General features: G+C 41.7%; 8 protein-coding genes across 11 annotated transcripts; 4 read left to right on the top strand and 4 right to left on the bottom strand.

The window, feature by feature from the left end:
* The first annotated feature begins 8764 nt into the window (after nt 1–8764).
* Nucleotides 8765–13259, top strand: si:dkey-12l12.1. Its single transcript, XM_041065944.1, has 6 exons — nt 8765–8985; nt 10601–10648; nt 11825–11935; nt 12260–12373; nt 12558–12638; nt 12729–13259. The coding sequence occupies exons 1-6, from the start codon at nt 8863–8865 to the stop codon at nt 12777–12779; spliced, it is 528 nt and encodes a 175-aa protein (XP_040921878.1). The 5' UTR covers nt 8765–8862; the 3' UTR covers nt 12780–13259.
* A 7650-nt stretch (nt 13260–20909) lies between these two features.
* ndufb4 (NADH:ubiquinone oxidoreductase subunit B4) lies at nt 20910–23324 on the top strand. Its single transcript, XM_041066189.1, has 3 exons — nt 20910–21117; nt 22181–22324; nt 23172–23324. Exons 1-3 carry the CDS (start codon nt 20941–20943, stop codon nt 23232–23234), a joined length of 384 nt encoding a protein of 127 aa, XP_040922123.1. The 5' UTR covers nt 20910–20940; the 3' UTR covers nt 23235–23324.
* A 508-nt stretch (nt 23325–23832) lies between these two features.
* hgd (homogentisate 1,2-dioxygenase) lies at nt 23833–32313 on the bottom strand. Its single transcript, XM_041066188.1, has 14 exons — nt 32140–32313; nt 30893–30964; nt 29859–29947; nt 29656–29761; nt 29120–29179; nt 28944–29035; nt 28759–28793; nt 28550–28629; nt 28137–28236; nt 27147–27271; nt 25258–25362; nt 24964–25090; nt 24365–24546; nt 23833–24262 (listed from the first exon to the last, which is right to left on the bottom strand). Exons 1-14 carry the CDS (start codon nt 32152–32154, stop codon nt 24119–24121), a joined length of 1332 nt encoding a protein of 443 aa, XP_040922122.1. The 5' UTR covers nt 32155–32313; the 3' UTR covers nt 23833–24118.
* An 11614-nt stretch (nt 32314–43927) lies between these two features.
* On the top strand, nt 43928–49879 carry arxa (aristaless related homeobox a). The gene is given in 6 exon segments (XM_041065979.1): nt 43928–44226; nt 44574–45138; nt 46614–46659; nt 48466–48768; nt 48770–48798; nt 49612–49879. Coding segments are annotated over 6 exon segments (1401 nt in total). The 5' UTR covers nt 43928–44036.
* Nucleotides 49880–51919: 2040 nt separating this feature from the next.
* On the bottom strand, nt 51920–103538 carry pola1 (polymerase (DNA directed), alpha 1). Of its 2 annotated transcripts, XR_005896564.1 has the most exons (38): nt 103416–103538; nt 102788–102915; nt 102509–102605; nt 102356–102433; nt 102152–102267; nt 101915–101977; nt 101586–101687; nt 101316–101469; nt 101050–101218; nt 100695–100867; nt 100474–100586; nt 100071–100184; nt 99891–99965; nt 99646–99784; nt 99283–99437; nt 99109–99193; nt 98804–98865; nt 98497–98586; nt 98280–98396; nt 98002–98177; nt 97684–97813; nt 96903–97022; nt 96713–96803; nt 96493–96617; nt 96123–96272; nt 95824–95946; nt 84974–85006; nt 84444–84536; nt 84127–84332; nt 83837–83969; nt 83540–83671; nt 83127–83301; nt 82399–82580; nt 78559–78690; nt 71295–71411; nt 64984–65083; nt 55110–56523; nt 51920–51955 (listed from the first exon to the last, which is right to left on the bottom strand). XR_005896564.1 is itself a non-coding variant. In XM_041066288.1 (37 exons), exons 1-37 carry the CDS (start codon nt 103462–103464, stop codon nt 56387–56389), a joined length of 4434 nt encoding a protein of 1477 aa, XP_040922222.1. In that variant the 5' UTR covers nt 103465–103538; the 3' UTR covers nt 54658–56386. The 2 variants fall into 2 exon arrangements, 1 of the variants encoding a protein (XP_040922222.1); XM_041066288.1 differs by lacking the exon at nt 51920–51955 and having other exon boundaries at nt 54658–56523.
* A 1125-nt stretch (nt 103539–104663) lies between these two features.
* Nucleotides 104664–111954, top strand: pcyt1ba (phosphate cytidylyltransferase 1B, choline a). Of its 2 annotated transcripts, none has more exons than XM_041065419.1 (8): nt 104664–104744; nt 108853–108952; nt 110046–110162; nt 110302–110453; nt 110660–110738; nt 110835–110977; nt 111229–111417; nt 111646–111954. In XM_041065419.1, exons 1-8 carry the CDS (start codon nt 104664–104666, stop codon nt 111868–111870), a joined length of 1086 nt encoding a protein of 361 aa, XP_040921353.1. In that variant the 3' UTR covers nt 111871–111954. The 2 variants fall into 2 exon arrangements, with proteins under 2 accessions (XP_040921353.1, XP_040921354.1); XM_041065420.1 differs by lacking the exon at nt 104664–104744 and adding an exon at nt 105884–106020.
* Nucleotides 111955–113553: 1599 nt separating this feature from the next.
* pdk3a (pyruvate dehydrogenase kinase, isozyme 3a) lies at nt 113554–122061 on the bottom strand. 2 transcript variants are annotated; one of them, XM_041065418.1, is made up of 12 exons: nt 121638–122061; nt 119547–119688; nt 119342–119413; nt 118540–118724; nt 118339–118428; nt 117898–117975; nt 117580–117656; nt 117340–117441; nt 117129–117236; nt 116882–116995; nt 116357–116477; nt 113554–114117 (listed from the first exon to the last, which is right to left on the bottom strand). In XM_041065418.1, exons 1-12 carry the CDS (start codon nt 121738–121740, stop codon nt 114107–114109), a joined length of 1203 nt encoding a protein of 400 aa, XP_040921352.1. In that variant the 5' UTR covers nt 121741–122061; the 3' UTR covers nt 113554–114106. The 2 variants fall into 2 exon arrangements, with proteins under 2 accessions (XP_040921352.1, XP_040921351.1); XM_041065417.1 differs by having other exon boundaries at nt 113554–116477.
* A 1226-nt stretch (nt 122062–123287) lies between these two features.
* slc51a (solute carrier family 51 subunit alpha) lies at nt 123288–131292 on the bottom strand. The gene is made up of 8 exons (XM_041065415.1): nt 131035–131292; nt 128448–128599; nt 128277–128350; nt 127810–127968; nt 125451–125562; nt 124553–124699; nt 124239–124344; nt 123288–124107 (listed from the first exon to the last, which is right to left on the bottom strand). The coding sequence occupies exons 1-8, from the start codon at nt 131108–131110 to the stop codon at nt 123959–123961; spliced, it is 975 nt and encodes a 324-aa protein (XP_040921349.1). The 5' UTR covers nt 131111–131292; the 3' UTR covers nt 123288–123958.
* Nucleotides 131293–133764: the final 2472 nt, after the last annotated feature.

The following is a 133764-nucleotide window of genomic DNA, read 5'->3' as shown; positions in this document are numbered from 1 at the left end:
TGAGTATATTTATCTAAGATTCTTCCTACTATTAATTGCACCTATTATTAATATTATTTTTATATGATATAACAATGGCAAATTGTAAATCAGTCCTACTATTAACACTAAGGATTGATCATTCTGAAAGGAAAGAGTGCCTTCATTTTAATTTTAAAACCATTAGGAAACACTGAATCCAACCTATTGATCTCTCCGAGTGTGTATCGATGCTATAAAGACACAGTGACATATCCTCTGTGTTCAGGGAGGCAGCAGGCACGTCACATGCACTTACCTAAGACAACTTGCTTTAGCACCTGCGTCACTCAACATTCAGTCACTCTTCAGTGATCCATGATCTATATTGACCCATATACATAAGCCTGCCTCTGTGACCACAGGGTAACAGTGGTAATATCCTTCTCCTGTCGATTTTTTTTTTCTCGCTTTGCTGTGATTCTCTAGAGGGAAGCTTTTTGATGCCGGACCACTTCCTCTGATAATTAAACAACAGCGCTTGTAGGCGTTTGATGACTTCTGAAACAAAACTTGCCACCAACCAATATCATTGCCTTACCTTTGTCAGCATTCCTGGAATAGATGCGTTGTGAACCGGGTTTGTTTTCCTTCTTCATCCTGACACAACTGCTGCACCTTTCTGTGGAAAGAAAGAAAAGAAAAGAAAGTCAGAACATTTTTCAATTTAATGTTCAACAAAATGGAACTCACATTTAAAATACGCCTGGTGACACAAGAGTCTGACCTTTGAAAAAGCCTTTAGCATTCACCCGTGTGTGATTGCCTAATTGTGTATAAGTATGTGCACTGTTATTTGAAAATATGTTCACATGCATGTGTTAAGACCTGAAGAGCATCATTTCCAACAGTAGAAAAAGCCTCTTAAGTAGAACTGTGTATGATTAACCCTACAATCAAGTGGTTTTAAAGCAGTGAGTCAGATGTGGAACAAACTCATGAAGAATGTTCTGTTATCTCTGTGTCATTGGAAACAATTAAAAAAGAAGTGCATGATTTGTTTGTAATTCATTCATGTATCAAAGTATTAAAGGCCTGAGATAGCACAGACCTCTGGGTCAGAGTATTGATTTTTGGATTTTAAGCTCCTGCTTTTAATCCCTCAATAATGTGTGTGATAAGTCCTCATCTGTCTATCTCCTAATGCTGAGATGAGCAACATATTTCTCTCCCTCCGCTAATGTCAGCTTGTTCAGTCTTCAGTGACTCCGCTTATTCCATTTAAACATACATTGTCTTGTGTTTGTCAGTGACGAGGTGGAGGTGAAGCCTCTGCCTACTCAGCATGACTAATTGCCCATAAGTGGCCATTGCAGTGTTGGAAACAAAGCATCACAAATACCAAACAAACACAGTGAGTCAACTCTATGCATTGTGCTGTTATTCAGAGTGAGGAGTAAGGAGAAGAAAAGGTATTGAATAATATCTTTTTTTTTTTTTTTTTTTTTTTACACTTTACAGTTTGATGGATTTGGCATTTTTACATTTGATAAATTTGTTTTCAGAAATCCCCAGGGTGGATGGAGCTTCAACGATGGAAGGGAGTCATGCAGCCATTTCCCCTGTTACAGCTAATAAACAAGCGCTAATTGTCCTCTGGGTTGAGTAATGAGTTAAAGCAGGAGCTGAGGAAAATCACATTCATAATGGACAACAACTGCTTTATCTCCTAGATACGCTATACACAGCTACAGCAAAGGCTCTGGTCGTATGGTATAGGGGTGCATGTAAGCAAGGAAAGATGGAAGCAGTTTTTTCAGGTGCTGCAAAATATCCTCAGAGCAGATGTTATTTAAGACTGATTTCATTAGAACACCAAACCAAAATGCAACATGGCAGTTTGCGGAAAGTAAAGTCTAACTGTCTGAACATCAGGAAATTCAATACATCCATGGTAAATGATGGGCTGTAGCGTTAAAGCTTCTCAGAGTATGGATGTTGGTCTACATTGTCTGGCCAGTTTCCATTTGAGGATGTTTTTCACATACCGGGTAAAGCTTTCTTTTTTTTTTTTTTAAGTTTAGCTCTCATACATTTAAGATGTTCCTCTGAGCCTCCAGTAGTCCCTAACTAATTCTTTTTCCTTCCAGTGTTTAGAAACCACAACATATTGACAGTCTGGTCAATCTCCTTCCAGACTATATTAGTCACACAGCCCTCTAACTCCCCCTCCTTTCCTGAGAATACTTCACAAACGTGGATGACTGAGAGTAAATTTGCCAGCCACTCCACTTCCCGGTTGCGCTTGCCAGTAGTTTTCTCCAGCCAAGTTTAGCCACAGCTGTTTACATAGGAGGTGTTTTTGTTTCAACCCACTCAGCTCTGTAAGATATTTCTATAAAAGGTCTGCGATTCAGTATCACTCCTTGTTTGCTCTTACTGCCGGCGAACAAGCACTTCAGCCCTTTAGCAGCTTCTGAATGCACCCAGCAATTTGAAGAAATGTAAAATTAATGGCAGGGCTTTAACTCATTTTATCTTCTATCATACACACATACATACACACACACACGTGAATTCCATGAAACATTTGCAATGATTTTTACCACATTAAAAGTCTGCCAATGTCAATGTCAGAATGACAAGACATGACATTTGGTATGGGACAAAAAAGCCAAAAGACCTGTTGTGGGCTCTCTGAGGTCAAATAACTTCAAAATTGATTTTACCGTCAGTTCATTCCACATGCTCACAACTGTGACAAAAAGAGAATTTCAGTTCTTATCTCCCTTTGGACAATTCATGTACGAAGCCATAATTTATGCTGAGTGTATTCTGATTAGGTATGGATCATGTATGGAGAAATCTGTACAGCGTAACTTATGTGAGACTGAGCCTGTCCACACCTTGTCTCTAACCCAGATACAAATATGGCTGGCCCTCTCCTCTCGTCAAAGGCTTCAGCCCTCTGTGGCATTGTTTGAATCCAACTCCTTGCTGCCATGGTAACTAGAGCAGAGAGAGGATGGGATATAAATGAGAGATAGTGAGAGGGCATGACCTGTACTACGTCTGACACTCTTTCATGATATCGTGTTTAGTATTCTGGCTGAATGAACAATGGTCAGTGTGTGGTGATAATAACTGGACAAGTTGGGTTTAATTAGCACTTACTACTTATATCACTGCTTCTGTGAAGATACATTACAATATAACTTACAGTATAACCACATGTGACAGGGATATTGTCACATCTTCTTAAACTTTAGATTTTCTTAATTTCCCAATTATTCAACAAGCCCTGCTGCAGTGATTTGTCCCTTAAGATTTGATTTGTTCATTTTCACTGTTTTACTACGGTTTTATATCATGTATTCACATCAGCAGCAAAGAAATAATCAACTACGGTTAAAAAAAGAATGTCTACAGAAATAAACATATTGTTATTATAAGTTAAACTGACTTGAGAGTTGTTTTAAGCTTCTGTACATCTGAACGAACAAACATATTAAGAGTAATATAATCACAATGCTGAAATTGTTACAGAGGAACCCAAGTGTCATGCTTTGCACATGGTCAAAAAGGTCTGTTGACAACAAGCAATTCAAGTGTGTTTATTACTGAAAGAGATCAGCCACTCCTCCTCTCCACCGCAGTCTCCGCAAGCTGACCCGGAGGAACCATCGGCCGCAGACCGTAGTTTTGGACAGCCATACAGCGCTGAAAGTGATCTTTTTCCGTGCCAGCTCCGCATCAGTGGGGAGAGGCTGCAAGCTCCCACAGCTGGTTGGTGTTGGCCAATCACACTCGATGACTTCTAACAGCTCGGGGACCTTCTCGACGCGCCGATACATTAGCAAGTGTTTCAGCACACCCCAATCGACAGAAGTCAGCGTAGCTATGGTGGACAGAGTTCCCAAGGCTTCATCCTGACCCCGCTGATACAGCCACAGCTCCCCTGTTTCGTACTTGAACGCATAACCCCACCATCCGCACAGTCCGTAGGGCTGTAAAGACCATTCTTCTTTCAGAGCCACGGAGGATGGCATCTGCGGTCGTCGCAGATACACCGTTGTTCTCTTGGGGGCTTTCGGCCTCGAGGGCGACTCTTCGTAGACATTGATGGGCGTCTCGCTAATCATCGATCTGGTTAGATCAGGTGTCTTTTGCTGAGGCAGACTGACGGTCATCAGGCGGTCATCTGTCAGATGACAGAAACTTGAGCTGACCAAAGAAACTAAGTGAAATCTTTTTAGCTTGTGGCTTTTCGTGGCCTCGCCTACAGGAGAAAGCTATCAAAAGACTCTTCTTCAAACAAAAATAACGCTAAAATGACCTACATACAGGCAGAGCTGGTCCATATGAATCAGTAAAATCTGCTGACTTAATTTAATGTTTGAGAGTAGAGTAATATATTTAACTTAATTTTGATGTTTGTGCAAGATACATTAGTGTCATTTGTTTTGTCAGTTCAGTAAATCCTCCCCACAGATGAATCATCGGGTTTTTAGCTGAAAATGAGGTATGTCATAGGTTTACAGCAGTGAAATGTTTTTGGGTGGATCTCACTTTCAACCTACACTGTCTGTCAACAGACATTATAACCGAAAAGCAAATCTTTACACCCTCAAAATGAATTATGGCATCCAACATTAAACAAACACATTGTGTCAGCCACCGTGTCGAAACCTCAAAAACTTCATTTCAAAGCAATAAAATGGCTTCAATCCAACCAATCACAATGCAAACAAGGGCAGCAGAGCGACATTACTTCAGCAGTGTGCCAGTTTCTTGTTATAGACTAATGTTTGGATCAGCACATGGCCTATTTTTTGTGCTTTTGTGGAGTAATATAGAAGAGTTTGCGACAATTTCAAAACCATGTGCGTATGTGTTGTTGCGTTTGAGATGTCACAGAGCCCCCAGCTCCGCTGACTTCTGATTCAATTGATTATCTACAGACTGAATGTTTTTTCTTCCTCTGAGCTTTGATGTCTAAATTGATGAGTTATGGTAATCTGTAGATGGATCAAAGGGACTGCAGTTGTGGAATAAAGCAGTATTTCATCTGTCTAGTGTGGGAAAATGAGGGCTGTGATTGCTGAGTGCCTTTTTATTCAGTGAAATACCATGGGGGAGGCAGAAGGGGTACAGATGTAAGATTAAAGAAAAATTATGTTGGTAACTGATGATATATTTAAGATTCACTTTGAGTCGGATGAATGCTTGTCTGTGTGAGCATGCTAATGCTCAAATAGTCAAGGACACACAGAAAGTGAAACGTAAGAGGCCAGACAATAATCCACTCTTTGTTCAATGACAAACACACAAATTGCAGCACAGCCACGCTGTTTTTCCTCAGCCCTCGTCCTTGGCTTATTCCGTTATTTCCACATGAGAGGACTGAAAGCCTCGTTGCTTTTCTCTCCCTCACACCTTTCACAAAGCTGTTACCAAAGCAGCTGCTTAGAAAAAAAAAGGAGAAGAAGAAGACAGTGTGCTGTAGAAGAATATTGATTTGCAATCAGAAATATAAGCCTGTCCAGTTGTGAAGAGGAGAGGGACGAGGGCGTGTATGAGTTTCAGTCTCTCATTTCTCAGTTAGAGGCTTATCATCTACAGGACCCGGCTGCTCATTCATTGTCTCTCCTACAGGCGCATACAATACTGCAAGCAACAGCACAAAGACATGTTTGACATGTTTGGTACTGACTTTGGTTTTCCCAATGGAACGCCTGAGTGGGACAACTTATGCTTGACGAGGCTGATCTCATCTGGATGCATCTCATATGCCCACCAAGGGAGGAGCAAATCTACACACACCAGTTATTTTTTTGTGTTCACGTGCACACACAAATACATATATAAATCTATAAAAGGTTGGCAGCAAGATGGCTCTATAAAGCACTGAGGTTTATGGACAATATCTTGATGGGGGGGTCAGTGGCACATGGGCTTCTCCAATTAATTTTCTCAGTTTGTTACGTCTTTTTTTTTTCTTACTATGTGATCAGACAGAACATAAAGCAAATTTTAGGCGCAGCGCCACTACATACAAAAGTCAATTAAAAGATGTGCCCAAATTGTCACAGAGACTCAACACGTGATTTTAAAATGTTTCAAACTGAGTAAAACAAGGAAGGGAAAAAGTAACTTTACAGATAACGTAGGGTTGGCACATGGGCTGTCTGGGGTATGGGTGAAATTCATGAGAATGGAAAGAAAATTCCCTTTGCTTTCCATCGAACACATAGTTCAACATTTTTGGAAAATACGCTTCTTTGCTTTCTTATTTGCTTTCTTATTTGCTTTCTTCTTTGCTTGATATCACACTCGTGTGTTTTAGCTTTGTAGAAAGACTGGAAACCAAGGGAATTACACACTGTGGAATTACACATTGTAACAGGGTCATTGTTTCTGGAGAGACACATTCCTATTAGACTGTGTAAATGTATTTTTTCGAAGCTTTCAGCACCACAAACAAAATACCATGCACCTCCATTGTTCCCAATCCTGGGTTAAACAAAACCATATAATCTGCCTGCGTGGACAGATACTACTGGAGTTCAGTGAGAAAATGTTTTTTTCTGTAATTTGGGTGAACCGACCATTTAAAAAAAAAAAAAGTGGAACAGTAAGAGAGTTAATGTTTCAATTACATAATCCAAAACATCCATTACTTTCTGAGTCATGTCTCCTAATCCAGATGTTGTTTCCTAAGTCACATTTCCTGTTTTCTCTCATCTCTCTCCATCTCTCTTTCATTTTCTCTCAGTCATGCCGCTGCCAAACAGCTTTGTTGCTTACCCTCACTCACACACAAACACATATTTCTACAAGTATTTATGTCTCACAGATTACCTGTCTTCTTATTTCTGGTCAGAGCAGACAGTGTAAAGTGGAAAAGTGTTTTTTATTTTTTCCACAAGGTCAACAGCTGCTAGCCGAGGAGCATCATCCTCAAACACACTGACAGGAGCTCAAAGCAGATGAATGACACTTCCCATAGGGAGGCAGGGGAGGGCGAAAGCTGAGGATGGCTCTGCATAGCAATTTTATACAGTTAACTCCCTAAGATGCTTTAAAAAGTTGCTTTAAACTTGAAAGTGTGGAGTGAATAACAGGGATTTGGTGTATGAAATAACTCTCCCTCGCTGTGATTACTGTCTCTTTACACGGCCACATTGTGGTCTCAGTGAGGTTAATGTAAACTCGTAACCTTGGCAACATGATTTCAACGTGTCTTACGAGTCATCAGATGTTTTGTCAAACTAAAGCACAGACTCAGTGAATCTCAGTTAGGAAGCAACACTAAAGTGAATGGCTTGTTCTGTCCAGTGAAATGCCTGAACTGCATGTCTGTCCACTCTGTAGACTTGAGTCCAGTTTGGGATTGGCTGCCAAGCAAAGCAGGCCTCGCTGTTTTGAGGTCATTTTCCCTTCTCTTGTCTCCTGACTAAACATCCCCTCCATCAATTCACATCATTAGCCTGAAGCCGTCTAGCCAGTGGTCTTGCTGAACCTCCAAGGAGACTTTTGCAACAGCATTGAATGTATCTCAGAAAAAGAAGAAAAAAAGGTGGTGGTGGTGGTGGAGGGTGGCTACTGGGAGCTAGGGATGAAGATGAATAATCATCTTTCATTCTCCCCACTCAAAACTGTGACTCAGTGGGAAATTGTCAGAGACATTACACATGCTTTCGCATTCTTTTGTTTCAAGCTTGTTGAGCAAGAAGCCACATCTTTCACTGATATTGCTAGAGGACAAGAGTGTGGTATATAGGGCTTGTCCTGGACCGGAAATTAAACTTACTTATTTCCACAATTTTCACAGCGTTGCATGTTGGGAGATAAATTCCTCTGTGACCAGGAGCCTTGAGGGCTTGAAGACATTAGACTTTATTCTCCTCTCTCTCACACTCCCACTCATTCTTTCCATCCTGTAATACACCTTGAGACAGGGTGCCTATTCATGTACAACTTGCCCCATCAGGAGATGCAGTCTTTATGGTGCGCCACATTTTAAAGGCCATATAAACTCCCCATAGTGGATCATTAACCCCCCTCTCAACATAATGTGAAACATACCATACAATTTAAACAGTATGTGGGTGAAAAACAGTTTCTCTCTGTTGTGCAGTCATCTAGTTCCCCAAAAATCATGAGTAGTTTTTGTAAAGCATATTACTAATGATCATTTTCATTTACATCTGACAGCTGTGATTATATATCTGCAGTCTGCAGTCTGAAAGATGAATTGACAGTATTGATGGCTGCTGTATATCCCACTGAAAAGTCTGCTGAGAGGTAGTTACTGTAATTCTAACAAGCTTCCTGAAGCGTTTGGATTGGTGCAAAACTGTATAAACAATCACTGTAGGTACAACATTGTGAAAGCACAAAGAAAAAGATTCATCACAACTGAGCCAGGAAACAAATTCACTACATAATGCAGCATTTCTTCAGAATGTTACAAGAACCAAACCACCAATTTTTCATTTGTTGTGTCCAGAGGTTTGACAACACAAGTTTCCTCTCTCTCTTCACTCTCCTTATAACACACACAAGCACTCGCACACACCGTTTGGCAAATGCAACAGTGCAGACATAAGTGGAAAATGGCCCTCATACTTCTCTTTGGGTTGAGGTAGTGGGGTAGGGGGGAGACTTTTCTTTTCTTTTTTTTTTTTTTTTTAAAGGGGAGGCCCCTCAAGATGTCTGACATGTTTCTGCAGGACCGCAGGCCACTGGCTGGCGCAAAGCGCAGGCTTGTGGTGGGCTGTTTGTCTGCGTGAAGCTGGCATGGCCTCCCGTTCCCCTGCATCTGTTCCCCATTAGCAGAGCCGAGAGTATAAAGCAGGGAGCTGACAGGGGCTGGGAACAGTCTAGTTCTTGCCTTGGATCATGGGGTTTACTATCTGGCTGTGTGTGCTCTGCCTGCAGGCAAGCCTGCTGTCACACGCCCTCGACTGCTCGGGAGCAACTCAGGGAGAACTGTGTGTCAGCGGACAGACCGCAGACGGACAGGTAAGAGACGCACTGCCAATGGATGTGGTAGTTAGAGAAGGATAAGGGTGTTCATTATGTATCAGTCATCATCTGTTGTGACACTACAGGGGTAAGTGCAGCCTATTTGAGTCTATTTAAATGTTGTTTACTTGAACCAAACTACATAATAACTAACCCTTCTCTGAAATGAAAGTGGCAAGAATCTGAATTATCAACATTTTCTCCAGCAAGAATGCTGAAGAAGTAATTTAAGCTGGTGGTGAAAAGTGTCGACACATCTCTAATGTAGGATCATTTTGATTTTGATTTAAAGGAACTTTTGGAAATTGACATTTTTGTCAGCCTTTTTCACAATCTACATCTCCACTGACTCAAAACGTTAAAATCTGTCAAACTCATCCTCTCATTTTTAACCAAGATTCACTCAGAGTATTTGGCAGAGATACAATAAGGGAAATCCTTCAGTACACACCTTAGTGCCGCATGAAACACATGATTACCTTTAAAAGTTTGTACTTTCAGTTTAAGTTTAAATGGCTGGTCACATACTGATTTAGTTCTTAGACATAGGGTATGGTCAGTGTTTATACAGCAGCTTGGGTCAGAGGAAGCTAGTAACTCTGCTGGAATGCAAATTTATTTTGACTCCTTCGAAAGACGTTTTTGTGACGAGAATAGTGGTCAAGTGTGTTTCAAGTGTGTCTGACCCTGACCTGTGGAGACATATAATTTTTTTTTTTTTTTTTACAGAAACAAAGTCTCATTGTAATGGTTTTTACAGTCATAATGCCTCTGCACCAAAAATATACCACTCTGTGGAACAAAATCCTTCAGCTCCCCTTTTTTGGCTTTTCATGTGGCTACCGGGCTGTTATAATCTAAACTTGTGGTTAGCATTTTTCTGTGGACAGTCCTCATGTTCTGTCCAAAGTAATCATCCTCATCTGGACAACGGATTCGACAGCTGCAGGAGGAGAGAGGAGCATTTTCACCCACACATGAAAGAGCTTGAGCTGGGAATTTTGTGTTCCAGGGGAGTTTGTGCCACATATGTACTTTTCTACAGCAGTTATTTGTAATGTAATTACAGCATGCACAATTATAAGCTTCAAATGTGGTGGGAACTAACTAATACCAGAGGCAGCATCTTTTAAGAGGCTGAATTTGCCCCCATTTGGTTTAGTTTACTTGGGTTTGCCTTTTACACCAGGGTCACTTGTGTTTGCAATAACGTGGAATACATGAAATGAGTAATTTATGGGAGTCGTCATCATGAAATGTGCACTATGGCGGAAAAAACCAAATATCCTAAATACAGCCTCGCACATACAAGACATACAGCTGGATTTTATGAGGTTGTTAAGACCCAGAAGGTCGCGCCTCTAGCCTTCACCCAGACATTTGGTGACTTGGGTGCTGAAGGATTATTTGTTTTTGTTGTGTGTGTGTGTGTGTGTTAGTGTGGCATTTTGTTAAGTATGGCAAAATGACTTGTCTGGGTCAGTGGACTACTTTCACAGCATGAAACTAACAGAAAGAGGAAGTAGGAATATATGAATATATGAATATAGGGATATTCCTGTCTTTATATTCAAGTGTTGACTCTTTGACCCTCTCCTATTTCTCTTCCCAGTATGATCATCAGTTGCAGCAGAGGGCGCTAGCCTTGAGTGATGGACTGGTATGTAACACCACTTACACTTATCCTGTCACAAGATTATTGCTTCAGTCTGAATCCTTTGGTTCCTCTATGGGAAGGCACCAGCTCAGTGGAGGTCTAACTCTGGGGGAGTCTGGTTCATGGTCACAGGAACACCATAGCAGGATTAGGATAAATATAATGGCACCATGATAATATAAAGATGAGCTTGAAACACACAACAAAGGCATATTAAGTGGTGTGGATAGGAGAGGCTGGTTATGACTTCTTGTTGAGATCATTTTTTGTTTATGAGATAACCACATTAATGACACCAGTGGTGATGTAACTGCAACCGAGCTTGAATTTGCTGAGAGAAACAGACAAACACAAGTTAATCTATTACACACACTGGCAATGTATGTAACCCTGCAGCTTGACTTAAAGAAACAAACAATAGCGCATCCATTTTGCAATTATCCTTCAACTCTAAAGTGCACCGCTGTTGTGCTACAGCCAATTGTAAAATATTCCACCTCTCACAACACCGACAACCGAAACAATCATCGAAATGTAGGTCAACAGCAATCATTGTGAGCACTTTAAACAGCATCACAAATGATTCCAAGGCAAATATTTTGTAGCTAATGGAGTCGTCCTTGTTTACAAAGGAATGGAAAAAGAGAAAGGGTATGAAGTTATTAAATAATACTGGAAACAATCTTTATATTTCCACAATTATATAACTTGGGGGAAGAAGAAAATAAAAGTATTGATGGAGCCAAGGCCCTGTACTGATATAAATTGACCACAAAGTCCCAATTGGCAAACTGAAACCTGTTGTTTCTCAAAGTGACAGTCCATTTATTAGGGAAACAAGCAGATCAATAGCAGTGCTCCATTTATATGCGGATCAATGAGAAATGCAGGAAATGGTGGGGCCGCTGACTATAATAATTTTTGCAGTTTCCTCCCCTTAAAGCTGGAGTTTGCCAATAAAACAAAGTGAGACTAAATGCGAAGAGGACGGGACAAAGCAGGATGAGGAAGGGCAGGAGCAAGCAGAGCAGAGAAAACAAAAACAATGTGCTCCACTCAGTATAAACCTCACACTGATGCACTTCATCACACAGAGGGGGGAGAGAGAGACGTGCAGATGAGGAGTTGTTGTTCCCTTCTGTGGTTGTGGATGTGGTTGTGACTGTCTCATCCTTGTAGGTTTTGTTCAGACGTAAGAGACAGTTGGAGCGGAGGGGTCCCACCCACCTGAGTCACTCCAGCCAGCCCGGGGCCGTCTCTGTCAAAGGCTTCCCAAACACTCTCATCCAGGTAAACCACTCTTGTTAGTCACACAGGAGTCAGAGCGAGCAAAAAAGGCAAATGCGGGGGAGGTGAAGGCTGGTTTACAGCGGTGGCTACTGCTGCCCAAGGTCCAGAGAAGTTTTAGTCATGCTGTGTCATCTGTGTGTGCTGAAATCCAAGAAGGATGCACAGAAACCACACTATTTGCTCAGTAGATTTTTGAAAGTAGCATATAACAGTATTTATGTTAGAATAATACCACACTAAGAGGCAGGCTCTCATGTCATGGAAGAGTGGCCTGGGAAGTGTGTATCAGTGTCTATACTAATCCCTGTGTCTATGGTTTCTTAGGCTGATAGGTCCAGGCGACACTTGGCTCAAGCTGGGAACAAGAAAAAGAAGCGTGGATCCCGCGTCGGCTCCTTCTCCCTCCTTAGCAACGACAAGAAATCCACCCCCCTACAGGTAAGTCTCCATGGCAACCCCTGGAGCAGCAGAGGAAAGAGCTGGGGGCAAAGAGGCCGGATGTGCAAGCAGTGTTACTTGGTTTTATTGGTGTCACTTTGATGTACTCGCCAACATGATTTGTTTGTTTAAATGGATTTTTGACATCAGGCAGTGAGGATTATGAATGGGTTTTCTCTTCCAGGTGATCAGAGCAAGGAGACAGGTGAAGCCCGATCCACCCAAGAAGGGGAAGTCGGGTCGTTCTGGGGCTTTCTCAGTCCTGGTGAGTCCATCATATAAAATGTTTATTCTCCTACACGCAAATTTACTATACTTGATGCACACTTTACACAACGTCCTCTGTGCTTTCCAGGGAGATCCGCAGAATGACGAGCAGAACAACAGATCCAAAAGAAGCATATAGAAGACAAATCCTGCAAAATAAAATGTTCCCTCTCATTTTGGCAAATCCCAGCAAAGGGTGTGTCTGACATTTGGAATAGCAGCTTTTATGTTTATTTTAATGTGTGTGTCCATGATTACTGTTTCAGCTGTAAGCTAGCTTACATTTATCAGCCAGTCTGCACGGATACGTTTTATACTATTTTAAGTTTCTAATATATTCCTGCATGTTGTCACTAAATATCCCATATTGTTATTTTAGTCTGGCATTTTGTTGTAACCTATTTAATCACAGATTCCTTATGAAGATTGGGGGTATATTTTTGCAGAAATCTTTCTTGTGGTGTTGTATCAGAGTTCAAAAAAAGTTTAGTAGAGACATATGGTGTAAAAGTCTTTAAATATTATGCACTTTATGCTCCACTGGAGCCTTCTTTTTTAAAAATTGGATAATAGTTTTTACACTCTGAGCTCCATTAAGAAATTAAATTGTATAACAGTTCTTGTAGCGGCTCACTCTTTCCTAGAATAACACATTACATGTCCCACACAAGGGTCTGCAAAACTGCATAAGACTGATTCATAAAATGAAGTATCAGGACACGGAAACGGCACTAAGTCTCTAATTATAGATGGCAAGTGCTACATGTATAGTGCATGGTTGGCAAAGATGGCAGCAGGATAAACCAGCACGAACCTCTTTTCTAAGAGAGGGCCACTAATCCATTTACATTACAGCAGCCGGGGGCAAATAGCCTCTGTGTGTTAGAGAGAGAAAAGAAAATCTAAATGTAGTCCAGACCATCTGTTTCAGGAGTCAGACTTTGTCTGTATAAATATCTTGTGTCATTTTTAATTCATTTGGCCAAGAATGGAAATGCAGTATGGTCTGGACCAGATGATTAGTCTGAGTATTTCTGCAGGACACTTACATCAACATATGCACAAAATCAGATCTTTGTGGGCTCTGGATGTGGGTCTCTACCTATTTACAGCCTATCAGATTAAACAAATCACCTGGTTGCAACTCTGAGATAAACAGTACTTTACCGTGAGGAGCAGCTAAATCGTACTCAGGCCCACCCAAAGTGAAGCCGACAGAAAATCCCAACTATGAGGCAATCTGATGAGGAAAATGAGCCTGTGTAAAAGTGGAAGGCAATCTAAGTGAATAGGATGACTCACCCTCCGCTCATTTAGTGATCAAAGCCCTCTGCTCATGACGTAGGTATGCAGTGCACACAGTGTCGTTTTTTTAAGGTTTTATAGGCACAAACAGAGAGAAAGGGGATAAAAAAAAAACACAACAAAACGTTATTTATAAAACTGGCATTTTCCCCCTGAAGCACATCATTGGTGCTGAATATGCTTCAGCAGCTCGCTCTGGAAGAACATAGAGAAGCGTAAGGTCCTGAGCTGGTCACTCATCATCAGATAGCCTGAATTAGCTGGTTATGAGCCTTGGTGTCTTGGTGACAAACCACCACAGGATGTTATTCTGATTTCTCAGAAAGAGCGGCATGCGTAAAGACCAAGATCCTATTATTCCTATTTAGAAACAACAGCCTCAGCTCACTCCTCTGTCATAATCTCACACATACACACTCACACTGCTCTGACAGCTGCCAGCAGGGTATCAGTGACTGACTGTATCCCTGGGCTAATGCATCTTGGGAAACTCCCAGGTTGATGACCTGATGGAACAAGGCGCGTTTGCATCCGATGCAGACCACGCGCATGCAAACACATCCACCAATGCAACACAACTACACGGACACTTTATAAATAGAAATCAGCCATTTCTTTTCTACCCATTTCTTCTGGTGATGTAAATGTTAAGGTTCAGTCTTCAATCTGAACATGTGTCACCATGTGTGGTCAACACAGAAGGAATCCTTCTAGCTGTATTTCAGTCATTGTGGTTGTGTAATGGTGTGTGGAATTGTTTCCGCTCTGCTTTGGGTTCATTCATCCCACTTGAGAACAAAGCTGACGATAATCACTGCTAACAAAATAATATGGAAGCCTTCAATCTATAGGACTGTGGTAGGAAATGGTGCGAGCAGAGTGATATGTCAGAATTTCCCATAAAAGCTCAAGTCAGGTTCATGTGTAGTTAGTGGCTTACGGTCAACATCCTTTTCAAGCAGTAGAAACCACTGCGTAAGTATTAGTTTCTTGTTGACAGGAGCATCTCACCCAAAACAACATGCAATGTGGGAAAAGGCAGTCACAAACAAGTTCTACGTTAAACTCTGAGACAGAAACTACACTTTAAACTTTTTGTTTGAAAGCTAATTAAAGTTTCTGCAGCTTAGGTCTAACTTTCTGCAGCTTTGGCCATTTTTTGTATTGGTAATAGTAACAATGCACTCACCAAGATAAATGCTTAATCTGGGAGAAGGATGGCATTGCTAAAAAAATAAAAAATAAAAAAGTCAGCAAAAGTATACATGAAGCTGACCACCCAGGTTTTAAACTAACCCTTAGAAAAACTAACTTAAAATATGAAGCTGTTGGTACTTTCATATTTAGCATATAAACATGAGAATTGTATCAGTGTTTTCATTTAACTTTAGGCAAGAAGACGGAGTACATCTTTTAAAAATATCAAACTTTTCCTATAAATTGACACATTTATTTGATTCATGTGAAAAACATTAACTGTTCCCGGCAACAGCTACAGCAGCATCCGTGCTGACATATCCAAATAAAGTGGGTCTGATAATGCAGGTCAAACTGTTATATAACTTGTTTTATAGTAGGACACTAAACAAAGTATTATATCAACTGAACACTGATTTCCTGGTGATTTTCAAGTTAAGGTATTCCCTCAGTGTTCCTGCAATGTGTTCCTCCTCATATGTACTCTGTTTCCACTCACCTCAGACTGTCACCATGCTTTCAGGCTGTCTTTGGCTCCTTCCCTTCATCTCCTGCCACTTCCCATCAGATCAGATGCAGGGCGTTGGCTGTCTTCCCTCACCTCATGTCACTCCTCCCTGGCCTGACATCACCCCCCCCCCCCCCCCCCCCCCCCCCCCACCCCACCCAAACAGTGTCCCTAACTCTGCCTGTCAAAACTTCCTCTAACTGCTGTCACAGCAGCGTGGCCCTGTCACGTCCCTGCGGCCCTAATGAAGAAAAGGCAAGGAGGGAGAGAGAAACAGAGATGTATGTGTGATATGTGTAACTCCTCTGTAACAGTGTTGTAATGTCAGCTCAATATATCAGCCAGCTGACCTTTCAACATGTATGGCAGCGGGAGGGTTATTTATGGGCCAATGCAGATTTCACTGACTTTTCCCGGCCCCTGTCAGCTTCTTATTATAAACAAAGCCTTCGTCTGCACGTCCAGAGGCAGTCTGCCACCTACAATCCCTTCATTTTGTCACTAAAACAAACAAATGTTTCTGACACTGCTGAAATCTAATTTAGATCAAACTTTGTAGACACAGTCTCTAATGACATCCATAACCTACAGTTAATACAAAATGTTGTTGATGCTACAGTCATGCAGTGTACGTAATAGCTAGCAGGCTACTAATTACCAGTATATCATAGACTGCTATGATGCTTCTTATTGTTTCCAATGGATACAAATTAGTCATCACCATAAAATGTCTGAAACAGAGAAATGGTTGTGTTGGTTTAAAGGAATAGTTTACTATGTTAGGAAATACAGGGTAAGATGGGAAAACTTATACCATGCCTGTATGTTAATTAGGAAGCTGGAGCCAAGTTGCAATTAGATTAGCTTAGCTTAGCTGATATGTTGTGAACATGGGGATTTTGGGGCCCCCCAGGTGTTTGGGACCAAAGAGGAAATTAATGATCCTTAATCATAAAATCTCACAAACTGAGAACAGTGTTGGCTGACCACCATGCATTTTTAAGCTCATGTAGGTTTCTCAAAAGAAAATCAGTAGAAGCATCTAAATCACAGTTTTACGCAGATGGGTTTCACAAGGTCTCCACATGCCAACAGCAGCATGTTGGCTGCTTTAGTCTTGACAGTCCCAGGATCAGGGGTACATCCTTCATCATCAGTAATTCACGGGCAATAAATTCTTCTCGGCTTGGAGGGAATTTTGCCACAGATATTTTGAAATTTGACATAAAAGCCAAACGCTGAGATGAGCAGAACTGAAAGAAAAATGCAAGATTTTGTCAATTTCCTCTCCGGGCAATTCATCTGTGTAGCTCTCCCTGAAGATGATGGATGCCTGCTGAGTCACTGCCACGGGCCAATCTCTTCTCTGCTCACTACATTAAAGCAGAAAATATTGCTGAGTTTGACCCGCTGCCCACTGTTTAGGTCCAGAGAAGCTGATTTATTAAGAAGGGAATACTTGAAGACAGGGTGAATCAATTTCACAGATATAGATTAGAATGGGATGGCAGAGAGAACTGATGATGAACTGAGAGAGAAGCATCTCTAAAAAAAAATACATCTCTGGGAATAAGGAGTCAAAGAATCAAGACTGCTGGCAGCTATGCTAAAGCAATCTCTGATCAGGCAGAATTCAAGGCCTGCTGTAATTAATTTACATAACCAGGGCAAGGGCTTAAGAGAAAGGAGCAGAGAGGGAAAAAAATATGAATGGATGCAAGGCAGGTTTTGGGTGAGTCTGAACTAAATGGGTTGGAACGTGAGTTTTCTCCCTCTCATTCCCCTTTGTCTTTGGAATGACACAAAGGTCGTTGCAGGATGTGAAGTGGACAGGGCTGTCAGCGGAGAGAGGAGCCGGAAAGGCAGCGCAGGGAGTCGGGCAGACAAGGGAGGAATTCCAATCAGTCTGAGGCATTCAAGATGGAGCCTCAAAGTTGAAAACTTCTCACAAAGGCCATGACAACCATGTCCCCTCAGACCTGAAGACTCAGTAGGGAGGGATGAGCAAGGCTGGAAAAAGGGGTATTATGGGCTTGGGTGGTGCAAAATGTTGGCTGGAAATAACAGGCCGCCCTCCAGCCACCACCTCATTGACTCTGTAACCGTTTGTGAAAATTACAAAGGCACTAAACTGGCCCAATTATGTTCTGCAGATGAAAACAGGGGTAGAAAGGAACATTACATTCCTCCGTTACATTCCTCAAGGGCAACAGAGTAATGGAACCTCTGTGCCAGGAAATATTATGAATAAGTAAAAAAGAACATCACAACACATTAGATCATTGTCTCTATGTCTACAAACCACCTCTGGGACCTTTGATGAGGAATAAGGAAAAAAAAAGCTTTTAGCTTGTGGTTGGAAAAGAAACCTGTTTCGAATTTCCCAACCAGACTTGCATGTAGACGTCCCTTTTAAAAGACCAAAACAGCACAAAATGACTTCTGATTACTGGGAATGATTAAGTCTAGCAAAGGTAGCAGAGACTGCTGAAAGAAATCCTCTATGCCTTTTCATTTCTTCTTTATCACCCAGCATGTAACTGCCTCCATATCTTTAGCGCACCCTTATCTTCCTGTTATCTGTATGAGGCTTTGCACAGTAAGTGCATCAAAATAAACGCCAGCCAGCGTCACTGATGTACGATAAAGAATAAAATACCAAATGTTCTGAGGGATAGACATGAAGGGGTGTGGAAGCAGGAGTTGACAGTGAAGAACGCAGGCTATAAGAAAAAAAATGGGGAGGGGGAAAAAAACCTTTTTGTGGCTATTGTACCCACAGCTTGTAAACTCCCCCAGAGTTCAACTCCAAGTCCATGAGGTCTAGTGGGTGCCAGTCTGGGCAGAAACATATTAATATTTCATTTGAGGCTTGTTGGCCCCAGAATGTGGTCTCACATTGAATTTTGAAGTCATAAATGGATGTTTCAAAACTGCAGAGCGGGTGGCTCTTTAGAGGTCCTGAGAGGACAATAAATCATTTGGTCACACGTACTGTAGCTACGCCCGGGCCCCTCTCTGGATCAAAGAGCCCTCTCAGCATCTTTGTACTACTCGACCACTCAAGTATGAAGAGCAAGGAGAGAGAGAGAGAAAGACAACTTCTGTGTGGGAAGGAATAGCTATGTACCGCATAATCCAGTTGTGATGCCGCTGAGATATCTGTGAACAGGCTATATGACAGCTCAGCCTTCCTTGAATTCTGCCAATTGACCCTGGTGGAACAAAATGTACAACAACCAGATAAATGAAATATCTGTTCTAGAACGTAGGAAAACATCGTTGTGTTCCTATGTGCTGTGCCAATACCAAAATTTCTCGTTTTAGACCATCTGCAGGGGGAATATCACGGTGCTTAAGTTTATAATATTGCCACCTACATATATATATATATATATATATATCCTCTTTAGTGACTATATCCAAACACAACTCATCCTGGCAGTGGTGACACTGTTGTGGTTGTCAGTGGAAAAATAAATACTCTTGACTGGTTTATCTTTGAGTGCAGCTCAGCAGATTCCTCTTTTCCTGCTGTTTCTAATCCTTTGGGGTTGCAGTTACCTGATATCCACTCAGGGCTAATGAAAACCAAAGCTTGCTAGAGACTGCCCTCTTGTGGTTACATTCTACAATGCAACATGTCTGAACTTCAACAACAAAGCAATGACAGGTTGATTAATTAAGTACACTTTTCTCTTTCATCTTGATTGGACTCGAGATCAGAAGAAGAAAAGACCTGAAACAGATTGACTGCAGTTCAGTGCACAGGACCTTGACTGATTACTGGGTTCATATTCACAAACACCAGACATAAATCAGCCCTTGATATCCTCAGGAGTCAGGTATTGTTCACTCTGAAGGCCCCACAACTACACAATGAATGGAATTACCAAGCTACCACAATTTACTTAATTTAACTAGTTCTAAACCGATCTATGTAAATTTAAGTATGCAAATTTAATACAGAGAACCCGAGAAAAGTTAACAGCAAATTTAATACAAACTTAATATCTTCCTTTGGTAATTTGCCCAAAAAACGTTAACACTTTACTGAGGGAATCCACCTCTGGCTCTGCTTGTAGCTGATGTACTGAATGCCTTGTCTGGAGGAATAAGAATAAAAGTTAGGTCATGTAATACAGTGGGTTTGATCTATTTGTCAGTATCCAAGTGGGTTTGGGGAATGAAATAAAATATACATAGCATTTAATATCATCTGCATAATGTGCAATATCTTTTATTGTCAGTAAAAGTATAAATAACACTTCCCTCCCCCTGAATCAGAAACGAAATGCAATAATTCTACAAGTGATGTGAGGCCTAATATTTATTTCAACAAACATTTGCCTTTACTGGCTGCATCCTAGTTTGACTTCTTGGAGGATCTGAAGTTGTAGGAGACCTGGGATGGGTCCCTGAGTGAGTTGTCTCTTTGACACTTGGCTCTCCTTTCTTGTTCATCTCTTCTTCTGCGTCCCCACAGAAGCTGATGTTGTGCTGGGCTGACTGAAAGTCCGCCTGTCCTAAGGCCTTGTCCCTCTCCAGAGTCACCAACACGGTTTGCTTTAAAACTGCTTGGTATTTTTCACTCATCCGCTTTACCGCAGGCTCGTAGCTGTTACACTGAACCTTGAGTTTTCTCATCTCCTCGATCAGCCTGTTTTTCTCCTGGACAACACGCTTATGCTGCAGCCGGTGGAAGTCTCTGGCTTTCTGAACTCTCACTAGAGTCTCGGCCGCAGCGGAGGCCGCCAGTCTGTACTCCTCCCTCTGCCGCTGAGCGTTTTTCAGCTCGTTCTCCATACGCTGGTTGTCGGTGTAGACGTCCGGTACCGCACCGACCCGCTCTGCATCTACCAGCCCTTTCTGCACCATCTCGGTCCACTCGGTCTGAAAACAGTCAAGTGTTTTTGTCATGCCCCTTTGGAAGAGAAAGTTGCGTAAAAAGTCGTCCACGACTTCACGTTGGTGTGCGTTGCTCTTTGCGTTGGGAGCCTTGACCTCTGCCCGGTTTTGGATGGCTTTCAACGTCGCTTCCAAGTCTTCCTCCCCTTCTGTTAAACTCCAGTCGTCTTGTAGAGACACTTCTTCATATTTGAAGTCATCATCACTATCACTGGGAACAGTCACGTCCTCTTTTTCTTGATTTTTGTTAGTTGCGCTCATTGTTTCATTTAACACACCCAGCGAGAAAGCGTCTACGGTTACTATGGTGACGAATCGACGTTCAACGCGAGAGTTCACTAATTCGCGTTTGCCCCAGCATTCCTCCCGTCATCAAACAATCATGGCGGACTACCGAGAGGCGCCCTTGGCCACTCGGCCAAAAACATTGGATCCAAATGAATATTTCAACCTTTCGCCGGAGCAGAGACGTGCCGAAGAAGACAGAGCGGCAGTACGAGCAAATCTGAAGAGGCAGTATCAGATGCAGCTGAATAACCCGCACAGAAAAGAGCTCGTTGTAAGTGGCAAGCAATGTCACCCTTGAAAAAGGCTCAGACTACTTTCTGAGATGCTAACGCTGGCATGTCAGGGGCACACAGCAATAGAACAAACGAAAATCCCTACAGGTCGAAGTCCATACTTATTTTTCTGCATTTCTGAATCCATGTGCGAGGCTATATATCAGTAATGACATCCACAGCAATCTTACTTTTTTACTAAGGCTTGTGAATCATGCTAATGGCTAACATTGGCACATGCTAACACTGTCAGATTTCATTCAAGCTTAGTATTTTCTCCTAAATATGTGTGTGCTGAGAGTATTGTTATAATATGCTCATCTGCAATACACAGTATATTTAAAATGCCAGTTACCTTTCCGTGACATGTCTGTGTAGGTTCTCATTCATCCAGGTCATCGTATCTTAAGGGCTGATTGAAGGAAACTGGACTTCTTATTTGAAGCTTGTCAATTTCCGTGACAGTCAGTGCTACATTATGTAGAACAGTTTATATCTTGGCATTTTAGCTAAGTGCTGCAATGTTACTTAGCATACTAATCATACTCTGTAAGAGAAAAGGCACCATCAATTTTAATAGCTACAGTTTAGCAGTGTTGATATTTGGTGCATACTCACATCTTCAAACTCTGCAAGTTAATTTACCCTATTTCAGAGTGATAAATCCCTAGCTGCCTCTATTAGTAAACTCTGTTACAGTTTGTCTGAAATAATCAACTTGTTACTCTTAATATTTTGCAATACTATGTTCTTGATATAGTTAATGTTGTCATTTTCTTTCTCCATAGTGTAATTCTGCCTCTGTCTACTCTATATTGTTGCATGTCTGTACATAAACTTTTCTCACAGCAGAAATTTGGATTTGTCACAGTTAATTTATCCGTAGTCAGCACAGTAAGAGATCCTGACAGTTTTGTATTATCATAACATGCTGTCTTTTATTTTGTCTGTGCTTCAGTAATATGGTGTGAGCAATTGTTTCTCTCATCTTTTTTCCACTGCAAAGAATCGATTTACACAGGGAGATCATTCAAATTTAATTGTATGCCTTTGTCTATACAGGAAGACCCTGCTCTGACACGCTGGGTGTATGCACGGGCCAACCCCTACGTACACTTCAAGCCCACATTCAAGACATCTCTGATGGGTGCTATGTTTGGAGTTGTGCCTCTCTTTGTCCTCTACTACGTCTTCAAGACAGACAGGGTATGAGACAAGATTTAATGAACTGTGCTTGATAAATGACATGACTTACCTGCAATTTAATAACTACAATTTTTTGCTGCGTACTACATATACAGTGGCAAATGTTAATGTCTGGATCCAGAACCAAACTTACATAAATGTATGAAGTCAGAAAGTGGTGTCAGACTTTTGGACCCCACTTTATCTGCTGTTATATTGACAATACTCAGTGGCAAACCTGTGGTCAAGTAATCAGTGATTTTTCTAATTATAATGCAGTGAACAGCATAGTATTGGTATGAGAACACGTGAGGTAATTTTATCATGTTGCAGCACTAATACCAGTTTTATTAGCTAATGTAATCGGCTGATAATACCATTTACAAGATTATTTTTGTCTGAAATAATCCTAAAATGTGATACTTGGTCATAAATGGCGTCAAAGACATCTGAAAAGCTTTTTAGGTGTGGATTGGGATTCATTATTTCCTTGTAGGTGCACAGTTGATCTCAGTTTTCTTTTTTGTCACACTTCCATTCACATTAGAAATAAGTGCTTCATTTGAAATTCTGCCTGCTTTCATTTTCCTCCCCATTGTCATGGAGATTCACCCTCTAAATCCCCGCCAATAGAAATTCCAGAGAGAATTTGGTGCAATTGTCACAGTGCTGGGGCGATCATGTTCGTCTCCTTCTCTTTCTGCTGGGAGTAAGGGGAGGGGGGGGGCTGCTTGAAAATCATAAAACGCTCACTCATGAAACATGCGGTTGAGAAAATGTCCCGAAGGTGAAGAGGGTGAGGATGATATGACTCTGTTGCTATGGAAACTGTACTAACCCATCATCTGTTTGTCGTTTGTTTAAACAGGATAGGAAGGAGGAGCAGATTAAGGCTGGAACCCTCGAGCGCAAGTTCAGTTTGTCATCATGAGCTCAGATGTATAAAGACCTCCTGTATGTTCTAGTGATGATGTTTGTGCGTATAATTATTATTAAACAAATAAAATTATATTGTCAAAAACAGTTGTGTGGCTTTGATTGCTGTGTGCACAAATTATGTGTCTACAGACCAGGGCAATGCACACTCAAGTATTAGAGCAGCATATTAGCCAGCAGACAGTGACAAGATTGATGTTGATAGTAGGATCTTAAGCTAACATCCTTTTCAAATCAATGGAAAATGTGCACAGGGAAAGTAAAGAAATCTTTGTGTGCATCATCGGTGATCAGTGAAGTTCCTTTAGATATGTTCTCTATAGTTTCTTAAAATGTTCCTATTAAACATTATTGTACGTGTAAGCAAATGGAATATCAGTGTTTTATTTTATAGGGGCAGAAGACTGCATTACTGAAAAAATTGTCTTAATTTTTTATATCATATTCACATCTACAAGTGCAAGATGAGGTCAAAATTTAAAGCAAGAGTAGGTGTGTTGTTGTGCTCAACAACAAGCATTGTGGCTACAAATGACAACACGTCAACATCAAAAATAATACAACTGCTGTAAAAAAAAAAAAGACAGCTTTGACTAATTTTATTGATATTGCTCAGGGGTGTACTCAGTATAGCTATAGGTTTGTTAACATTAGCCAATACCACTGTATCAGCAAAACTTATGATTGTTTGAACTGAAAAGTGTTGCCATTTATTTTTCACAAGTATGTCGTTTTATTTGTAAGAAGAAGAAAACTGAAAATGCCCCCCAAAAATGGATTGCTGGTAGTTACATATAAGAAAGGCAAAACTAGGATTTTTATTTTCATATAACAACTGTATTTGGTAAAAATTCCTTCTGAGTCACCTTTCTTTCCTTACTACTTTTTGCTGGGCTTCCAGTTGGGGTTAAAGTGGCTGCGGAGAGGTTCCCAGCATTGGTAGTAGCTCTTGTCAAGCCTCTGACATGTCTGTAGACCCCACTTGGTCACTGCCATACTGAAGGATGACTCAAACATAAAAGCCTGAAGGAAGAAAAAGAGACAAGACAGATGTAACCTCCCTCTCTCTTATGAAACTTAATATATTTTTTCATGTATTATTATTCCATTTTTTTTTTTTTTTACCATGGTGCCCTCAGCCACCCTCTCAGGTTTTAGCTCAGCGGTGCTGTTCTTCTCGAAGCAGTCAGCATCCGGACCGTGTGGGGTCATCATGCTGTGGAGGCTGGCCCCTCCCGGCTGGAAACCCTCCTCTTTGGCCTCATAGTGGCCTTTGATCAGACCCATGAATTCGCTCATGCAGTTGCCTAAAGTCACAAGCAGGAGAAGCTGTAACACAGCGCTGCACTGGGTACAATTTGATGTACAAAGAGCAAGCTGTAACCCTGATTTCCACTAGATGGCCTTATAGATCTGTGGTAAAAAACAGACAAAAGGTACTGTGGTGGGGCCTCAGTTGAAAAGAGTCATACAGAGGGAGGATAGTTATCACCGACCATCTTGACACTGGTTGAGTAAATAGACATGTAAGCTCGTGGCTGATTAATTTCATTAAAAATTGGCCTTACTAGCCAGAATTAGAGAATTAGAATTCAAATTCTGTCACATATTAACAACCTAGCTCTAAAAATGTATTGTTTCTGTTTTTATAAGCTTTTATATTCTCCTCCCTTGAAAAATAAATCTTAAGAACTGAGGCAAGGCGTGTGTTTCTGTGGTCTTACGGTGATAGTACGGTGGACGGAAGGTGTGGTCAGCCACACCCCACCGTGGGGGGAAGATGACGAAGTCAGCAATGGCCACACCCGGTCTTGTGGATTTGGCAGTCAGCACAGTAAAGATAGATGGATCCTTTAGGAAGATTATAAAAAGAACAATATGTGATGTTTGAGGGTATGTTTATGGGCTGGAGGCAATTCGCTTCAACAGCACAAAAAGCAAAAAATGAATATAATATGAATTATGCATATTAAAAAAAGCACTTTGAGTGTGTCTGTGTCCTTAAACATCACTCTTACCGCATGGTCGAATGCCACACAGTTGATAACCATGAAGTTCTTCAGGTTGTATTTATAAGGTGTGTAGTTCCCATGCCAGGCAACCACATTGAACGGTGAAAAATCCTACGTGCAGAGCACAGAACAAAACAAATAAGACGAGTCTACCCAAGCAACAAACACAAAAGACTTTAAATTGAGCTTTTCACAGGGAAAAAGGAACAATGAATAATGTCTTTGTAATCTTAAATTCCCAGAGAGAGTACTTCTTGACATAAAGAGAAAAAAAATGGTCATAATGAAAAGGGTTGATTGTGAAAGAGGGTGTGCTTCTTTCATCCTTTCTTCTCTTTCATTCCCCCTGTTCTTTGTGATACGAGGCTCCAGGTATTATGGGGTAATTGGCTTCACAATCAAACTTTCCCAAACTTTGAGCATTTTGACGCTCGCAGCGGCGCATTTATGGGGGGGAGCAGCAGTAACAGTGGGTGCAGAGATATTTCTTTATCTTGATTGTTAAAACCACAGCAATTTTATATAGTTTCTCTGTTCTGATAATGTCACTGCGAAAAAGACATTCAACAGGAGCTCTAAAATCAATATAGTTCATTACAACTCAAGCTGCCTCCTGAGTGACCTCCATGCTCCTTACACACACACACACACACACACACACTCATGTACACACGAACAGCTCATACACACTAACAAAAAAACCCTCACACATATATTCATTCATAGACTTAAGTCTTAAGACATAAGTATAATCACACACATAACTAATAACACTAAAACCAGATTCAACTTTACACACTCAATTTACAGTAGTTGCCATACAAAAAGTCCTTTGGGGAACCTGGTGCGGGTAATTTTTTTGGACATTCATCTGCCGTAACTCCACTAGATTCGATTAAAATGAAGGGGGGAAAAAATGGAGGAGAGCAAGCACTTGCACACACATCCACACAAAACACAAACATATTGGCCCAGTCAAGCAAATAATAAGTTAATTTGAGCAATTTCAGCGCTCTGCAGGAGAACAAAACAGCAGGACCAGACGGGAGCAGCAGCAGCATCTTCCCTGAGATGAAGCTCGGGTCCCCCACCTTATTTTCTTACCCCCGTAGCATCACCCTCCATGCTCGGGGAAGGGTGGACACCAGGAAAAGCATGTCAGGTGCAGCCTGCAGCTTACCACCTCTAACCTCTAGCACATAACAGGGGGGACAGATGCCCAAGTAGAGGGAGCGAGAGAGATGAAAAGTGTTTGTTTTGCTACAAAAAAGACAGTATCTCACCCTTGTGTACTTCCTACGATGAATAATAACAGTGTGGTTTGACATGGTTTCCACGGTTACAACCCCCCCAACCCCCGCCCCTGACAAACCTCTCCTCCTACCTCCTCCCTGTCTTGGTAAAAAAGCTTCTGTCAGACATTATGTGTCGATCCAATTATGCGCCTAACAGGACATTTCTGGAGGGGGAGGAGATCATTCCCCCGAGTGAAATATGGTGAAATTAATGCTTAACTTGTGAAAGGTTTTTCCTGCAAAGCAAAGCTTCACGGGTACGCTGTCTGTAACTCCAGAATGCCTTAACTAATTATGAGTGATTAAGACTCATAAGGGAGTCGAGGCGGAAACCTGCTGAATGGATAACAGCTAACGCTTTGATATTAAATCATCAGGGATGGCAATTCAATCGGCAGGAACGGCTAATGGATCATATGCTTCACTTGGACGGTTTCCTGTTAGGCATTGTTGCGGTTCGATGGCGTTTACTGAGGCGAACACAAACCTAAATAGGGTAATAGGGCAAGTATGCCATATGTGGGGCCCTGTCGTACAGTGTCTGTGTACCTGTGTGAGTGTACTGACACACACAAACTAAAATCAAAAAAAGAAAAACACCTGTTGGCAGGCGAAGAGCTTCCCTTGGTATTTGTTGATCACAGTATAACCTGTGGCCACTTTGCGATCCTCGTACCAGGCAACGGGGCACAAGAAATCTCTTGGGTTGGCCAGACCATTGGCTCCTGCAAAACATGCGCATAATCACACACACGTGAACCCCCCAAAAAACTACATCTTTATTAACAAGACTAAGGGTGTGTCCAAAATCACTGCCTATTCTGCTGCACTGTCCACCATTTCATTTTAAGTCTGAACTCTAACTTGAAATTTAGGCACTATATGGATCGAAAAAGATTCCCTGGCATGTACACTGTCTAACAAGCCCACACTGCAATAAGCCACATTGTATAGATGCGAAAATGGTGCAACAGTGATGACACTAAATGATGATGATTAGTAAGTGTCCAAAAGCTCAATTCACTCCTGTCTATTGAGTAAATTATTGATGGTCTATTGTATAGGGGATGGTGAATGAGGGAGTGATTTCCATTTCAGCCCACAGTCAGGGTATATTTAGGTGTGGGCATGTTAATATGCTTACAGGTATATAAGCATCACCATGTTCACCAGTTTCATTTACACACTAGTTTAGCAAATTAGCATGCCAACATTGGCTAATTAGCAAAGTACAGTTAAGGCTGATGGTCATTAGCTTTGCAACTATTTGATCTTAAACAAAAGCTTTGGACAAATTAAATTTTTGACTTGATGATGGAGCTAAATAAGTTGGTGAAGTGATTATTATTCATTCTGAGAGGAACATGAATGTGTTTCGCAAATTCCAAGGACAATCAATCCAATAGTTGTTGACATATTTTAGCTTTGACTAAAGTAGTGGATCAACAGACCAACAAGAAAGGTGTGACAATTCAGACAGCAATAGGACATTGCAAGAAACAAATATATCAAGTTTGGCATGTAGATTTCAAGGACAGATGAACATAGACTACACACATCTACACTCACAAACATCATTCAAACACACACCTATGGGTCCCAGGTCAGGGAGTTCAAAGTGGGCTCCATACACCTCCAGTACATAGCCTCTGGTTTCTCCAAATACATCCACACTGAAGCGCATCCCTTGCTGGAGAAAACACATGAGAAATGGCGGTGAGAGGAAATTTAGCGCTGTTATGTATCAAATATGGGAGGCACCGATGCTGAGGGGGCTTATGGGTTCATGGACTAATGTGTTTGGAAAAAACATGTGTGCTGCATTCGCAAATCCTGGTGGTCAGGCTTTCTGTAGCTCAAAGCTCTCTCCACTGTTATTTATTTTTAAGGTCACTTTGGAAAAGTGCCAAACTATGTCTTTCTAAATATGGAAAGTGGGATGTGAGGGTAGACACAATGGTAGATTTCTATGAAAACTGGGGAAATGAAAAACATACACTCACCTGGATGACACAGATCTCGTTCGGCTCAACCATCATCTTCCCAAACTCTGTAGTGATCAAGATCTCACCCTGCTGGGGGACTAGACAGAAAAACAGACAAAGAGAGTGGCAGAGAAAAGAAAATCTCAGAGAAACGAAGGACATAGGATTGAGCTATCATTGCTCTTGTGATATACGACAGTGAAAACATCAACAGCCCTTTTCCTCACCAATCAGAAAGTCTCCATCTGAGTTGTTGAAGCACCTGGAACAGGAAAAAAAAAATTGAAGAGTTCAGAAATGATTGTCAAAGCGTAACCAAAGATTTTTTTTTTTTTTTGGCCTGCAGCTGATACGTGGAAATACACCTGTTTGTAACATGATGGGCTATATTTGCACACAAATACATACTCACCTGTCAACCATGGAAGTGTTGCAGGTGTACACGTGGATGCCAATACCATTGCGAGATCTGGCATCTCCAGCACCACAGACAGTGTGCAGACCCTGCAAGATACAGATAGCAACAATCCCAATCAAGCAATCTTTAATTAAACAATAATGTGAGGGGGAAAAAAGAGTTAAACTTACAGCCACAAAGTCCACTTTCTTCTCTGTAGGTTTCGGAATGGTAAACGGCATCCATCGCAGCTGTGGGAGAAGCCTCAGAGTCAAAATCAACGTATTCATTAAATACAGCAGATTTCAAGGAATTCATCTCAAAGGCAACGGTGCAGAAAAGTATTAAAGGTCTTACACTGAGCGATGATCCTACATGAATACAATTTTCTAACAAAGTTAAAACTTTTTGGGGGGTATTTCATATGAGAGATTTTTGTACTTTTTTTCTGCTTCTCTAACTGGTTTGAACTGAGCGGGGCTAAATGAGAAAAAGATGGCACCATGCATATTAGTAGTGAGTAATGTGATGAAAGTTATGTGGCTCATTTACTTTTAAGTTACCAGCACTGATAATCCGGTTATCAAACCACACCACTAATAACAAAATCTATCTACAAAACTCACTAATTAATCTACCTTTTTTAAATCCTTGAAAACTAAGCCAAGCAGTGAATTCAAATGAGGACTAAATGAGCTGGAACTTTTCGTATTCCCCCTCAATATACCTGGTTTGGATCAGGCTCCACTTCATTCCAGTTCTCTGTTAGATTCCCACATGGCACTGCAGTAAAAGGCTTGTGCTTGACCGACGGGAGGATGCGGTACAACCAGCTGGACAAAGAAAAAGGAACCGTCTTAAGTTATTCATCATGTCTAAGATGCATTTGATCTGTATGTGCTGATTTACGTGCCAGAGAGAGATGGATACCTCCTCTTATTGCTTGGTCGTGGGCAGGTGAAAGCAGAGCCGGAGAGCTGCTCGGCATAGAGGCCATAGGGACAGACCTGAGGACTGTTCTGTAGAAACATAAAGGTATGCTCAGACCAAGCAAATTTTTGCCTCACGTGGTGTATTTCTCAATCCAAATACTCACACATATCAGTCAATGGGAGTGCTCATTTCGGAAAGGAGAGGTTTGCATCCATCCATACCACACACCTTAGCAACGTTTGTTTCCGCTATCAACCATGACCAAAATGACCACTACTGCTGCCTCGTACCAGAAAGCCAGCTGTGCTAATGTCTGCGCTAGCTGGGGAAGGCAGCTAACGCTAGTACGTACAACTGAACTTGAACACTTCTCGCCGTCCTTTGTGGGCGTCCAGAGTTGCATGACACTACTTCTATAATTTAAACTGAAAGAACAAAAAGGGAGAGGGATTGTGGAAAATTCAGTGAACCTGTAGGTCCACCAGAAGTCTGAAGACCTTCAACTTGAGCGAAAACTTATTGGCCTATCAGCCTCAAGATTATCCTCAAGGTCTGAACACACCTTAATATGGTGTGTTCAATCAAGATGTTAATGTTATATCCTTAGTATTATGTATAGTGCAAGGACAGCGTTAAAAATACAAATAAATTTCAGAGAGGCTTTGCTTTTCTTTTTTTTCAACTAATCACAATACAGGCACAAGGAAGTCCTAAACAGAGCATCTCTACATTTTGACTTGTGTAATCATCTAGTGTTTTCTTTTGCACTTGCATACATAAAGGTGTTCATTCAGTCAAATGATGATGAATGTGTCAATAAATGGGATAACATGCTTCTTTGGATCAGATTTTTCTATTTTCCTGGAGAAAATGGAGGAGTCACACCAGCTTTTGGTTGGTGTCACCCCTCCTAACTCCCATGGTGTCACATCAAGTATTCATGAAAAATCACTTAAGCACAAAATCAATGAATAAATGATTGAGTTAATGCTAAAATGAGCCCTGGTTGTGTGTTTGTGTGTGTCAGCTACCTGTCCTTCAGGTAATGATCCGGGACAGCGAGGGTCTTCAGAGGAGAACTCATTCCCAAAACCGCTCATGTACTGAAACAGACGGATAGACAAACATTTAACACTCAAGCCAAGTTAAAGTGAAAAATAAAACATACACCATGCAGCTTCATTGTAATGCAGGATAAATGTGTTCATGCTGGTAATAATTAAATTTGAAGGCTTGTCATTAAGGCTTGTCTTTTTGTTAATTGTTGTCATATTGATTCACATTAGATCTATGATAAAACAAACTGCAGTTATGCCAAATTTCCCCCCTTGCAGTCATCCATTATTTTTGTGTTATTGTGTTACAGAAACAGACTAATTACACTAACATCCTCCACAGTACATTTAAATACTTTAATTACGATAAGATTATTATTCCACTATCCTCCTTTGATGGCACTGATCACCAGCGCCCAGTGTCTTCCCTGCTGTTGCAAAACATGAACTTGGCACAAGGTAAAGAATTCGCGCTGAGTCACTGTTAGTCTGCGGAAAGCCCACTCAGAGGCATGGATGGTTTCCATATGTGCGCATTCATGTGTCTAAAGTCCCTCAAACCCCATGCATCCAGAGTGTTTTGCAAAGTAGGAAACTTTGTTCAACTTGCACTTTGATTTTGATTTGTAGTAGCACAAAAAGACACAAAGTTCAGCACAACTTTTACATTACATGGATCTTGCATCATTATCTTGAGAGAAAACTTTTTCCAAAGCATTGAAACAATTCCACTTGATCCCAGTGTTATAGCTTTTAGATCTTAATACAAATAGTAAGTGGTTTGGAGGTGTGAAACCAAGGTGTAATGGTTAGAACACATGAGAATTTGATATTTTTGAAAACTATTTCAAGTTTGTTCTGTTGAAAAGAAAGTTTCCCTTTGAAATATGTTTGTGCTGCTGTTGAGGCATCTCGAACCACATCTGGGCAGCTTCTGAATGCCGCACTCTGATTGGTTGGAGGGAACGCCTCCCTTTCAGTCAGCAGGTCTGTTTCTGTTATAGTCGTAATGGCTCATACAAGGTTTAATTTCGCACTTCTCCTGCAAGATATGCATCAAAAGATGAAGTACAGCTTTTCCTTTATTTTCCACATAATGTGGAACTACAGCATGTTTGCATGTTAACGCCTCTCAGATTATTCTGAAACTTTTTAGGTTTGTCAGAGGGTAAGCATTTCCAATACTAGAAGTAGTTTTGAAAATAAAATAAAGTTCTCTTTACCTTGAGTCCAGCCATTGTGGTGTCTGCGAAAACTTCCCTGACAGCTGTTTAAAGCGTTTTAGCGTTTGCAAATTTATTTGCAGCTCTCGTCAGACTCTTAACGCATTCCCCTCGACCAAAGTCCGCTGCAGCAAGCGTGCATGCCGGTATGAACTGAGTGAAAAGAGGGGTTGGATTTATACTCTTTCTCAATATGGTTTTAATTAAGCATTGACAGGCTCCGTGACGCAGCAGCGGGGTTTCTAGCAAAGGGGTTAAGGACGGATTGGATGGCGCAAAATGTGCGCAAACAAGGACCAGTGCCCCTTCCAAGACAAACAAGCACCAAGCCTGCAATTAAAAAAAAAAGTTTTTGAAACGCAACACACAGGTAACAAATAGGACACGTTCAATATGTAACGCAAAGACAGGAATCTCATAGGCAATGGTTTCTCTGGCTGCAAACAACTGTAATCCTGAAATAAATAAACAAAAACTATACTGGATGCTAGACTATCATCAACTCATTATAGCTAATCACAGAAGTATTATAGGGATATGTGGTTTATAATGAAGTCGGAGAAAAATTAGCATAAATTATGGTAACAGAAACAATATTAGTGTGTTATACAGTCTATAGAGACAGTCATCACAGTCGACTGGTGGTGACCTCATATGGGACAGCTTGTGCAAACAATTGTGTCATGCACATACTCACGTCCTGCAAAAACAAACATCTAGGCAAAAAAAAGTCTATTCAATAGAATATATAATCCCCCAAACTTGCTGTAGCCTACATTTATTTATTAATTTATTTTTCTATTACAGGAGTATTTATATTGCAAAGTCGAATGTCCACACCAGCCTAAATTCTGGGGACATCATCTCTCTGGACTGAATGTCCATCAGGTCGCCCCTAATCCTGCCACGCTTAACACACGCTGTCTCACTGTTTTATTTAAAGTGAGTTACCGTTGATGCACAGCTGCATTGTTAATTGACTTCTCTTAAAACCAGAATAATGCACGGGAGACCCTCTGCATACTGCAGTGAGCAATTCATTCTTGATATGAACAACAGCAAAAAAAAAAAAAAAAAGGCCTCCAGAAGGCCCATACATTACTTTAAGCAAAATTTATTCTGTTCATTTCTTGAAATAGATGGTCAAACGATGGGTACCTAATGTCCCCCATGCAGCATGTATCAAAAAGAATCAATTTCGCCTTTCTCATTCTTGCCTCGCTTCCCCTCTTGTCTATTTCTTTCTTTTTGGGAGGTGTTGGGGAAGGGTAAATGATGGCAATTCTCATAGCGAGGCGCAAATAAACTCGCCGCGGCAGAAGTAACTGTTCTCCGGCGAGGCGTGCAGTCAGGCCCGGGCCCCCCGCTGACAGGCAGTCAGGGTGCTGTGCCGGAGACGAGAAAGCCCAATGGCAGGAAAATATCACGTCCCAGTCTCCGGAAATTGATCTGCTTCTTGTATGGAGAAAGAAAATGAGTGATTTTAATTTCATCCCCGAGTCTGATGATAGAATTCTAGAGTATTTGGGTCCAATCCGGATGTGTGTTTTAAGAGAGGCAGGAATAGCTGGAGACTGGAGACTGTTGTTGCCTACTGACGGTTATATCTATGCATGCGTAAGTGGGCCATAAATGCTTTGTTATTAGATGCCTGCTGAACTCAATGGTTGATGGTAAATGGTACACTCACCTGGCAGTAGTCTATCCCCATATGCATAAACAGGCAATCTCTCTCTCTATCTCTCTCTCTCTCTCTCTCAAACACACACACACAGACAGACTATTCTGTGATGTGATATGTGATGACATTTTTAGCCTTTCATAGGAGATTGTGCCCACAATTTCACACACCTGTAAGACATGTGCTATTCTTTACCTTACCCCTTCGCTCCTTATCCTATATTCTGACCTTTTAAAGGGTCACCAGGTTTGTGCATGCCCACGCAGTCCTAAGAGGAGGTCTCATCAGGCACAATAATTAAAATCACCTGCTTACCATGGGTGTGCAGGACCTTTAACATGACCAACACAATGGTATTATAGCTCAACAAGTAAGTATTGAGGCTTCCAGCATCCACTGTAGCTTTTGCAATGCCATACATACAATGTACTTTACAATATGTAGCATTTCTAAGGTCCAAAATTCATTCAGGGATTCTCAAACAATGGTCAAACCTTAAAGGAAAAAGTTATAGCGGTTAAAAAATACTCTTGCCAGAGCCTAAGCGTCACGTTGTACCTGCCAAATTTGCCACAAACACTACATTCATACTGGTAGTTATATATAGATCAAGTGTACTTCTGATTAAATTAATCAGGCAGTAGCAAGTAGCAACAACTAATTAGTCTGTGCTTACACACTTTCCTGCTCTTGTTTCTCTACAGTAATGAGATTCTTTCGTCTTCTCTGTGTTCGTCTTCGAGCGGAGGGGAAAAACAGCTGTCAGATATTACTCTTTGAGACACAAAGCAAAGCAAAACACCACATTGTACAGTATAGATAGATGCTGCACCTACACAAAACATAAAATGGAGCCTTTTGTTAGTCTGCTGATATCACACAAAATTCCAACACCATTGCAAACCACATCAGCAATTTAAAAAAACTAAATAAAAATGGTTGCAATGCGATTTGTTCTGATTGGCTAATTCTTTGTATTCTGTGAAGCTGCTAAAACTACGGACAATTTGCCCAACACACTATAAAAAAAAAAATATATATAAAACTTAACTTTGTGAAGGACATAAGTGCACATGGCGTTTGAATTGTTAGCAGCTGGCCTCATCTTGTGTATCAGAGCTCAGTAACTGTTGTATTTGGATGTCACATCTAACACGGAATAGCTCGGATTCTTGTATTTTGTAATTGCAGCCTTGTTACCCACTATTGTGTTTAATGTTAAATGACTCCTGACATGAGCCATCCAGTACAACATGCTGACACACACACACACACACACACGCACCTGACAGCTCCATTTAACGCTGATTAGATTTGCAAGGACATGTAGTATACCCTCTCTGTGTCTCTTGTGCCTACTCTCTCTGTGTCTTTCCCTGAGTAGGTTGAGTATCTTCTGAATCCTATCTATCGCAGTAATGTTATGCAAATGGTTTAATATGAAGATAAAAGACTGTTGCAGCGTGTGGCGCTCTCCTGGTTCACAGCCTCGTGTTTCCAGGACGATAGCTCTAACGAGGAGGGCACTATTTGGGAGTCATTAAATGATGGCCTTCCTGACATACACCCGCTCACCACCACCACCACCCGCCCCGCGTTGGCCATTAAAGCGGCTCACACCCACACCAAGACACACACTACAGACGCCTTTTAGCGCCAGCTCCCAGTTTCTTACACATCACAGTGTCACAGAATAGAAAATTACACTCTCCTCCCACAGAGAAAATTGCTTTGGAATTGCTTGGTTATAAAGATGTGCTTTAAAGAGAGGGGGGTGCATGCAATAAAAAAAGGACACACACAAACACAATTACTTAAGCACTCTAAGGACAATTCTTACAAGTTAATCAGAGGATTTACCAATTATTGATGTCAAAAGGATTTTGTTGCGTATCTGTTTGTGGCCGGTGTTTATGTATTGCATGTGTTTGTCTTTGCATCCAAGGTATTTAGTATGCATTTTCCCTCCTGTTGTGTATACGTGCTTAATGGCAGAGTATATACTGTACACATGAATAGCAATCTCCAAATGAGTTGCTGCTTTCTGCACAGCTCCAGATGAGTTACTAAACAAAACAAGACAGGAAAATAGCCGCAAACAGTCGAGCTGATGAAGAGAAAACACAATGTAACACACCACAGCAGAGACACAAGTGGAGGATTGAACACAACAAGGTGAAAGGTGTATCAGCATCAAGAGACAAGAGTGGAAAATAACATAGAATACAGAGAGAAGCAGAGAAACAATACAAGACTGTACAGAAAAGATAAGTCAAAGTGGACAAGGAAGGAAATGAGCGGAGGGATAACGATGATAATGATGAGACATGACTTAGTAGGTTCAAGGGAGCAAAATGATACCTATAGCAAAGGAGAATATGTGAAAAGAAAGGGTGTTTAAGGCTCTGTACTGACCAACAAAGCCAAACACAGCAAATACAATGTTGGTCAAAATTAAGACTGGAACCTGGTGTTTTGACATCTTTTGAGCCATTCGGCAATTATTATGTTCACATTTCTAAGAAATGTCTGTGAAAACAGCTTTTTAAACTTCCAATAGCTACAAAACTGAGCCATAAAAAAAGACACTGCAGTAGCTGCACACTGGTGGAGCTATATAAAGTGTTAGTGAGATGTCCACGGCTGGTGTTAGCAAAAGCTGTAACTAATTTTCTTGTTGATTTTTTTTTACTAGATGTTGTCCATAGATGTTGTCCTTATGAACATCATCAACAATGTTAATAGCTAGTTAATAGGATTTGGTGTGTTTAAGTTTAACTAACTTGTATTAACTGAGTTCAGGGTAAATATTAATAGTGTATTGACAGGCTGCCACCTACCAAAACAAACACAGACTACATCTAATTCCAAGGAACTGTACATAATAAAAAAAAATAAAATACAGTTCAAAATAAAATAAGCTAAAAGGGAATAGAAAACTATAGAATAAATTTTGTTACTAGAAACTACATTTCCCATAAGGACTACATTTCCCACCATAAATATTACCCAAAAGCAAAGCACATATATGTTTTCTATGTATTTTACGTGTTCTAGGGCAATGATTTTTAAACTCAACTTAAAAAAAGGTAAGTAAAAGGCATAAGATGGTGTCATGTAGTTAGTCCGATAATACAAAAAAACTTTTTTCTCTATTTCAGTGCTGAGTTACTGCTCTGTGCCCTTGTAGGACAGTGTGGGTCATTCATTTTCCTTGCTAAGTCCTACCATAACACCTATTTTGAGAGATGTAAGAATAAGATTGTTGTAAAATTGTTTATAAAAGTTGGTAATGCACCTGCATTTATTGTACATAAATGATAGGAAGAGCAGATGGAAACGGTGATCTTAAGCAACTGGAAATACATGGTAGGCTATTCACAGGATGCAAGCATCCAAAAAACAAGCAATTCCAGCTGTCAGTTACTTTGCATTCATCTCTGCAACCTGTTACCCTCTAGAGATGAGCTCTGTAGTGGCACGCTGCAGTTAACATAAAATGCCCTGTGAGCAGGTAATGAGGCTTACTGAGCCACAATTGTCTGCCTATAGGATATACTGTCACACTGGTCTCTGGACTCGACCTAGCACAACACATCAGACACCTCATCACAAATAGAATTAGCTCCCTGGACAGAACCAAAATGACGGTGGCTGGATGTTAGGCTGGAAGCGTAATGGCTTTGGGGTGCTGGTGGTGTTTTCCTCGTAGGGGAACCAAAGGGCAGGAGCGTGTATCAGTTCAGACACTTAGTGTGGTGCCAGTTATATGCCTACTATTCAGCCCTCCCTCTGAAGCATGTGGACAGGTAGTGAGGATGCCTCCTCTAAATCTTTAGTTTATCTTGGTAGTTTTAAGGGGTAGTTGGAGATGTGAAGAGGGAAACTTGAGGTGAATGGTCTTTGGACAAGGGTGGGTTTATATCTGTGTGGTTTTCTCATCCAAGAGTGTGTTTGACTGGTGCAAGAGTGTGACTGGTGTTATATCAATCTGGGAATGATTGTGTGTGAATTTTGGTGTGTATGTCCACATACCTGCAAGTCTGTCCCTGTGTATGCACGTGCACGTACGTGTGTCCGTCCCCTGCACCATCATTAGGTCGTAGGCAGTCCCAGTGTTGGGGGTGTAGCTCGGCTGCTCCTGCTCCTCTCAGGCCAATTTAGGGGGAGAAAAGCACTTCGATCCTGGCCTGCAAGTCTGAGGGTCCCCAGCGGGAGGCAGCGCAGCCCTGCAATCTATATTGGATTTATTCCTTTCCCATCTACAGGCCCCACACACCCCACGGAGAGGAAGTCTCAACTGCACTCTCTCTGTCCCCTAAGACAATATGTTATGGTACACACATGAGTACACATAATCGTGTAAACACACACATGCAGACACACTCTGAGGCACACACACCTAGTCTATCTTCAAGGCACACTCCCCCACAGCAAGGAAGTTATACAGGCACGCTTTCTGTCCCTGTGGGAGTTGCACTGAGGTCAAGATATACTGAGATTTGTCAGAGACTGACAGACAGACAGAAAAGAGACAAGCACAGAATCATCCAAGCTGTTGACAGAGTGAGTTATTTGAGCCTTACCATTGTTTCTCTCGTGGAAAAAAATATTGTTCAGATTTATAAAGGCCAAGGTGTAAAATGCATTTTTATCACATTAAAGCAAGGAAAAAAAAAAAAAGAATTTACATAAAACTCAGACAAGGTCAGGGAGAAACGAGCTTCTTAATTTAGTCTAATCAACTGTCATTTGCATCGCGCCATTTGCGCAAGGTATTGCCACTAACTGAATAAATGGACTTCTTCAGACTCAAGGGGGGGCACTCCGGTTTTGATAAGCTGGCAACATAACTGATTTGCATATATTACTTTGATTATCTCATTACTAGGATGATTCTTGCGGAATTTTTGACACTCGCGCAATCGAATTAAAATTAAGGCACGCAATCAATAAAAGGGCAACGCGGCTGTGAAAACACACGGCGCCCCAGGTTTGTATGGTCAACTCGTGATGCTGGTGATGATGGTTATGGTGATGATGTGGCAGATGATGGTGATGGCCAAGACGACGACGACGGCGACGGTGGTGATGATGATGATGATGATGATGATGATGATCTCTTCAGCTCACGAGCTCCTGGACTCCGCAGTAGGTTTAGGAGAGTCTCGGGCTCTTGATTCCTGTGATCAAAGCAGTAATCAGTGGAGACAATGGGGGCCGTGAAATTGCCGCTTTCGTGTGAGTGACCTATGCACCTGCCATGAATCCAAGAGCGGCCCTGCAGGCGGCTCATGTTCCCCCAATCGATAATAGCGCTCACACCTTTCGTCCGACTCAACCCATCTGTGGAATGATGAAATCATGCGTAAAGACGCGCACGCCTCGGATAATTTTTTGCAATGCAGCAGCCACAATGACCTGATACATTGTCTGGAACGGGTACAGCCGAGAGGGCCATCAATTCAGCTGAGCTCCAAGGTATGATCAAGTATCATCTGTCACCAAAATCTTCAAACCTGAGCCGATGAGTGACCCTAAAATATTAAATGTATCATTTGGTTTTTGGCTATTTTAGTTTATATGTGTCTTTAAAAAACTTCTTTTATTCCCAATCATGCACAATTTTCTTTTTGTTCTGCTCGCAAAATCTTCAATGCGACATTATGACAAGTGGCTCATTTGTTGCCATACACAATTTGCTGGAGGGAAGAAGATTTGGAGACTCCTCCTCTCCTCTCCTAATAGACTCTCACTCGTTTGCACACTAACCGGAGCAAAGGCACACGTCCACTTTTTAAATTCATGATGTAAATAATTATAGGCCTGGAAATTGATTTCCTTACGACCTTCTCCAGCAAACGAGGCCTCCGAGATACCCCCTCCCCCTCCCCCCCAAAAGAAAGCTACTTCTGTTGAAGCATTAAGTCATTAATTATTTTCCTTACATAAGGACAAATTATCGAGTCAGTTGAACGAAATTAGAACCCTTTGTTTCTGATCAGACCGCATTACCGCTGGAAATTACGGATGATGGCTGCGTGCGCGCTCGCCTTTGTTGTTTCGATCATCGCCTGTCGCTCTGAACTCGCGCTAACAAAGTCATTAAATTGACTCCCTCTCGCTCTCATTATGCGGGCTGTTAATAACCGCTAATTAACTTTGCTTACGCGCGCCTTAAAAGCCTCCCTCCCCTTCCAAGCACACACACTCTCCTTCGCTCCCTCCTTTCCTTCTTTTCCTGCTTGGCCACTCAAGCAGAGCAAGTGTCCAATTATGTCAGAACTGGAGGATGGATGGATGGATGGAGGATGGATAGAGGGTGAACCGTCGTCACCAAGGCCACGAGCCAGTTGGTGCATGATGTTAGGTACCAGTGTTTACACATGTTGCATTAGGACAAATTTGTGGTATAATAAGGAGCCCTCACCAAGCACTGAATAGTCCTAATCCTGCACGTGCAAATGCAGCATACCTGTCTCCTACAGGTGGGTGGGGGGGCTTAACTTTGAAGGATCATGCATACAAATGCATCTGTGGTCAAAGAGGTTAGATAGCGGATGAAGCTAGAAGCAGTGAGTGGGGAGTCGACGAGAGAAAAAGCGCAGAGTATGATGCGTTTAGGTGCTTCAATAGAACAATGCAGCTGAGTTTCAAACTATCTCTCCTTCTATACAGTGCAATTTAATTACTGGACCTTACCTGTTGGAGCAGTGTGCTGTTCCATCCAGGAGATGGCGCCAGTTGAATGACCTGCAAGGCAATGCACAACCTGCTGGTCCTAAATGATGGCCTTTATTAGTATCACTTCCCGTGGCTTTCACTGGAGAGGACAGACATGGAGCTGAAAGGGAGAGGAGATAGCTTGCATTACTATTGGGGAAACTGTTTTAAAATATACATATATATATATATATATGCACTCATAACGCGATTTGAATGCACAAATCTACCTGTCAAGTTTGATTTCTTTAGAATAAATGGCCAAGGTGCATGACACCAAAAGGGCACACAGGCCTTTGGACTTAGAGGGTGTGATGTACAGTGGCACAGAAGCAGAGTGTGTGTGTGAGCGTTACAGGAACAGAAAGCATGCAACCCGGTGTTTCCCCTGGATATTATCAAGTTAGGATGTTATGAAAATACAGGGGAGGCGGTGGTGAGAAGGTGCTGAAACGGAAGGCGGCCTCTCTCCGCCATCTCTTCACCTGCACGTCAAATAGACGGAAAATTGAAAATGTGAAAATTGCGCTCAGGCTATTCCGTCCCCCTCTAATGTATGCGCGTAATTAGTGCATTTAAACAAAGCGCGGATGTCCTGCTGGCTGAAATGGCGGCTGACATCTCTTTTTCCACAGGGTTAATAACAGTGTGCGGATAAATGAATCAAATTGTGGCCCCCAAATTACAGAGCGACTCTAAATACTCGTCTGTATTACGCACGTCTGTTTGTGACCGCGCAGGAAAAAGGCATAACATTTTATATTGTTATTACACTCATTACATTGATTTGCGTGCAAGTAAACAAGCTCGGAAGTTTGTGACACTACACACACACACAAAAAAGTTGCGGATGGATTGAATCTGACACCATCCGTGTGCAAGACAGGTTGCAGCTGCTTGTAATACTATTGGATTACAGCATATTTTATACGTGCAGAAGACAAAAATGATATTATTGTCTTTGGATTGTCTGATAAACATATAGGCCTTATTACAGAGGAAATCTGCTACACAAATTCTATCCAAAAAGCATGATTTTTCCTCTTAAATGCTGTTTCTGCAGATACGTTTTAAAGCATATACGATACGTTAACATTTTATGAGGCTTCCAAATGGAAAAAAAAAAGATAAGAACTGAGTTAGTTGGGTTTACCTCCACTAAATCTACTAAGCGGCCTGCACATTAAGTAAACTTCACACAGATGCACTCTCCCAGTTTCAATTTAAAAAAATGCTTAAAAACATAAAAAAGAATAACTTGCAATTTTCTCGACGTATATTTTATTGTTATTTTGCTGCGATGCTCTAGTCCGGGCGGATATGTAACGGAGGGGAAAAGGAGAGGAGAGAGAGAGAGAAAGCGAGTGAGGGGGGAGACAGAAGGAGAGAGTAAATTGCAGCTTGCTGAAGTTTTTGGATTGAATTCTGAAAATGATCCTTGTAACAGCGATGGGCTCTGAGGCGAGGATAGGGGTCATGCCATTCACAGCGGGTTAAATAGACTTTCATTTAAAATTACATTCTCGATCCATCTCTCCATCTCTCCCCCTCTCCACAGCGGAGTCCCCCCGCACGCTATCCCGGCTCCCCGTGCGGCGTCTCATCACCGCCGCGCCACCCTCACTTTTTAAGTCAATCCGCAACTCCAACAGAGAGCAGGCAATTGGTGGGAGAGGGAGGGAGCAAGAAAAAGACACAGACAGACAGACAGACAGATAGACAGATAGACAGATAGATAGATAGATAGATAGATAGATAGATAGAAATATTAACCTTATTAATGCTTAATTGTCTATCAAAACACAGTACTTTTTAAATGCTACAGCTTCAAATAGTTCACGGCAATAAATAAATAAATAAATAAAATAAAATCTTACCACAATTTTGGTATTTCTGTTTCTATGCGCCTCAGTCTCTGACGTGGCTTGCGCAGGTGCTCTCTGAGGTTGAACACAAACTCCGCGCCAGATTTTTATTCCTCTTGGCACAAGGATTCAGCTCACATGGGTTTGTGTGCTTTACCCTGAAAGAAAAAAAATGTTAAGCATATTATTTAACCTATATATGGCACGTGTGACAAAAGTGAAGACTACTCAAATATCATTAAAAAAAAAAACATAGGTCGACTTTGTTTAACTGCATTATTTCACTGACTTGTATTAAATGGTTAATTTATCATTATTTTCATAGTTGTTGTTGTTATTATTATATGAGATAGGCTAATATATAATGAATAGAAACATATAATAAATATATGTGCATTATATTATTTATTATATATTTATTATAAATATATAATATTTTTATACTATTAATAATATTTTTTTTATACTGGCATATATGAGGAACTGATTGGTTGTTTATTGCCAATATTAAGAGTTTTAACTGTTAATACCGGATTGTATTACTGTAATAATAATATAATACTGTAATATCCTCTCCTGTGGGTGTATATATGTATTTTCAGGACAACAAGGCTACAGGTGTACAGACCAGGCCTTTTTCACAGATTACATTTTTGACCTGAGTAGAAAAAGCACAGGCACAGTTACTAATAACATTAAAGATGGTTCTGTTCTATTCAAGAGTCTCAGTTTGCAATAACAGTGTGACAGTGAGCCAATATTGCATAGTATCAGGAGACTGAAACTGAAGCAGCTTTTAAATGGAATATATCATTAATTTTATTTCTCACACAATTGTTTTACTATTTTGTTATGTTAAAGCGTACTCCATGAAAAAAAAAGTCAGTTTTGTTGCACATAATTTATGTTGTATAACCACATCTATACTTTTCTGACTCTGTTGCCAACAATAGAATAAGGTTAAATAATTTCACTTAACTGGTGCTTTTTTTGTTTGTTTGTTTATGATTTTTAAACATTTTAATGTTACATATGTCAGCGTAAAATAAAAATCAAACCGAAAAGCAAGAAACGCTGATTTAAGGTGCTTTGCTTTAGCAACTTTATCTGTTGAGTTCGTTCCACGGAGAGGGGGGGAAAAAAAACAAACTCCATGTCGGGTTTTGCGATCATTCCCTCAAATTAACTTTAATCGTAAAATATATAAAGCAGCTCCGCGCTGTCTCTCTCCCCGCATACACTTAGGGTATACGAGCCAATCAGGCGCGCAATAGCAGCCTACACGTATGCTGAGCTAGCGCGCGGAGCAGGGAAGCGCCTGGCAGACCGGAGCGCAGCGCGAGGCAGCCAAGCCGCTGTCTGTCATTAGCTGAGAGTGTGACAGAGGAGGGAGAGAGAGAGTGAGAGCGAGAGAGAGAGAGAGGAGAGGAGAAGGAGGGAGGAGTGAACGGTCCCGGTTCAAACAGACACACCGGCCTGAGAGGAGAGGAGAGAAGAAGAAGAAGAAGGACTCCGAGAGGAGAGGGCGAGAGAGAGAGAGTGTGAGAGAGAGTGAGAGAGAGAGAGAGAGTGGGAGAGAGTGGGAGACTCACAGGCGTTACCGAAACTAGACGAACCAAAGCGTTGACATGAGCGGTCAGTTTGAGGAAGATATCCACGACCGGGGCGAGAGGAAGAGCAGTAAATCCCCGACGCTGCTCTCCTCTTACTGCATAGAGAGCATTCTGGGCCGCCGGAGTCCCTGTAAGGTCAGATTGATAGGGGCGCAAAGTTTGACGGGTCTGCCCGGCAGAGGAGAGCTCGACAAAACGGCTGACGGTAGGTTTCACTTTGAAGTGGAATAAAAAAAAAATTATAGTCTACATAGGTTATTGGGGAACGTTGTAGAGGATTAACATGTCCACCTAACAAATAAGCGTGTTAGTTTTATACGAAAAACCTCAAGAAAGAGTTTCGTTTTCACTGTTAGTGCATGTTTTAAGGACAATAATCCCACTGGTTTCACAACAGCTGGCTAATAAATGTTTCCAAAAAAAAAAAAAAAAAACTAAACAGTTGTTGTAAAGTCTGAAGGAATTGTTTATGGGCCATTAAATGTTTCCTCTGCTTTTCACAGCCATTTTGTTATTTATTATTTTGACATTTTTGACACGCTTCTTTCTCAGGGGCAACGAAAGACCCCCTTTCTCTCAGCGCAGACATGCACCTGCCACCCAAACTCCGCCGGCTGTACGGACCCGGAGGGAAGTACCTCCACGACCACGCAGAGAAGCTGGAAAGGGAACGGCTTCTCCTGGAGCAAGCCAGCGACAACCTCAAAATCAGCCAGGCGCCGCAGGTGAGCATCAGCCGCAGTAAGTCCTACCGGGAGAACGCGTCACTGAGCCGCGGAGAAGGCGACCAGAGCCCCGGGGAGGGTTCTGAAGACGGCAGCATGGGACTGGTAGAGCTCGGCCCGTTGAAGTTCGAGGAGGACGCGGGGAAAGAGGAGGAGAACTGCGCGGACGCGGCCGCGCTGTCCCCGAAGGACGAGGAGAGGGAGAGCTTGAACGCCGGGGATGGGGACGTGAGGGACGGGGAGGACAGCGTATGTCTGTCAGCGGGCAGTGACTCGGAGGAAGGGATGCTGAAACGGAAGCAGAGAAGATACAGGACTACCTTCACCAGTTACCAGCTGGAGGAGCTGGAGAGGGCTTTCCAGAAGACACATTACCCCGACGTCTTCACTAGGTAAGAAGAAAACAAAACAAAACAGAGAAAAAAAAGAAATTTTATCATTTTAAGTGTGGGAATTTTTTTTTCAAAACGTTTTTAACTTTCTTGAAATTATTAATAATAATAATCATTATTATTATAGCCTATACGCCTAGAAATTAAAACCCAAAATTGCAGGCCTGTAAATTTGAATTTAAATGCATGTGATAATTATATAAGTCTACAATAATAATGCCAGATAACAAATTTTTATTATTGTTATTATTGTTATTATTGTACAGATGGCTATTTTTAAAACAAAACCCCAAAGGAAACGCATAAAGACACACACGTGCAACGTGTTCTCTAATAATTCCAAGCACTGAAGGTGATAATTAATTGCATTTATTTTTTAAATAAACACCTCCCTTGCCCATAAAATTTTCCAAAAACAGTCCCAGTAATTCCACACGTCTGTAACCGGACACTGTGTGGATCACACCTCATAAAATGTCCCCCAACACCAAACCCGTGCCTTGCATAAGTGAACACAATAGGCCTGTAAGTGCTGACACACTTGGGGACGTTTTGTTACCTGTTTCCGCTACTGTTGATTCAGATGACAGCGGTATTATTCTCAGGAGGAATAATTAACCGGTGCAGCTCAGGTTAGCTGCTGGACATGATACTGAATACAGGCTGCAAAAAAAAAAAAAAAAAAAAAAAAAGCCTCAAGCCCAAGGGCAGGTGTATACGCACAAATACAAACACACACACACACATACACACAAAGTGAACTGCAGGGTTTCATTATAGGGATGTTCTAAGGCTTTTATGCTGGTAAAAAATGTCTAGAAAAATTCATTATCAGGACTTTTATGCAGTTGGACATAAAAACTAAATTAGATCACTTATAAATAAAATTTAAAACCTTATTTTTCTGCTGATTTCACATTTTGATAATTGGCACATCCGCGTTATTTTCTCGAAAATAAAAGCTTTACTGATACAACAGGACACAAGAACCTACATTTTCGATTTTTTTTTTCTTACCATTGGGATTATTCATATTTCCCAATCGATTTACTTTAAGACGACTTGTAGGTCTAATTTGCACTGCAAGCCCCATCTTGCAGCTGAAGGGAGCGTCAATTGCTTTGTGGCAGGCTAGTTTAGATGTCATTATTTCAACCATTATGTTGTTACAGTGACAGGCCTGGGCTAAGGAAAATCTAACAATCACTAGGCCTATTTCTACCCATCCGTGACAGGGAAAATAGAATATGGCTATGGCGTCTTTCTGCAGTTCATGCCAGGGAGGAGAAAGAAAAAATCAAGCTTATTTTGGTCGTCTATTGTTGACAGTGAACAATAGGAGGGGGGACAAAACAGTAATTCTACCTTGCTTCCAAACGTTGGCCTGTAACCTTGAATCTTTTCTTTCCATCTCTCTGCCTTTTCTCCCTTCCTCTTTCTTTCTTTCTTTCTTTTTCTTTTTTTATTCTTTTCAGAGAAGAACTCGCAATGCGCCTGGATCTTACCGAGGCCCGTGTTCAAGTAAGTGGCTTTCTGTTTAGGCTATATTCTATCTGAAAAGAGAAGCCTGTGACTTGTAAATCAAATAGAAAGAGAGAGAGAGAGAGAGAGAGAGAGAGGGAGAAAAGCAGCATCCTCTAATGTTTTATGTCCTCTATAAAATGTCCCTGGTACACAGCGTTGGATAATAACCGGTGATATGCGTCACTGATTGAGGATCAGCGATTACGGGCCAATTTGAGGCAGTAATTTATTACAGTAAAAATGTGTTAAATGGCCCCAGTCGCTGCGTAGGGAAGGTCTTTCCTGTTATTGAATGTTATTACACGCGAACGGGGGACGTTTTAGTGGCAATTAAGCCGACGCTGGCGATTCATAAAAAGCTCACTTAGTGCAGGAGCAAACACTGTCTATATTCCCGGGATGAGATGGTGTTTGAATTCCCATCAGGAAAGGGGGGGGGGGGGCGAGGCCGAGATGTGTGTGTGTGTGTGTGAGGTAAAAGGATGTGTATGAGAATAAGTGAGAGAGTGGGAAGGGAGGGGAGGGAGAGAGAAAGAGGGGAGGGATAATGCTATTTGATTTCCCATTATGTGATTGCAATAGACCTGCATTGATCCGATGCTTTGCACTTGGGAGCGAATGAGAGACCATTAAAGGTGTTTGCTCCCCCGCTCCCCTCCCATAGCCCCCCCCCCCCCCCCCCCCCCCCTCCCACTCTCTCCATCCCTCCCCTCTCTCCTTCGCCTTACACACTGAAAGCGTGGCTTGCATGTCGAAAGCCCGGGCTCATAACCAGAGAGACAGTTCAAACACGGTGGAAGCTCCGAGAGGTTATGGCCGACGGTAAAACAACAGATGTCTCTTTGGGGGCCGTAGGTGAACAAATCACTTAACGGGCGCCATCAGGAGGTGATAAAAACTCATAAATTCCCGAGGGGCTGTGTAATGCTAAACAGCCCTCTGGGAATAATGCGTGTGTGCAGTCCCTGTCGCTCAAGCTGGTTCGTTCAATCACTTTCCTCATGTTGACATTTTGCTCATTGTGAGAGCCCCGTGCTTCTGCAGTGCAAACTGGGCAACAGTGGATGCGTGGGAAAGTTAAATACTCTCTTGGATGGAAGTCACTTGTTCTACATCTCTTAAGAATTTAATTTAAAGCGCATTAATTGTTATTGGAGCCAGTTCAGCGGTAATTTTCTGGATCTTTTGTTAACACCGCTCTTAATTATCTCCCCCCTCCACCCACACACACACACACCCTGAAGCCCGTCAACAGGGGGACATGGGGGTGGGAGGTGGGGGGTTTAATTAGACAGAAAGTAGATGTAAGGGACCGTGAGCTGCAGGGTTTACCTTGCAAGTAATTATCGTTGACTTTCCGCCTGTTGGCCACCACCTGAACTAGACAACTATTAAAGAGTACACTGACACAACATTCAATAGAGTCTGGCCATGTTAATTACAATGAAACGTTGCTGTGATGAGCGAGGAAGAGGAGTTATAGCTTTAACTTTAACTGTTTATAAACTGCATAACTGAACAGACCTGTGACTTGACTTTAAGCACCTGTCCTGTTATTTAAACAGGAGGAAATGCCCTATTTATTCATTTATCTTTATAAATTACTTATTTGTTTAGTAGATTTTTCCTGTTTCTATGTGCAGCCAATTTTGAACCTGTATTTTTTTTTTTTTTTACTAGACCCAACATTTATGTTGCACTGCCTTTGTCATCTTATTTTTTATCTTCTAAAAACTTAGTGGGAAAAGTGATATTTAAAAAACTGCTCATATTAATCTATGCTTCATCTCTGTCTGCCCTCAGGTGTGGTTTCAGAACCGCAGGGCCAAGTGGAGGAAGCGCGAGAAGGCCGGGGTGCAGGCCCACCCGTCGGGCCTGCCGTTCCCAGGCCCCCTGGCAGCGGGCCACCCTCTCAGCCATTACCTGGAGGGAGGGCCCTTCCCTCCCCACCCACACCCAGCCCTGGAATCAGCCTGGACGGCTGCTGCAGCCGCGGCCGCAGCCTTCCCAGGCCTGGCCCCACCGCCCCACAATGGCTCTGCCCCACCCTTAGCCACCCCGCTCGGCCTAGGCACTTTCCTGGGCACGGCTGCCATGTTTCGCCACCCCCGCCTTCATCGGACCCACTTTTGGCAGGTAAGCTACACCCATACACAGACCTCCCTTGGTTCTGATATCTATTCTTTACAGTTATTTACATCAGAGTACACCAATCTTTGTACTTGTAGGACTTCACATTTATCCCTGTATTTACTGTAAATGACTGCAATTTTGTAGTCAAAGACACGCACAGAACAATGTGCAGCAGCAATCAGGCTGAAAATAAACTCCCGAGACATCATGCAACTCTAATGACTGATGGTTACACTAATCCTCAGTCACACTGGTGCGTTACTGTTTATCTCAGTGTCTGATTATAAATATGTTACACTGTTAACCATTCAGTGGTGTGTAATCACTCTGTCAAATGCCTTAATAAATTAACCAAACGTGTGATCCTGCCAGACAAGCTGTGAGGAGGGGTGGCACAGCACACTCCATATGCCACAATTAGCTTCTCATTTGCTTTCGTCTTCCCCATTATACAGCATTATTAACCTTGTAATCCCCATGTTATCTCTTATATTAGGGATGTCAGCGTGCAACGGAGGGTATAAATCTAGTTAAAGAGAACTTTAAGACAACCTGAGGAGCCTAAGAGGAAATCAAATACAGAGAGGGAGGGAGAGTGAAAATCTTAATTAACAGGCAGTGCTTTTCCCCTTTTACTGCTGTTACAAGAGATAGAATTGTGAGTTAATGCTGGTCTGATATAAGGAGAAAGGGGTTAAAAGGCAGGATTATCATGAAAAATAAGACTTTTGTGTTATTCAGGAATGAAAATTTTAACCTTGAAGGTACAGGCATTCAGTGTTACATACAGATAGTTACATTAATGTCTCCCTTCAGGCTCTTCTCCAGTATGGGTCCCCTGACCAGTGCTTCCACCGCTGCAGCTCTCCTCCGTCAGCCCGCCCCTCCTGTAGAGAATCCCTCCCACGCGGGGCCTGTCCTCCCCGACCCTTCCGCTTCTTCCACCTCCTCCTCTTCCTCGGCCGCAGCAGACCGCAGGGCCTCCAGTATCGCCGCGCTGCGCCTCAAGGCCAAGGAACACTCGGCTCAACTCACCCAGCTTAACATCCTGCCCACCGGAGCCGCGGGGAAGGAGGTGTGCTGAACACTCAACACCAGCTCTAGGCCCCCCCACCCACCCCCACCCCATCCCGGGCTTACGTCCCATTCCATGACACCCTTGTCCCCCTTCCAACAACCCATTCATACCTCTGGAGCCTGATGTCCTGATGTCCCCTGTGTTCAACCGTCCCTTGTTACCTCATGTTTCCCCAACAAAATAGCACGACCAAATTCAAAAGAGCACTGGCTAAAAAAAAAAAAAAAAAAAAAATTAGAAGAAAAAAGTGTGCGTTTGTGTGTATGTGTCTAGTAATTACAGGCTATCATATCAAGTTTTTATAAGCAGCGTGCCCCACAAAGCACACGCATCCCCATAAGAGGACTGCAACAAAGTACATTGACTCATATACTGTACCAATATGTACTTTAAAATCCACTGTGTGATTTTACAAATTATTTAAGATTTACATACAAAACATGATGAGCTTAGAAAATTAAATTCACCTCAACCAACTACAACAGTGCTACTGACACATTACATTCAGTACTTAACTTTTGATACTTTGTTTGACTTTATAAGTTAAATTATATAAATTAATGCATTTTGCCCATAATACTTGTTTACTTTCAATTGAGCAACAGTTTTGCTGCTTTTACTTACACACGTACACACAAACACACAGAGCTGAAGAACCGCAGGGGGAACCCAGACGTTTTTTTTTTTTTGTTTTTTTTTTTGTTGAAAGGATTCCTGTGCTACTTCAAATGTGGACAAGTCGAGTGCTCGACATTAATACTGCTTAATCTGTATGCATTGACGTAGACTGAGCCAGTCTGCGTCCACGAAAAAGGCGAGTCGGAGGAGCCCCCCCCCCCCCCCCCCCCCCCAAAAAAAAACCCCAACCCACAACCCTCGTCGCCCCCCCAGAACCAAAGGAAACCTGTCCATAGACCTTCCATAGCCTTCTCTACGCGCCTGACTCTTCTCCACTGTTCGCCTGTCCAATAGTCACACTCAGCAACACCACTACATATATATATATATATAAATATATAAATATATATTTTTAATCTCCGAATCAAATCGGAGTTATTTATAGTCTTTTAAATCCACGTCAACGGCAGATGACTCCCCCCACCCATCCCACCTCTCTCTCTCTCTCTCTCTCTCTCTCTCTCTCACACACACACACACACACACACACACACACACACACACACACACACACACACACACACACACCTCTTTGATTACCACAGCAGTGGCATTTCCGCTGAGTCTGACTCCAGGACATGCGAGCAAAGTCGAGACCTGAGATTTGTCTCTAACGACGTGACTGTGTGAAAGAAAACTGTACATATTGTGTAAAAAACAAAAACAAACAAACAAAAAAAGGGGGGTGGGGGGAAAAAAGTACGACAACAACAAAAAAAAATGGATGATTTTCAAAACAAGGTCGTGTATATTTCGGGAGACCGTGTTTTGATCATTTGCACTCGGTGTAGTGTTTAATGAATGTCGCCCTGTGTAGAATTTCACCTGTGTTTATGAATTATTAGGTTTTTAGATAATTATTTATGTCAAAACTTTTTTCCCCGAGGACAGTGTGAAGGACAGGTTTTTTTTTTTCTTTTCTTATCAAGTGATTGTAAGTTTCCTGGTTTAATAATGCTAATTTGAATAAATTACATTGCTAAAATGAGTTATCTTTTATTATTTCAAATTCCTGTAGGACTGACATAGGCCTAAACCAGGAAAAATAAACAATGTGACATAGAATATTATAGAACTATTAATAAAAGGTGTTATGAAGAAATTGTGTTTTTTGTCTTACATTGTAGAATAATTTTGCAAAATACAAATTCTCAAGCAATTTATGGGACTGGTTGATTGGTTGATTTATTTTAATTTGTTATAAATAATTCTAACGTTACTGACCACAGGAATTTGAACTAAATAGCCATCCAGCTTCAGTAACAGGTTGTCAGAATGGCTGCAGACCAGCTTGGGAGGATATTAAAAAAAAAAAAAAAGAAGAAGAAAAGAAAAAGAAAAACAACATTTTTCAAAGGGAAGTATGTCGCTGCAGAGAGCAGAGGTGTGGGCACACTGCTCCACCTGAACAAGAGAGAAAAAAAAAATGCATTAGGTGCACAATCCAGTGCGCTGCGTGCGTCTGTCCTCTTCAGCCGAGTTGACAAAATACTGACCATATATTCATGAGCTTAATCCCCAACATGTGAAACGCGCGACAAAGGCGAGGGGTTTTCAATTAGATCGCCCACTTTATCTAGGAAGGGAGGAGGAGGAGGGGGGGGCGGTCACAAAACTTCCTTTAAAACCCTTTAAAGGCGCTAAATTGGTCTTAACATCTGTAATGCAGTGTCGATGGAAGCGAGTCCCCTTTGTTATTAATGAAGTAACAAACCACTTCATCAAACGGCTTTCACACACACACACACACACACACACCTCGTAGAGTTAATTCCCCCAAATCCCCCCCATTTCCATTGGATCCCACTACTGATGCAGGACTATTACAGCAATCAATGGTTATTCTCCTCCGTTTGACCCATCTATGGTGCCAGACCAAATCGCGTGAAATTACCCCGCGGATTAATGTAGTCCCTCTTTTTTTTTTTTTTTTAATTATTGTCTGCATCTGTGAAAAAGCCTCTTCTTATTCCTTCAGCGCTCTTGTTTTCTGCAGGTCCTATACCTGTTAATCATTCAATTTAGTGCCAAAAAAGAAAAGAAAAAAAACGAGAATTAGATCCGATAAGAGAGATGGTGTGAAGAGATATATCTGTATACGAATCTATCTGAGTACACACGTCATGCACCACACATAGCACTCATGCAAAGTCACCCAGCTGCTCTTTGGAGCATAATGAAAAAAAAGGAGGAAGAGGGGGAAAAAAAGAAAAGATAAAAACCAATTTTCTCCTGTGCGCACAGACCACCATCTACCATGTTTTTTAAAATTCCTATTCTTTTGCTCAAGCTCAGTGGACCGTGTTTTTTCTTTCCCCCTGTATGTCCCTATAGGGTTTTGATGAGATTGTCCGGGGACTTTTAATCTTATTGTGAATATAACTAATGAATGGCAAACCAATTTGTCCCTAATATCTGGGGAATGCCGGGAGGCGGATGACCTGCTGGGAGCAAGGCTTAAACTTTCTTTGCAGCGCAAAAAGGCGAGAAAATTGAAATGCTGTAGCGGGGCAATGGCTCTGGATTTATAAAAGTCACACTTGTTGGATGTGCGCTCTTTCATTCAAGACAGGCCTGTACTTATGAAGGCCATGAGGCTCCATGAATGATCACCATAATGAATGTTGATGTACAAAAAAAAAAAAAAAAACACATCTTAATAAGTTCTTTGCAAAAAGTGAGGAAAAAAATCGACATGATTATGATGGACTGTGTCAATATATTGGGCCTTAATGCTCCCGCCCGCCTCACACAGGTTAATCCAGGTGTCCAGGAAATGTCCTCCCACTGACTTGTGCCCATTTTCATCCATAACCCCCCCCCCTCATACATCCCCTTCCTTCCCCCAGCTGTTGGGTTTGATTTGGCCCTCCGTGATTTGGATTCTACCTGGCCTCGTTTCTCCCACCACGTCCCTGCCTGAGAGAATAGGCCCAATCACTCCACAGCCTCAGCCGGATCAGTCCTCACTCAGTCCCCGATAGAGGAGCTCTAAAAGGCGCTTTGATGAACAGCCCGCCCCCTCCTCTCCCCCCACCCCTCCCCAAATGAAAGACCTGAATAGCAGGGCCATGGCACTCCGCTCCCCTCTCGGATCGCCCCTTAATTCCCCGTCTCTCTTGCTCTCATCCAATTAGCTCAGTGTATTAAGCGGTTTATCGTCTCATAACCGCCCTTTCAGCTCCAACAAGGGAGACACTTTGCAATAGGACCAGCTCTCCTTTTGACACCCTCTCTGCTGCTTGTATGTTCCACCGCGCTATGAATAACAGGGACAGAATAGGGGACTAATTCCCTCATCAAAGCCTACCTTGTCCATCGCTGGTCAAAACGACAAGCAATAAAGCTTAACACGACAATACAAAGAGACTTGTTCGACCTTATTAGCTTAGCAGGGTCGAATTAATACGGGGGACTCAATTTGACTGGGTTTAGTCCAAACTGAGAGGACAAAACGGGGGCCCTCACTTAAAAACCTGCAGCCTGAGTAGTGGGAATAGCAGGCCTGTGCACATCCACTGTGAGCTGAGGCTGATTAAGTCTAAGGAAAACAGAGAGAGAGAGAAAAAAAAAAACAGGCTAAGCAACTGTGGGAGAAGTAGCTGAGCTGATATGATTTAATAAATATGTAAAGTTATGAGCAATAGGCTGTAAATGCACCCAGACGCTTTCTCTCACACACAGCCTGTTCTATCCATTGCATAGTGAATCATGGTTTAAGTGTTCAGCCCACTTAAGGTTGCCTTCACAAGTCACAGTGGTTTGAAGTGATTCGTGAGGCGTGCAGTGTTTATGGAAATGCACACCGCAGGATGGAGTAAAAAAAAAAAAAAAAATCCCTTGACTGTATTAACACAAAGGAGAATTCATGGAGGAAAATGGTGAAACACTTCATGTAGCAAGTTACAGACTGAACTTTAACTACAGCAGAGGAAATGCATACAGTGTTTAGAAAACAGAGAGCAATGCTTTATGGCAATAATGGATTTTTATGAGAAGTACCCCGATTTAACAGGTATTTAATTCCCTAGATTAAAAAGTTTCTCAATTGTCTTCCCACGAAATGTATTATATCACGACACTGTGATAGAAAATTGTTTCTATATCATTTACTCCTCTTATTAGAAGTCAACAGCAGCTGTTTATTCATCTGGCACAAAGTCAGTTTTCTTTATTGCCGCCAAATTCCATGAAAGGACTAAAAGCAATGATGTGTCAGCTCCAAAAGACATAAATCTTTAAAAACAGGTCACAAATATAAGTTTCTTTTTTCTTTTTTTTTAAGGCTCTTAAGTTTTTGTTTTTTTTTAATAAACAGTGCATTTGTTGGGGACTATTTCCCATTGCGGATTAATACAAATTTGGTGCATTAGCATGCATTGACAGCAGCAGGACAGTGTGTGTGGTTTGACTTTAAATAATCTACAGTGCCCATGTTTATGGTAATGAAGGAACCTGACATCCAGTGCAACAAAGGGCATCGCTCATGTGTTTTTCATAGTTTTTGGAAAACAATGGAGGAATGAGCTGTATCAGGCTTTGGCTACTCAGACTGTACCTGTTAGTAGGATCCATTCACTGTAGCTTTTGGTCTTTTCATAGGATCTGTTGACAACAAGAAATATTTAAATACAGTTATGAATGAAGTTTAAGGACTCTTGATTTAACCACTCAAATGCCCCGAAGTCTATACAAAAGGGATATCTTGTCAAATTTTCCCATATTCTTTTTTTTAATAAACACTTTCATGGCATGTTTACTGTATTACAGTGTGTTGTGGTAACAGGAAACATGGAGATGCTACGGGATATCCGTCCACCCATTTCTGTCATCCCCCACATTGCAAATAACACAAGATTAGCATCTTATCCATTCAGTTATTTTATTGAGGTTTCGGTATCAAAAAAGGTTCTTATCAATATCAAAATACCCAACATGAAATATTCTAGTCATTACAAAAAAAAAAAAAAAAAAAATCATTACATAAACCCTCCTGAGCGATTCAAGTTGGATACATGGAAAATGACACGCATTAAAACACAATCTGCACAGAGGAGGGAGGGTAGAAGAAAAAGGACTGAAATGGATGAAATGACATGAGTTAAACAGAGGCAGTGGAGGAGAAGGAGATCAGCTGTTCGATACGGAGACAAAAGAGTGAGGGGGGGCAGCGCGTGTGGCCTCCTTCACCCCGTCACTCCCTGCATCCTCCTTACTTCTTTCTTTCATCCTCCGATCTCGCTCACACACACACGGGCACGCAACACACACGAGCGCGCGTGCACACACACACACGGGATGAATGGTGGTAATCAGAACAAGTGTCCGATCGCTGCAGGCATCCAGTGGTCTCAGCGGCCGGGGTCACTATCATTGGCTAATTAGCAGCTTTTGGAGTATTCTGGCTGCTCTGAAGATAAGTCATTTTTACACACATACACTCACACACATCTGGGCACAGCTAGCCTCCTCACACACACAATAGACTGTCATTTAGGTATGATTGCTACTCCCCTTTACCATACAGAGTCAGGGTGATGGGGTCAAGCCATAAGTGTGTGAGTGTGCGCAGAGAGTCTATGTGAAGAAACTGGAGGAGGAGAAAGGTGTGATTGGATTTTGAGCCATACAACAAACCCATTAGGCTCAGGGAGGGTGATACAGAGGTCAGGAGGCCAAACCCTAAAATCCTCCGTCCTGTTATACCAAAATACCGAACCAAAAATAGAGAACAGATGTGGTTGAATGTGCAAATCTCCGGCTTTGAGTCTGACGTCGAAGCTTCTTGGTAGTGGTGGTGGTGGTGTCTTTTCAGGTGTGTGTGTGTGTGTTGTTTTACTTGAGGGAGGAGAAGGCCTGGAAGAGTTTGGCCAGGTTAATCTCAGAGTAGCCACTGGCAGCCAAGGCTTTGTCTGGCACTTCCTTCAGCCTCCGATACACTTCCTTATCCCTGTTCAACTGGGTAACGCGTTCTGGAAGAGAAGAAAGGAAAGAAGCTCAGAGGACGATCATTGGCTCCACAACTGCATCAAAGTCGATAACTACAGGCTTCGGCGACATGCGCATCTCAAACTAGTTAGCGATTCACTCCTGGACGACTCTCACCCCCTTCCATCCCTGTGATTGGCTTCTGCCGAGTCCAACTGTAAGAGGAGCAGAGCGCGCGCCGACTTTGTCTCGCCACTAATAAACACTGAGGAGCATTTCACCCTTAACTGGAGAGCTAACAGATCTAATACTATCTGCCACTATTGCTATCACTTTGAGGGCCAGGAGGGGGATCGCACAGAATTGGACTGATGGGTCGATGGCGGCGCGTGCACACACACACACACAGGACCATGAGATCGATACAAAAGCCCGACGAGAGCATGGAGTCAATATCTTGTCCCTGTTATCCCTTCAGGTGGGCCATAATAAAGCCAGAGAGAAGACAGAGAGCTGACTATCCTGGGCTGGGTGGCCGCCAAAATCAAATCTTTGCAATATTATACCAAGCGTCAAGTGCAGATGAGGTATCATGAAACCAAGTAATAACACGCTATCACACCAAAGAGTGCAGCAAAACATATGTGGGTTGACTGGAGGAGACGCCGGTGAAGAAGCAGGAAAATGGAAATGAGCAAGAGAAAGTTCTGTTTACTATTGATTTGATTCAACAGGACTGTTTGTCCCGTGACGGCACTGGTACCGATACCACAAATATGTAAACACAACCCAGGAAAAACCCACCAATCACAGAGCAGCAGCAGTGAATTAAGGCCAATAAGCTTTTTTGATTGTAAACAGGACTATTACATTTACCAATGTCAAAAGGTAAACTGCATAAATGCATCTGATAGAATATTGCCACATACAAGGCTTAATCAAAAGCAACAGAAAAACAAAATGCATACAAATGATAATAAAATAGGAAATTTAAATTTCAATGGATGGATCATGTGTACAACATTTTTGCGTGGCTATGTTTATACATAAATGGTAACGGTGCTGTTTGCTGATATGGATTTTATTTGATGAAGGTGGAGTTTTTTTTTTGTTTTTTGTTTTTTTAGAAAGAACTGTTCAAGATTTGAGAAATAAAGAAAATAAACTTTTTTTTTTTTAGTATTGAGGAATTACTAGTTGCCACAAAAACTGACGTTTTTACAATATGTACGATGTTGCACACAATTAGGGAGGAACCACAGCTAGGTTAGTTCTTTGGAAATATGAGTATTTGCTCTCTTCTATGAAAGTAAAGGGAAGATTTTTGGTTTCTGGACTTCTGGAGAATGCTCTGAGGATATGACTTTGGGCGTTTTTCCACAGTAAATCAAATCCTCTCATTTAAGACAGTGGAGAAAGTGAATGTTTGGTATTTTTGCTTGATGAATAAGAAACGAATGAATCGACGATCAAAACAGATGGTGATTCATTTCTTTTTTCTTTTTTTTGGTCTATCAACTAATCAATTAATCAACTAAATGTTACAGCAGTATGTCTTCATAAGACCAGAACACCACAAGTTAAAAACTTGTTTTTCTACTGACATATATTTGTGTGCATGTCTCTAATTTATCTAGATGACATTTTGTATATAAACACTCATGAGTGTGCACACATACACACGCACACACAGTCCATATGGCCGGTTGTCATGTCCTCGCCATCTCCACAGCCCTATCTCCTGTCTCGTCCTTCCTGCCCACTACATTAGTGGCTGCTGGATAAATACCAGCCCACTGACTGCCCAAGGGAACAAAGGTTAGATACACAGAGATCAACAGTGTGAGACACACAGACAGAGACACACACACACACACACACACACACACACAAGCATGAACGCACGCACAAAAATACAGACAATTGATGGTAGTTAAACACTTAAAAAGCACACTAACTCACAGTCATGGTGACTAAAAAACATCCATGTGACAAACAGTAATCACATGCATGCACATGCACACACACGCACGCACGCACACACACACACACACACACAGAAGATGGTGTGGTTGACTTAAACGCCAGCAGCAACTATTACCAGATAATCCTCATGTTAGCAAGGACAGGGATGGAGGGAGAGAAGGGAGAAGAGAGGCAGGGAGAGACAAACTAGTCTATTTATCTGGGGAATGGAAGGGGGTGATGATGCATGATCAAGCGAAAGCAATCATGTCATCATTTCTGAAAGGTAGGAGAAAATAATTCTCCCCCTCCTCTCCTCTTCCCCTTCCTCTCTCCTTTCTCTTTTCCACCTCAATCACTGTGTGGCGAATAGATAAAAGAATGATTTAAGAGTCACAGAGAGGAAAAGAAAGAGGGAGAGACCTTGCTGCAAGTCGGAGCACAGTGGGGAGTGTAGTTCAAATAAATAGCCTCCCTTAAAGAGCGAGTGTGAGGCAGAAGGAGAGAAGAGAGGGGAGACGGCGTTGTTGGGGAGGCCGAGACATGAGAGAAGGAGAGAAGCGGAAATGGAAAGAGAGAGAGAGAGATGCTGACTGGAATGAAAGATGAAAAACGCCTGTGTTGACAAAAAGCATGCTCGAGAGAAAAATGTTTTAGCTTTAGTGGATGAAAACTTTGCATAATTAATAGAGCGGGACAGAAATTTGTCAATGCTTTCCCACTGTTACACACATACACATTCACATGGACACCAACACACGCGCGCACGCACAGTTAGTGTATCAGGGGTTATCTTTGCTCTAACTAGGTGTTGTCACACACTCATGCACACTCTGGCGGTGCTGGGCACGAGTAGATCGGGGCTCTGCACGCTCTAACTAGGTGTAAATACAATAACAAGCCTGTAATTAAGTGAGCATGATGAAGTTAATGGAGATCGGCCATTCTGTCGGCCGCCTCCATGAATATTCTATTAGGCTGGTGGCGACGGGCAGCTGGAATAGCAGTTAATTTAATCACCACTCGGAGCACAGGGAAACTTCTTTGTGTGAGTGTAATTGCACAGAATGAATAATTGATTTGACAATCGCACCCGCGGATTTTGCCACCCCGCTTTGTATCGCCGGAGAAAGGGAGGGGAGCGTGGAAGATGAAGAGAGCGAGAGACGGAAGAAAATGGAGAGGGGAAAGAGAGAGGGAAAGGAGGAGAAAGAAGACGGAGACAGAGTGAGAGGAAGAGGAGTGGGAGGGTAGAAGAGGACCAAATGCAGAGCGCTGAGAGGTGGCAGGGAAGCTGTCGGTAAATGGATCATTAGAAAAGCGCAGCTCAAGGACAATTTATATTTTATCAATGCGGCAAAATTACGTTATTGCTCACACATGCAATCATACTGCCCACACTCAAGATTGAGACCTGGAGGGGAGGAGTGATGGAAGGAAGAGAAAGGCAACAGATAGACTGAGGAAGGGAAGGGAGGGAGGTGGAGGTTTTGGGGGGGGGGGGGGGGGGGGGGGGGGGGGGCAGGGGAGACAGATAGAAGAAAGGTGACATGAAATGATTTGAAAGTCATTGATACGGGATGTTCCCAGCTAAGGAATGGACAGCATGTTTTTTTCATAGTGCATGCGCCTCTGTGTGTGTGTGCGTGTATAATCTATTAGAGATCTCCTGCAGCGGATGAAATTACCTCCATGTTTTACTCAGTCGCAGCAATCAGGAACAAAAATGCAATGTACATGTAGATAAGACAGGCGCACACTTGCGCGCACACAAAACACACTATAGCACTTTAGAGTACACACACACGCGCAGTCAAGCTGATCAAATTACATTCAGCTTTGACTCAGAGCCCTTTTATGTAAAGCTATTTTACTTTAATGCGCTTTATTGTGCTTTAGAGCTGCCACTTTTTTTTATTCGAAATGTGAACATTTGTTGAGTTAATATTGGAGCTGTAATGATTACAGGGATTTAAAATGTACAGTCTATAAGCTCAACAGACGGTTTGAGGTAGTTTACTTTGTCATCCTGAAGAAGGCACTCTAAAACAGGTCATGAGCTTGACCTATTGACCTATCAGTAAACTAAGCGAGAAATGTTTTCTTATTCGCTACGAGAACGGCGGATGCTAGCAAGCAAAGCCGTGCTGAACGGAAAATCGCAGACACCAAAGCATCTGAGAAACGGTGTGTGCAAATATTTTGGGTAACAAAGGTAAGGCTGTTTGTCGACTTCGTACAAATCAGCTTACTCTACAATGAAAAAAAATCTTCGCACTCACCTGCTAGCATGCTACATCAAGTGTGTAAAAATGCTGGGTGAACCATTAATAACTGAATCATCTAAACTTAATCACATAACAAGTATTGTTATGTGATTCAGTTATATAACAATACTTGTTATGTGATTCAGTTTAGATAACAAGTATTGTGGTATATCGTGACACACTTACCTAAGGGTTTTAACTAGGGATAGGTATTTCAAGCAATAAAACTATTTGATATTCACTGGGAACTAATAATGATCGGCAAACAGCTTTCAGGTGCATGTGTAATGATAGTATGTAACATATTCCTTCAAAACAGGCACCAGTGAAAACAAGGGAAAATATATATTTTTAAGAAAAGACGACGGTCTCATAAAAAACTCTGTTTTTTTGTTTTTTTTTAAATAATTTAATTCGAAAATCACGACCCATCCCTAATACAAACTAGTAAGTATTTCTAGCAGCCGGATGGTGTATGTGAGATGTAGTCAAAATAAAATTTGTGTTCACTGTAATGAAGGAACATGTCACCCAGTTCAACAGTGTGGCTCACTGATGTATTTTTAACAATCTGTGGACAACAATGGAGCTGTGTGGCACAGAAGAAAAAAGATGTGTCAAGCTTTGGCAGAAAATACTTGTTTGGAGGATCAAACACTTGATGTTTTCATTCTTTTCATGGGGTTTGCTGACAATAAGAAAAAAAAAATAGACAATGCCATTTTCTATTCTTGCATCAAAAGTCATGTACCAAGACCACTGTTCGCATGCATCAACTATTAATGATCTCAAATGGGGGGGTTATATTTAAAACTTCTGTCCACTAACACAAAAGTCTACCCAGCTCTTCTAGTGGTTACAACACCATCACCACCAGAGAGCCAACACAACAATATAAGTCAAGATGGCATTGCTAATCTCTATAGATATATATATGCATACACTCCCACAGAGATATCAGTCTATGTAGAGACACACACAACAGAGTAGAGTAGGGTGTATAGGATTGTATGTCTCCTCCCTGTAATCTGAGCAATGTGCCCCCTGGGTGTGTAATGCAGTAATATGGGGTATTACTGCAGGACTGAGGGATAACACCTTAAACCTGTATTTTATAGCAGCATGAGTGCGTGTATACATGTGTTCTACTTTATCTGAGGAAAGCAGTGGCGTGTGTGTGTTGGATATTAATCATTTGTTGGAGACACTGGTTTGTCAGTATTGCCGGACAGGCACAAGATACAGTGTAAACTATTATGAGTAACTCACAGTGACGTATACCTGCCTATACAACAACACATGCTCGGTTCAAGTCCTAACAGATCTGTTGCTAGTATGACCTCCATGCAATCTTCCAAGTGCTATAATTTCATGAATAAAGCATGAAACATTATTTGTAGGCTCAAATATCTCCGTCTTGGTATTGCAAATTGTGAAATTATAGCAGCCAATATAAAATTATCAGCCATATTTATGTAAATATAATCACTGAAGCAAGAGTAATGTATGTTCCAGTTCAGTTATAGTTGTTGTTTGGGCAGACTGATGAGTTACACTTGAATGTTTCCGATTTCCAGTAATTTTCTCCATCATGGCATCAATACGGCACTATACTATAATATGTAACTGAAACCTCAAGGCACCCCATAAACAATGATAGCAATCACTTAACTCAAACAGCTTCCAATATAATTAATTTAGTCTGTTATTAAATTATAATTTGTTTAATGTTACTGAAAACATGTTTAAATGCAAACTCTGCAGTCTAATTTAGCCACGTTTTTTTTTTGGCAGTCACTGTGACTCAAGTCAAGTTCAAGCCGAGAAACAGGAGACTTGTTGTGAATGTTAACTCTGCTGAGTGCTGGGCGGTGCTGAACAACACCGGTTGCAGAACAGTACTGGGTGTTAGAGACAGAATGCAGCCACATAGTCTCAAACAGATTTTTTTTGAGGGGGGGGGGGGGGGGCAAAATTTCGACAAAGCGGAGAACTTGTGTTTAGAAAACCATTTGACAGGAAGGGCGAGGATTTGATGGACTGGTGGCTCAGAGAGCAGAGAAAACGTACTTCGTCCTGGACGCGTGACAGAGCCAGTAACAAGTATACATGATGATGTGCAGACATGGTGTAGTGGTTAAGGTGCACAGCTGGTGGGTGGTTCAGTTCCCTCCAGAACCTTCTGTTCCGTGCCCTTTGATATGTGACCCTTTACAGACACTTTTCTTACCATTTCAAGAGGAAACTGATCCACCAGTTCGCACTCAGTTCACTTCACTCTACAGCTGGAGCCACACTATATGCCTTCTACCATAGCTTTAACACCCAGATATAAACCCAAATTGAAATGTTTGATGTGTGTCTACATGATATGTAGCTCATGTACTGGGTGTATGACAGGAATCTAAAAGGTTTCAGTTTCTTAGGGATTTGGGAACCCCCAGAAACTTCTCTCCAGTGTTTACTTTCTTTTTTTTTTTAAGTGAGCGATAATAGTTTTAGCTCTTCAGGCCCAAGAAAGGTTGTACAGACATGATAAGTACATCATAAGCGCCAGAAATAACTGTGTGCAGGAGTTTACTGACAAGCAATCTGGGAAGCCAAAATCATTCAGTGACTGCATCATTCTAACCTCTACTGACATACGTACCCTGTAACAAAATGTCACAAACAGCCTTTGCTTTATTCTTTACAAGATGTTAGGACCGACTGGTCCATATTATTGTCTGCAAGGTTCACACTTAGCATGTGAAGAAGTGTCTCTGATTTTGAAACAGGAAATAGGTCAATTCCATCAGTGGACCATGAAGTGCTTGCAGCAGTTGCAAGACAAGATGCTAGACTGCTCCACAACCACCGACCCTGGTTGTATACTGAACACTGTACGCTATATGTACAGTAAACTGTGAGGGCTTTACCACTAAGTGAAGAATGCAGTGTATTGTATTGTACTGTATTGTTTGGTGAAGTACAAAATAAGACTGAAGCTTGGGAGGAGAATGCGCGGAGCACATCACAAACACTGCAAAGTGAAGGAACATAAAGAAAGGAGGAGAGTCAAGAATTGATTGGCGATGATTTCTTGCATCTGGGCAAAGACAGAAATAAAAGAAAGCAAAAATGGAGGCTATAATCATGTTAGTACTCCTTCCCTTCCCTCCCTCCTCTACACCGGTCCAATCCCTCTATTTCAGCTCCCTCCATCTTCTGAGTGGTCATCTGTTGATTACACGTTATATTTACCTCTGCTGTCTCACTCTTTTGCTGCCTCACTCAGGTCCAGCCTGGCACACACTCTCGCAGCATTCAGGCATACATACATAAATAACATACATACATAAATATTTAATCAAATAAATAAATCACTCGGCCCAGCGGCCCTTTCTAATCAAGTGACATCAATCAGGGAGAACTATGGGTAAAGAGGCCTTGTGGCTGACGCCTACTGAGCGCGCCCAGAGCGCTGGAGTAGCGTCTATTTGAGTCCAAGGGGGGAAATATACGCTCCATGTCCCATTATAGGAGAAGGGCTATCCTTTCGTCAGCGCGCCCATTACTCCCCCTATCATTTCCCCAAATCTAAAACCTGTTTTCAATCAACACAGCCAAACGAGTGCCTGTCCAAGAGAGGGAGAGAGAGAGAGAGAGAAAGGAGAGAGAGAGCAAAGGAGAGAAAGCAGTAGAGATGGACAGTGAGGGTAGGGGTAGAGGGAGAGCGATGGAGGGCTCTTTCCTTCTTTCTTCCAGTGATTGGAGCGTTTTGCATTCTGTATGTGTGTGTGATTGAATCCGTCTCCTAAATTAGGGCTGTCGACTCGAGGAGCTGAATGTCCTTAACCCCCCTCCCCATATCCAATGCTCATGCTCCGTTACTTGTGTGTGTGTACGTGTCACATCATTGGTGAATATTGTAAGTGCAGCCTGGGTAAAAGGTTTACGTTGAGCCATTGATTGCTAATGCTATGTTGTATGTGTATTTGTGAGGAAGCATTGTTAGGACATCAAAATTCAAACTTCAATAGCGGTTTTGGTAACTTGATTTCAATTCCAAAGGCAGTATTGCAGAATAATAACAAAAACAGCAAAAAAAAAAAGAAAAAAGAAGAAGAAAATATGACAACATTTAAAACTGTGAGCCTGGTTTCAGAACTAATACTGCGCCAAATTTAGAAATTAAACCTGTACCAGGAGGTAAAAGATTTTGGACAGTAAGGAACAAGACTTAACAGTACACTAACAAGTGGCACGTATGATGTGTGTGCGTAGTCTTACTTTTCTCATCACTCTGCTGTAGTACTTTGGCGACTGCGTAGTCCCAGTCAAAGATGAACCTGTAGAAGCAGAGCTGGTTGTACAGGGCCTTCTCGGAGTACTGCAGAAAGAACACACGCACAGACACTGTTACCTCAACGAAAACAACAAGACAAACAAACCTGCCACACACTGTGATGAATGTAATGGCAAAAAACATTTCATATAATGTAAAACAAGCTAAACTGCCCCCACTCTTTTACCCTCCCACCTTCACATTATCTCCTTTCTTTTTTTCTGTACTTTTCCGTTTTATATTATTAACAGAGAAAGTGCATTTAATGTGGTTTGGTGACGTCATGGCTAAACCCTGACCTGCTTAATAAGTTCAGTGTTAGAGGTGATAACGATCAGGCATATCAGAAGTGTCGACAAACTAATGGCAAAATGGCAAAAGCCATCATGGCAGACGGTTACATCTCAAAAGAATATCGCATTAACACTCTTAAAATTGATTCTAGTTGACAATTGTCTAGTTGACAGCTATACACCTTTTGTCTGTATCTGTTTTCGTCACAAGGATAATAGCTGTTTTAAGCTTTAGCATTTGTCTGGTGTAACAATAAGGCTAGCGGTGAGAGGTAATCATATTGGAATAATGCATGTAGAGCTAAAACGATTAGTCAGTTAATCAAATGGTTGATCAACTTCAGGCATCCATAACAGATGAATAAACCCAGTTTACCAGTTAAAGCGGCGTGCAGACCGAACGTGACTCCACAAATGTGCACCCCACTTGTAGGACTATACCTCCCCTGAAAACATCTCCCTTCCTCCGTGTGACACAGTAAAGCAAGAAAACAAATTTGCTTGCTTTGTTAATCTCCACTGCAATTAACTGGAGCCACACGACAGCCTGCCAGAGGGGGAGAGAGAGGGAGAGAGAGAGAGGGAGAGAGAGAGGGAGAGAGACAAAGAGGATGAGCAAGACAGAGAGGTGGGAGGGAAAAAGAGAAGAAGGAAAAAAAGAGCAAAAGAGAGAAAAGGGTAAAGATACAGAAAGAAGTGAGAGATGGAGAGAATCAGAGACAGTGAGGAAGAGAGAGCGAAAGAAAAGAGGGGATCGGGCCTGAAATACCCTCCCTCATAATAGTTTGTTGTGATAAGCCATTGTGAGAGAGGCATGTGAACAGCCGAGGCTGTCAATTTGATTAGCCATTATACTGCATGTTTAATTGCAGTTATTGGCTCGTCATTTCCCTGCTACGCTGGAGAGGGCATGCTAAGCCCCGACCCCACACTGCCATCAGGTGTGCGCCGAGTGCTTTATTATTACCACCAGGAAGAATCCCCTGATAATTCCTGTGTGTTAGTATCTGTGTGTGTGTGTGTGTGTGTGTGTGTCAGTGTGAGTGAAGTGAGTTTGTGTGTGCCCATTATACCTGCCAATCGGCAATGTGCGTAATTGTAATTTCAGTTTTTACTGCTGTGGCATAATCAAGTGGCAAGAGTATCTAATGCAACTAAATGTAAACTATGCGGTGTGTGAATATGAGTGAGTGAATGAATGTGTGTGTGTGTGTGTGTGTTTAATGGCTTTCTATGGCTGCCCACATGGCACGCACAGCTGTTGACCGTTGATGCACTGCCTAGTCAACAACCAAACCATGCACATCCCATAATGGAGCCTCGGTTACGGTTGCCAAGGTTGAAAAGCTCGGTCGGCACAAACACCGCACACCACTTCTTCCTCTTGAAAATAAAACACACACACACACATACACACACACGTGCGCGCGGCAGCACATTCAAACAATATAATGCTGATTGTGGGCGGGCCAGTCGCTGCATACTGATTGACTGACAGGTGTCAGAAAGGCGTGGCTAAAATGTTACAGGGTTGTTATTGAATTTAGAGCCCCTCAACCCCACCTCACTCTCTCCCTCACATGTACACACACACGCGCACTCTGCAACACACACACACACACACACGCCTACCTCGTCATTCAGCTCAGCGCTTTGTTCCTGCACTGACACCATTTCAATTTGCTCCACAAATCTGCAGCATTTTCAGCCTGACTGCCTAAGGAGCAAACCAGCTGTGAAATTGCCTCTCTCCCGGGAGCGTAGGACCCCCCAGCCCCCACCTCGTACCCCTTGCTCCTTTGCCTCCCTCTTCCCCGACTGACTCTCCCCCCCCGCCATCCTACCAACACACATATACACATCCTATTGCATGTACACATGCACAAACACAGTTAAGCCAAAAGGAAGAGGGAGATGTGTGTATGTGTGTGCGACAAGAAAGACAGCATGAAGACAGGATGTATAGAATAAAGAAAAAGTACGAAATAAGAAAAGGAGGCTAAATCATACAAATTGATCCAAATCACAGAGCAACAGTCTAAAATGGCTCACACAATAAAACGAGCACTCAAGACTTCCTCTGAGTCTTAAAAACACCTGTCTCTATCGTTTAGGGGACACGCACATGCACACACACACATCCGACCTCCAAAGAACTTTCGCGTACTATACTGTGTCGCTCAGGTACACCGCGCAAGCAGTTAATGAAAAGGTAGTCAGTCAGAGAATATGTCACTGAGTGTGTGAACAGAGACAGTACAGCAGGCCAAAAGGAGTTTATAGTGGATAGAAAGTGTGCAGGCTGCTGAAAGACAACAACTATTCAATGTCTTGTCAGGGATACGGCTTGAGAGAAAAATATCGCAGCGCCAGCGACCCAAACAAGGCCTCCGCGTTACACACTTTCCCCCCCATTCTCTTCTCCAGCTTAGCTGCAAACACGCCGTTGTAAATACTGAAGCTACAATATCCAAGCTCTCACACAACTGCAGCTGCAGAAAGAGAGAGGGAGTGAGAAAGGGAGGGAGATGGAGAGAATCAAACATACATTTCCCCCCTCAGCTGTGAGGCCACAAGGCTTTAAAACTCTTGAGCTTTTTAGATGCGATGAGCATTATTGCCGGTTGTGGTAGTCACGCCGATCAGCTTCACAAGACACCATAATGAGTCAATATATGTAAATCTTTACTAGGCAAACACGGCAGGAAACAAAGGCATTTAACTGGTGCTCTCGCCCGCAAGCCTCCAACGATTCAGCACCGGTAATTTCTCCCCATTGAAAGGCATAATTGCCTGCTATTTGAAGATATTCATGCTCAATTTTTGAAATTAATTTCAATTGGGGGGAAATGTAGAAATGTCAGCTCCAGTGAAAGGGATTTGATTTCAATTATCCTCACTCAAAGGACTGTGATTTCCAAATACACTTAAGCAAAATTATGACAAGAATTTTTGTTCGGCAAAATTCAGTGTTTAAAGAGCGATTAGGCGATAATGGGGCAGCTTTGAGCCGGCAGTGAATGCAGCCGTCTCCCTCTGAAAGGCACTCAATTATCTCTGATTGCTCCCGCTATAATGTATCAAATAGAGATACCTGCTATTGCCGTAATTTGTGTGAAAATTAACATGCTGCAATTTCCACTAGAGGGAAAAAGGGAGCTCTAATGGGCGCCTGAGCGTACATCAATAAAACGAGGAGAGAAAAAGAGAGAGACAGAAAGGGAGGGTGAGAGGAGGAGAGAAAGAGCAAGCCAGGAGAAGAGAGAATGAGTGTAAGAGCTAAGGAGGGAGGGAGGGGAGGGAAAGAAAATGAAAAGAAAGGAGCAGGGGAAGAAAGCATTGAATAAAAGGGGGAAGAAAAGTAAAGCTAGGACAGAGATTTGAGACAGGGTGAGAAAAAATAGCCTATTTGAGTTAAGCGCTGTGGAGGGAGGGAGGAGAGAGAGAGATGAAGAGTGAGGCAGAGAGGAAGAGAAAGAAATTTAATTTACTGAAAATATTACAAATTGCACCTGTGCATAACTCCCCCAAATTACCAACCAATCAAGGCAGAGTGCCTATTACTCTCCCATTACATGGAGATCAGATCACGCTCTGAATCTGTGTCCAGAGAGAGAGGGGGGGGGGGGGGGAGAGGCAGAGCGAGAGAGATGGATGGAAGGAGGAGAAGAAGAGGAAAGGCAGCACCCACGGCGATGGTAAATGTACCATGATGCAAGAGAGAAAAGGGAAAGCAGAGTCACAAACAAGAAGCGCCTTTACACAAGCTCTGGCACAAACAAGTGTTTTTTTAGCGCGGCGTACACAAAGACAAAACCCTGATTGTTCTTCTGGCGGCTGCTGATATTAGCTTGATAATCTATGATGATACTGGCAGATAAAAATCCTAAAGGGAATGTAGCCAAAGCGATCCAGCAGGCACAGAGTCTGGCTGGACGCAACAGAAATCTGATGGAGCTTCCAACAAACCAAAAAACTTTAATAAAAAAAAAAAAAAAAAAAGATGACCTCTCAGCAGGGTCTGGTGGATGCCTCATCATTGTCTCTACTTGTTTGAGCACAGCCCATCTATCACCAGCTCAAATAGCCATGAATGGCCTCTTGAGTACTTTGCATAATTGGCAGCAATTTAATATGTAAGCTGCTGGGCTATTAATCTCTATGCAATAGCTTGATTCAGACAACAGTGTTACCTAATACCAAAAAAAAGCCAGTGTTACACTAATATGAAATCATGTAATAGCCAATCCTTAGGAGGAAAATCTCTCCTTTCAGGTAGAGGTCAAGAGTCAGGCTCAGCTACAATTATTAGGGTTTAAATGTCCTGCTTAAGAGCACTTAAGGAAGACAGATGTTATAGTATATTAGTCTAAAAGATAATGAGTAAAGAAAATCATTTAATATTGCAATGTTACACTTAATACAGCATTAATTATGAGAGTCGTTAATGCAGAATTCATTAAATATTCACTGGCATTTCAAATTGACTTTTTTTTATTTCCCAATTAATGTTTTGTCTGTCCTCAATGAGTGCAACTTTGGTGGGTAATGGTAGCAAGATTAGAAAATCAGGACACCACAGAAGAAGAGCATCCTGCATTTGTGCCCTGGCTGCCTAAAGGTTCGTTTACAAAGCTGCTTCAACGTCACACACAAAGTTGACTTGAGCATCACAGAAACACCTTCAGTGGATGATGTCGCTGTGTTTGCAGACTGGTTGTAACACTGCTTTTTAATGGTAAGGGGGGGGGGGGGGCACTGTATGCCACCTGTTTGTTTAGAGGAAAAGTCTGAGAAATTGAAACACATGTCTAAACTCTGATGCTGCCCGTGTTCCCTGATATATCTAAACCACAGATATCCCCAAAAACCCATGTCTGTACCATATTTAGGCTCTCAGACAGATTGTTCTACCTGTCTCATATATTTCATTTTCGCATTATACAGCAACTTGAATCGCGCTATTTTTTTTTTTTTTTAAATACTATTTTCTATCTTAATGCATAGCACTTTGTAAGCTTTGTTGGTTAAGTCTGTTGTCATGATCATCACCTGTCCTCCATAGATAAACATAAAAAGACTATGTAATGATAGAGTAGGGTGTCAGACGGTGTGGCAGAAACCAGGTAAGATGAAGACAGGCTATAGGTTTTAGGCTAGTGAAAGGGTGCACGAGAGAGTTAAATGTTTTATTCAGCCTGCAGTTTAAAGTGCCACGGCCCTCAGGCACAGCAATGGCTGCCTAAGTGGCTACAGTGACAGCAGAAATTGGCCTTCTGGTTTACAAGCTGTCGCCACAGAGCCAGAAACAGCAAAGCAGCCAGGTGGGACAGATAGGAGCAGAGCACGCCAGATAAAAAAAACAAAAAAAAAACAAAACTGACAAGAGTTAAGGCAAGGCTTGAGACAGGAATGGTAAGAACGAGATGACAAAAAAAAAAAAAATAGATTGAACCGTCACGGTTAAATTGAAAGGGAGAGTGTTTCTTTTAAATCCAGTGGTCAAGCTAACAAAGTGTTCATAAGGCAGCTACAAGAGCTAGACAGACAGATGCTTTTAATGGCTAAACTACCATCCAGCTCTTAGTGCCTTTAAACACACGAAGGCGAGCATGTGTGTGCACAGACGCGCCATCAAATCTACACACGCAAGCGGAGCTGGAAGACAAAGAGAAGATCGCTTTTATCCGTGTGTATACATGGTGTAATGTGATACTAATGAGCAGAGATGTACAGCACATATGAGGGGGAGACTTCAGCTCCATAGCACCATCACCTGGACAAAACATACAGGATTCAATGTGTGTTTGCCTGTGCATTCGACTCAACCTCAGACAAGTGTGTGTTTGATGTAGCAGTTTTTGCGTATGTTATCCTCATTCTGGTGCATGTATTTCTTTAGTCCATTAAGGGAATGCACAGTTGTGTGTGTGTAAGTGTGAATGCTGGTGTTTGTGGGTTACCTCAGGTCTGAGAGTCGCCCTGGTGCAGGCAGGGCAGATGGGTCCGTGGCGGGAGAAGGCGATGGGCAAACGCCTGGTTCTGTTCTGACAGGCCTGGTCCTCACACACCAACCAGCCCTGTTGGAGACGCATCAGACATTTTACTTTAATTAACTGTGAAACTTTTCATCTTTAGTAGAGCTGAGCAATTTTCTGCTTTTATATCTTTGTGAACTGAATGTTTTGGTTTTGGATTCTTGGTTGGACAAAACTAGGTATTTGAGGGCGTCAATGTTTGGCTATGGCTAAATGTGATGGGAATGGTTATTCACAAAAATAATTAACAGATAAGTAGAGAATGACTTGTCCTAGAGTTTTAATAGGTTGAAATACATCCATGAACAACAACAACAAAAAGAAACTCTTGGCTGCTCTGAATTCGAAATAAAACATGGAAAAAAATAATAAAAATAACACACATCCCAATACGGTGTGTTTCCACTCGACAGATGAACACAGAAGGGCCTGCATCAGAAAAGACATTAACGGCTCTATGTGATTACTTATTTATAAAATGTGTTCACGTGGCCATTTAGTTTGTCAATAAAGGTGTTCTTAAAAATTGACAAAAAAAAAAGAATTAAGAAAAAAAACTTTTGTTGCCTCAGAGACACTTTAAAAACAGTTTCTGGTAATGAGAAAATTTTGCTGAAAATTGTTGCTTCCATTTAGCTGCTCTAATTCCGCACAACACTCTGACAGGGAAAGTACTCGGAGAAAGAAAAACAGGAGCTGCAAAACACAAACAACTGCGACACACAGGCAAAGAAAGAGAGAAAAGAACAGAGGTTTGCATCTGACCTCACAACACACCCTCCTCACTCTTTCTCTTTACATTTGAATGTATCTTCAGCTGCTGTGTGCCGTGGTCCTGCTCGGAGAATACTTGTCAGACAGGCAGAGCAGTGGACAGCCAAAACGGCAGTAGTTAGGACCCCCTGGGGTGAGGTAGTGACCCTGGGCAGGTGCTGGGGTCTAACCCTCTCAATCTCCCAGTATTCTTCCAGACCCCTCCTTCCCCTCTGCTTCTTATGCCCTGTCATTACTAAGGGGGGTTTAAAGGGGAGGGGGGTTAATGCCCAACTAATGACAGAGCATAAGACCCACCGCTATCAAAGCCTTTGCTTCTTTCCTCCATCTATCTATCCTTCCTTCCTTCCATTCTCTCAAAATAAACCCCTTCAAAAAGCACTGCACCTGTCTTTCTATCCACATCCCCATCACACATAGAAGCATGCACTGTTTCTCTGATTGATTTTTATGTCTAGTCTCTTGATTAGTTTTGAGCAGCAGCTAAAAAAGAAATGGTGAGGAGTTTTGTTTTTTTTTTCTCTCTCAGTATATAAATGTTTTTTCCCACTGTGCAGGAACCATCAAGAACGTTTCATAATGAGAACCAGGTAGGACTAACTTCAGCTGGTTACAGGGAGAGGGTTACCTAAGTCTGTTTCCCCTGCACTTGGCTCTTTAAGTGACAAACACATTGTCAGTCACTGCTTTTGCACAGCACGCGCAAAAATGATGACTAAACCGCAACTGGACTGAGTTTTGGACTCTTAACTTTTGTCACTCAAGAATAATACCACATAATTTTAGTGGTACTTTGCGGCTTGTTTATTGTGTATGTGTATAACTGTTACATATACAGTTTAAGGACAACCTGCGGGTCTCATAATCAGTGTTTTTTAATCTTGCTTTTTTACACAACTAAACAGGAGATATAGGAGTAGGCAGGAAGAGGAGTGCTTGATGTAATCTACACACTCAGAGGCTCAGACACACACACAAACACACACACAAACACACACACAAACACACACACACACACACACACACACACACACACACACACACACACACACACACACACACACACACACACACACACACACACACACACACACACACACACACACACACAGAAACCCAGCCAATCTCCTCTAAATGAAAACCAAACACACACGTTCACACAAACACACATATGTCCCAAATCAATTAGAAAGTCCCAGAGTTCACAGTTTTACCCACAAACCCCAGCTCCAGGACTAATTATCCAAACACCTCCACCACGCTTGTATAAAGAGCTGAGCACCATGGGAAATGAGACTGCTTCACCGTCTCTGATAAAGACATGTCCAGGACAATAGTTCATGTAGGTGCGAGATATGGAGTATGAGTGTGGGCGGCTGTTTGATCTCCGTCCATTTTTTTTTTTGTGTATTTCACATGACACAAGCCTTGGCACACATTGCTGTTCCCATGGGACTCACTCACTCACTCACACACACACACACAGACACTCACACTCACACACACCATTCAGTGTCAGCACAAACATATTAATCGCTTCCCATTCACAAGCATTACGCTGAATTATTAGGACACACATCAAAGACTCAAGTGCCCAAGACACAAGCACAACTAAGAAGGCACAAAAGCAGGAAAAACTACCCACAATGCCCTTCTGCTCTGCTACTGTGACCCAAAACCCCCTCCACACAAATCACACATACAAAAAATTAAAAAAAAAAAAAAAAAAGTTAAGATGAACTGCAGCAGACCTGTGTGAGCCACACAGAAAGGACTAAAAACAAGGAGAGCATGAGGAGGGAGGCAAGGAAGAGAGAGAGGAAAAAAAAAAGAAATCTAATTGAGGCATTTCACCGGAGAGAGGGTGGGGGGTGGGGGGGGTGTACAGTCGCACGTGAGAGAATAAAGGCTCATAATTGCATAATTATAGCAGTGGATACCTGACACATTGAATGCAGACGTCAAATGAGTTCCACATAATTTAACCAAACAGAGGCAAGACCAGGCCACGACAGGGCCCACCACGAAATATACCCTCTCTCTGCTTCTCCTTCTTTGTCTGTTGTTTTTTTTTTTTTTTTTTTTTTTTTTTAAACACTCTTCTCTTCCAAATCCTCTCTACTCTCTTACATTCTAACAGTTTGGGCTCTGACACCTTAACATCCTCTTATTTCTGTATTTTTATATGAAAGCTGCAGAGATATATTTTGAAGCCTTCACCTTCATGAAGACATCACCGTTGGGAACTTATAATCAGCATTTTAGGACATTTTAGTGACTTAACTGATCAAAATCCAAAAGAATTACTGATAATGAAAATAATCATCAGCTGCAGCCCTAGTCTAAGGTGAGGTATTGTTAATTTAGGGCTGCAACTAATGATTATTTTCGAGTTTGAGTAATCTGCCAAACATTTTCTCAATTAATTCATTAATTATGGTCTATGAAACATCCAGATACAGAGGAAAATGCCCACTGAAATTTCCCAAAGTCCAAGGTGACATCTTCAAATTACTTGTTTTGTGCGACCAATAGTCCAAAAATCAAAAATCCTCACTTTACTTTCATAGAAGACTTAAAAAACCCGACATATTCACATCTGAGAATCAACAGCCAGTTAACCGTTTGCATTTTCAGCTTAAAAACGGCTTAAACAATTATGTACATCGTTGCAGATTAATGTTTTGTCGAACAATTAATTGATTAATCAACTAATCATTTCGGCTCTATTGTTAACACAGTGGAGAAGCCTCTCTGACATGACTCCTGTGCCAGAGGAATCCACCTGCACCCCTCCCACACACACGCACACACACGCACACGCATGCGCACACACACACACACACACACACACACACACACACGATAAAGAGCTCTAACTGGTTTTTGTGCTTCAGCAGTCAACACTTCCAGCTCTAAAGTGAATAGACCTAAAATCGGTCTACTTCACAAACACACACTCTCTCTCACGCACACACTCACACTCTCACACTCACACACACACACACACACACACAGTGAATAAAGCTCAAACGGTTCCACTTTGTACCTCCTCCGCTTAATCAAAGCTTCTCTATTCAACAATTTGACCTTTTGTTCAAAACAGGATTATCACCTTCTCTGGTCTTCATTCACCCTTTCTCTCTCTCCCTCCCCCTTTCTTCTCTTGCCCCTCAGCCCGTTTCCAGGGGCGACCCGCATGACGAGGGTAATTGCAATAATTTGTTAAATGCCATGGCAACGGTGGTTAGATGGGAGGGGTTTACAAAAAAAAAAAGCGAAAAAAAAAAAAAGAAAAAGAATTGGGTGGTTCAGGAAACAAGCGAATCTCTCATTTTGCCAAAGACAGCGGGACGAGAGGAGGAAAGGATGACAACAGTGTGTGTGTGTGTGTGTGAGAGAGAGAGAGAGAGAGAAGGAGAGAGAGAGAATGAGGAGTGAACCAGTGTTTGCCCATTCTCAGGGTGCTGGTTTATTGATAATGGTGGGGATGAGGGTGGGTGGGGGGGACAGGAGGTAATTTTACTAATGATTAATGTCTCTGTGGTCCTAGCTTAGAACGCCAACACACATATACATATATTCATGTACACACACACACAGACACGCACACACAGAGGTGCAGAGCTTTCACTCTATCTGGCCAGACAAACAGCTCTATTTGAACTCTCCCTCGGCCTGAAAGGAATCCTTAATTACACAATATTACCCCTCTTCATTGCCCCGCTGTGTGTGCTGTGTCCACTGCTGTTCAGCCTCCAGTGGTGTGTGTGTGTGTGTGTGAGTGAGTGTGTATGTGTTGCTGTGTGAGGTGTAAGTATTCAGTGGTAGCAGCTGTTTCACACATCGTGACAAAGGGGTTGAGGGGGACTCGCTCCCCACACATTCACCGCACTAATTGATTTCTGTTCAGCACTGTGGGAGAGTAACCCCGACACACACACACACACACACACACACAAACACACTTTTACAGACAGTGCATTCCACTCACTCAAGAGCAAGGTGTTGGATGCTACCAGGAGAGAGGGAGAGAGAGAGCTCTACAAAGACAACACAGGAATCCAGTTTAATTCACTCTCAAGCTGCTCGTCAGGCTCAGAGTACAGTCACATCCTCTGTTTCTTCTATCAGTCTAAGTTCAGTCAGTGGATATCAGACACTGTACCAACAACAAAGAAATAATGCATACACTGTTATTAAAGAAAATAAAGATGTAACACTAAGTCCAATATGCATCTGTAATGTCTGCTGAATAAGACACCATTCCAATTTATGTTGGGCTGTTTTTTGTTGTTGTTTTTTTTTTTTTTTGGTCTATAAAAAGTCTAATTATTTCAGCTATACATGTTTTAATGAGTGTGACTATAGATTAGGCCCATCTACAAACTATTTGATCACAAGATGGGATGGATCAGCTTTGTACCTCAGCTAAACGATGTTCTGGGGGGAAACCTGATATTGCATTTTCTAAGGGGAAGTCAGCAGAATTCATCCCCTGGCGACCATGAATGTCCAAATAAAATTTCACAGCGGCAAAAAGGGAAAAGCGGTGGACCATGCTGCTAACATGGCTAAAAAACTTTGTAAAATTATAATACAACATGCTTTTTGTCATTACAATTCTATTAGTTAACATATAGACTTTGCATTGAAAGGCAAATGTTTGATGTAGCAGACAGAAATAGCTACAACTCCCAGTCAAACTTGTCTCACAACAGTTTGTATAAAGGCTGTCGATGTTCAACAGAGTTGTGCCTCTGATTGGAAATCCTGTGTACAGAACAGTCTGCCAGGTAGTAGCATAAAAGAGTGTTTTTCTGCTACAATATGTCATGTCATGCTGCAGTGTGTATCTAAAATTCTTCACAGAGGCCTGTTGCAGGGCAGACATATGATGAGTGACTGGGCTATTTAGCAGCCTGTGTTTACAGTCTTTGCCCCCTTTCAGAACTGAGAGTCCAATCAACTCCAGGGCTTGAGGGTTAATCCACGGTCTAAACAGGATAAACATTCATTTTATGAATTGCCTTTCTAACAACTTGGCGGGATGAGTCAGTTTTATTAAATGATTATTCATGCGAGTTGCATTTGGAGTAAAATAACCCAAAAACTGTTGATTCAGAAATGATAAGTTTCAAAGATCTCTCTCTAACCTCTGATGGGTATTTGTCATTGTTTTTCAGTTGATATAACAACTTAGATTTAAAAAAATATATATATCAATAGTACAACAATAAAAATAAATAGTTAAGGGCAGCTTTTAATAATTTCATGACATTTCTGTATGCATGTGTATTTAATCAGATAACTATGTACATCTACATGCTTCAAACTTTTGGCTTTATGCTCTTCTGTCTATAGATCTGAAAATGTGAATAGGAGCCGAGCCGTTAAACATAATTTAACCTGTAAAGCTTATCATGCAACATCCTCAGTATTCTTTCAAGCCAAGAGTACCTCTGTATCACTGAGACAAATCTGCTTGATTTTTAAAGTCCAATATGTTTCTTTTTTTTTTTTTGTATTTTTAGTTTTTGCTGATTCTCCAATAACCCACTTTGCCCAGATGTATAATTTAAATTTCACCTTACCATCAAAAAAAAAAAAAAAAAAAAAAAACCAGACAGAGTGCATGTTAAACTTGGTATTCAAAATGGCCATTTAAGTATTTTCATGGATCATGCTGCTACAAATCTTTCTGGTGGTCTTTTCATTTTGCAAGCATAATGTGCCTCTTTGGTGGAAAATGTCAGTGCAGTGTCCTGCTGAGGTTTCCTTCATCTTTCGTCCAACATCTTTTTGATGGCTTCTCTTGCCATCACTGCATCTGTTGCATCCCCCATTGTGTTAAATACAGTGCAACCCTTTTATAGACACTTTGTGGAAGGTCAATTTTCACAAGTTTTGGCTATTTCATTACATACAGCTCAGTTTCTCTGACCACTCGAGCATGTATTAATTCCTTTAGGAATGTGTTGATAGGCAGTAGTATGCAAACAAGCCTAATGCTTGAGGGTACACAAAGCTGGAATGTAGCAAACATATCCTTTTTACATTCACTGTATGTTACTGAAAATGGTGTATTGGTGAACTAAGTTCAACTAAACTGTACATTGAAAAAAAAGATATAAGGAAAAAAAAAGCAGGGGAAAAAAATCGGAGACAAGAGCGACTCATTAGCTGGCCAGCTGCGCTGCGCTAGTCTAACAAGTTGCAGCATTAGAGACTAAATGAAAACTAAATGAAGTCCATTTGCCGCCCTTGCAGGTGGTGAAGAAGCAAATGCATGAACGTGTGTGTGCATGTGTAAAGCAGGTATCTACAGAATGTGTATTACCTACCAGAGCCCTGCTTATGCTTGCTAACTGCAGTAAAAGAAAAAAAAAAAAAAAAGAAAAGAAGAAATACTCACAGAGTAGTATTTTTTGATGTGGCGACGGATGTCAAGTAGCAGTTTGTTGCTGATGTTAACGGCGTAGTCCATGGGGCGGCTCCCACAGGGGATGTGGCAACATCGCGTTAAGCTGGGCTCCAACTTTGCACCCTGCAAAAGAGAATACTGTCACTGTACTGCCCACTGTAAGTGTCACATCTGAGATAAACAGATCAGTCCTTATACGCATAAAAACAATGAAGTTGTGAACAAAACTCATTACCACAGCTTCCAAATTCATGTGAAACTGACCCAGAATTCTTTTGCACTGCAGAACGTATTATCAGTTTTCTTACCAGTATGTTTTTTTAGCTGCTGCCCACAGACTGAATGACAGACTTTCCAGCTCTCTGATTGGATGTTTCTTAACAAAATACATATGGGGTGCTGTAGTTATCGCCTCTAATGTCTCTAACTTCTAACACAGCTGTTCAACTGTTGTATTCATAACTCAGCCATGAAATATTCATGCCGGTCCATCCCGTCAAAGCTGTTCAAGCTGTGAGTGATCTAACCTTCTATGGGATTTTTACTTTCTGACACAGGGATATGCAAAATAGCTCTTCCCAACTTTATTATATTAGCATTACTATATTAAACCCTACAGGAGTAGTTAAGAACACACACTTGCGATCACTCCCATATAATCTCTCACTCTCACTTCCATAATATATTTTGCATACTGTACATTAACAGGCTTTCACACGAGGGAGTCTGTTGTTTTGAGTCTGTAGCTACGACGACTGTAAGAGGGAGGCATTTACTACAGTCTCAGTACAATAACTTAAATCTCTCTCCCACAAGAATTCAAGAATGTCGCATCCTGTGCATAAATATATGCGCACAGGGATTCATCACAGCTGCATTTTTAACCCTGTAATCAGAAAAGGCAGTTACGTAACACAGAAACATGGCCATTACCTTTAAACCTCCACAAAGAACATGTCAAGTGGGAAAGTGTAAGGGCTTAAAGCACCCCAGGGTCCAGTAAATTTGAACATTATTGTAGCCTGAAGAAAACAGGTCAACGTGACCTCAATACCTCTGAATTGCCCACATGACAGCAAGGCTTATAAGTTAATGCAACGAAAAAAGAGGCAACAGTACAGAACAATTACACTAAATATAACAGCTTTAAACAGTCGCTCCTTTCAACCTGAACTCCATTTAACTGTCGCACTGATAGCAGCCAAAAAAAAAAAAAAGGTTTCTGCAGGGAAGTCAATGACACACAAGTAAGCTCCGGCACGTTTTTTTTTTTTTTTTTTACACCGGATTTTAGGCCAGCTCAAGTCAGTCAACTCATTTGACTCCCCTAATACGCAGCAGCACACATTAACCCTCTCCGTCTCCATCTCTCCTCCTCTTCATGTTTTTTTTTCCCCCCTTCCTTTCCAAAAGCAGCCTCCCTTCTTCTCTCTCTCTCCATCACATCCTCCCCTTCAAGTCCTTTAATCCCACTTGTTTCATTCCAAACTCGGTTTTGATAACAGAACTCTTCCTCCCGAGCAAAGTTACAACCGACACTTACTTGCCAGTTATTTCGTGACTGAGCAATTAAATTAAACTATGACACATCAAGAGTAGTTTCTATCGTGTTTGTGAGACTTATGAGAAAATTTCAAATAAAGCAATTCAAGGAAGTATCCTTTAAAATTCTTCACTCCTCTACATGCTGTCTCAAACTCAACCGACAGTTGTCTTTCAATAACCTTGTGCAGAAAATAATTTTTATTTATTTTAAAGGTTCACAATGTCAGCCGTCTACCTGGACTGTTTTCATCTCTGTCTTGGTTTGATAATGTGCAGCTTTCACAGCGTGTTGATTTAACAGCCCAACATGGGATATTAAAACTGAACTCACTGAAATCCTTGCAGTTCTATCCAGACTCCCCCCCACCCACCCACCCCCACACACTTAATCTTTTCATCCCTCTTTCCTGCTACCCCCATCAAACAACTTTCCTCCTTGTCTGTCCTCCATCATTCATCACCGCCTCCTCCTACCATCTCTGGCTCTGTGTCAGTGGTGGAGTCAAGGCCCATCTGTCCTCCCTTCTCACTGAGCTGTTAGACCATGTTCACCACCCTAATTAACTTACTGTCTTATCAGTTTCTCTGTGTGTGCATGCATACCAGCCGCTGACGAATGGTGGAAAATTAACACCAGTAATCACACAAATCCTGGTTAGTTTAGTCTAAAATCTGGAAAAAAAAAAGTCTATAACACTGACAGATAATCATTTATCTGACAGATGACCCCTTCAATACCACATTATACGTTATACACATTACATCAGCAGAGTACAAAGTAGGTTGTTTCCTTGCTGACATTACATCTTTATTTGTATATGAATTGAACACCATGTTTGTAGAATGCTTCTTGTGCCAGTATCTGCTGAAGTGTAAAAAGATATCATCCCTTTATGGAGGGTGTGTGTGTGTTATACTCCTTTCTTTATTTAATGCAAGTTCTCTGCGCCAGAACAAGACAGAGGGTTGTCAGTTTTATTAGTGTCTTCCAGACATGAAAAAGCTGTGTGCCCTGCTCCTCATTAGAGGCTGATAACACACACACACACGAACACACGCACGACCTTGGCCTGACAAATGGTAGGAGATCAGTGCGTATGTGTGTGCGTGTGTGCCCATAGAGCAGCAGGGGTTAAGGAAAGGCTTTTCAAGTTGTGGAGTCCAAACTATGCCAATGAAAACAGAGTCCGTCTTGGAGCCAGGCAGCTGTCTAAAAATACAGATCCGAGACACAATATAGAGGATGACTAAAGCACGAATCCTTCACAGGACATTTGACTGAAATGCCTTCGGAAACAACATTCTTCCACTTTCATACTCTTTAGCTGTGATTAACCCATTAGACCAGTGAAACAAACCATTAGTCATAAAAGCAATATTTTCTTTTTCATTTCAGACTTTTGCTGTATCACTGTGAAATTCTGATGCGTGTCCTGCACATCTCTGACTCCACAACTTAATCTCCTGCTGCAGATACATAGGTTTAATGCTTTTCAAATGCGGCCCTCAGATCTATAGAAGATTCTAATAGTGCGGACTCTCAAGAAAAAAGATGGTCTGGAGCTGTTTTGTTTTCCTTTGAGATGATGTAAACTCTGGTTTTAAATTGCACATATTTTTCATTCCTCTTAAAAAAAAAAAAAAAAGAGTTTGCAGTGCCGAAAAAAAAAAAGGAGTTCTTTCGAACTTGCAGTACACCCCAAAAACTAGTCTGGGTTTTTTGTGTTTGAAACAAACGAATGACTACGATGACAGGCCAAATCTTCTGAAGAATGATAATAGCTGTAACTGTAGAATTAATAGTGCATCGACACATTTTTGGCTAAAGTGAAGTTTTAGACTTTTCCATGAGAAATCCATAATAGAATATTTCTTAAATCTCACAGCTGAATACCTCGTTCAAACAACGTTCTGTGCTGAATAGACACAATGATCGGTTAGACACAAACCGATCAATATACCAGTTGCCAAACGTAATTGTAAAAGGCTGCGCATGTTTCAAAAATGAAGAGTGGACACACAAGATTTGCTTATACTACATAGGGTGCCTGCATACACACACGTGTATGGTGAAATACCTTTCGCGTTTGTACAGTTGCGACAGTCCATGAAAATTACAAGTCAGTAACATGCGAAGATGCCAAGATGACATGGATGCAACTGGATGCATGTAACTTTTCAAAACTTTCTGAAGGTAAACTATTTGAATTTTTATAACTGAATGACTATTTGAACATGTGAAAATCATGGACCTAATGACTACCAGTGCAAACTGTGTTTACTTACAGCTCCTTCAAAGACGCTGTCATAGATGTTGTCAGTGCCACACTGCGGGCAAGTGAAAGTGAACCTCTCGCAGTCTTTGTAGCGCTCTTCGTCGGTCAGTTGAACCGGAACTCCCAGCATGCCGTCAGCCTCCTCCTCTCGCTGGTACTGCTGCTGAGCACGGAACTGGCTGGGGTCCAGACCTGAGACGGACAAAAGCCTTTTACCACAGATTGTTTCACCTCTTACGATTCTTTTTTGACATAAATTTGAACAAATATTCAAACCACTCACTTTTATGAGTATTGAACAACAATGAAACATCTGTTTTGTACTTTTATTAGACTGTTGTGTTATTAAGCATGAAGAGGTCCCCATGTTTGGCTGTCTCAGCTGTCACCAGGCAATAAAACACAGGAATTATAATTCTAATGCTGACATATAAAGAGAGATTAGTAGCAACACACAAACGTAATCTGTGCCCCATGGATACTTCATGGCCAGTGTTTATTTATAAAACAGCATGAGAACTGTAGTGTCTTTATACTGCAAAGGAGAACTCTGTTTCCAGTCATTTAATGCCAAGTGTTAAGCAAACTGAGGTTAACACCACCAATTAAAAACATTTCACTCATTTAATTTTTTTTATGAAATATTTGTTTTCCTTTCTGATATTCTTTAAGTTATAATTTAACACCTGGATGATGTATAACTCTTTTACAATCTCCCACAACCTACGATGAACCTACCAAGCCACGTGGCTATGAGCACGCTGTCAATGCCCTCAATGGGATCACAGATGCGAGACACCACGGGGTGGATCTGCTGAGCCAAGTAGTACTGCGTGTCCAGACTGAGACCCTCCTGCTTCTGGAGCTGCTCTATAGCATAGGCTCTCTGACTGGCTGCCAGCGTAGAGCCATCCTAGGGAATAAAGAAGAGATATACATCAGTTTGATTGGTCGATTGCACTTCATGCTGTAGGTCCATACACTCAAAAATCAGCAGTGTCGGTGGATATTTTGGTGTTGGTTATTAATTTGTAATGTTCCCCACATGTCAGAAGTTTTTTTGATTATGTGTTAAAATGTAAAAACTCTAAAAAGAATACTGTACCAGCATCTTAAGAAAGGATATTCATGTCTCTTTTACACGCACACACCTTGCAGATGATGTAAGAGACCGTATCTCCAGCTTTGACTCGGCGACCGCCCTGAGAGTTGATCCACAGAGCCACATGGACGTGTGGGAGGCTCTTCTTGTCTGGATAGTCCTGAGGATCTTTAGTCAGTGCCTGGAAGATTAGGAAAAAAAAGACACACAAAAAAAAGACCTTCAAGAAACAGCTGGTTGTCCAGTTTTTCAGCTGCTTGACACAAGGACACCTACACACTGACAAGACAGAGCTCTTTATACGAAGTTAAGGCTATCTCATTTACAGATATGCCCGTGTCCTCACCTTGTGTATTTCATACTGGTTGAGAGGTATGGCTCCGCTCGCTACCCTCTCTCCCACCTCGACCAGGTGTCTCTGGATGTTCTCCACGATGACATCACGACTCTGGTCCGACAAGATTTGACCAATCACGTAGCTGGGAGAGGAGAAAAGATGAGAGGCATAAAATATATCATGCAAAACAATGCCAATAGGACTGAATCCTTAAGAAACTGACTGTGCTAATGTGCTAACACAAATACAAAAACCCAAACATAGCCTTTAGACAGAGTTGTTTGGTATATCTAACATACTTCCCACATTCCTTGGCCAGGTCACACCAATCTCTGCGGACGATGTCCAACCCTTTGAGCTCCTGCTTGACGCTGTACTGTCCATCGCCATGTTGCTCCACGACTAAGGCTGCATATTTCTTCTTCTTCAGCAGTAAAAGTGACTTAAACACGCCATCAATGTCAATCTCCAGCAGTTTGTACAGCTTGTTTACTTCCGCCTTCACCTGGAAGAAGTAAACACAACATATGCATTTGGTGAAAATGTCAGATATCGAAACAGCGCTTTGTATAACGCGTGTTGACGAAAACATTCAGACACAGCCGAAGAAACAGACCTTATTGCCAAGTTTGAAGACTTCCTCCAGAGCCCTGCTGTTGGTGTTGATCATAATGGAGTCTGTATCTCCGTAGATGACTTCCAGGTTCATCTAAATCCCAAAAGGCACAAAATGACACAAAGGAATTAAAGTTATTAAAGGAAAAAAAGGCGTCAGTTACAAATGAGGATTGGACAATAAAACCACTGACATGAATGAATGAATCTCTTAACTAATCTAAATGTAGTCCAAATACCATTAAAATAAAAATATAAATTGTAAGTTTATACATTATACAGCTACAATAACCAATTATATCTAACTGTAAGTTTAGCCACTCTAGTAAAAATCTCACAGTCATACTGAAAAATACATCAGGAGGGAGGCAGTGAGAGAATAGCTATTGTGCCATGTATCATTATAACGATTGTAAGTAGATCTTAGGTCATATTGTTCAGCTCTATTCTAAATGTATTTGTCTTGTGTTACATGTACTGATCATCAAGTCTGTAGAGGCAGAACAGCCAAAGCCTTGTGTAATAACCCACCTTCTGAACCATGTCTTTGGTGTGCATCAGAATCTAAAGGAGAGAGCAGACACAACAGCGTGAATAGGTACCTATGCAAACAACAAAAAGCGATGCAGCAGACGCAAAAAGCACGGTAAACAAACATATCACTCAGGAACAAACAACGATTAAATATTACGTTTCTATGTTATTTATCCAGTGTGTGTGCATGACATTTGTGTGGATATGGGAGCAGAGCAGGTGACTTGCTTTTAAATGGGGGATAATTGGCTAAGAGGGCAATTATGAGAGCATGCTGTGACAGGAGTCTTTTCAACCCACACACATCTTAGCTGGGCAACACACACACACACACACCTTAATGACTTGTAATGGCCTTTATCACCCGCAGAGTGACTGACGGACAAATAAGAGAATTCTGTTAACGCAGGTTGTCCACTGCTTTGTGTGCGTGCGTGTGTGTGTAAGGGGGAGAGATCTGAGCAGCAGAGGGATCCTAACAGGTGGGGGCCCAGAGGAGTGGAGGGCAGGGTGAAGGGGGGGGGGCTACGGGTCGCTAATCTGGGGGGTCGGAGGGACGGAACGCAGTGTGACCTGTCACCAGCAATCTGCTCCTCAATCAACCACAGCCGCATATATACACACCCCGACTCACACTGTGCTCCGTGTGGGGACAAGGACGTGGCTATTTCAGAGTGTGAGGAAGGGGCGGGGTTAGGCAGCGGCGGGAATAGGGGAGCTGGGGAGCAGGGGGGGGGGGGGGGGGGGCACGTTCCACTCCCTGAAACCAGAGTGGAACTTAAGCATGCTTTATGGGCTGCTACATACCACTGTACGGCAGGGGGAGTCATTCACAGAACAGCCTCCTCTATTAGAGACTGCAGTCAAGGTCAAGGTCTCACCGCAAACACACACACTCACAGTCACACACATACACACACACACACATTTTGGCCTAAGCACATACGTACTGATTTGTGCTGCTAAGCTTTTATGCAGACAAAATGACTACACTGTCTCCCACTAGTTTAGGAGTGGAAGAAAGGGAGGGAAAGAGGACGAGGAAAGGAGTCTCAGGACATAATCAGATTGTGTGTACAGGTAGATAAATTTAGTGACTGTAGAGCAGGTTATTTAAAATACAAAAAAAAGCTGAAGAAAGGATCAGCGTTGAGAGATATAAAATAAAACGGAAGGACTGAGCCAAAAGTAGATGCATATGCTCTTTCAATCCTCACCGGGTGAAATTTATTGGCTCCCTTTTTCTTAAAATTCCACACATGTGAAAACATCTTTGACCTTGAACTTTATCAAACACCGCAAACAAGAAAGGCTATAAATCAGGTTACTAACACAAACGCTGCAGATGTAGGACAGTAAGAGTCAGGATGGGAAAATCAGGACACAGATAGTAGATAGGATGTTCTTTTATCGCTAAACAAATGCCAGTGAGGAACTTGCATCTACTTGAACTTGAAAGAGCTTCAGCACTTCCCAAGAGCTTCTTGGTCGGGGCATGGCTGAGCAGAGAGCCAGAGACATACTGACCAATTTCTGAGAGGTTTTTTTTTCCTCCTTGTTGGTGGAGATCAAGATATTTATGTCCCCAAAGTACCAGAGACTTAAGGTACAGGATCAATAGAAGTATAACAATGAGGGTACACTGAGGGTATGTAACTGTCCTACTGACTGGTGTTACTCAGACCAGACGTCCTGGATCATATTCCATTGTCTCACTGGTACCTGAAACAACACACCACAACCACCACTGCCCCTTGCATTGTTTTAAATCAGAGCTATTTTCAGCCTGAATGCCCTCGATTACAGATATTGAGGGTAAATTTATTCTGTTGGTAAATTTGAATCGTGTTATTGTGTACCCTGAATTTGTAAAACTTCGCATTTATTATAAGCTATCTGTCTTCAGTAATAACTCAACGCAAGAGGAGTGTTGTGAAAGGAGAGAGACAGACGCGAGGCTCTGAGGAATGATCAGAGAAAAGACAGAAGGAGAGGGCAGAGAAGTGATGAATAGAGAGATGTGGGAAAAGACAGAGACGGAGTGAAAGCAAAGTGAGACGAGCGAGGTGAGAATGTGTTGATGTAATTGATGTGTGGACTCATTTAGACAGGTTTTCCATATGCTGTCACTTCCAGCAGGACGGACTGCTTTAAGGAATGAACCCTGTGAAAGACAAGTAGTTTGACCATGACGCTGGAATGTGTGCAACTGATGGTGTGTGTGTGTGAGCGCTCATCTTTAAACACATACCAACACACACATACTATATGGACCAATGCAAACACATATCCCCAGGGGGTAAAAAGAATGTGTGTGTGTGTGTACGTCTTCCCTCTGATGACTACACTAGTCACCACCGTGCATGCCACTCATACTGGGGCAAACAACTGAAAAAGCTCGACAGACAACTCGTATTACTTAACGTTATCCACAAATTGTGCAATTCCTTTCAGTAAAACAACTGCGTCCTTTGGATCAAGGAAATTATCAAATAGTCAATTAATTGAGTGAACCTGCCACAGGTTTGATAACCATTTTAACATGTCACTGGTTGCAGCTTGACGATTGTCAATATTTTCTTGTTTTCCTACTCTTTAAGGTTTGAGGTGTAAAAAAAAAAAAAAAAAAAAAAAAAAAAGGTGTTTGGAATTGCCACTTTGACTTCTAGGAACTATCTGCTGACATTTAACAAACCAACTGATCGTCCAAATTTCAATAAAAGTTTAAAATGTTAAGATTTAATATTCCTTCCCTCCCATGAGCTAAGGTTAGACAATCTTCCAATCAAATCCAAAATCCATCCAATCCAAATCCTAGAATCCAATCAAAAACAAAACCTAATTCAGATTTTATGAACCATTTATTTTTTCAGTCTGTTGTCTGATTTTAACAGTTTGGTATCTAAAACAAGTCAATGTCAATCCCTCCTTCTCTTACTTGCCCTATTTTCTGCTCAGTAAATTTATAAAATCAGTTAAAAATCATCCAATTACCACTTCCCCTTTTTTCTCAAACATCACTTAATTTTTTTTTTTATGTTCCTGCCTTTTACTTGGAGGCTCCTTGGTGTTAACACAGTGTAATTAGACTGGACAGTAATTGAGCAGCTCACTGACAAGTCCTCCCACAGAGTGAAGGATCAGAATAGAAGATTTGTAGGTAGAAAAGGCTTAATTTTTTTTTTTACATTCATAATCCCTATCCCTCCGCATCCTCCCTTTTCATGCCACAATTTATCCTCAGTTGGCAGTTTAGTAGGTACACCTAGCTGAAAGCAATGCTGTCTAATACAATAGTCCTACAAATGTTACAAGCACAAACGTGAAATAAAGGTAGGTGATGGGCTGAAAATGAGCAACAAATAAAAAGCAAATGGCTCAAAATTTAAAATATAGCTTCTTGAAGTCTGGTTGGTCTGCTTTGCTTTCACACCACAACCAATCATATAAGAGTCTGCTTGGAAGTGTACCAGTTGTTTGGTCTGTGCCAGAGTTAGTTTTGTCAAGAGGAACACATCCTTGGATCCAAACTGTACATTGTACCCTTCTAAATTATGTGATAGTAACAGCTGTCAGAACTGCAGTCCAGCTAAACTGAAAAATGCTTAAAACATTTTAGGTTAGCCCTGCAACTTGCCAACAGATGGCAGCTTCAAGAAACTATTGTTTGCAGCAGTTTTCAGACCTACCAGTTTAGAACCCGATAGTAGTACACGCAAGTGCAGTGGACTTTGGATTTCAATACTGACTTGCACAGCTTACAGCTGACATTTTTCCTTTATACTCCCAATTTTTAAAACATTAAAGACCCAACAATCGGCCTTGAGACTTGGGGGCACCGACTTCAGGGCACCTGCCCCTGCCAATGTTGCTAAAAGATGTAGTTTGGTTAAGTGGTGCAACTATAGTCTGCAACACTCAAAGCTGCCTCAAAGTGACAGGAGGAGACAACTACGAGAGCACAGGTCTATGATAAAATAACAAATCTTGTCCAGTCGACTAGTGCAGCTGTATAAACCCAAATCATGATTTTCAGAACAGATTAAGTTGGAAAATGTGAAATGAACTGGAGTTTTGATTTTTTATTTTTTTTTTTTACAAAGCCATATAACACTCAGTTTTAAATCAAAAAAATAAAGAGCTGCACTTGCCCACTGTCTGACGTGACTTTTCACAGTTTATAATTTTGTGCTTTTAACAATGCCTCATGTCTTTGCATGTGCACCTGTGTACCCATTAGCTGTGCGTTATTGCACCCTGTCATGCTAATTGATGAGTGGCTCAGCCTTGTTGTGATATCCGCCTTTTCCCAGCTGTTGTTCAGCTGTTTGTTGGCCTTATCTATTAGGGATTTATGTGTTTTGTTGTCATGTCGCTCTCGTATATTCTTTATTTCAATCCACGTCCCCCGCCTTTTCATTAACATATCCTTTGTCCTTTGCCAGGCTGCAATTCTAAATAAGAATATTACTCTTAATTGGGTTCCTGGGTTGAGCAACAAATAGTTTATAAATGGAAGGAAGCAATAAAGATAATACAGACAGAATGATAAGCAGACAAAAGGGCATCCAGGTCCACCCTCAATCTTCTATTATGAACCCCTCCTCACTCACTCACTCACTCACTCACACACACACATATACCATACATCCCTGTGCTGATCAGCAGATCAGAGGCGGCATGTTAAACCTCAGTGTGGCAGAGGGCCCTTGTAAAAAGAGCCAGGGGCACCAGTGACGATTGTTTTGAAAAGCACTCAGCTGAAAAGCATTTTGGGATGACAGTCGGCCGACTGAAATAGCACCTGTGGAGGAACACACCACTGTCTGAGCTGGGGAGGCGATGTACGCACAACACGTACACAAGGAGCATGAGTGCACGCGCACAAACACAAGGAGCCGCTCTTTCTTTCACTAACCCACTCCCTCATATAAAAGATGCATAAGATTTAAAGTTTCTTCTCTGTTAGTCTGAGTTGAAAATGGAAATCCTTCTTTCGCTACGCTGAAATGATTTCACTCGCATGCAAGAATGCATAAAAAAAACACACACACACACACAGACACACACACACACACCTGTCCCGGCAGATGCCATAGCTGTGTTCTCATGTCTGTTGCTGGGAGGGTCAATCCGTTGTAAAGCTGTGTCTGATTTAATACAACCGGCTGAGATCACAAATGCCGGCGTTCATCGAAAATAACTCGCCAACGACCCAACGATCACCACTGACAAAAAATATGGTACTTCAGTAGCTGGGAAGGACATCCTGATGTGTCACTACATCCTGTCTGCTTTGGTCAAAGTAGAAACCAAGTTTTGCTAGATAAATCATGATTTTTTAAAAAATGAAGCAATTACCAAAGTAGTAATTGTTTCTAAAGCTTTGTGATGTGTCATTTTCCTGATGCCTTTTCCATCCGTGAAATGCAGTAAGGAAAATTGAAGAGGAGAGGATTGAAGTTTCGCAGGTCATAAATCAAGAAATTTATAGATTTTAATAGAAGTGAACATATGTATCCCCTCTTTGCCAAGCCAGTTAAAACCATTTACTAATTATCCTCTCATTTTCAACTCTATCAGTGGCCCTGATGAAGACAGCAGATGTCAGATCAATCCATTATCAATTATAATCCCTGCCATTAGCCCAGTCTCACATGGCCTCATTAGTAGGTGTTACTAACGTCGCAGTTTAGATTCTGAAACCTTGTCCAGTCCACTGTCAGCCCTCACAGACAAGCTAATGTAGCCAAAATAGCAGCGCTGCTCCCATGTGACTATTTGTTAAGTCCACTCCTATCAGGAGTAAAGCCAGCTCTTTAAGGGGACTACAGGACCATGGAAACATGCAGCCCTCATTTCCCCAGACACAAGTATGCATACTTGCATATACAGACACACACACACACAACAGCATAAGCAGGCTTATGTATTCTTATGTCTAATTCGGGGAAATGTAAAAATGACCCCTGTGATTCTGAGACAGCGGCAGCGATTGAGACCATGCATGAAAAAAAATGGCGGGCAATATTTCCTCGCACACCATCACAGTCCGTAGTCCCACAGATGGACATACGCAGACAAGACGTGATAGGGTGGTTTAGGTATTCCTGTGTCTGATACAGGGAAATGATTTGTGATTCTTGGGACATGAGGAATGATAGAGAACCCAAACGAGGGACACCAGGGGGCAACAATATTTACTCAGACTTCATTACAACCGCATGCACCCTCACACACATGTACACATAGAGGTTTAACCTAAACCAAACTCTGACCTCTCCACACCCTCGGCTCTGTCACCCAAGCCCATTTCTATCCTTCACTCCGCATGCCATCCAATAATGTCAACTACGAGCTCCTGTCAGGCTGTTTTTAAACACAAGGACAGAGACTCAATTACAGCAGAATGGCTTTCAGGAGTCATCCTCCATCCTGAGACACACACACACCTGCTAATGGTTGTCAGATTTGCTGGCAAAAGGGTCAAAGGTCAAACCAATCTGCGTTCGCAACAATCAGTGGCTTCTGCCGGCCTCTGTTGTTAACATCACTCGTTTAAGAGGACTTGCACACTAACGCACAGTTTGTGTTCAGCCACAAGAGAAGGCAAGCAAATTATGAATCCTGACTTAAGTTTAAAGACGCCAGTGAGAAAAAACAACCACACTTCAAGCAAAGCAGCTTTTGTGGTACCCTTGACTGTGCAAAGACACTTCTCTATTTGCTGTGACCAGCAATATTAACACTAGGATCAGAAATTAACACCAATGACCAGCCAAATGCTGTAGAGTAGTGCCTGCAACTGATCCCTTATCTACTGCCACATTTGCAGAAAATCCTCCCTTTTTCCTGTTTAACTTGATGTATTTATCAGGTGAAGCTGTCAGATGAAGGCAGGGATCCAGCAGCCAGTGGTCAGTGGACAATAAAACTCTTACTGGCATGACAAATGCATTTATCAGCCTATTATAACCACATGCGTGGAAGTTGTCTGTGTTTCATGTATCTGTTTCTCTCCGCCCAACTGTTCTCTGGCGAACATACAAAAGAACCCAAAATAACGCCGAGGGGTTGAGGGGGACATCAATCTGTGGTGGACCCTCGCCTGTGTAATCCTAAACCTTCACCTTCCTCTTAATACCCATCATCCCCCCCCTTAATACCCACACATACCAGGAAAGAGGAGGGCCACAACAAATGGTCTCCCGACAAAGGGCAGAGTTCGGCCAGTAGCATTTGTGCACACACATGGATGCCCATTAACACACACACACACAGGGACACCAACACATACGTGAAGACAGATAGTTAGAAGACACACTCAAGAAACATAGATGTGCCGGTGGGGGCGTAAGTGGGGGCTTTCCCCTCTTAACTTGGCAAATATGATCAGAAGAGCCACAGCCAAGGGTCTGTCATCCCCCTCTAAGCCTCCTCATCTAAACCCTCCCGAGGCTGAGAAACCACTGTGGCCCCTGGCCTGACCCGTCCTGCCACAGGGGGTTAGGCCTCAATTTAAAACGAGAGTGAGAGAGAGGTGAGAACTAAGCCAATCAATAAATACACGGAACACATGCACATTCACCCGGACACTCGTCCAAGCAGATGAAGGGAGCGCGTTAAGGGACCGGGGGGAGGGCGGAGGATTTACACCGCAGACCGAGTAGCGGTCAGTGTACGTGTTACAATTACAAAAATAAAAAGCCTCCTAAATCATGATATGAAAGTTGAGTGCAAATGTGACGATTAAAATGGGGGCGGGGGTGCAAACGGCAATACCCACAAATACACTAGAAACCCCGCTATAAATGCCAGCTGGCCTTTCTGGCTCGTTGCAGTCGGAAACTACCAAGAACTACTTGGCTGGTCATTTAACTTCAGGGCTCGATACAAATTCAATAAAACAGATCCATTTTGTTCAGACTGCTGCCTGAATCATACCACTTTTCACGGTTTTGCCAGGGCTAGCCAGTGTACATACGGTCAGAGTGTCACAGGTCATGTACTGCGAGCAGTTTCTGCCAAATTTTATAGGATTTATATTAGTTTTGTTTGTCCAGATCAGAAAAAAAAAAACCCTCCAAGCCTTGTGTAACTACACAGAAGCATTTGATACTTGGTACAATCATCCTTTCACATTAATATTAACTCAAATATAATGTAAAGAAATTTCTAAAAGCTGTTTTAAACAGTCGTAACTGCATTTGACTAAATGGAACACTTTTATTTGGAAACTTTGTTTTGAGGCTTTTATTTAATGATTCTGAACAAAATTTTTGTAACAAAGACAAACACCCCATTATAGATTTTCACGAGTACTAAATTATCCTCAACAACATATCCTATTCGCAGTGGGACTCCCTGGTTGTGTTGATGCCACGATCTCCCCAAACACACAATCCGCTGTAAAAATAGATGTGTGTCTATGATCATAGATACAAAGTAAACAAAACACTAAGATGGTGTAAAGTGGGATCTCCTGCTACTTCAGCAAGTTAAGGTCCATGCTATGTACTCAGCACATTGTGGCTTCAGAGCTGACTGATGACCTTTTGACGCAGGTCCCTCCAATCTTTCCTTTCACTCAACACGGTATGCAATGTACTAAGGCAGTAAAGTCCTAATAAAATACAATCCAATTTGTTTACCGTCCCTTCAGCACACTGGGTAACTTTAGAAGGCTGGGGAAACATTCAAAACCCGAGCAGGCCATCAGTAGATTTTAAAGAGTAGCCTTAAATTAATGTTCTTTTAACAAAATCTTAAAGGATAAGGCTGGTGATACCGCTTAAAATCACCAAATCCACAGCTAGAATATTTCACAATAAATACACAATGTACTCCTTTTCGAGTAACATTTGCTAAAAAAAAAAAACTACAGTCTCCAGCAGTTTTAGGGCATTATTTAACTTTTTTGTTTCTAAATTAAAGTATTGAGAAATGTTTGTGACCTGTTTTTACTTTTTCAGTAGGAAAAAAAAAAGGGCTCAGTTCTGAGATCCACAGACAGACTGGGGAAGCTGGGAAATGCTGAGAGATTTGGTCTTCTTGTGGAATATGTTGACAACGATAAAAATGCAAATACTACAAACCTTTACTCCTTAACATATAACTTTTTATGTTAGCATTTACACATAATACACACAGCTATTACCTTAGTCTGAATGTTTTGGTTTTGTGTCTGTATCATTTTTTTATTTATTTATGCTTTTTTATTTCTGCAATTTACTATATTATGTAAATCACTGTGTTGAATTTTTTTCACAAACCAAGGTGTGTAGGTATATCATGTCTTTTCGTGACTGAGCGATAGGACAGACAAAATGTCACACAAGCTCACACTCAGCTCATAAGATTAAACGCACAGCGGCCACATATTCATGTCAGATTTTTTATGTCTGAAATCGAAAGGTTATGTAGTTGAATCCAACTTGTGTGGCCAAAGAAAATATGGGATCCAAATAAGAAATGTTTCATTCATAATTTCCTTTATTTCCCTCATTGATACAGCTTTGCTATATTTGCACACAACTAAGTAGTGACAGAGTACTTTTGCCTACTAGTTTAAAACAATGAATGTAGACTTCAGTTAGCTATCTACATTATTTTGTTTAACGCAACTGTACACAACTTGTCAAGTGCGCAAATGTCACCATTTCAGACAATAAAAGTGTCGCCTACTTCTTGTCTGAGACTGGCGATGCTTCCTGGAAGAAATAAAGCAAGGTGGAGGTAAAATGTAATTAACCCATCCACCTCTGGCAGTTGACAAAGATACAAACGGTAAGCCTGGAGGGAGAGAAACTCCCACCTGCACCAGCAAATCAAATACACACCTTTTACAATGTAGCTCTGTCAGCCGAACAACAAGCGTGACTGGAGGCACAAGCTGACTGACAAAACAACAAACACGCACACTGAGTTACTGCCCTGCCCTCTATTAGGAAACACAATGAGCCTGTAAGGGGATCTTAATGAAGGACTCCCCTGAGGCAAAGCCTGACGCCTCTGCTGAGGATGTGTACTGTAAGAGCTCATTAAATGAACATGAGTACTACCACTGACATGGTGGGAGTGAGTGAGTGTGCCTGTGTGTGTGTGCCTGTGTGTGTGTGCGGTGTTCAGTTACAATACCAGATTTAGCTGTTCATGTCATGCAGTACACACGCCGCTTTGCACCAATTTATTGAGCGTGCACGTCCATGTTGTTCCATTTGTGTGTGTTGAAAGAATTCATGACACAATCGGACTTTTACATAGGGGAGAGTGAGAGTTTCGTGTGTGGCTGTGGCATTTTGCTACTGGAAAATACTTACACGGGACTATTGATATCACAGACACTACCGCGGGTCTCTTATCCTGACAAAATGAACTTGAAGGAATAATCACATTTAGAACAAGGAAGGGCACCGGGTGAGGGAGGAAGAGATAATTTTGCGGAGAGAGTGTTTGACAAACGTGAGACGGGGCAGGGAGACCAAAAAAGAAACAGAGGATGGGGGAAACGTCTGAAACTAAATGGAGCAGAGGAAGGAGTAGTGCATGTGGAATTTGATGTAGCAGTGCCCTCTTGTGGGTGAAAAATTAACTGGCACTCAGTTAATTTTGAAGACCAGAATGTAAATCACAAAAGAACTGTTGGACGTCCTCAGTATTCAATCAGCCCAGAGTGTGTTTTGGGTCTTTTTATGCTCTGCTTGCACCTTATGAAGTTTACCACTAGTCTTTAACCATAATCTTCTTTTAGTTCGGTTTATTTGGATCGGTTTTAGCTATCAGATGTGTGACAGCTAAAACTATGATTATCATTAATGTGTACCTGAATATATAAGTCGTGGACTCACCTCTCTACCCTTGTGTGTGACCAGGGCAGCAAGCGGCTTGGCATAGAAACGGCTGTAGCTGAATCCCAGGCAGCCATACATACTGTTAGCAGTCAGCTTCAGAGCCTTCTGACGGATGTCGTACTGAGGAACATTCAGACTTAAATTAGGCCAAACAGATACAAGGATTTGCACATCTCAAAGTCATGATTAAAATACTAGGAACAAGGATATGCTGTTAGTATGTGTGTTGCCCTTATGAGCATGCAAATACAGGTGCAATATCACACATATGTATGGTTGAGCTTTAGTATGTGTACCTGCAGATAAAGGTCTGGGTTGATGTCCTGCTGTTTCATCAGCTGTTTGACCTGTCTACGCCGCTCGACCAGCTTTCTGATTTCCTTTGGCAGGATTCCCATTTCCAGGCTGGAATCTGGAATCTCAGGAATCCCCTCTAGCTCGTCCTCCTATTACCATAGAAACAAGAATTAAAAAAAGAGAGTAGGAACTTTTCTTTGGGGTAAAAAAAAAAACACAGTGAAACACATTAAATCTTTGTTCCTGGGATAAATCAATAATTCATGTCTGGGTTTCAGAAATCATTTAATCCCAAAACTATTTTTTTTTTATTACTGAATCATTTGGTCACACAAACACACCTGCTCCTACAGTAAACATATGACACACCTCATTCTTCTTCTGTGTGTTTTGAGCCTCCCTCTGCACAGTGGTGAAGCAGATGTTGAACTCCTGGATGATTGACGGATACAGGCTGTTGAAGTCGAGCAGCAGCACAAACTTATCATAGAAACCTATGGAAAGGTAGTGGAGAGAGGTTATAGAAAAATGAAAACTTGCCAACACAGGAGATACAAATAAAGTTACAAGACTTCAAACGTGTGCTTACCAACTTTAGGATCCAGCACCAGACCTCCAGCATAGGCTGCCTTCTTCTTCCGCTTGCCTTTCCCTGAATCCACATCTTCTTCTCCTTCGGCCTGGGATTCAAAAACAAAGATGGGAATAAGTAGCAGGAAACATTGGTTACATGAATACATTAGAAAAAAAAAAAAGAACCTGTGCGTGTGCATCTTTACCGTCTCCAGCTGGGCCTTTCTGAAGGACGGTTTGTCGGGGACGATGTAATTTTTCTCATGGAAGGCATGAAGCAACAGGAACTCATTCCTCTCAGAGCGACCACCCATCAAAGTACGAGACTGCGGAGAAGAAAGCAGGTGAATGAAGAAGGCATTATCAAAAGGAAAAGAGTTCTAAACCAGAGGTCACAAAAGACTTGAACCAGCCTGAAGTAAGCCTTTGAGGTAATGCAGCTTTATGTTCCATTCTAACTGAAATCGAAAATGTCACTTTACACATTGCACTGAATTTTGTAGTTCTTCCTGAAACACACTAGTTGATTAAAACCGCGCTAAGACTTGATAAAAGCTCTGAAGATCAAGATAAGAGCTCCAAGTCTTTTCTTTTCATTTATGTGAGAACCAAGCCATTCTTTTTTTTCTGCCAACTGTTTTGTTTCTGACTTCAATTTTCTACTCCAACTGCACAATAAACGAGAAAGAGCCGCTGCCTTGAATTTAAAAACCTCAACTGTCCATTCTTGGTTTTTTTTTTTTTTGTCATATGTGTTTGAAATGCTTTTTTTCTTTCCACATAATGTTGGTTGTAGAGACATTTTTAGTTTTGAAAGCCAGATATTCTCCAGAGCTCATCCCTGAGTCAGTTCAGGTAGATGCAGCTTAAGCAGTATTTAGCAAATTGTGAAGAGACTGAAATGTTATTTGAGTTTGTTGGTTGAGTTGAGCAATAATAGTATGGTTGTTTAATGAAGGTAAAGAAAACAGTGTTGTTGAATGTTACCAAGACGTTGCCAGCGATGTTGGTGATCTGCAGGGCCAGCGGCAACACGTTGAGCTCACACATGATCTGGAGGATCAGCTTGGCGTCTGTCCACGTCAACTCCAACAGGTACAGCAGGTGAGGAGAGTCACTGACACACAAAACCCATCTTTTAGGATGCGTATAATGTCCACACTGATGTCAAAAACAGGGCATTCACACATTTTGTAACATTTACAACAGACCAAGGGAGTTACTACTAGATGTGAGTTATGTAATCTATTGTTCTGTGTTGGTGTGTTTCCTCATTTGGTGAAATGGCCCTTTAAATTTATCTACCTATAGAGATTTTTGATATCTTCTGGGGGGACTGTGACTCGCTCCGTTTTCAGCAGCTGCGCAGCCAGCTCAGTCAGATGATAACTTTTACAGCGAATCAGCTCCTTGGCTGAGATCTCCACGTCGCACACCAGACGGCCACAGGTTGCGCTCTTCTCTGCAAAGGCACCACGACCCTGCACAAGCACATACAACATGTGAAATGTTTAGTGATGTGCACAATGGAGCAGATTTAAAAACAATCAACTTCTATTACCAGTGATTTCTGCTTTTCTTACCCCTAATTTGGGCATATTGGCCCTCCTAAGACGACCAATCTTAGACCAGTGTGGAACCTTGCACACGTTGATCCTCTGCAGAAGCACTTCCAGGTCAAAACCAAAGATGTCGTGGCCCTAAAGGAAACACAGGAAATATTCCCATAAGCTTCTACAAGGATGTTAATATGTTGAGGAAATTGCATAGATTTACTCAATCCCAGCATCTTCTACTCACCACCAACACATCAGGGTCGATCTTGTGCATTTTGGCCAAGAAGAAGCCAAGCAGGGTCCGCTCTGTAGCAGCTATCTCCACTTTCCCGTTCTAACAGAGGGAGGGAGACACATCGTCAATGTTTTGCATTCACACAGACCACAAAGAGGAATCCTAGTGCATAAAATATTCTTATATATATAGTCTTATGAAATCTATACATAATAATATAATAAACTAAATATGTTTGTGAAAATATCTAGAGAAAGTTTTTCCTGTTTCTGAAAAAAAACAGGAAACCTGAGCTCCTTAGAAAGCGGCTGCTCACCTTCTTCCTCACAGCCTCTTTGAAGTCGTATGGGAAAATACAGTCAGCTGGTTTACTGACCACTGAAAAAAACAAAAAGAAAATATTAACAATTCCCACATGTTCGTCATTTGGCCATTTTTTTCAAACTGTGCTGTAAAATTTTGACTAGTGCTTAACAAAATGTAAACTGAAATGTATGAGGACTGAATATGACTATATTCCCTTAAATATCCATTTCATTTCTATGCAATTCTATAACATTTTAATACATTTTCTAACATGAAAAAAGAAAAAAAGAAAAAGCCAATAAATAAATAACTCACCACAGAAATGGGTCTGGTAGGGAGGCTGAGGTGGAGCTTTATCCATATGGAACCGATAGTGGACAAGTGCAGCCAGGGACACTATCTGCAGAGGAACAATTAAAACATTAGGTCCTTTTCCATAAAACAACGCAGTTATATAATAATGCATATCGAATCTATCATTGGTCGGACCTCGTTGTGGTGCGTCTTGGGGTTCTGGATGGTCTTGAGGCTGATGGACATGACAGTGAGGGGTGGGGGTGACAGGTCTTTAACCACGGTGACCAGGTCACTCCTCAGGGCCACAGCCTCCACCTTACACCAGCTCACCGGCTGGCTGATCAGCTCTAAGACAGACACAGCGGAGATGTTACAGGAGATTAGGAGGATTCAAGCTGTTGTATTTAATCCACTGGGAACATTTCCCAGTGTGATAACCTAAAATTAGTCTTACTTGTTTTATGCCAAATTCTTTCTACACTAAACTAAGTTTAACTAAATGCAGGTTATTATCAGTTTTGAAACATATGGCGTGTCTCTATACAGCCTCCTTACGTGGTGTCTTGATGTCCAGCCAGCATGGGCCTTTGATTTTCCTGCTGAGGAGGAAGTGCTCCAGACTGGAGGTGTTGGTACCAAAAATGTGTGAAAAGGTCGCCCCCTTAAGGTCAGAAGGCAGCGCAGGGAACTCAGCCTACAAAAAACAATATTTACCACAGAAACATAAACATGTTATCATAAAATATATATATATATAGGCCTAGACAACCTAAGACTGATGGATGTGTTAGTCTACTCACAGAATATCTGACTTCCAGATACTCGCACTGACTGGGCACATCAGGAATTTCAAAACAATAGTTCTTGTCCACTTTCTGCAGACAGAGAAACACAGGCACCACTATATCAGTTACAAACAAGTCAGCAGAAAAATACAATCATGCAACACTGTATAGTCTGTAACCAGAGTTGGTTCCGACCTTAGACTTGAACTTCATAATCTTGAACTTCTCAGAGAGCTCGTTGAACTCTTGGTAAACATCCATCATCCCTACAGGAGTATCTGACACCTCCTTGGTCTTGGGGTTCACTTTCTGTAAATTGAAATAAAAACATATAAAGCAATCACTTTAAATAAATCTAGTATTGTCCTACACCTGTGAATCTATAGATTTTATAGTAAGGAGACTATACTTTATTCTGTATCTTACATGGTAAATACATGGACTTACAAAAAAGGAATTATGATCATAAAGAAAACTGGTCATTCTTTAAAACATGGCGCTCTTGTTTCCATTATTTCTACCCACACTTGCTACCCAAACTGACAAACTGTTGCATCAGAGGGACATTAACAGTCACGTGACGGAATAGTAGACTTACATATTCCCGAGGCAGGAAGTACATGGTCCGCTCGATGTTCTTGACCGTAACGCAGCAGCTGACATGAGACTTTGCGGACTCGATCCACACTTTTCCAAAAAGGTACACGACACCTAGGCCACAGGTAAATCAAAATATATGTCATTTACAAATCTGAACAGCATCACAGGATTACGGCATTACAGAAATAATGTCCTCTACAACTTCACATCAAGACTTACCTGGCTGGCTGTACGGGTCTTCAAAGGCATCCAACCAATAGAAGCGGAAAACCTGTTCCCCATCTGCACCCTCCACTAGCGGGAGTTGGCTGGAGTCGACCTGCACCTCTGCTGGAGCCTCACTGACTCCAGCCTCCTCGTCTTGTCCCCAGGAGCTTCCAATCCTGCTGGACCTGAAAAAAAAAGGACAAGGAACAAAGACGCTAAAACACAAGCTCTTCGGTGAAGCCTTTCCATGTTAGCGCACAGAACATAATTCACTTGATACATTCATTACACATGTTAAATTCTATGCAACACCTATGTGCAGGATTTCAAGACTCGTAGTAGCAAACTAAGCAGATAGACAACTCACAAGAGGACGGGATCCTGAGGCTCTGCTTTGGGCTCCACTTTAACTGCAGCCCCTGCTGCTACTTTAGTTTCAAGCTCAGCATCCTCCGTAACTGCTGGCTTCGCCTCCTCAAGTCCAACCTCCATCGGCTCATCAAAGTCCACACCATCAAAGGCCAGAGAGTCATTCACTAAGACATAAATTGCCATAAGCAGTTAGTTGGGTTCTTTTTCCTAGAAGACTCAAACAGAGTAAAAGCAAGCACATTTTCAGAACCGTGTCCTCACCTTCCTCTTCATCCGGCTCCTCCACTTTTGCCTTCTGCTTCTCCAAAGGAAGAACAGGTGTGGAGGGAGGATGACGGGGTGATGGTCTGGGGGGTGGGTCAGAAGGTGGCGGACGGATCACTTTAGCCTTTAACCCCGTAGCCGAGGGTGACTCCTGGTATTACAGTGGTAACATAAATTATTTTAGAGTAAATTTCATTTTCAAAAGTTTACACATGCTTCCCATTGTATGTTAGATTTTTTTTAAACTATGACAGAAAATTTTGATACCTTTGGCATTTGAGGTTTGATGGAAAACGGATTCATGGGAGATCCGAGAGACTTTTTTTTCTTCAGAGTGACCACGGGCGGAGGTGCCAAAGGCGTCTGTTTCTAAAGAGGCAGAGATGGAGACAAATTTAAAAAGCAAGTATCACAACATCCCACATTAGGTAAGAGGTGGAGAAGTTGATCTATGAAAAAAAAAAAAAACATAAGACAAAGTGTTATCACCATAGTAACCATATGGCAAATTGTGGCAAATAGCTAAGTCAAAATTCAAATGAATTAGTTGACAATTAATTATGTTTAATTATTATCTGGTATGGTATGGTACTAACCTCAGAGTGCAGGTCTTGTAAGATATCTCCTAATAAGTCATCTTTGGACAGATCCACATCTTTCTGCAAGAGACAAAATTATTCTTCTGATCAATGCATGAGCAAAAAAAGGAGTTTAATAAAGGACTTGTGTTCTTTATTATTCCAAACTCAGATGCAAAACAGGTGTATGTTAGTGCTTTTCCACCCACTTGAAACATAAAGCAGAACAAGTCAATGATGCTAACAAAAACACACCTCAGCAGGCCTCTTGACATTACTGTTCATGAACAAGCTCTTAATGGTGTTGGGCTTGGTTACTGCAGATTTCTTCACAGCTTTCTTCAAGTCTGCTCCCTTAGCACCTGCTTTCCCTGCAAACACAAACAAAATGCATTCACACAACGGTCCATGAACCAACTCCTATACAAAGCTATTGTCCAATTCACTCCTAATGTTTACCTTTCTTGTTCTCTACTACATCATCATCCAAATCGTCATCAAAGATTTCCCGTCCGTCCTCCACATATCCTGTTCCATCTGAGAGAAGAGAAGCACTGTTAAACCTCCTCATCACACATATTCCTGAGGTGGATACAGGACAGTTCGACTCACCGTCATCAATAATCCAGTCATCTTCCTGTCGCTCTCGTACCATCTTCGAGTACTCGTCCTCGTCCACCTCCTCATACACACTGGTTAACTCCTCCACCTGGAAAACATAATCATTGATTGAATATTAACTAAGATTAAAGAATACTTTGAGAACACAAATATGCTTATGAATCCTAAGCAGGGCAAGGCTGAGGTTTTACACACTGTTGAATTAAATACACAAACACTTTCACACAGATTGTGGGACATCCACTGCCATGCACAACACAGCTTACTTACTTCATATTTGACCTTCTCCCCCTTCTTGGCTTTCTTAAGCTGCTCCAGTGCAGACTTCCTTCCCACCTTCTCCCTCTTCTCCCTTCTGGAGCGAGACTTCGCCAGACCGCAGGCTTCACCTCCATCATCTGAGGAGAGATACACATCAACATGACGACGCGGCAGGTAACGCTTATCCAGACAAATGCTACACTAATGCCACATTTGTAGTGAATATTCCGAGGAGCACAGGCGCAATAGTTTGTCATTTCTACTCTCTGAACATGAAATGCTTCCTGTGAGATTATGCATCTAATTAGAGCATGTTTAGGGTTTTTTTGTGATGAATATGAGGATTCTAAGGCCTAAACCGTTTGGAGAGGGATGGCCGGCAACGAAAACATCGCACTGATGTTTGCAAACATTACCTTACGGTGTTTATGTTCTCCTTCCTTCGGCCATACCAACACTTATCTCTTATGGCAAATTGTTTGCAAGTCGACCAAGTTATAGAAACAAACAATGCTAATGGCTAAAGCTTGTTCCCTGTTTTAGTATGTAAGCTAGCTAATGTGTTAGCTAACTTCGTCGCTTTCCTCGTGCGAGTCCGCTAAGGTTAGCTAGCAAGTGCAGCGACACAACAACTCACCGGCGTCCGGACCCTCCATGTCTTTGTCTGGGTTTGAGACCGGAGCCATAACTTTAAACTTCTTGTCTTCAGCGTTTCCTCACTGACAGCTACTCTGCACAACCGCGGCGGCGGTAGGTCAACACAACAACAGAACACTCCGCGCCAAATTGTCTTCCCGGGGAAAGTCATATGCAGGAAATGACAGCACAGCGCTGTCAAGCCAATGAAATTAATCGCTGTCCCCACTCTGTCCGCACGGTGGCAGTGTTGCACAGCGTAAAATTCAAGTTCAACAAAAAGCATAGTATAAATAATGTATACATACATAGGCTATAACTTTGACAGGGTATTTTTTTCCTTCTAGTAGATAATAATATATTCCTGTGAACAAGTATTGTCTGAGGTATATGTATTTTCCAGGGAATCACGGTAACATTACAACCTTATCCTCAAATTATAGGATTAGGCCATTAGTCCCCCTTCTTTTTCATAGTCAATGTCTGTGCCTGTGTATCCCCATGAAGTTCGTTTCCATAGCGACCAGGAGGGCACAATAGATTCCTGTCCCAGATTGGGGCCACATAGACACTACAGTATGCCCAACAATGAAAGCACAAAGGCTGTTTTGTCCTTCATCCCCACAGCCCGTATTGGCCTTTTGTGCCATTAATCACCGTGATAGTTAATTTATATCCCGATCCAATGAGCACACAGTAGCCTATAGTGGGTTTATGGCCACATCACCATACTGATCATATTGGTGACTTTACTGGCAAATAGTTGTCAAGTGGCTAATAGGACAGATTGTACAGTAGGTTATATGAACTGTTTTATTGTAGCTCTATATATTATCCTTTCTAATTGCAGCCTATGTACATTGTTTTTTTTATCATTATTGTTTTATAAGAGACTTTATTCACTTTTCAAAATGAGGCTACAAGTTGCAGACTGCATGAGTTAAGTCCTCCACTGCAGTACAATAGACGGATGGTACGTGAATGTACAGTCTAAAATGACCATATGGTCTACTGTACGGTCTGCTATGTGGACTTTGGGCCACAGTTGTCGCAGCTCATCAGTGGTGAGCAGATGATCTGTCCTTTGGACACACTGGACAGACGGGCTGTTGTCGCTCTGCTGCACTTGTCCGCTGTGCTGCATGGAACAAAACCTGATAGCCTCCTGCCTTGGATTCAACCGCAAACCAGACAGAAAAGCAAGTGGCGAGCTAATATTCCTTCTTTACATTGTTTGGTTTTGGACACCATGGTGAAACAGCGGCGCATCAGAGCGCATTCCTCTTGCGCAGCTGTTGCGCCTCTTTGTTGCAGAAGAGGACCACTGAAGGTAAGAGAGCACATCCCTGTGCAAAGAATTCAAATTCTAGTTTAGGTTTCAGTAAATTTTATAGAGTTTTTCTAAATCTCTGTGTGTTTTAATGATCTTCCAGTCGAAAGTTTGCCAAGTAGCATGTGGTACAAAAAAAGAGGAAAGTAGTTCTAACGCTAAATTTTACTTTATGTGCCAAATAGTCAATACACATAGTCTGTCAGAGTCTATTCAAAACTGGGCGTGACAGCTCAAACTACAGCTATACTCATGAATCTCTATATAACGCGACACAAGACAGTAAATATGTCAACAGTGCATTCACATACTGTCTTAGTGTAACTAAGGTTACCACTAAAGTTTTTTTTTTTTTTAATCTAAACCTTGCAAGGCACTGAAACATTTCACCTTATAAGAGAAACCAAATATACATAGGCTACCAACATTATCTGATTTCACGTTACATTTATCATCGTTCACTGATGGTGCTATGGTGCTATGGTGCACTCCACCAATCCTCACTGCCTAAACTGCTGGACTGCTCGAGCTGCAATCGGATTGGTCCTTTCCTGGAGCTCTCTCCTCTTTTTTCCGTCGCCATGGCGAGAGCTCATCAGCTCTTGTCGAGAGTCTGCGAACAAGCAGAGATCGTTTATTGGCACAAAGACTCACTCACAGCTCCTAAAACTGTGTCTGATGCTGTGATAACTCGTAACATATATAGCGGAATGACCTAAACACACACCATCATCGATTATTGGTATATCTTTCCTTTGTCTAGGTGTGTTTTTTGTAAACATCTGTAACATTGGTGCCAGGTGTGGAGATTTGTGAGACAACTATAAAGCCTCTACAGGTTGAATCAGTATTCAGTTTTCTATGGAGACTAGATAAATTTATACAATTGTCGCAACAAACTGAGGCTTTTTAAGTGCAAATAAAACCGTTGTTGATTTTAAATGATATATTTGCAACATTAACAACATCAAATTGAATGCAGACTTCATTCTAATTGTGATTCCGAAAAATAGCCGCAGAGTGAGAGCTCCTCACTGCCTCCTCTTCTCTGCAACAGGAGATCAGAGAAGAGGAGGAGGAGGAGAGGGGAGGACAGACAGAGAGGCAGAGCAAAGAGTGGGCGGGGGAACAGAGGAAGGCGAAAGAGACAGAGTGGTGAGGAGAGAGGCATCGTCTCACTGATGCTGAGTCACATAACTGAGGGACCACAGCCGCATCCCATGAGTCTTTGGGAATAATGGAGGAGCTTGAGCACACCTGCCCCCACCCCCGGACGGTAGGGCATTTGTGTTTGTGTGTGTTCCCTGCGTATAGACGTCTTGCATTGTGTCAAGAGTGTGTGTGTGACAGGGAGGGAGAGAGGGAGACAAAGGGTCCTGCCTTCTCCCCTGTTACGAAACCGATCCCCTATAGCATGTGGCTGTGGGAGATGCTCAGAATGCTGAGTGGACAGTGTGTGTGTGTGTGTGTGTGTGTTGCCAAAGGAGGAGGGGGGTTTACACAGTGGACAGCATAGCATATAGATGTCCTGCTGAGGGGACTTTGCAGCAATAAGGACAGAAAGCCTCTTATGTTTGGGTACTCTCTCCATCTCTGCTGGTCTTTGCTGTGATTCCTCATCCTGGTTTCCCAAGCTCTCCATCTTTGCCTTTTCCTCTTCTCTGTCTTCACTCCATCCTCTCTCTGTGTTTGTGAGACAGTCTAGTCTTTGCTGCTCTTGTTTTCTCATGTCCTGTGCTCCCGTGTTTCTCTCTCTCTCTTTTTTTTTTTTTGGCTTTAATCCTTCTAATGCCAGATGTTCTTTGCTTGTGCCAGAGTGGGTTTTACCCAGCCACCCTAATAGGCCTGTGTGCTCCTGGTCAGTTAGTTTAAGCTTTACCATCTGCTCTGTGCTAAATGTTTGTAAGCTACCCCTATGTTTTCACCATGCCCAAGGAATCATGGGTGATGAGGACGCTCCCTCAGCATATTGTTGTTGCACCAATTTAAATTCTGAAGAATGTGCAAGTAAAAAGGAAGTAGTCACTCTAAAAGGAGTCTTAGATCAATGGTAATGTTTAAAAAATTAATGCTTTCTTTCTGTTCCTCTTGTGGCTGTAACTCTTTACCTGCCTCTGTGTTTCCTGCTTTTATACATGCTGATACTTGTGACAGACAATTGCATGCCAGACTATTAAAAATCCACATGACTGCACTAAATAGCCTGTTTCCAGACCTCTGAATCCCCGCAACCTCACATCTCTTATAACATATATAATTCAAAATGAAGATTTAACAAATCTATCTACTACGTAAATGAACACGAAGCACTGCTATTAAACCAAATTAAGACATATTTTGTGTTTTATACATTATATGTCCTATGCATGATTAAATATAGAGCCCCATTGTTTGTTAAAAGGTAATTCACTATCAGAGAAAGGTACAGATCTATATGTTCTCCTACATAGGGATGTTACTAATGTTTGGGGTCAGTTGGACCCCAAAGAGTTCAAACTCCCTGTAGACCTGTTATAAACAAACACAGATCAGAACAGATGAAAATCCATTGTATTATTATACCTGTGGAAATTATAAATTAAAACATTAAAACAGTGTCACCAACACCGCAAGGGTTCAAATAGCTGTAATAGAACCTCCCACATGTTTATGTTTGCCTATTAGAGATTAATGACAAAAGAATTGTCCTCAGTGTGGCAGATTTCTTTCTCCATCAAAAGGATTAAGTATTGTGGCACAAAGTTCTGAAAAACCTGTGATGAAACAGCCACAACTTTACATTTCAGAATAGGTTTAATCCATCATTAAAGTGACCTTCACCTGACCAAATAGTCCTGAAAACTGTTGACGGTAAGTTCTGTGTAATACCCAGATTAATGGTGACAGTATTTCTGGGAAAAGATAGTGCTGTCATTTTTTCCATAGGTTACGCACTGCAAAAAAAGAAGTCACCTCTACTGTAATGGGGCAGGGAGACATAAAGCTCAGTTCTTGTAAAACCAAATAAAATCAGAATTGTGTATGTGGCTAGACGCCACCTGGGAGTATGTAAAGTAAGACATGTTTATATGCCCTTTAGCTCAGGGTTGGAGCTTCATTTTCGTAAACAAATTCACCTGCTAGGTCTCACTGTCTAAACCTGCACTGCTATTCCAAACTGCTGACCTGATATTTGCCTAAGCCACCACCACTTTCCTGCATCTGTGTCTCCATTCTCGTGGTCTGTCCCTATGTTTGTACTCACGGAACACGTTTCCAGACTCGGGTTTTGTTGTTGCTCCTCCAGGATATTTTGACGTCAGTCGCCTGTCCTGTCCACAGAGACTGAATCCACTTTTTTTTTTCCATCCTCCTCTCACACTCCCACAGCTTTCTGCTCTGCACTGACTTTGAGTCTATTTCATTGGTGTGAATGAGATTCAGCAAGTATTCCCTGCAGTCAACAGATGGCACACAAAGACAAATTTTCAGCCAGGCTCACACTGCAGCACTTTAACCTTGATGTTGTTTTAACAAGTTCTAAAAAGTGTTGTCCATTATCTCACTTGTTCTTTCTTGCTCTGTCTATCTTCCCATGTCCTTTTGTCTTTTATTCCTCCCTTACCTGCTTCATTCACATTTAACTGTCTGAAAATAATAATTGTTTTCTCCATGTCTAATTCACCTCAGGAGGTCACCTTCACAGCGACCACTTCCTTCCATCCATTCTTCCCCCTTCCATTTTAGTTTATTACTGAGGGGCATTTGACAACAGATCGATAGCTCTCTCCTTCATTTCCATTGCATGTTAATATACACATAGACTACGTACGCAGCAATGTCCGCTCACACACATGGACTGATCAATAACGCTGAGTGCAGCTCTGTCTGTCTCTCAATCCATTGTCCCAGTATGGAGCAGGCATCAGCTTTGATCAATAACTTAATGGAGGTTACTGTAACTGAAATGAGCCTGGAAAGGGAGACATATTGCATACTGTCAAGGGGATGTGGCGGCTGTGTTTCTCTTGTGTTCTTAATATAGGTATTTTAGAAGGTGTAAAACCTCCTCTCCATCGTTCATTCATCTTTATCTATCTATAACTCTCTCTCTTTCCCTTTGTCGCAGACTCTGACAGAGCCTGCCATCTTTGCCAGGGAGACCAGTTGCGATTGTCGAGCCCCTCATGAGAAACTCACCATCGCTCAGGCCCGCAGAGGCACCCCAGGTTGATCTCTCCTCTCGCTGGCTTTCCCTTTTATCTCCAATAACGTCACTGACATTAATCCTTCCTTTCTTTAACTACATTTGTTACTGCCATTACTGCATCTGCTGATATTACTGCTCCTCTTGCTAACATCATAAACCACTTCCAGTGGCAACAATGAACCTTTGAACTCAAGAAATGACACTTTATTTACAACTTCATAACAAAGAGCACTGTCTTTTACTGCATTACAGGTCTAGCAACTTTTTGGGCAAACTATCTTGAAATAAAAGCTGATTTTTTATTTTTTTTTTATGAGTTGGCTTTTTTTCAGCCTTGAGCAGCGACTGCAATCTTCCACCACCACATCGCCACCCTCCACCAAGGAGGTTGGGCAGCTTATATGTTGCCTGAGAAGCAAAATCCAGGAGCAAAAAAAGTCAGCAAATCACTCTACACAGCTTATAAAGCTTAAATGCTGTTAGCGTGCAGTAATAACTCAAGGCCACCCAGATGAGTGTTTTAACATTTTGATTAACTTGGAGCTTCTTCTCCCATCTGGATGATGGTGGTTGTGGTTGGACAGTCAGAGGACAAAACTTAGTGGTGCTTCAGAGAAACAATTCAAACTGCAACTGTAAAAGTGACAGGGACAAAAATAGGATTTTGAGCAGTGAGCAGAACTTGTCTCCCCATCTCCTGTGGAAATTATACCCTTGCCACCACCACAACTACTCCTTCTGCTAATGGTACTGCTACTACTGCTACTACTACTCCTTCTGCTAGAGCTATTGCCTCAACTATCAGGTGCCACAGCTACTTTAGAACCTATTACTACTGCTACTCCAGCTATTCCCAGGTTATTATGTTTAATAACAGAAAAAAGTGGGAGGAATAGGGGATTAATAGGGGCCTAACAGCTAATGTTTGTATTGGGGCTGTCTAGCAAGTTAATCCAGCCATTGCTAAAGATAAAAGGGGAACTTAGCTAATTTTAGACATCAAAATTCTTGGGGTATTGTTCTGCATGAATATATGTATTAAATAAAAGCTGTATAAAGCAGTTAGTTTTGCTTATCTGTGAATGTGTTGTCATACTGCTGTGTGTTTTCAGTGGACCGGCCAGTCAGAGTCTATGCAGATGGCATTTTTGACCTGTTCCACTCCGGACATGCTCGTGCCCTCATGCAGGCCAAGAACCTCTTCCCCAACACCTACCTCATAGTAGGAGGTAAGGCAGACCCAGTGAGAGATGGCAAACACACACACAAAATGAAATGCCACTGTTAAAAATAACGGTCTAACCAATATGATTTTCTGTGTTTTCTGTGTGGTATTTATGTGGTTTCCTTCCCATGTGTATGCAACAGTGTGCAGTGATGAGCTGACCCATAAGTACAAAGGTTTCACAGTCATGACGGAGCACGAACGTTACGAAGCGTTGAGACACTGCCGCTACGTCGATGAGGTTTTGAGAGACGCACCCTGGACTCTCACGCCCGAGTTCCTTGAGAAACACAAGGTGCATATGTGTGGTTGTTTACAGCATCCGAGTGTTTAACTGTGCATGAAGCATCCAAGGGCCATATTCCGAGTTCTAATTTGATGCAACTGAATTTAAATCAACTTAATTTTTAATATAATTTCATTTGATTTTGAGTTTGTTTTTTATTTTTTTAACCTCATGTTTTTCTGCAATACAGTACATCTCCTTTGATTGTTTCTCAGATCGATTTTGTGGCTCATGATGATATCCCATACTCCTCAGCAGGAAGTGAGGACGTTTATAAACACATCAAGGAGGCAGGTCAGTGTGTGATGCTCTAAAAAGACCAGGCCATAATACTTTTGTGGATTTCAGTTCAAATTTTGAAAGTTTTTGTGTGTGTCTGTGTGTAACCAGGGATGTTTGTGCCCACACAACGCACGGAGGGAATCTCAACATCTGACATAATTACCAGAATTGTCAGAGACTATGACGTCTACGCCCGACGCAACCTCCAGCGTGGCTACACGGCCAAGGAGCTTAACGTCAGCTACATCAATGTAAGAGCATGATCAGTTCTACATGTAATAATGTTATAATGTTGACTGCTGCAGTTTTGTAAATGCAAGATACTTTAGATGCTTTTACAATGTAGTCTGTGCATGTGTGTTTTAAGTTGGAACTGGCTGCTTTAAAAAGGTTGCACTCCCTTATAAGTTTAACTGAGTCAGGATGCAATTACATTATATTTTTTTGAGATTCATTAATATGTTTGGTTGTTACTTTTTTCCTCCACATTTGTTCCACTCAGGAGAAGAAGTACCGACTACAGAACCAGGTGGATCGCATGAAGGAGAAAGTTCGCACGGTGGAGGAGAAGAGCAAACATTTTGTTTACCGTGTGGAGGAGAAGAGTCACGACCTCATTCAGAAGTGGGAAGAGAAATCTAGGGAATTTATTGGCAACTTCTTAGAACTTTTTGGACCAGATGGAACTTGGGTAAGCTACACTTAAATAAATAGTAAGAAAACGCTGTCATCATCATTATAAAGACTGGTCTACTGTAAATACCTTAACGTAATGTAGATTCTTCTCCTCTCCCCACAAAGTAGGGACATTTTAAATCATTTGTCGTGCTACAGTGTTAAATTTTCCCAAAATGTGATGCAGCTCTCTGATACATGGGCCAACATCCACCGTTTCTCTCCCCCTTTTATTTCTGTACAGAAACAGGTGTTTCAGGAGCGCAGCGGTCGGATGCTGTCCTACGCTCTGTCTCCAAGAGAGTCGCCCTGCAACAGCCCACCCCGCGAACTGTCCCCCCTGCGCTCTCCCTCGCCCCCGTCTCCCCCCGCACGCTGGCACAATGCACGGCCCTCGCCCCCAACCTCCCCCAAAGGGGCGTCAGCATCTATAAGCAGCATGAGTGAAGGTGACGAAGACGAGAAATAGATGGACTGTTGAACACACTCACGCACCCATGCACACACAAACACTTCACTCACACTACACTGCCCGAGAACCTCACACACACACACACACACACACACTCGCACTTAAACACACACACACACACACAGTAACACTAACTCTCACAGATACTCTTGCAAACACTGGCAGGATACTGAAACAGTAATCCTCAAGGACGTTGCTCAAATGCAATGGAGATGGTGGTCATGGGAGTTGTAGTTCTGAACTACAGAGCTAAGAAGCCATCACTTTCTCTGTCGCCAGGGCAACCCAGCAGACAGGATAAAGACGAAAGGAGGAAAGGGATGAGGATTTATATACACCGTGTCACATATCATAAGAAGGTCCAGAATCCTTTGCAGCATCTTTTGGGAGGATTTGCTTTGGATTGTCCAGCACTGATAGACTGTCCAACAGCCAGCTCATAATATCATCTCACTGTTTTTGTCTTGCTCTGTTTAGTTTAGCATTTTCTTAGTAAGATGCCAGACTTTTTTTTTTTCACTACTGTGACCACTAGATGTGAATAGACACATAAATATTGTGTCTGACATTCAGCTCAACAGGTCATTTGAACTGAGGGGAACTGGATTCATCCACTGCTGTATAATTTTGTGGTTGTCAAACTGACAACAGTGACAGGGATTAAAGAAAAGTCATTACACCCCCTTAGAATATCAGAGGTGCATGCAGCAGTGGATAGCCTGGTACATTCACACACAGTCAGTGCCAGTTTGCACCACTTTAGCATAAATAATTGGCAAAGAATATAAAATTCATGTTAAGCAGGAAGAGATTCATAATCCTTAATTCCCTTAATTTACTAGTTCACACGCTACAGTCTTGTCCACTGAACTAATCTGTAAAATACCTGTTAGACACTCCCCAAAACTCGACTGTGATGAGACAGATTTCATTTAATAGCTTCTTGAATGTAAACAGAGTCTTTGAGACCACACCTAGGGAGGAAACTCTTAATCTGTACTCACATGCTACACAAACACACTAATTCTTTATCACTGCAGTCACTCAGTAGGTCTCAAAGTTCACAGTTATTCAGTGGTTGATTAGTATAAATAAATAAATTTTCACCATTACAAGCCATGTATTTATTTATTTTTTTAGAATTTTCCATGGTTTATTAATCCATGTTTCGCAGACACTTTCATCGCTCTTGGGAATATGATGTCGGCTGTCAAAAAAAAAACAAAAAAATAAAACAGTCTTTCTCCAGTACTCTGATGATACTTGAAATATACAATAATTGAAGCCCTCCAGGTGAACTGTCGGGTGGTTCTTAAAAGCTGGAGCATAGCCCTAATGTTTTCTTTGCTACTATTGGAAATGTATGTAACAACTCCTTCGCTCAGGTCTGCTCACCGGTGACCCACATCAGGGCAGAGCAGACCTCTCTTCCACCCAAACAATACAATACCCTAATGCAAGGTAGAGAACTTAACGTCTTGTAGGCACTACATGTTATTCTGCACTATATGTACAAACTTTGAGAATGTGTCCTTTTTTTATTTTTTAAAATTTAATGTTCGAAAGGCTTGATATGTAAATAAAACAGAAATGTATAACTGAATGTGAACGGAAGGTGAATATTTGCTCATTTTTTAAGATGACAGAATGTAAAAAAAAACCCCTAAAAGACATATTTCACACAACAGCAATTTTCTTTATTGTCAGTTTTGACAGTGGGTACTGTAAGTTGATTTCATGCTGAATCACTTTATTAGACACCTTTTTGGTGTGTGTTGAAGGTGCATTATTTGCATATCTTTGCATGACTGCCTCCACAGTGAGGAGTTCATGCTTACAAATACATTATTTTAAGCTGGAGGTACAGTAGGATGGAAAACAGTGATCACTCCACACTTGCTGCATATACAGCATACAAATTATTCAGTTATTCTGTATATACAACATTTTCTAAAATACCATTGGTACAGAGACATTCTTTAACAGTAAAGGTTGACAGCTACTGAAGTTGGAAGATCCTTGGACCTCTAAATCATGAAAATCAGAAATGATTGTTAAGAGTTTCTGACTAGTTTACAAGAAACCACACGTTAGAAGTGGTGAACTGAGGTCTTTAAATGAAGAGGAGTCTTGTCTCTAGTTTACAACACAACACTTCCTTTAAAGCAGGTTGGTCACTGATGATCACTCAGTGAGGCCGGCAGGTCACAAAGGCTTTGGCAGTGATGAAACCTTACACAGTGGCTGAAAAGCAGAGAACATACAGGATGAGGAAACTCTCCATTACTGAAGCAGCTCTCAAAATACTTCATCTAAACTCCTTTCTTTTCACATCAGATGGAAAGAGCTGAAGGAGATGAGAAAAGGAAGTCACTTCAGATTATTGAAATTCCCCATCATCTGATTTTAACAAATAGGTCCAGGTTTAGGCCACATTGGATTGGATAAAGGTTTTTTTTTTTCAGTAACTCCAGAAATAATGTTTTAAATGTGGGATCTGATCTGATCATAATAGATATTCCATTAAAAAAATCTTGATATTGATAGAAGTCTGAAATGTATGAAAATTACTTGAAGGAAAGTATATTAGAGTTAGTAAAGTGCACTAAAGGAGTTCCTGAACATGATTCATGTGACAAAAATTGGATGGTATAACACAATGTTTCAGTACCTACAGATGCTTTAGTGGTTAGAAGCTCAGCTGCTCTAACCACATGTTCCCCTCCTGGCTTTCCCAAAAACTCAAAGTTTCAGTGCTGTTTAACTTCTTAGAATATAAATAAAGAAAAACGAAGAAGACTGTCCACACACCTAGTGTGAAAAAAAAAAACCCTGATAAAATGTTGTAAAAAGTAATCCTGTTCTAATGTCAACCATTAAAAGAAAACAGTGCACAATCGAGATAAAGTAGTTCACGAACTGTGTCTTTGCTCCCAAATGAAATAAATATAAACCTGTCATGCCTTAATTCCTTCGGCATGTTAGCCGTATCTTCTAATTCTGTCGTTCTCCAGATTAAAAAACAAAAGCACATTTTGAAAGTACAAGAGCTTTGTTCAAACTCAGAAAACCAGATGGATTATTAACACTACAGGCGAGACACAGAGATGACTGCGGGAAGCATTGTTAGGATGACAAGTCCGAGCTGTGAGCGTGTTGTGGATCCACCATGGCAGGTCTAAAATATCTGCAGGATGAAGTATGTAGTATGCAGGGGACGTAAGGATGTAACCCCACCACTACAGTCCGCGGGAGATGCATCACATCCATTCCCCTCTGTGAGGATTCATACGATACTTCATGCTGGTGTGGTTAAAGCTACTTAACAGACAAAGCTGGCATGGTGGCATTTCATAAACAGAATACAGATGCGCCGTTTGGTCCTTTAGTAGGTGTTAATTCGGAGTGCAGGGTTGGCTTGTGAGCACAAATGTCTGATGAGGGTCAGTATTGCTGGTTAGCACTCTGTAGGTGGGCGGTTGGTTAACTTACAAGATAAACAAAAATACCTTCATTTCTAACATTCTCCCTTTTTAAATGAACTTAAAGTTCCAGTAAAGCCTTCAAGGCAGATTTTTAAAAAAAAATCATATAAGTTATTTATATCTAGAAGTAAGGCTTTCTCTGATTGACAAAATAAAAATCCCAACTTCTAGATCTTTAAAAATAAGGTGTATTTCTGATGAAATTTTTCCTATAATTTTTTCCATAAGAGTTATCACTCTTTCTCCTCTATAGTAAAATCCTCTTTCATTTCCCAGGCTTAAATAGAGTGCAACCAGAACAGGTCTTTACTATGCCAATGACACACTGGCCTAATTGTGCGTTCAGTCCAAAGTGTCTTTTAAAAGGAAGGAAATGAAACCTCTTCCATTCCCCATTTGCACTGAAACTCAAACCCCCTGACTCTGCTCGTGAGAAACAGAATAAAAGCCTTCACCGATGGTGAGAAAGACACCCAATCAGCAGCGCATTATTCAGCCACAGGAAGCAGTGGCCAAGTCAGCAAAGCCGACTATGCGGGAGACAGAGGGAGAGTTAACAGTGACGCAGTGAATTTAGGCTGAAGTACTGGTCAGACATTACAGAGAAAACATTACATATTGTAAATATTCACCTAGATAACCAGTAAATAAATTCTAAAATGGGGGTGGGGGGTTACACAGTGGGCATCCATAAACTTGGAAGAGGTTCATTTTAAACTCCATCGTGGGAGAGCCAGTGGTAATGCCACAACAATAAAAAGCTACACTGATGAAGGTCATTGCCATTGGGTACAGAGTTAAGTCAAGGTCATCCATCTTTTCCAAAGATTTAACCACCGGAATGTAAAAGCCAGTCTGATCCTAAACCAAGAATTTACCCAAGGGCAACATTTCATCATACATGCTCCAGTCAGACTGCAGGCATTTCGACTCCCAGCCGAGGGGGCCGGGCTAGCAGGCTGGGCAGAGTTATCTGTTGGCTTTGTATTTGGACTTGCTGGCATCACGTGGCTCTTTGCTGGGGTTGCTCCAGTCGTCTGCTTCGGGGCTGGTCTTGTAATGCCGCCACGCCGACTTGTTGAAGACAGGCAGGCGCTCGAAGGACTCACTGGACAGGGCCTTCAAATGGAGGAACAAAACACAAACAAAAAGAGCCAATGCGAGGTCATAATTATTTATCTTTAAAGGAAAAGTTTCACATCGGGGAAACGCGCTTATTTGCTTGCTTTCCGCTAAAACGAGGAGACGATTAGCATAACTAAGGCACTGACAACAGTAACACTTTCTTTTTAGCTAGCAAAAAAAAAAAAAGAAGCGAGCAAGGTTTACCGAATAGTAGCCCCATGATGTCTGGTTGTTTACAGATTAAACAAACAAGATATTACACGTTAGGCCAAGCTAGCTGTGCACACCTGTTTCCAATATGCTTTATGCTATGCTGCTAAGCTAGGGAAATTGTCATGGTACTCCTACTTTAAACTAGAGTAGCTGCACTTCTTGACTTTTTTTTTTTTTCTTTTTACCTTCAGATAGATGACAGCGTCCGTGCCAACGCCTTCCATGGAGTACAGTTTCAGGTCTCCCTGGAAGTATCGGGCATAGAGCCTAGAAATTGGTAAACCGTAGCCAAAACCAGCCTGGCAAAAGGGAGAGGAAAAGAAACAGACTTTAATATCATGCCATGTATGTAACGAATGCATGAGCTAAAAAAAGGGTTTGAGATGGTAACCGAGGTCAATATTGGTTTGATTTTATGTTGAGTGGGTTTACCAGGGGGACGGCGCCTGGCTCCAGGCTCGGCGTAGGGGCAGTGGAATACATATAGTTAAATAGACGGTCTATCTTTCTCAGAGGAACTCCTCCTCCTCTGTCACTGATCTGAAGGACGAAAGTAGGACAGAAGGCAGATGCAAGGTTTAAACAGCGTTTAAACATCAAAGTTTTTTTCACATCAGGAATGATCTGTTTGTGTCTGATTTACCTTTATGGAGAGATCCTCTTTACCCAGAGTGACCTTTGCCTTTACTGGTGGTAGTCCCTCTTTACTGTTCTCATGGAGCTCCACTGTGGCTCTCATTGAGTTCTGCAAACACCCACGGAGTTAATTAACTCAGCTCTTGCATCAGTCCTTACAGAATTATAGTCACATTACCGTTTAATTACATTTCAAGCGCGCTTCAAGAACTAGTTAGGTTAACTGCACTGATTCGGCACCGCTCACCTTGAAGAGCTCAAATAGCATGTGAAAAAGATGAGAGGGCACATACACCACCTGGATGGGCTTTTTAGGAGCCTTCACTGGAGGAAAAGAATGCAAGATGAAACACATACATGCACAAAGCTAGTTCTTTTGAAGTTAATGAGGCTGTAGACATTGTAATCATTATAGGACTAAATCTGGACTCCCTAGCTGCACCCACAAGCTCTAAATAGACTCGGTAACAGAATACACTGTGTTATAGCTGTGCGACAGATTACAGGGAGGAAAGGTTAAATGCATGGACGGATGGATTATTGCATAAAAGCAACATTTTCTTACTGTTGAACTCTTCAATCTTGAGCTCGGGAGCAGCCAAGTAGTATTTCTCACACAGCATCTTGGCTGTGTCATAGGCATCTGGGAGAAGAGGCAAAACGACATGAGTCACAGCAAAAACAGATTCCTGTTAGAGGTCAATAATGTAGCTTCTGTTATTGGGTCACAGAGAGTGCAGCTTTGGATCTGCACTGCTGGAATTCCTGAAAAACGTTCATTGTGTAAACATGCCATTCAGCAAAGATTTTCATGGTTTTGTTTGATTTGTGTCACTGCTGAAAGCGGTGAACTCGGTTTCCCCCAGTTTCCCCTACGAACTGTGCAAATGTTTGCAGCAAAAGAAAAAAAATAATCATCATTGTTATGCAGCAGCTCTGTGCGCAGACATAAGGCTATAAATTGTAATGCAAAGCCAATTTTAAAGTGTGACCTTCTTCAACTCACCACTGACAACTTCAGCAACACTGCAGTTAGGATCTATGCTGCCTATGTGTTTCGGATGAGCAGGGTTGGTGTCATTACCAAACAGGAGAGCTGAACAAAAACATACAGAAATAAAAATTAGCAGCAGAGACAGGCTGTTAACAAAAGCCAAGCAGTTACTCGAAATACAGTATTAAATAATAATAATTGTTTGAGACTCACTGTGCTGGTTGATGAGCATGCGGAAAGAGATGCGGTTGGTGTAAAAGCGGTCGAGGAAATACTGGATGTTGCTGCTGATGAAGGGGTCGAAGCCAAACCTCTCCTTGTACTCTATGACTCCCTGAGCCATGGTGGGAACCACGTCGTTGTGACGGTTACGGATCTCAATCAAGAGCTCCAGGAAACTGAAAACAGAAAATTGAAACGGAGATAAAATTAATCCGCTTTATCGATAGATCGGAGTAATGGCTGACATTTTTAGACTGACAGGGAGGTCATTCTTATTATTGACATATCATAGTGACAGATTTAAAATAAAGAAAAGACAAATTCATCAAGGAAGTAAGGCAAGGCAAGAGACCTTAAAAGGAGTATCTGTATTGTCTCTCTTTATTTCCTTGTTTCGCTCAATGTTTTTTTTTCCTTCTTTAAAAGGCCCAACAAAATGCTCAGTCAGAATGAGTATCAGGCTTACGATCACTGTTCTTTCACTTGCAGTGAGCTGAACAATTCTTGGAAATGTGTTCTCTAAACAGACCGCCTTATTCAAAATCCTGCCCGTGTTTATCAGCCATGTGTGGCTGTTTATCACACGGGCATTGTTATAGTATAAATACGCGGTGTTACCTGTACAGTCAGCAGAGATCTGTGTGTATTAAAGGGGATTAGCTGCAGCGGAGGAGGGACTCTGGACATAAAGACGTAACGCCAGTATACAACAGCTGGGTGTTTGACAAAGAGGTATTTAAACACACACCGTGCTTTCGTTTATGAATCATTAAACAAGGCGGTATTCACTCACTCGTTCAGAGCGTGAGGGTCCTCTGGCTTTCGGTTCTCGTAATCCAGCAGCTCCACAAAACTCTGCATGTACCTGATAAAGCAAAAAAAAAAAAAAAAAGAGGTCAAAGGGCGACTTTTACACACGTCGCTTCTTAATGCCACCATTATTACAACAAACCTTATTTGTCTGCCAGGTCATATAACTGATGGAGGAAGTGTCTTACCATTTTTGAACCAGTCTGACGGAGGGCTGGCTGAGCAGGTTATCAGGCAACAGGTTGACTTCTCTCATGGTGTTGGCCAGCCGCACAGGCAGCTCCTTACGCAGGAACATGTAGGATGTTTTCTCGCACGCATTGTCCCTGCCTGAGAGAAAAATGATTGGTATTTAATGAAGAAGCACGATTTAAAAATGAATGGAACATCTGGAATTTTCACTTGTGAGAATAAACTTTTCCTGCCAAACATATAATTTAATATAAAGTCTCGCTATTAATGGAGGTTCATAGATTAGAAAAGTCACCATTTACAAAACTTCTACTGTTTTTGTGTTGTCATAGTAAGAAAACCACCAGATCTCTTCACCTGGCAAAATTTGTTTCTCAAAGCTTTTAAATTTTCACCCAGTGACAATTAATTGTCTGGTGAAAACCAACCACTCTTATGACAAGCTGCCTCCTGAAGCTGTATAGAAAGTAAAGAGCCACAGTGAAAGTTTGGTATTGGCTGGAGGCTGTAGTGGGTTTCAATTTCCAACCTTTAATTTGATACCTTAAACTTTGCTATCTGGCTAGAAATGTATTTGCTGCCCACAGATGTGAGCCTGAACTATACAAGGAACTCATAAATCTTGTTAACCAGTCGAGAGAGGGAGTCATGCAAAGGTTAGAGGGATTTATGTTTTTAAATCTAAACAGGAAAAACCTGAATCTATCTTGAAAATGACTGTTTGTGAGCCAACTTTTTTTTTCTCCCTTTTTGTTTTTAACATCCTTTAGTTGACCAAAATGTAATTTACACCATGTGAAAAACAGCCCGGTCTCTTATGTGAGCATGTGAGGACTCACAAATAAATCCTATTAACCCTCAGCAGAGAAAACCACTAAACATGGTGAAAGCCTGTTGGGGGGGGGGGGGGGGGGGCTTTCAGGATCACCAACAACACAAAAGAAACATCTGCATGTCAGGTTACAGGAAACCTGTTGTCGGGATATTTGTGTTGCCCCATGAGTGATCTCAAGACAGAGAAGAGAAAGTAAGATATGATATCATTTTATTATCGTAGGAGTGAAAACTTGACAGAATGAAAGGAAGTGTCCTAACACCTCAGCACCCCCTGACTCAGCAATGTAAAGGGAGGCCTCGTAAGTTATGAAATGGGGCAGTGAAAACAACAGATACCGACTCAGTCCTGGAATGACACACATGCTCTATGGCTGCCGACAAACCTTGGATGATGTCTCATTTGTTCCCTTTTTTGAATCACTCCAATTACCCCTCGCCCTCCTGTCCTCTTGACATGAACAAATTACCGCTGACGAGTTACTCGCTGCGTCTCTTAACACATACAAGTGCCGCAGGCCTCTTGTAGTTCACATCCAAGCCACAGCTGTGAGGACAAATTACGTAATGGAGAGGACTTGCGTTAATCAGAGATGGATTAAGAAAAGCCTTGAGTGTAGTCACAAACACACAATTAATAACCGTCATCTTGCATTTCAGGTCTCTTGTCAGAGAGCTACTGACTCAACATAGAGAGTAAAAAAAAATACTACACATACAAGACAAGGCACTTTTATTTGTGTGACACTGATCTTCAGGGGTGCAAACTCTGAATTCAGCTCATAAAGGCTTAAATAAACCTATGAGTAAACCTTCCTGTTGAGCAAGAAAACAAAAAAAAAAAAAAGAACACCGGGTAACATGAGCTGTTTTCACCCTCCCTTGCATACGTGCTGTTGATCCAGTCTGAATGAAAATACCTGCATGGGTAAAGCAGTCTGCTCCCATAGAGAGCAAACCTGCAGCAGAAAGCTGCTGTGCAAAACCATGGGCCTTGCATGACAAGGTAAAGGCTTGTGCCATCAACATGTCACGGGAGGGTTACTAAAATTCAAATGTCAGATGTGATCATTACAAAGTATAACGTTTCACAGCAGCTTGAATTAGACCCATTCTATTAATAACCAGGAGATCTGCCTGTGACACATCAGACTTACAGAGATAGTGTGTGAAATGACAAAAATAAAGGGCCAAAACAAGGCCACTGGATCTGTTCCCTTTTTTTTTTTTTTCTTAAGATGACTGCTACTCACCAAAATCCAAAAACTGCTTAATGGAGAGCGGTGACGGAGAAAATCTGGAGTAATACTCGATTTTGGGGTTTGCGTTTTTCAGAAGAGACATGAAGATCCTCATGGTGAAAGTTTAAAGATGATGCCAGGGTCTAGGCGTAAGAATGAGATTCAGAAAAGGGGGAAAAAAAACAAAAACAAAAAAACCCCGCGACCATTTCATCCCCGGCAATGTTGACAGACGCACAGACAGCCCTCTTCTCTCGTCGGCGTCCACATTTGTCCCAGCCCCCGCGGGTCTCCAGGGGACACGAAACGACGCGATAAATAAATGTCCATAAGGTTACATGATACGATACAAACAATATGCTATCAACGGGGCTTCCTGGATCTTTATTGTTGGACTTTCACATCAGATCAGCATTGTCGAGCTACTCGGATTAAAACGCAGACTTCCGGTTGCGTTTTTGAAAATAAAAACAACTAGCTGTCAAATGTAGCTAATTTGCAAGGTATCGGAGTGAATCATTCAAAGTGTTAGAAAGAAAATGTGGTATCACTTTCTAAAAAGGCAACCTTTATAACTTATTTATGATGACGTATTTTCAGTTACAATTTATTAAACAACAAAAAAATAGCCACAGCAACATGGAACTACAGACGTCTTGGAATTTCTGCACACCTGCAAAAAAAAAATTATTTTGAAAGACATTTTTTAACCTTCCGGCCTGTTTGAGCTAACTTGACGCTTTTGGACAGCACGTACACTCGAAAGTCTCCACTCAACCGCACTTGGCCGTGGCTTGTTGATGCACTGCTGTGATTGGATAAGAGAAACGGAAAGTAGAAACAGTGACGACGCAATTGGACGGAGGCCTGTCAATACAACAGAGTTTAAGTTTCCTTGTTTATCTTCAGCCGCTTATTGTGATACATAGAGTTACATTCAGGCAAAGTCGATGGGCAGTATATGTAAAGAGTAAAAATACATGCTTAATATATTTATGAACTACAAAGTTTCTCATTGGATTACAGTTTTCTGCACCGCACATTGTTGTGTTCTACTGCCACCTAGCGGCAAAACATTAAAAGTATCAGTGAGATACAGCAGCTGGATGGAAAAACTGAAAACACTGTACTCAGTGTCACTTAGTAATTGAAAATTCTTCTGAGGAGTAAAATGTTTGCATTGGACAGATGGATAAGAGTGACATTAATGCTCCACTAGCTGTAACACAAAAGGCACATGCATAACAAAAATACAGTTTATTTTATGTTTATGTGTGCAGTAATGCCTCAGAAAAAAAAGAGCACATACACAAGTGAAAAAACTTAATTTTTTGGGGTTCCCATACGTTTGCTGAAATGTTCCTGGAAAGGGCTGCGTCATTCAACATGAATTAAACTTCAGTAAATTCAGTTAAAGTGGTAAACCTCTGAGTAATTAATTCCAATTTATTCCCATCAGAGCACAGTATGCACGCTGAACATGCTTAAGTTTAAAACATGCCCACCAGCAGGCTTAAGTATGCATGTATTTTTTTTTAACTGAAAAATACTTTTTATAACAATAAATCAACAATCCATGAACATTTAGTAGGGTTTTAAGTAATTATTCTGCGTAGGATCTGTCAAGTTGTACCAGAGAAAGAGCAACAGCAGGAGCAGTGATTTCTTTTGTTTGCTTGCTTGCCAAGGATAATTCAACCACATACAGAAAATACCAAAATAATTTTGCCTGTGTAAAATTCATCCTTATGAGACATCACTGATCTGTTTCTTTCTAGTTTAATTTTGATTATAAGCAAATATCCACTTCACTTCCCAGGACACTTCCTCAGAAAGTATAAGGTAATTACAGTCCTATAAAATAAAGCATTACCGTTTGAGCCTCTAGCATGAACATGCATGCTCTCTCTCTCTCTCTCTCTCTCTCTCTCTCTCGCTCTCTCTTTTTTTTGTTTTTGGTAAAAACAAATTGAAATGAGGCATTGGATAAAGTACATGTGACCTGAGTATCCCCAGCAATCAAGCAGTTCCGTGATCCTTAATGAGCATCCACAAGATTATTCAACATATAATTCATATTCGTATTTATTCATACACTTATATCATCTCTTAATCAAATAAATGTGGGAAAATAAAAATGGCATGCACACACATACAAACACGTACATTCTTGTTTTACTATCTTTGTGAGGATATTCATTGACGTAATGTGTTCTCTTGCCCCCAGGGCCCCCTACCTTAACCGTAACCCTAATATCCTCACAATGATAGTTCTGAACCGAAGTTTGGGCCACACAACCATAGAAAGACACACAAACACACACACTCAGTTCTCATGCAGACTCCGGAATTGAAACCATCTTGGTATTTTCATTGTCGTCGTGTTCTTCTTCAGGTAAAGGATCGTACTGCCGTCGATACAGCAGTCGCGTTACCAGCGTGATGATGAACATCTCCAGGATCAACAGCTGCTGACTCATCACTGCAGGGCAGAAAGTAAAGGAAGTAGAAGTGAAAATGGGGGAATACAATGAAAGGAGACATAGAGGAGTCGGTCCAGGCAAACAAATGACTGCATGGATGGAATGACTGTACGGGTGGATATTGACTCACTGTATCCCCTGGCTTTGGAAGAAAAAGGTGGAGTGCAGGCAATGGTTCCATTCAGAGCCAAGATGTTAATGATGGCTGTCTGCAGCTGGCTCAGGATCAGCACCAGCTACAAACACAAACACAAACACACACAGTTAACCTTTAACACAAAGCTGGAAAAAAAAGTTATGGCCCTATAACCTGATATGTTATTAGAAATGAGTGTTTACTTACAGACAGGCAAATATATATATAGTCAATTTGTGCTAGTTACTGTCCATCATGAGGTGTGTAAACACCTGTGTGTGTGCATTTATGTTTCTCCCGTGCCTTACCTGATACATGGCATACTTGGGGATGATCTTGAGCGTCTTTAAGGCTACCTTCAGATGCATGAACATGATCGCTACAGGCCATAGGGCTATGATTGTTAAGATGCCCACGAATGGATTGATCCATATAGCAGCTCCGGTAATCGACAACTGAAATGCAGCCACACACATATGCCTTCAAGTTAGCTGGAACCCATGGGCACACGCATTTATTAAAAGTCGTGCTAGGAATCTGCTGAGGGCTGAGTCATGTCACAACAGGTATTCGTCTACCAGTAGAAGAAAAACAGCTTATATTTCTATGAGATCAGGTGATGTTTCCATGTCAGAGTGCGGGTCTGAAATAAGAACTGAGTTTCTTATTATTTGGTGGCATTTAAATGAATGCTTAAAGCACAGTAACTGTGAGTCATTGATGAAAAGACTCATCCGTATCATAGTGACTTGATCATTTCTTAATGTGAGCAAAAGGAAATCCTGGTACATTCTGCATTAGCTCATTCATTTAATCATCATGAGTCAAACATGAGTTATGCACAGATTAAGAATGTGTTTTTCACCAGTGTTGTGAAGACATTGTTTTATAAAAATGATTGAATTCGTGACTGATAATTACCATCTTTGCATTTGCAAATAATACAATCAGTACTGAAGCAAGATTATGGCTGTGATTTTCGTACACTACATTTAAAAAAAAAAGGAAATTTTAATTTCTAGATACCCACAACTGAAATCACAGAAAAGTAAACAGAGGAGGCGTGGGCGTAGTGGCAAACTACTCTATGTTTTTATGACTCATTGGTGAACATCGAAAATCTGGGAAAATAAATAGTACAAACATATTTTAGGGAAATAATAGCACGAGGATATGCCTTTGAGAATTTCCATGTTTCAAACTCACATCATCTAGATCAAAGTTCCCATTGGTCGAGAGGACAATGGAGAGGATGGTGAAGACAATCTTCAGGAGGGCAAACTGGAACGAGCCAAGTTTGAGCAGGAAGAGAGAACGCCTGGAGTTAGAAAGAGAGGAAATTATTTTGTGGTAGCTGCTGATGACAGAACATGGTTCTAGTCCCTAAGTGTGTTTTAAAAACTATTCAAAGTTCATTGTGGAATTCCCCAATTCCCCGAACCTATCCTGGATTATCACTGCAGGATGTTTGAACAATTCTGTCAGGGTTAGGTTATTTCCCTCACTTCCCTCGTGTTCTCCCTCTGTTTTCTAACCCTTTCCTTCTGTGGTGTCTTTGTCCCCAGTCTGTCTCTTTCACTGTCTCTCTGTGTGTGAGCTGGGCATGGTTACCTGGTTCATCTCCAGATAAACTCATTTGCACAGATTCCTCCACTTACACGAGTATATTAGCCCCAGTTCATCCCTCCAGTCTTCGCCAGATCATTCTACTCGTGTGATCAAAAGCTACCGCCAACTTCCTCTTTACTCCAGTCTTGTTTCCTAATGCTTCTCCAACTCTGTGCATGGCTACCTGCCACTCCTGCCGTCAAGCCACGTCCAGCTCTGTCCACGTCTGCCCCCAGTTTGGACTCAGCTTCAGCCTGCCTGTCCTGCTCTCACAGACCATATCCAGCCTGACACTCAATCCGTTCATTCCCGTCCTCTCCCCTTCAAACAAACCTTACCAACAACAAAATTTACCTTAAACTTTCACCTGCACCTGGAGTCTGTGTTCTGCATTTTGGGTCTCAAATCAAAATCAATCAAATCAAAGAACTTTATTTGTCGCTTGGGGGGCAATTCATGTCTGCCAGTGAACAGATCACAACAAATTCAGAGTAGCCTCAGGTGCAACCTTCACTGGCTCCTGAGATGTCTTTTTTTGGATTGGTCTTTGCTGAGAAACAACAATAACAGACTGACTTTTTGACTTGGTGTTTCCTGAGAGAGCACATATGATCCTGAAATGGAGCTGTTGTTGGGAAACTGGGCACAAGATTAAAGAGGAAGCGCTGAGCTTGTCCTGACTTGCGTTTCCATCATCATCACCATCATCAGCTTCACGCAAAAGGATTTTATTTATCTTTACGCAGAGTGGCTGCATGTTAAGCAATGAATAGAATTGAAAATAGGCACACCTGTTTGTCATTCCCTAACCCCCGCTGAGAACAGCATCTAGCCTAAACAGACTGTTCCTGTTTCTAATGGTTTTACACAACAATGTGTGTGGGGAAAAAAATTGATCAGATGAAAAGATGGATCAATCAACTGTGTCACATAGTGAAAGTGCAATCAGTCTTTATTCTGCTGGGAAGGAGCATAAACAGCCTCTTGTGCCACAGCAAGACACGTGTTTTCGTGCCCCGACAGAGCAGAGCAACCAGGAGTGTGTTCAACTCACAGAACAGTACATCCAGAGTGCAACACTGTCTGTACCGGGAGTTTACACAATCTTCAAAAATGACATCAGGGTACTTGTGCACTAGCCTGACCCCTCTAACAACATGTGGTTAGAAGCTGCACAGGATCTGTGCCTCATTAGAATTGCAGGTTGTTTCACCGCAGCAATGCAGGGATTGCTCAGTACGAAACCAATCAACCCCTGGAAAGCTTGCAGCCGTGGCTGTTACAGACAGTGGCATCGTCTCCCTTCGAATCCCTAAAAGAATAGTTTGGGACTTTTGGGGGAATGCTTGTTTGTTCTTTAGCCAAGAATTCAAGCAAGTGGTTGATACCACTCTCATATCTGTACTGTATATAGAAGGAGCCAGCTGCTGGTTAGCTTATCATGTTAATGACAGAATGGTGAATTTTGGACAGAAGCCATCTGGCTTTTCCCCCCCCCCATTTCCAGTCTTTGTGCTAAGCTAAGCTATGGCTGTAGCTGTGGTATTGATCTTCTCATCTAACTCCACTGTCAGTACTTATACTTGCTGAGCACAGCTCATGCATGGAAGTCATTGTGGTCTCATCTCTTTCAAGCAGAAAACAGAAAACACCAGTTGAAATTAGAAGTCAATCAATGCGGTTCGCAAAAAAACCCTCATTTTCCGGTATCAGTATTTACACAGCTGACTGTGTAGTTGATCCAAAAACCTCTTAGGGCCTTTTTTTTCCCTAGTTTAAATGCACTCTCACACGCCCCACGATGGGAGCTGTCCAAAAAACTTTTTTACTGTCATAAAATGAAAGATAAGCTTCTGCTGAGTGTTCCTCGGGGGATGTTCACACTCAGGGTGCTGTTAGAAATGAACAATGTTAATTTGATTATGATGGCGATAACCGCAGATTGTGTTTCGTTTACCGTGTGATGGCGACGTGCGGCAGGCAGAGGCAGCAGCAGCAACAGGGCCCTGTGCTGATCTTCAGTTTATGTCTCCCTGCTCGCTTCAGGAAGGCCTCATCGCCACCCACCTCCTCCAGCATCAGGATCAGGAACTTGAACACCACAATGGCAAAGTAGCTGCGAAGAGAAGATTAGAGGAGGTTTGGGGGGGGGGGGGGGGGGGTGGGGGATAACAGAAATCAGGAATGAGGGAAGGAAAGAGAGGAAGGCAGGACAAATTAGAGAAGCGTGAAGAGAAGAAATGGAGACAGAGGACTTCCATAGAAACTTCCATACATATTACATAACAGTATAACTGTTTTCTATAAAACTCTTGGTAAGTTACGACACACAAGTTTCCCATGTATGATCTTTCACTGTGGCAGCACAGCACAGAGAGAGAGATGGAATCTGAGTGAGAGAGAAACAAAGAAAAAGGTACCTACCAGGCAGATGTCATATCAGTAAACATGATGGCTCTGGGGATCCACATCCCCAGACAGGACATGGTGGCAATCACCTGAAAACCAGAGAAGTAGGTAAACACCATGTGAAGATTTAGTATATTTGACCAACGCCTGTGTATTTTGCCCTGGAAGCAGTGTATTATGTCTTACCGGTGCTGCCCCGTTCACCCAAATAATTACACTCTTCTTATTTGCTGGCACTTTCCTATAGATGTAGACGCACTCCTCTATGAAGACCAGCATAGACATTGTCGCCATGAACGTGAGGATGGAGTACAGGATGATGCCAAAGACATCCAACTCTGCAGGGAGAGAAGAGAAATTACAACATGCTCAAATTTCAGCTGGGACTTTGGAAACAAAAGTAACTCTTAGGAAACTTGATGTGATTGTTGATGGTACTGTTATGAAGAACTTTATATCCCCTTCAGGAAATATTTGAGAGAGGCATCCTTTTGAATTTTGGTCTTAATCACATGACTTTCTGCCTACAGATGGAAACACATTTCAAAACTGGTCCTATTTGTGCAAGGCACTGCATTATGCAATGTGAGATCCGCCACAAACCTACACACATGATAGTTTGGCCAAAATATTCCCAGATGTCAGTGACACATGCTACAGATGTAAACAACCGTCTGCCACTCTTACCCACATGGTATGCGCCTCTCCCGCATTAACAGACTGTTGGACAGCGATATCTTATACCTATTGTAATCTATTTCACAATCCATCGAGCAGCTGTATTCCTGGAAGAGTGCAACTTCCGTAGGAACCTCAGAGGCACATATGGTCCCAATTAAATTTCTCAAACACAAAAGGTAAGACAGGTGATGACAAAGCTGCAGCTATGTTCTAAATGAAGGAGGAAAGGTTGAGTCAACTGTTTCAGCGTGTTGCCTGTGAGTATTCTGGTCATATGCGTCATTTAGTCTGTGGCATCCAAAGTCATTAGCAGTAATCAGTACATAAAAACACATACATACACCCCTAGTTTGACTATGCCGTCTTCTTAATTCATGTCTGGTGGACAAAAGTTTGAAATTCCAGTTGATTAATACAGTTGACTTTTTAAGTTGTTTCTAAAATCTATAAAAATAATAATAATAATGTTTTATTGCTTTCCCCTTGTCTACTTAAACTGTTTCTGTCCTGTGTTCCTTTTGTTCTTTTCTAAACCATCTGACGTCAAATGTGGCCAGACATGTGGAAAGCATATTGAGCTTTATGCAAAAAATGTGGACGCTGAAGATTTTAACTTTCCTTTTTCTTACAAACAAAACTGATCCACATTGTACATGTGAGATATTAAATATTTTACAGGTATAGCCCAAAAAAATACTAGTTTTCGGTCACTGAAGTCGAGATAGATATTAGAATTAAAAAAAAATATCTTATAAAAATAGTTTGGTCATTACCATTTTTTTGGACACAAGCACATGATAGTGATTTCTTTTCTTAAATCAGGGATCCCTTAAATTAGTTTTTTAAAGAATTGTGACCAAGATATGTACTGAGCGGGACATTTAACAGTTGCTCTCTGGTGGTCAAGCCAACAGTGACGCTATTTCTAAGATTACCTAAAACTTTGGTATTTTAGTACAGGAATTTCTTGTTATTTATTAGTCCACATTTAGAATAGGACAATATATGCTATAATCTGAGATCTGCATATATATACACTGACTTGACAAATGTACTTATTATGATCACGCTTCAGTATATATTCAGCGATCAATCATACCAAAACGGAGAAAAACTGTGTATAGATATAGATATAGATATGATCCGACAGCAACCAGTGTCAGGTCCAATCTCCCCAGGAATCACCAATGTTAACAAAGTATTCATCTTTTTTTTTTTAACTTCATACTGTACTTTCATAGAAAGCCTTTTAATACGATGCACACGTTAACATTGGGATTTCAATCATAAAAGTGCTGCTTAGCTCTATTTAAGTGGATTTTCTCTCCATATCCCTACCAATGTCAGGCTGCAAAACCTCTGTTTTTTTTTTTTTCTTAGTGCCATGACAAATGAAAAGCAAAATCAAATGGATAATCCAACACTCGTCTGCACCCTGAATGCGAATTTACAATAATACCACCACTCAAGTGAAACTGGATTAATGGATTAGCTCTTTAATTACCTGGAAAGTCATAACCAGGAACAGAGAGCTGAGCTCTGTTTGAACAAGTTACTTTAATTTGACTGTTTACATGGATACTACTCTTGCCTAATATTTATTCCATGTCTGGGCTTTTAACTGGGATCAGTGGACCAATCAAAGCCTGTTGACTGAGGGAGTCCTCAGTAAACAAAAATAGAATCGTTTCTTTTTTCTGAAAATAAATTTCTGAAAATGTAAAGGACCCCCATTCTATTATCACTTTACCAAAAATGAAGAGGATCAGTGGATGCCCTACAGGGAAAACCCACTAGTCCACAACCTGCCAGCAGTGACCAAAGTGGAATCCAGGGACTTTCAAGAATCCATGAGCTCCCCGATTAATCCAGTTTAGTTTCTCTTCCCCTGTTCCCGCGACTCTACACTTTAGAAAGTGCATTTTAAAAAATCACACCAACTGCAAATGAGACTCCTGCGGATTAGATCTACAGATGCATCATGTGCAGTCACTCTATACAGAACCTGATCAGGTTGTGCTCCTGGGACAAAACTTGGAGATGCTTGGACAAGTGGCCGATGTGCGGCACCTAAACCAAGCAGTCTACTCACTGAGGATGATGTCGATGGCGAGAGGAGGTTGACTGTTGCAGCTCGGGTCAATAGTTCGGTTGGATCCATTATTCATGCTGGCAGCAACTGATGTCGACGGATTTTCACAAATGTAACTTCCAGTTATGTCTCAGCTCCGCGTAAATCCACAGACGCTCGGTGCGTAATCAGTCCGGAGATGCGCACACTCTTCTCTCCAAAACTCCAAAAGACCGTCCTCAAACTTTCCACAGAGGGATATCTGGCTCCAAGGTACCCCGAAACAGTCCCTTTTTCAGTCCCTGGACCCGCCTCCCTCCCGCTGTCATAGGACAGGGAGTTGTCTGTCAAATCAGCGCTGCTTGAGTAATTAATGCAAAAACGCAGTTTGTGAGATGAGAATTAATATTATTTGGGGGGGAAAAACAAACAAAAAAAAAACTTGTCAAACCGTCCTCAGGTTTGATTTAATTGCTTTTCCGCAAGACTTTATTGCAGCATTAAATATGTGAGCGCAACAATAAACGATCTATGCAAGAAATAAGCAAGTTGTTTATGCTGTGTTTAATGAGGTTTGGAAGTTTGTAGCTCACCCATGGCAACATGTGGCCTTGTGGTGTGTCTTTCTGCAACTTTAGAGAACGGTTCACGGATCATGGTTCATGGTAATGATCAGACCAGCTTCACCGAGCCTAACCGAGGCCTGTAGAGAATGTCAAGTTCTGTGAAAGTGGTACACTCAAGCCCTTACTTAACGCGGAGTGACTCAACATTTTTTGGGGCATCTCAAATTTTCTCATTGTCTGGCTTTTGTCCTTGTTTTTCACATAATGTTTTAGTTACTTGAGAACTTTCCTGGCCCTCGTTTGAGGCCAAGTACAGTATTTCTCCTGGCTTCAAGAGGATACATTCCAAATTAGGTGGATTCTGAGGGAGCACAGCCAGATTTATTACTTCATCTTAAGGGAATTATTAAGAGAATTATTCTCATCAGTAGAAATGGGGATTCATGGCTAACTGGGAATGTTTTTTTTTACAGGAGGAGGGAAGGTTTAACAGCATTAGGTGTGTGTGTGTGTGTGTATGTGTGGTGGTATGGGATGGGAGGGGGTATTTCTTAGGAATGGAGCTTGTGGACAACACAAGCACTCACATCACATGCCGCCCCCCGCGTTCCCATAGAAACATGTGCAGGGGTATCGTCATGTGAGGCATTTGCTGGAAATCTGTATGCGCCCTTGGCTCTATTTGAATCATTTTCCACAACACTGAAAGGCCTTTTATTGTGATCCAAAACATCGGTAGTATTATGCTGGACAGCGGTGATGACAAAATGCAATTTGACAGGGAACATTTTTACCAACATCTCACCAGATACAAGCTGCATCCAAGTGGTTATTCTTTTGATTTCCTGTGAGAAGGTGCTCTAACATTCTTTGACTTTCGTGTATCTTATTTTCAGTCACCCTTGCCCCTGATTTCCGCATGTCTGCCAGTCCGTTCAGGCAAGCCTTGGCTCCCAGTAGTTAAAATTGCATCAAGGCATGTTTTTCCTTTCTCTTAGATTAAATCCCTGAGCTGCATGTGCAGACACATTTAAGGAATGATTAATGTAGATGGATGTGGGGCACAAAAACAGAGCTACATGCTCACGTCCAGTCATGTACCTCAGCACAATGCTGCAGGTAGGAAAGATGAGAGGTACGCAACATGTGTCTGTATTTACATGTTTGTAAAGCTGTATGTGTTCACCAGTGTTACAAAACGCACAATATAATCTATCTCCGTCCAACCTCATTTGACCACTGAATCATTTGAATCAAGTCTGAGCAACTGTCCTGCTCATACCGCCTGCGTCAAGGCACTCCTCAGCTTCTGATTCTATTCCAGGGGCTTCAAGACTCATCAGAAATGATTTGTCACGACTGGCCTGAGTTTATGAAATCAGACAGAAATGATACAAGTATCTACAGTGTGCTCCTCAGCCACAAAACACAGGCTTCATTGAGATGCTTAGTGGAAAATTCCACCGTAGAAAAAAAAAATCAATGCCCTATTTCTGTTTTAATTTGTGCATTTGAGCAAGTCTCTTGTTAAAAAGAGACAGGCTGCGAAGATGATGAAGGCAACAACTCAACACACCATGACAGCATCTGTGTTGAGGGAGTGTTTGATTCAATCGACCAACTCCGACTTTGATGCTCTTACTTCCGGCTGACACACACTGCTGCCTGTGTCTGTTCATGTTGATGCTACTGTCCAAAAATCATCCCCACCTCCCCACCCCACCCCCCCCACCCCCTGTTTTTTTTAAAAATGGTGGGTGGTGCCTTTAATGGATAAACCATACAAAGGTCTTTCTTTGAAACCGTGGCTGCTTTTGGCTGTGGGTAAGTAAGACTTGTTTGGTTTTAAATGAGTCTCTATTGACTCTCCTTGAAAAAAAAAAAAAAAAAAAAAACTGACACCGAGGTCATCAACCTTGGAGCTTATAGCATAAATGTGCATGGACACACACTATACACACACAAAATTATGCATGAAACAGGTAAAGAATTCTGTTTATATATATATTTTTTTAAAAATATTTAGCTTGCATTGGATTTCTTGTTCTTCTTGTTCTAAGAATCTACCATTACATAAGTTTTCTTTACATTATGTGGTGTTTAACATCATGCCAGGATATTCTGTTATCACCTTGGCCAGAGTGCTGCACAGATCTGCAGAGCAGATGTGATACACCAGCGGTCG

This window comes from Toxotes jaculatrix, chromosome 20 (assembly GCF_017976425.1).
Source record: "Toxotes jaculatrix isolate fToxJac2 chromosome 20, fToxJac2.pri, whole genome shotgun sequence".
In the NCBI taxonomy this organism is placed as follows: Eukaryota; Metazoa; Chordata; class Actinopteri; family Toxotidae; genus Toxotes; species Toxotes jaculatrix.
The sequence above is the reverse complement of the archived record's forward strand: the minus strand, read 5'-3'. Positions and strand labels throughout refer to the sequence as shown.

Bases quoted from the DNA above. Each gene is read 5' to 3' on its own strand.
- slc51a (XM_041065415.1), bottom strand. From the start codon at position 131,110: ATGAATAATGGATCCAACCGAACTATTGACCCGAGCTGCAACAGTCAA. The intron at 127,969-128,276 runs GTAGGTACCTTT...TTCTCTTCGCAG, and splicing joins ACTGATATGACATCTGCCTG to CTACTTTGCCATTGTGGTGT. The intron at 124,345-124,552 runs GTAAGGCACGGG...TTGTGTTTGTAG, and splicing joins CCAAGTATGCCATGTATCAG to CTGGTGCTGATCCTGAGCCA.
- pcyt1ba (XM_041065419.1), top strand. From the start codon at position 104,664: ATGGTGAAACAGCGGCGCATCAGAGCGCATTCCTCTTGCGCAGCTGTT. The intron at 104,745-108,852 runs GTAAGAGAGCAC...CCTTTGTCGCAG, and splicing joins GCAGAAGAGGACCACTGAAG to ACTCTGACAGAGCCTGCCAT. The intron at 110,978-111,228 runs GTAAGAGCATGA...TGTTCCACTCAG, and splicing joins TTAACGTCAGCTACATCAAT to GAGAAGAAGTACCGACTACA.
- ndufb4 (XM_041066189.1), top strand. From the start codon at position 20,941: ATGGCGGACTACCGAGAGGCGCCCTTGGCCACTCGGCCAAAAACATTG. The intron at 21,118-22,180 runs GTAAGTGGCAAG...TTGTCTATACAG, and splicing joins CGCACAGAAAAGAGCTCGTT to GAAGACCCTGCTCTGACACG. The intron at 22,325-23,171 runs GTATGAGACAAG...TTGTTTAAACAG, and splicing joins ACGTCTTCAAGACAGACAGG to GATAGGAAGGAGGAGCAGAT.
- si:dkey-12l12.1 (XM_041065944.1), top strand. From the start codon at position 8,863: ATGGGGTTTACTATCTGGCTGTGTGTGCTCTGCCTGCAGGCAAGCCTG. The intron at 8,986-10,600 runs GTAAGAGACGCA...TTCTCTTCCCAG, and splicing joins GACAGACCGCAGACGGACAG to TATGATCATCAGTTGCAGCA. The intron at 12,639-12,728 runs GTGAGTCCATCA...TGTGCTTTCCAG, and splicing joins CTGGGGCTTTCTCAGTCCTG to GGAGATCCGCAGAATGACGA.
- hgd (XM_041066188.1), bottom strand. The intron at 29,036-29,119 runs GTAAGTTTAACT...TGTATCTTGCAG, and splicing joins AGAAAGTGGACTTTGTGGCT to GGTCTGCACACTGTCTGTGG. The intron at 25,363-27,146 runs GTGTTTTTCTTT...CTCTGCACGTAG, and splicing joins AGCTCTTCGCCTGCCAACAG to GATTTTTCACCGTTCAATGT.
- pdk3a (XM_041065417.1), bottom strand. From the start codon at position 121,740: ATGAGGATCTTCATGTCTCTTCTGAAAAACGCAAACCCCAAAATCGAG. The intron at 118,725-119,341 runs GTGAGTGAATAC...TTCTGTTTTCAG, and splicing joins GACCCTCACGCTCTGAACGA to TTTCCTGGAGCTCTTGATTG. The intron at 117,237-117,339 runs GTAAATCAGACA...TTCGTCCTTCAG, and splicing joins AAGAGGATCTCTCCATAAAG to ATCAGTGACAGAGGAGGAGG.
- pola1 (XM_041066288.1), bottom strand. From the start codon at position 103,464: ATGGCTCCGGTCTCAAACCCAGACAAAGACATGGAGGGTCCGGACGCC. The intron at 102,268-102,355 runs GTAAACATTAGG...TTGTGTTTGCAG, and splicing joins TGTAGTAGAGAACAAGAAAG to GGAAAGCAGGTGCTAAGGGA. The intron at 99,785-99,890 runs GTGAGTAGACTA...TGTTTTTTGTAG, and splicing joins ATCTGGAAGTCAGATATTCT to GCTGAGTTCCCTGCGCTGCC.